We start from the raw sequence: 144,179 nt of genomic DNA, 5'->3' as shown, positions 1-144,179 counted from the left end.
GGGTCAAGGGTCCATAGTAGTTTATTAGCTTTATATTAATGTATCCATCGATCTCTATGCCATCAAGGGTTTCAATTTTTATAGAGCCTTGTGGAGTGATCTCTATAATCCTAAATGGTCCCATACCCTGAAGTTTTAGATTTTTCTTTTTATTTCCCACATTCCAAATAGAAGAACTAGGTTTCCTTCCTTAAGTTACTTGTCCTTAATGTTTTAGTCGAGCCATTTTTTTTCATCAAAACTTTTCTACCATCAAACCATGCATGGCCAATAGTTTTGTTTATTGAGATCAGTCAATCCCTCAGCCAAGGCATTCTTAGTCATTCTCTCATTGATTTTATGATGCTTAAGCTTGGTACGATTTACTTCGATAGGCATCACAGGATCAACTCCATAGGTCAATCGCAATGGTGTATAACCAATTTGTAAGATGTTTGATAAATAAGCCCAAAGTGCAACATAGCTATAAGCTTGTGCTCCCAATCAGTTTGGTTGGCTTAAACGGTTTTGGTTTAAATACTACATAGAGTCTTATCGATGCTCTCTATCTGGTCATTAGCTTGTGGATAAGATAGTAAATAATTTTGGTGTACTATCAAGGGTGTAGTGGAGTTTCCTAAGAATCCCTTGATTATTCCACATGATCAATATTGTTGTTTTGAACAATGTTTTGCATATGAATATCTTGAGATACTCCCAGTGTGAATCTCTCCCTTACTCATGTATACATGTTCTTTTCCTTCGTTTGAATCATTTATCCTGCTGGTTGCTTTATTTGGAAGGCTTCCTAGTACCTATTCTCTTCCTTGGAGCTCGAGGAATATTGTTGGCAAAGTTGTTCTACTCTCTTTTTGAGTGTTGCATGTTTTGTTCCATCCATTGAATGAAGCATGTTTTTGGGTCCATAATGGATTCTGGCTCGTGTTCTTCCTCCACTTTGCTCTTTCCCTTGTCTCACTAGTGAGGTTGATCATTGATGCCTTTGTTTCTTCATGTCTCATTGGTATGATTCTTTGCTCTATGTCAGCTAGATAGAATAACTCTTGTAACTTCAATTTCCAAACAAGTGGAGGGTCTTGTTGCTTTTTATCTAGCATCACCTTTGCCGTGCTAGGTTAGCTTTCTACCCTCTGCTTTGCTACTTAACATTTGTTGACCTTGTGCTCTTGGCCTTCATCTCCTCTAGCTTTTGAACTCTCTTTGGTATCCATATCTAGGTGACACCAGTATCCGTGTGCTGTTAGAGTGCTTTAGGTACCCAATAAGCATGACTTCCTACTTGTAGTTTCTTTCTCTAGTTTGATTATCAGTGAGGCATGATGTTTTGAGGCTGAGCTATGGATTTCTTCATCACTCTTTGCTTAGGTATCTAGACCTATTTCTTTCCTTCATCACTCTTTGCTTAGGTATGCAGACCTATTTCTTTCCTTCATAATATGCTTGTGGTTCTCTTGGAACACTAGGAGGGGTTACCATTGTTGTGTGCTCTCTTTTGTATTATCCTTATCTTTCCTTTAATCTATCTTTGGATTTAGAAGGCTTTTAGTATTGGCAAAAGAAGGACTTGCCACATTAGTTAGAGTCGAGGGTGACACTGTTACTTTGCACCCATCTTTTTATTTTTACGTTGTCCTTTCTTTACATTGAATGGAGCAGTCGATTGCACCAATCCATGGCCTTCCTAGTAACAATCCATGGTCTTCCATAAACCTTGGTAGGTATATAACATAAACCTTTTTGGCCACACGGTTATTTTTTATAATGATATGCACTTTCAAACTTTCTTCAACCTTTACCATACTTGCCTGGAAGAAGCTATGAGCCGTACTATCGGGTAGGTTCTAGTTCTAGTTTACCCAAAGCTTCCCATGTTTCAAAGGATAGCAAGTTATGGCCTACCCCCTATTTGTTAATTAGAGCAATGCTCATAATTTATGGTTTCCTACAAAAGCAGATACTTGAATCTTGATCTGTGCAAGATCAATATCTAGGTCATCATCCTCAAGGGAGACTAGTGTAGCCATATTTGTTACTAGAGTTTTTTTCCTAAAAGTGCATTTTAGCCTTGGTTATTCTAGGTTTAGCCTCATCTACGGTTTGTCTCCTCACTTATTCCTCTTCTATGGATTTAAGCAAGCATGTGTTGGGTCAAGGGTCCATAGTAGTTTATTAGCTTTATATTAATGTATCCATCGATCTCTATGCCATCAAGGGTTTCAATTTTTATGTGGAGTGATCTCTATAATCCTAAATGGTCCCATACCCTGAAGTTTTAGATTTTCCTTTTTATTTCCCACATTCCAAATAGAAGAACTAGGTTTCCTTCCTTAAGTTACTTGTCCTTAATGTTTTAGTCGAGCCATTTTTTTCATCAAAACTTTTCTACCATCAAACCATGCATGGCCAATAGTTTTGTTTATTGAGATCAGTCAATCGCTCAGCCAAGGCATTCTTAGTCATTCTCTCATTGATTTTATGATGCTTAAGCTTGGTACGATTTACTTCGGTAGGCATCACAGGATCAACTCCATAGGTCAATCGTAATGGTGTATAACCAATTTGTAAGATGTTTGATAAATAAGCCCAAAGTGCAACATAGCTATAAGCTTGTGCTCCCAATCAGTTTGGTTGGCTTAAACGGTTTTGGTTTAAATGCTACATAAAGTCTTATCGATGCTCTCTATCTGGTCATTAGCTTGTGGATAAGATAGTAAATACTTTTGGTGTCCTATCATGAAGCCCTTCATGAGACATTCAATCACCTCATTAATAAAATTTGACCCTTGGTCACTTACTAGTTCCATTGGGCTCCCAAATCTAGAAATAACTTTCTCATATAAGAATTTGGTAGTAATATGAGCATCATCTTTCCTAGTCGCCCTAGTATTTGCCCATTTAGTTAATGGCTACTATGATGTAGTGGGCTTGGTTTTTATGCATGGCAGGACTAATGAGGTCCTACAAAATGAATTCCCTATTTTTCAAAATGTTGACTATTACAGGATTGAGTAGCATCCTGTCCCTTTCCTATGGTATGGTAAATCTTTGACATTCATCACTCACAACCTTTAACGAATTCTATGGTATCACCGAGTAATGTTGGCCACGATAACCATGGTTGGAGGATTTTTCCTACTGTTACTTCTCCAGCAAAGTGTCCTTTTATAACTCTAGAGTGTCCATCCCCTAAGACATGTATGAATTAATCCTATCGGAAACACCTTTGCAAAACAATGTCTTTACTAAGCTTCTACACTTGTCCTACAACCGTTGGTAAGGTGCAACTAGCTTGATGATATGTCGCATCTGATCCTTGTTCTCAACAGTCGATCTTTTGTGGAGAACAATAAGCAAGATATTGAGATATCTCATCACTTTAATTAGGCACCATGTCAATCTTGAGTAAGCATATATCTAGGAGATTGTCATCTATTCTGGTGGTAGTTTGCCATTACGAATACATGAAATGTGATATGCTAAAACATGTTGTGAACCTTTTCTATTACAAAAGTAAGGGCAACCTCATCGAGTAATTCATCCCACCGTGTAAGGCTTGTTGACAATATATAACAATGCCCCTGATGGTCCACAAAGAATACAAATTTGTTAACAAAAAGATAATGTATGAACTTTTTTATTGTATAGACCATGGCCAACCCTTCTCTTTATGTGGTTGTATAGTTCATCTCTACCTTAGAACTCTAAGCCGGTGGGGATAAAGTCAATTTTACTTAGCTTAAGCATGTATTTGTGGCAAGCTTTGCAAAAGAAGCCGGTATAAGTGGCACAACTTCACAATATCAAATAATAAGAGCATGATTCCATAAGAGATTATGTCTCATGTCTCAAACATTTAAAGTCTTAATGTAGGTTGATCGAATAGCAGTTATCGTTGTGCTTCCAAAAAGGAGTACAAGATCCAAGAATACATGACTATCTACTCTTATCTAGATTGGCTACATTGGATGCATACTGTAAGATGGCCATAGAATTCGAACATAACATGTTATAACTACCCCATCTTGAAGAAAATAGGACTCCATCTTTGTTTGCACCGTCTAAGGTGCCAAGTCATCATCATGAAATATCCTTGTGAATCACATGGCTAAACAATGACCATCAGGTGAATTAAGGCTAAAAAATGACCATTATGAGGAGCCACATGATATTGTGGATGTTAGAGGTAAGGAGCCACATGATATTGTGAATGTTAGGTAAGGAGCTCTGATGCCTATGCTAGTATTTCAAGCCTTTGTCCAATGGAAGAGCGAGAATGAATTCAACAATTCATAGACCCTCCCCACTACAATATTATCAGTGGTGGAAGGGACCTCATCGAGTAGTGGAGTGCTCACTCGAAATGGTTGCTATTGCTCTCAACAACAACAAGATCCATGAACAAGTAATAACAACTTTAGCATTCACATGTACAAATTGTGGAGTATATCACCTCATCGTGGTGGATTGTCAGTCAAGGCAAGTTTTTACCAACTTTTACCAATCCCTTATAGAGCAACAAATATTTTCTTGATAAGTATACACCTAGGATGAATAGTGGCTCCACTAAATGTATTTACTCGAGCCCAGACCCATCAAATGAATAAAGATAAGGTAGATGTTTAATTGCCAACTTTTGATTCTATAAAACAAGTAGAAGAAGACAAATAAAGAGGGTACAAAAGGGTGAATCATTGGTCCTTATCCAAGATGGTCAATTGAAGGAACCATGGAGATAGGGTCAACACGATCCAACCATGACAACACTTTGATACAGAAATCCATAACCATACAGCCTTGGAAAGGTCAGTAACCCCAAAGAGTTGCAGAGTATCCCAATACCAAAAAGAAAATCAAACAATGAAAAACTGCAAAGGCCTTAATTAGGCTTTGAAATTTGCCACTAGATGTGTGTCGACACAACTGGAGGAGTATAAATTAGACTACCTTGTTTGTTTGCTAGACACAACTCAATACAAATGTTTGGGAAAATGAATAGACTTTTGTTAGCTTATTAATAGATCCACGTGTTTCACAAACATACTCGATGATTTACATGTGTTACATGGGATCATCATCTCCATTAAGCTTTGCATGAGTTTCTCAATATGATATGGCTTTATGGGTTTTTGTTTTAGAGCATGAGCATTTCCCAACTCTCTTGCCAAACCCTACCTATTTTTGTAAAAACTCTAGAGAATCAAGCTGAAAAAATATGATTTTTCATGCCAAATGGACTTTGACCTTTTCAGTGATAAACTTTAACAGTTATCTTTTAACACTGAATCACCTTAATAATCCTAATATATGAAATAATTTTGACGTGATTTTCACAAGTAATCACAGCATGAATATCTTTGGGATAGTCATGAATACATGAATGTATTTCTTATTTTTCACACCAAGATTCTTTTTGGATAAGAAGAAGAGATTTTGAGGATAAGATTTTATATTTTGGGAGAGTCATACATAAATTTATTTCTTATTTTTCACACCAAGATTCTTTTTGGATAAGAAGAAGAGATTTTGAGGGAAGATTTTATATTTGTGGCATAGCAATCCCTAAAATCTCAGCATAATTTTGGGGACTTTTTCACAGCATTAATTATTCAAAGTTACTCTCGTTGTGAAAAACTAGTTTTCACCTTAGATCTTATTTTGGGGGTCCAAAACTTGTTTTTCCCTTCTTAAAAAGTGTAATTTGAGCCATCTTATCCAAGTTAAAGCAATGGTGTCTAAGACCCAAATAACATTACTTTTTAAGTTTTTAAGTTTTTTTTTGTAAAAAATAAAATAAAATAACAAGCATCCTTGTTTTTCATGTGAATATTAGGTATGCTTAAAGCAATAAAAATCAAATGAAAGATGATTGAGAGATTATTGATTCATTTTCCTCCAAGCCTACCAAATACTTACAACTCAATTTCTCAATAAGACAATAGAAAACCACACTTTCACCACACAACAACAATCCACACATGCCTTCACCTAAAACTTCACCAAAATTGAAAATGTTGAATAGAAACATGCAAAGAAGGTGCTAAGTGCTTAAAGAAGAAGGAAGAAGCAAGAATGCCTCCTTAACAATGCTACCAAAAATGTCATAGCCCATTTCTATTCCCTTAGGAAAAGTTTTTCTCATTCAATAAGGAATGGAAATGGGCAACAAGCATGGTGGGGATACTTACCTTGCTTCCAATCTTAAGATCTCCATGACCTCCAAGCTTTATTGTGGTAGCTAGCTCCAATATTTTAAGCCTTCCTCTAGGGTTTGCATACATTGCTATCTTGCAGTAGATTGCTTCTCTATTTCAGCTCCATCATGAGAGTGTGTGAGGCTAGCATGTTGTGGATTTGGATATTATGCCCACATAACTATTTATCCAAGCATTACTTGATACCCAATATATCCAAGACCACTCCAAGATGACAAAGGAGTGAAGTGCGAGTGTGCATAGCTTTTGCCACTAGGAGGTCAAGTGATCATCACAATAGTAAGTGCACCCTAATGATCCTTGCACCAACAAGGCTAAACATTTTTGGTTTTATTTTTCTAAGAAATACCCCCGTGATTATGCATACTTGCATTGCATATTTGGATTCGTCGTTGTGCATCAATGGCCCAGAGCTCTGAAATAATTTTGTGTTTTAATGAGAAATTGTGAATTTTGTGTTGTAATTTGCACCAAGGATAAAACCGTGTTTTGGATGTTTTCATGTTATAATCCACAACAAGGAGGATATTGTGTGAGGCCAAGTATAATGGTCAATGCTATGTGGAAAGCTTGATGCTTGTCAAATTTATTGGATTTTTTTATTTTTGCATGTGTTTTAAGAAAACACATAAAAAATAGCAATTAAATTTTTTTTCATTATTTTCTAACATTTTTATATTAATTGAATAGCATTTTCCATTTAAAATTTCAGTCTCATCAGAAATGGGAGTGGGATTAATTTAGAATCATTTGAACAAGGGAAGGTAATCGAAATTCAAGTCTGTCAGGTAAGCACTTCTATGAACATAGAAGTGGAGACTTGTCTTCTAGAAGTCTGACTTTCATGTTCAAAGACGTACCACTTCTACGTTTGAAGAAGTGACCCTCATGATCAATATTAATCAATCATTTTTTATCCATCTTGGACAAACTAGGGGCTATCACATGTATAGATTCACATAGAAGTAACACATATATGCTCGTGGAAGTCCTTAGCTTCTTCTTCCTCTATAGAAGTCACTTCTTTGCATCTTCTATGGCTGTACGAGTAGATCTAACTTCTACTTCTATATATGTATGACTAGAGCTAACTTCTATGTAAGTAGAAATCCTCACTTCTATGCATCTTATGCATGTATGGCCAAAGCTAACTTCTACTTCTATGTGTGTATGGCCAAAGATTTCTTCCACTTATATGCATGTACGACTGGAGCTAACTTCTACATTAGTAAAAATCCTCATTGAGAAATTGTAACCTTTAAATTACTTCATCCATAAAAGTCTTTTGACTTCTACATTCATAGGAGTAACCCTTCTATGTGGTATGACCAATTATACAAACATGTTCATCTATGGAAGTACTTAAGCTCAATGGTTGTAGAAGATATGAGGTGTCACATCTATGCTCATGGAAATCAAGCACTTTCTGAAAGCTTGTAGATTGGCTTAGAAAGCAAAATTAGACCTTACACAGTGACCCTCCACTAGTTTTATTCAATTCATGCACCTTCATTTAGGGAGGTTTGTTTAATACAATCTACTCTATGAGGATTGTGCACCCACTGACATCCAAACATCACATCATTCCAATTGAGATGTTTAATACTACTCAAAGAAGTACCCAAATCCTTTGTCATCTCAAGAGTTTAGCACTAGTAATAAGGACACATTAATCACAAACTTGTGTGGTGACAATAGGTAGTGCAAATTGAAACAAATCAAGTGGTCAATGTAACTCAGACCACAAGATTCCATTAAGAAGATTGGGTGAGAGGCCACACACTTGAAGGGGGCATGGTGATGAACCTAACCCAAACCCATGTTGGATGCAACAAATAATTATGCAAGAACATTTGCTCTAATCATGGTTATCAAATACAACTACCTAAAGAAACATAAGATTAATATTATAAGATAGCTGATGGCATCTTTGAATGGCAAGTTATTGGTTTTAGCTAGAACAAGATTACTAGTTGATGTGATTCCAGCTATGGTTGGAATGGCAACAATTGGATACAGTGTGCCAAAAGGAACCTCTAGATTGGACACATTAAATGCCACTCAACCAACCCTAGACCACCCTAAATCTAAATCCCTTAACTCGAGAACTAGGAGTAAAAAATAAAGCTAATCTCAATGGAGTAAGATCCCGAGGGAGGGGGTCCTGCTCCATTAGCATTACCACATCCCCATGAAGGGGATGTGGTAATCATGATATACCCCAAGTGCCCACAGGAGGAGCCTCGGCACTACTAGGCACTTGGGGATGTGATAGTCATGATAGACCCCAAGTGCCTTGGAGGAACCTAATGGATACCTCAAGAACCAACAAGAACTAATGCAACATGCCATGGAAATCTAGGCCCTTAATGCCATGTTATCCTAACCCATATGCTTATACACCACCACCACCACAAGCTTAGATATATAATATGCTAACATTGGCATAAGTTAGGAAGGGGGGTTGCCATGCAAGTAGGAAGATCGGATTCAAGAGCTGGACCTTCACATATATCAAAGCCCTTGACAAAGTTTGATGGATTGTGGCAACCAACATAACACTTGGAAGCCTTTTGAGAAAGTTAGAAGCTTCTCAGTATATAGATAACGTTTATTGGATTGGGGGAACCAACACAACACTTAGAAACCTTTTGAGCAAGTGTGAGAAGCTTTTCAGTATATAGATGATGTTGCAAAAGTGCAAACACTAGTTGTAGAGGATTAAGTTTGGATAGGAAAGCTAGCTAATGGCTTAAAACTAGAGGAAAAGGTGTTACCCAACTCTTTGCATTTCATAAATTGCTAGATTTTCATATCTGTTGTGCAAAACCTCTACAAAATGGAGTGTAGCTACGTTTAGCTATACATGTAGATATACAACATTGAGCACAAAAAGTGGGAAAGTTAGCCCGTGACTTCATTGTACATATGGAAAGTACTTAAACTCTATATGTGAGCCCCAGGAAAAGTTTAATAATATGAGATTTCAAGTGGCACAACTCAATGATTCGTAGAACGGCATAACTTATTGATTACACAAAAACCTGAATCCTTTAATGAGTGTTACTACTGGTAGGTGATATAACTTGATGATAATATGAAGGGGTGAGACGACAAAAAAATGTCCAAAACCCCATCATTGATTTGAAGAACACCTTTAGTTGTAGGAACTATTAATTCAAAGAAGAAGGGACACCAAATATAGAACATGCAATAGAGGAGTTGAGGGCTTTGCTACTAAATATAATGGAGATGAGTGCTTTGCTATTGAGAATAAATAGAGCCAACAATGGCAACTTAATATAATGGAGTTGAGTGCTTTGCAACTGAATCAATAATGGCAACTAAATCGAAAGAGTCAACAATGGCAGATGGGTCCATCGAGGGATCCACAAGGTAATCCTTACATGTATCCACATCGCGACATGGTTTGGTTAGGCACCAACATGGAGTATTCACATTTAAGATAGAGACCACTCTTATACTATGCAATTTGCATGCTGGTGATGAACCATGAGTGTTGGCTCCTCTGTAATGTACCTCGTGGAGCACTCAATCATCTGGTGATAGACTCATAGAGGGCAATGATGATCCAAACGAGGCGTTCTTAGGGTACAATATCAACAAATCTATAAAAATCCATAGATTAGTTGTTATTCTTTTGATGTCGTGCTCTACCCTCCTCAATGGTGGCACGGAGGGTGAAGATGCGATCAAGGGTAGAGTAGCTCCTTCGAAAGCTTACATGTCCTGAGGCTTTGCATCCTTGTCTCTTTGCAAATTAATTGAGCTCCACCTCTAGCACCAATCCATAAAGTTTGGCCAATTATTAGGATCGTGGATCTCTAGCCTTGAGGATGGGGCTGATGGTAGAAATCCTTCATAAAGAAACATGTAGGCTAGTAGAGGTGCCAGGGTATCATTGGCATGTGAGATGTACTTATTAATGAGTCCCTCGTGATCCTAGGCTCACCTATTATGTAGTCTATAGATGGGGCCTTGAGGACCATGCCCTAGGTGGCGGTGGTGGGGGTAAAGGTGATTGATGGGGGATATGATAGGGGGAGCATGCATATGAGTGCCATGTGTTCAAGGCAAGTCATAGGTGTGGGGGGATGATACTCTTAGAGTTTCCTCCAAGCCTCTTTTTAGTTTGGCCCTAAGAAGAGTCAGTATAATTCATCCTCTTTCCAAGCGTATAACTCCCATTTCTTACAATGGGTGAGGTGGCATTGAGAAATCCATTGCGCTCAGTGCATCATGATATATCCAATTCGTACCTGCTGATGCTTAAGGCGGGAGCGTTTTCATCATCATACAAATAGTTATGGGGAATGGAACCATAAGGTCTCTTGGTGGTTGACCATTGTGTGTAGATGAAAGAAGTGGTGGAAGATATCTGAGATGGGTTGTGGCAGGGGGGGGAGGTGGTGTAAGTCCACAACTAGTACGACCTAAGGTCTCGTGGTATGCCTTTAATAGACAAGCAGCAATCACACATGCAAAATAATACAATATAAGCACATTCTAGAGAAATCTGGCATTTCCATCGACTTCAGCCAAAATTGTTGAAGATGGTAAGGTGGCTAGATCGATGTTGTGGTCAGTGGTTTAACATGCCTCCCTTCCTGATGCAGATTCCGTTCTCAAAAGATGTCGATGAGGATAAGTCAATGCCGTATGAAGAAAGCAACATGAAGCTTGGTATCATTTACATTGCAACAAAAATAACAAGTAAGGTGTTCTTGGGGAAACAAGCAAGAATTAGCAAAAAAGAACATTCATAGTTGTAGTCATCATACAATAAAGATAAGACTGGTCAAACTTCCCAAAGATGCTATAAAGATGAAAATAAATGTGGATATAACTTTTAAATGAGTACAAAGTCTTCTATCTATGAACTTAGCGCAAGAGTATGCCTATGGTTATGACCGGAGTCTCGAAACAGAATGATGCACATGAACCATCTAAAGGAAGATGCTAGCTCTAGAAGAAAAATTGCTTGTGATTAGATAGTTATTTACATAACAAAATTTTGGTTTTGTTTTGAATGAATTTTATTTTTATTTATTGATTTATTTATTTTTTGGTACTTTTCCCCCCACAGTAAATGGAGATAAGCCACCACGTTGTGGAGATCAAAGCAATATCCCAAAGACCTCCACCACCGAGAGTATCCAAACAATTTCTAAGAACCTCCTAGGGGTGATGGTTTTCTAGGGGAGCAAAAATGTAAGGTTCCATCCCATGACAAATCAAGGCATCGGTCTAAAGTACCATTACTGGTGTCCCAAAGGCCTACCAAGATCCTATATGGAAATGGCTCTCTTCTTAGTCTTCTCTTTTCTTTTATTTTTCTTAATTAATTAATTAATTAATCTATTTATTGTAACAACTATTCTTTCACTCACAAATTTCCTAGAGTGTTAGAATATGGCTAAAGAGGGCTCAATAAAGATAGAGTTGGGTTAGTTTGTAAATATATTTCCTATAAGTATGTATAAAGGTATAACTCCACATTTTGTGGTGTTAGCATTTTTCAATAAGTTCCCTTCGTATATGAGCATGAAGAATTATCGGGGAGTAGAGATTCTAGGGGGCATAGATATAGAAGTTGATAGAAATGCCTCCCTTCTTGTCTCATGTCATCCCTAGACTTCACAGAGACTTGTGTATGCTTTATGTAGCCATCCTTTCCAACTTCAATCCATGTGGGATTCTTGCTTTAGGAGTACACTTGGCCCGTTGATGGTAGTTGGAAGTTGAGGATTAAAGGTGGCAAGGGACTTTCATAGGCACGGATTGGACTGCCAAGTTCTTGGAAAGGTGGTGATGCTGATGCAAGAACTTGTTAATTAGTAGTTCTTTCCTCGAGTGGTGGGATTTCCAGAGGCATTTGCGTAGATGGAGTATGGCTTGATGTTGAGGCACTTGTAGATGTTTCGTTGGAGTTGAAGGTTTTGTCTAACTCTGTGTCAGGACAAAGGTAGGACTAGGGCGAGTTGGGCGGTTCAGGGGAGTCCAGATTAGTGTGGACGGCCAGGGCTATAATTAGCGGCTAGGGTTCCTATATCCAGTGGAGAGTTGCCCTATTCTCTTCTAGGAGGTCTCATAGAAGCCTCTCACTGGTATCAGAGCTAGTTATGCATCCATACTTTGCTTTCCTTTGCATAGGAAGCTCTTGTATCCCACAACCAGGTTGCCACACAAGCCGTGAGGGGAGAGTAAGCTTTTTATCTCCTTCTTTTCTACTCGCACAGCAAGAGCCTTTTTTACTTGCTGCAGCACCCTCGTTGGTGGGCGCACAGGTACTCCAACTGTGTGAGGAGAGAAACCTCTCTTTTTCGCATAACACGTGGGAGAAAGACGTGTGCCGTGCGACAAAAATCATAGCATATGACTGTTTCCCACTATTGCACACAGTTGCCACATACGTATGCAGCCTAGCTACAACATAGTTGGCGGTTCTCAGCCCCGTTGAAGTCAGCGCGCACAGCAGCCAGCCGGCCAGCATAACCAAATGGCATCCATGATATAAAGAAAAAGCTGCTGTATAGAGCGGGGAGGGAGGCCAACACCCCCACAATCGTGTGAGGAGTTCATACAGGCAACAACACGACGTAGAGAGATTTCACACAACCCAATGTGACTGTGACACAACCACAAGAGCAGTGCTATAGCGCCACACATCAAACGCAAGCTGGCGGCCACTAACAGAACCAAAGGCAACTCCCGTTTGTGGGTGATTTCACGTGGGTTCTTGGGCTTCACGTAGAAGTAGCCTATGCCTACCGACACTACCCACGGGCATATACCCACGAAGGAGAGAAGCCAACCTCTCTCATATACCCACGAAGGAGAGAAGCCAACCCCCCTCTCTCTCTCTCTCTCTCTCATATTGACGGAAGGAGAGAAACATCTCTCTCTCTCTTTCTCTCTTGTATCGGGGGAGGAGAGAAGTAACACCACAACTCCAGCACTGAGGGGTGTCCACAAGAGAGAAGAGTAATCAATAGCAAGGCCGTGCTAGACAACTTACAGTAAGGGCGAGCCGATTTTGGTCAGGTACTCAACTTCATCTTGCACTCGAATTTTATTTGTTACCATGACCTTAGATGATTCCGAGCACCCCGAGGGTCAGCAGCATAACGGTAATCCATCTTTGGATACCAATATGGTTGATTTGGATGCGGGTGATCATGGCTTTGCGGATTTACAAAGTTTACTTGTTCGTTCTCAAAGTTTACAGACCATGCAAGAGACCCTTAAGCAGTTGGTTGCTAGTTCAGGGTTTCGGAGTGTCCCGATTGGTACTTGAGGGGCATCTACTCCTAGGGGGTCAACTCAAGACACTGAAACGCCCGGGAATCAGGAAGTGACAGGTATGGTCAAGAGCATGAAGCCTCCTGTGTTCCGCGGGGAAGAGAAGGAGCATAATAAAGATACAGTGAGCACTTTTTTACAAAAGTAGACGACTTGCACCTTTTGAATCGTTCTTCTGATGCTGTTCGCGCGCTCGAGGCAAGTCTCATGCTTGAGGGCAAGGCTACAAGTGGTGGACGAGCCTAGGTGAGAGTGATTGACCTACGTCATGGGCTGCTTTTGAGACACTTTTTCGGAAAGAGTTCTTACCTGAGAAAGAGAAGGATCACAATTGGAGTGCTTGGGACAGCTATAAGATGGAAGGGATTATGTTGAACCAATATATTTCTAAGTATCACGAGATCATTCTCAAGCTTGAGGGTTTGGATGATTTTCAGAAAGTACGAGGTTTTCTACATGGTCTAGATAATGAACATAAGACTAAGGTTAAAACTCAATATCCTAAAACTTTAGAAGAGGCCATAAAAAGTGCATAGATCTTTGATGATAATATTGAGAAGAAATACATGGCTAAGACACCTTTGGTTGGGGCATCCGACTTCGATAGTTCTAAGGGGAACAAACGGAAGGGGGCCAAACAAGGTAGTGATGCGATTAAGAAGGTTAAGGGGCCAAGGGGTCCCTTGTGTCCGCAAGATTATGAGCGGGCTAAAAAGAAAAAATTATGTTTTATTTGCATGCCTGTTGATCATGATAAACAAAATTATCTAAAGAACCGTGTGGCAAAGATGTCGATAAGGGTGGTAGTAAGGCAGTGCACACGATGCAAGTCTTGCCACTTGAAGCTTCTCAAAAGTTTTATGAAGTTCAAGTATGCCATACCGATGACATGCATGAGTGTTGTGTAACCTCTACAATGTGGGTACCCTCTTTTGGGCCTTATGATTTGGTTTGGATGCATGGACACATCAACAGCAAAGAGTTCATGTCATGATTTACGATGGGGCTACACATAATTTTTTGAATTATCACTTGGTTAAAAAAATTAAGATTACCACAAAGCCATAGTGATCATAAATACATGGTATCTCTTGCTAGTGGGCATGATGAGCATGTATGGGACACGGTGGTTATGCAAGTGCCACTCACTATTCAGGGATATGAAATGCACTTAGATTTTCAGGTTATGCATATTACTAGAGCAGTTCTCGTATTTTGGGTCGTGAATGGTTGTTTCATTTAGGACCATGTCTTTCTCGTAGTTATCTAGATAATACTTTTGATTTTGAGTTCAATGGTAAACAAGTTCGTTTGCAAGGTGAGCGCGATGTACCCCCCATCTCCACTCATTTGTTTTGCTGAAGTGGACCACCTTGTACATGCTCATGAAATAGAAAATCTCTTTTTGTGTTACATGTCTCCTTTAGTTTTGTCTCATGATGATGATAGTGGTGGTGATTTTAATTCCAGCTTGAGTATTACATCTCTTAATTATGTCATATTTGAACAACATGTTAGTGCTATGCATAATAATGAGCAAACTCAAATTTTTCCTAAGCTCACTCAACAAGTTTCTAATTCTTTGCAAAGTCTTTTGCATGAATTTCATGAAGTGTTTCTAAGAGACTTGTCGTCTGGTTTGCCCCTTGAGCGCAATGTCCAGCATCCCATTCAAGTGCTCAAGGATGTTAAACTAGTCTGCAAGCCCCTGTATTCGGCTTAGCGCTAGTGAAGCAAGTGAGGTAGAGCGTTAGCTTGCTGACTACCTTGCTAGGAGCTTCATTAGGCCTAGCAATTTACCATGGACATCACCAATTTTATTGGTGAAGAAGAAAGATGGGTCTATGCATTTATGCGTGGACTATTGTGGTTTGAATGCAATCATGATAAAGAATAAGTATCCGTTACCACGCGAGTTAATGAGCTTTTTGATCAACTGCAAGGTGCACGATACTTTAGCAAAATTGACTTAAGGTCGGGCTATCATCAAGTTTGCATGTGCATGGAGGATGTGCCTAAGACAGCTTTTAATACCAGATTTGGGCATTATGAGTTTTTAGTTATGCTGTTCGGTGTCTAACTAATGCTCTAGTTACATTTATGATGCTTATGGATAGCGTCTTATGCCCGTATCTTGGTCGATTCATTGTAGTATTTCTTGATGATATTTTGATATTTAGTCACATAGGAGAAGAGCATTTGTAACGCTTACGACCGATTAGTGTTTGACTTGCTAAGGCAAAACACACTTTACGCTAAAGAGAGCAAGTGTGAGTTTTTTGCCTCAGAGATCCATTACTTGGGTCATATAATCTCGGCGGCAGAGGGAGTTCAGATGGATCTTGTGAAAGTAGAGGCAACCCTTAAGTGGCCTCATCTAACCACTTTGGAGGAATTACAGATATTCCTTGGGTTGGCAGGGTTCTATCGTAAATTCATCCGAAATTCTGCTAAGTTAGTGGTTCCCATGACGAACCAATTAAAATCTAAGGGTCACAACTTTATTTGGGGTGCTGACCGACAACAAAGTTTCGATCGTCTTAAGGTTGCCATAGCTACTGCAACTATGTCGGTAATAGTAGATTCTAATCAACCGTTTGTGGTTGAAACCGGATACTAGTGACCATGTAGTTGGTACTGTGCTTCTTCAAGAAGGAAGACCGGTAGTTTTTGAGAGCAAGAAGTTGGATAGGGCTCAGCGGAATTATTCTACATATGAACGTGAGCTTTATGCCATCATTTATACTCTAGGGAAGTGGAGACATTATTTGTACGGTGCTAAGTTTGAGATTGTCTTTGATCTCATGAGAGCATCAAATGGTTGACAACTCAAACTGATTTGAAAGGTCATAAAGCTCAGTGGGCAAAAATCCTCCAAGAATTCGACTTTCAACTAAGGTATCACAAGGGCCGATACAATGTCGTATTGGGGCTGATGCCTTAAGTCGCATGCCTCGAGTCAACTCGTTGAGTTTAACGGAGTTGAAAAGTGAATATTTATATTCACTCAAAGGCAAGTGGGAACATGATCAGTCATATGCACAGGTGTGGAAAGTTGTTACACGTAGGGATCACTCCTTCTACGCAGTAGTAGTGAGTGCAGATGATAGTTCCACACCCAACTCTTCTCTTTCTAGGGACGAGCTTAATTGTTGGAAGCATTTTTCCATCAATAATGGGTGCTTGTTACACAAAGGAAGAGTGTGTGTACCCTCAAACTCCGACACTAGGTGCCAAATACTTTATGAGTGTCATGATAGTCCAAGTGTAGGTCATCTTGGAATTAGGAAGACCTATGCCTTAGTGAGAAGGCAATTCTAATTGGCTTGGACTTCACAAGGATGTCCAAGAATATATTTTGCATTGTCAAAAATCCCAGGTCAATAAGGCTGAGCGTCTTAAGATAGGCGGGCTATTACAACCCTTAGAGATCCTTGATGGTAAGTGGGAAAGCATCTCTATGGATTTTATTGTAGGTCTACCTATAACTAGCAGAGGCCATGATGCCATTTGGGTTGTAGTGGATAGGTTGACCAAGATGTCTTGGTTTATTCCGACTAAACCATGGTGTGAACGCCAGAGTTAGCTTAGCTTTTCATTGAGAATATCTGTATGGGCTGCCAGCCAATATAGTCAGTGATAGAGATCATAAGTTTACTATTTAGGTCTATCCAAGAACAACATGTTCTTTTAAAGTTCATGCGAGCATGACCAAAAATCTACCAACCAAGTGCGTGTTATCACTGTAGATGATAGTTTCAGGTAAACCAAGTACTTTGGTATTTTGGGTACTTATACCCTCTATTCTCATGCTAGACTTTTCAAGTTGAGGTTTACCCAACTTATACCCTCTATTCTCATGCTAGACTTTTCAAGTTGAGGTTTACCCAACTGATTCCATGTAGCAAAGAAGAGTAGATTGTGACTAGCACCCGTGTCAAGCATAGCATTATAGAACACTTTACCATAGGGGCTAGGCAATTCAATGGGTGTTTTGAGAGATGGAATGTGATCATCTATGTTGTCGATTACCTCTCCAACATAAGCTTGTGCAGCAGGTCTAAGGTTTGCTTCTCGACATTGTTGAAGTTTTGCCCATATTTCCCTTGCCTCCTCTTGGGCTTGGATTTTGTTTTCAGCGGCCCTTTTCCTTGGTAGCTAGCTTGTCTGTCATGAGAAGTACATGAGGATTCTTCGGTGAGAGGTCCATAATATTTCTTAATCTTACTACCATCATTAAGGAAATTGATAGTCTCAACTCTGTCAAGAGTCTCAACATATATAGTAACTTATGGTATAACTTCACAAACCCTAAATGGTCCCATTTCAATGTATTTTGGGCTTTTCTTTTCACTATGGACTCCATACATAAGTACAAGATCTTCTACCTCGATCTCTTTGTCTTTGAGATTTTGGTCGAGCGACCGTTTTTTTACGGTCTTTCTCAGTTTTGGTATATTCTACACGGCGAGTTATCTTTCCTCCTCGAGTTGTTCCAAAACAAATAACCGGTCAACCAATTCATTACCATCAAGCTTTTTAGTTATAGCTACCCTTAAGCTAGAGATCATGAACTCCCAAGGTATTATTACCTCAAGTCCATACACCATCTAAAGGGTGTGTAACCAATTGTAACTTTGTATCTTGTGCAATAGGCCCATAAAGCTGTTGTAAGCTTAGATTCCCAGTTAGTGTGTCGAGCCTCTATTGTCTTAGTTAAGATTAAAATAAGGACCTCTTGTTGGTGCTCTCCGCTTGGCCATTGGCTTGTGGATAATACGGTGTTAATTTGCATGTGTAATCATGAATACACTAGTGAGATGTTTGATTATGCCATTGATGAAATGTTTATCTTGATCACTCACCAACTCAAATTGGCATCCAAAGTGTGTAATGATGTTTTCGTAAAGAAATTTAGTTGTTGCCATAGCATTTTCTTTCCTTGAAGCTCTTGTTTTGGCCCATTTGGTAACATAATCAGTGTGATGACTATGATGAAGCATGCTTGTGTGCCACGGGTAGCAAGACTCATTAGCCCAATGAAATCTAAGCCCCATTTCTTAAAAGGTTGGTCAACCTTGACAGGGTGCAATGGCATCATGTCTTTCTTTTATGGCTTAGCACAATGTTAGTTCTCATATCACAAGTGTTGATAAATAATGCACAGTTCTTGAAAAGCATTGGCCACCAGTATCTCAAGTGGAGTATTTTCATGGCTCTGATTTTTGTCGCAAAATGTCCACCTGCTACCCCTTGGTGTGCCTGTTCTAGGATCATGAGATATTCATCCTCCCAAGGGCAGCATCTAAGAGTGTCATCCTTACCTCTTCTATAAAGAGTTCTAGGAATAAGTTAGTAAGGTTTGCTCTCTTTTAGCAGCTTCCTTGTTATATCCTTTTGTAACTCCTTCCCTCCTGGAAAACCATTAGATATAGAAGGTTGACGATTTTCTCGCTCCACTATGGAATAGCCTCTACCTTGAATAGTGTAACATCCGATAGATTATCTCATCGACTCTTGGTGCTTCACCAGTAGGGATGTGAGATAAATGATTAGCCATGATATATTTCTTTCCAGGCCTCACAACCAGTGTAAAGTCAAATTCAAGAAGAATCAACAGCCACCTCGTGATTCTTCTTGTTGAACATGGTTTGTTCACAAAGATACAACAAGGCTTGATGATCAACATAAAATACAAATTTATTAGCAAGAAGGTAATGCCAAAATTTCTTTATAGCATAAACCATTGCTAAGCTTATGCTCAGTGGTAGTATGATTTATTTAAACCTCATCTAGTTGCTGACTTACAAAACCATTAGGATAGTCCAACTTGTGTTCTCATGCCTGTGCTAGGGTGTATCCAATTGTAAAGTTTGAGGCATCAATGTGTACATGGAAGATGACGTCCCAGTCGGGTGCTAGAAAAATTGGAGCACTTGCCAAGGACTATTTTAGTGTGTCGTAAGCTTATTGACACTTATCAGTCCATACAAATACAATCCATAACTTATACAAAGGACATGCTATCTTTGCATAGAAAAGAATAAACCGATGGTAGTAGCTGATATGGCCCATGAATCTTTGGACTCCCTTGTAGTCTTTTGGTGGGGTAATTCCAAGATGACCTTGATTTTGTTCTCATTAGTGGAGATCCCATTTTTGGACACTGTATGCCTAAGAATAACTCCGTGCTTTACCCAAAATTGACATTCGTAAAGGGTATAAGGATATGTGGTAAAATTCACACCTTTCAAATACCCTTTTTAGGCATACTAGGTGCTCCAAGAGCAATGGATGCACAAATCATCCAAGAAAGCTTCAAGAAAATTTCTTAAGAAGTCTTAAAAAAACTATTCATAAGTCTTTGGAATGTGTTTGGTGCGTTGGTTAGGCCAAATGGCATAACTCGGTAAGCATACACACCCTGTGAACAAAAGTTATTTTGGCTTGGTGCTCAGATGCAATAGAAATCTGATTGTAGCCTAAGTATCTATCCAAAAAGCTATAAGCCTCCTTGTATGCCACTTGTTCAAGCACATGTTTCAAATATGGCAAGGGGTAGTGATCCCTATGCGTGTGGTAGCATTCACTTTCTTGAGATCAACACATACTCAAAGTTTTTCATTTTTCTTGGGGCAAAACCATTCTGAGTGTTCAATCTCATAGATGAAACTGCACTCAATGAGCTTGTCAATCTCCTCTTTCACAATGCTTGCATATTTGGGATTCATCGGATAGGGTCGTTGTTGGAATGGTTTAGCACTTGGTACCATGGAGATGGTGTATTATACCACTTGAACTCCTTTCATGTCATGGTATGTCCACACAAAGTAATCCCTAAACTCCTTGAGGAGAGCAACGAGATCAACCTTCTCTTCCTTTGTGAGGCTTTTAACACTATAGAATAGCTTAGAATCTTCACTAGATTCTGCCAAGTCTACCTCCTTCACTTCAGCAGGTCCATTGTAGGTCCTTGTTTTGCATTATCAAACACTATGTAATGTAGCCATTGGGCCGTGGTTGTTCTTTCTTGTAATCTCATGTGCGTGTTTATGTTATAATGCTTTCATTTGTTTTGTTTCTTCTGTGTTCTTTTGCTGTGGTGAGAAGCTCTTTCATCCGATTTTGTTTCTATTTCACTTGTCTCAATTTTGCTTGGTTTGGTTCCACTCACCCGTGTTTGCTTTGGTATTGTTTCAGTCTCATTTCTAAACTCCTCACCAGAGGTGTAAGAGTTAGAAGTGTATGAATCAAAGTCTTTTTCCCATGTGGATTTAAGCTCACTAAACTCCCTAATTCCCTCATTGTTTGAGTACATGATGGCACTCATCATTCGCAATGGCACAACTTTGGGAAGTTCCTTGCCATCCGGTGTTACCCATGTTGATCCTCACCTTCCCCAAGTGTCTATAGTGGCCATAATTTGAATCTAATTTGAATCATCACCTTCATCTATGACCTTTGATTGGGATGGTCATTGGCTTGTATGAGTGTCCTTCTTGTATGTGAAGTAATATTGTAATGGAACACAATTGATGATGGTAGTAGCCGATTGATTTACTGAGAAGTCCACCACTACCCATAGGATGTGTACGATCAGTCATAAGGTCTACTCTAAGGATTGAATCATCGAACTACAATTAGACATGGTTCCTTACCCAATCATGGACTATTTTAGCTTCATGCATAAACGGTCTTCCTAGGATCATCTCATAAGAGTTGGGTTTTTGGAGAAATCCATGACAATGAAAGTATGCTTCACCCAATGTTTCATCACCTTGATCCTAAGATCTCGTATAACATCCCAATAGGTTTAGTGATTGTTCCATCCGCCATCTTGACAACAATGTTAGTCACTTTAAGATGAAGTTTACCCATCTTTTCCCAACACTTCTTGGTGATTAAACTCACTTCTGCATCACCATCTAGGACTCCCATTACGTTATTCCCTTGGCACGGTGGAGAGGGTTGCACTAGTCTCATCCCTCTCAAAGTATTTCCCTAGTTTGTTTAATGGTATTTTGATCATAGACTTGGTGTTGTCCTCATCCATTTGAGGCTCTAGTGTAGTCTCATAGGAAGGATGTCATTTATGCATGTCTTCTAAGGGTAGTAGCCCAACATTAAGTTCCCCATTAAGAAGAGTTTTCAATGTAACAAAGGTCTCCACACAAGCCTCCAGTGATTGTGGTCTTAGTTTTTAAAGCCATGAAATCCATCAACTTAGGAATGTTCAATGGAGTACCCATCACCTCTCTACCATATGAGGATGCTCGAGATTGGAATACCCATCTCTTGATGGGTTCAGGGTTCACGGTTTTGCCCTCATTTTCTCCATGAACACAACGTTTTTATTGCATACACATAGCCTTCTTCCTTGAGCTCTCGCTTGAGTTGAGTGACATTTATTAAAGCAAGTTTTTGTACATGATTACTCCATAATGTAACCATGTTTTCCAATTTCATAGCTCATATACCCTTGATTAAAGTCAATCATAATGGGTCCAAGTGAAGTAAGCCAATCATAACCCAATATTCCATTTGTGCCCCATTAGCAACTTGAACTTATGATGCAAATGAAAGATGAATGGGTTGAATTCTCAACCCATTATCAACTTGAACTTGCGATGCAAAAGGAAGACTAATGGGTTGAATTCTCAACTTTTGTAGTAGTGATCTTTTGTTGATGAACCTATGTGTACTTCCACAATCCACAAGTATATGTACCATTCTCCCTTCTAGGCTTCCTTTGGGATGCATAGTCTTAACACTTTTGCATCCGGCCGCTGCATCATGAGATATGGCACATAACTTGGCATCACATTCAGAAGAGTCTTTAGCACACATAAAAGAGTATCAATCATCATAACTAGCATCCCCATTGCATGTTCCACCCGGATCAAAGGGAAAATCTCCCTTAGGCTCATATAACAATCATCATCAACCATCACTTCATTGTAATCATTAAATGCTTCAACTTCTTCCACTACATCCTCATGGGTAGATTCAGTGAGAATGACACTCAATAACATTTTCCTAGCTTTGCAGGAGTATTATGTCAGAGGAGGTCTTAGATGCCCCAACAATAGTCACCATGTTAAGAGCAAAGGGTGTTGAGGACTAGAAGGCACAAAAAAAAATAGCAAGAGTTTGGCTAGGTGCAGAGAAAATAGTGGGAAATGAGAGGGAGGCCCTTTATTTTTATAATATTTTACTTAGAAACATACATTGTGAAGAAGAGTTTGCAAAAACTAGTAGTAGAAAGATCCAAAAGAAGAAAGGCCAAGCAAGCAATAAAGAAACAACAGATGTCGCATGAGAGTAAACTCAAAGAACTGAGAGCAAACATGGATTTACTAGCTTAAAAGTATGCCTCCAAAGAGAAGTAAAATTATAATATGAGGAGTCCACACAGCTAAAGGCTAGGGTTACCCAGTAAGAAATTTACATATAGGAAATCAAAGAAGACAAAAAAAGCTGCAGCTAGAGATAGAGAGATTCAATGAAATCAAGGTCTAACTGTAACAAACAGAAGCCATAAGAAAGAGTCGAGGAGCAGTTGATAGTGTTTCAAAAGATTGAAGAAATTCACAAGCAGTACATAGCACACTTGGAAGGCACACCTGGAATGTAAAGCACGAAGAACAAAGCTCGTGCTATTCGCTCCCTCCATGCTAAAGTTAAAAAGAGTAAAGAGTAGATGAAATGAACAAAGCACGAAGAAGAAAGCTCATGCACAAGCTATATGCTTCCTCCATACTAAAGTACAAAAGAGTAAAGAGTAGATAAAATGAACACAATATCAATCACTAGAAATTAGTAGCCCATATAACCAACACTTTGAATGAAGCAAAAGTAAAAGCTAAAGCCAAAGAGGGGACTTCTTCTCAGAAAGCACAACTACAACTCAAGGAGGTAACAAGGCAAGGCTAAGTGTCATTTAACTATGACAATTTACTCCAAGAAAGATAAAGTTGTGAATTAGCCATTATAGGAATCTTTAATGAAAAAGATGCAGCAAGAATTGCAACAGAGAGTAGTAATTGTCATAAAAGTAGGAGTTGTAAGCTGTTGAGCCTGATGAAAAGTGGAATAGCTAATGGAGAATGCCTCGTAGCCTGCTTGCCAGTGATTCCATGGGCCCCTCCTCATATCTTTACCTTTTTTTTCTCATCAGTAACACTCTCTTTCTTACAATATGATATAGATATTGGTGAAGATCTAACATGGAGGGATATAGGTCTAATATAACAAAATTCAAATAGGGATAATGACCCCATTATCATGGCCATATTTCATAATGTCATTTTTCTTATTGACTATACAGCCATATATACTTATGACCTACATATGATAGTCCTAAACTTCAGATCCATGTGTAGAGTGCTCATGAACTCCACCATACTACAGAATAATAAGGAGAAGATGGTAGAACTCTTTATGCTACCTAACCTTCCCTCCACACCAACAAATTGTAAAAAAACAACTAACATTTTTCCCTGGTTTCAGATAGAGGGTTGGCTTGAGGTATATCACACTCATAAGTACCTCATTTTACATGAAAGTACTATGTAGCATCTCTATGGTATACTAAATCTCTATTTAAAAAAATATAAACGTCTTGAGAAAATACTTGTATATATAGTGTATGATTTTGCTATCGAGAAAATACTTTTATCTATAGTGTATGATTTAACTATTGAGCACATCGAATATCCGTTACCCTTGAAGAGAAAATAGATATCGATATGTTCCTTAATACAACCAAGCCACCACCACCACCACCACCCACTTCCACAAGGAGGATAGAGAGGGTGATAATCCCTGCAGCTTAATTGTCCTCTCACAACTAAACTCCTCTCTTCACACACACCCCCTGACAACAACAATGAGGTATAATCTACTAAGTTAGAATCTTCTTATTTTCACTTTGAATTTTTCACTGACACTCCAGCCCCCAAAGAGTTAATGATAAGGATATTTCTAGAGGCTTACAATGTAGCCACCAAAAAGGTACCATACATGTATCCAATATCAAGGCTCCCCCAATGCCACAATGGGGAAGAGCTCATGCCTATGGCAAGTGAGGGCACATTATGGGAAAATGTAGCAATAAGCATAAATCTAGTAAATCCATAATTGTTTGACCTACTGAAAATATGCACGGATAATTTATGATAGCTTACAGCTATAACGTAGATGGAAGAAGTAACACCTAGGCCATACAAGCGGAGGCTACACAAAAATAGAGACAGATAATGACAACTTGAGAAAATAAGAACTTAGAATCCAACAAGAATGGAGAAAGGAGTTTTACAATCCAGGAATATGGGAAAATTTATAAATGAGCATCGATATATGATGCTTTGAGTGGACCCACTTTACATGCCAATGAAAATAAGGTACACCCTGACATAGTTTGCAACAGAACAAAAGATTCTCATGCTTGCTACAATTTCCCACTACTGCTTGAGCTAGCAAGGTTTAATAATAAAGCAGCAGCAGTATCTCCTACTATGGATAAGAGCATGCAAAAGAACACTTGATCAAATGTGGCATCATGTAGATTTATGAAGCTAATTGTGGTACCCCTTGACCAAAAGAAAGAGGATGTGGAGAATTATGACAAAGAAGTTAACCAAGCCCCCCACTTCCGACCAAGGAGGATAGAGAGAGGATAGAGAGAGTGACAATTCCTACAATGATACTTATCCACCTCATCACCCTCTCACCACAACTAAACTCCTTCCTTCATATACATCCACTCCTAATGACAATGAGGTATAATCTACTAACTAAGAGAGAGTGACAATTCCTACAATTATACTTCCGACACCGAGGGGGATAGAGAGCGTGACAATTCCTACAATTATACTTATCCACTTCATCACCCTCTCACAACTAAACTCCTCCCTTCATATACATCTGCTCCCCACTTCCGACCGAGGAGGATAGAGAGAGTGACAATTCCTGCAATTGTACTTATCCACTTCATCACCCTCTCTCCTCCCTTCATATTCATCCGCTCCTAATGACAATGAGGTATAATTTACTAACTAAGTGTCTTCTTCTTTTCACTTAAAATTTCCCACTGGTACTCTAGTACCCCAAAGAGCAAGGTTGACGGTGATGAGCTCATCCATGGAGGTAACACCACCCTCACCTATTTCATTGCATATGCCTTACTCTAACAAGACATCTCGGAAGATCTTCCTTTTGCAGATTATAAAGATATGATCAGAGTTGGTAATCCACTTCTGTTGCCCAAAATGTTCTTAATGTAGATAACGCCATTTAACCCTTCTGACAACAAGGATCTTTCCACATGTCTATAGTGCAACACCCTAAAAGGTACCGTACATGTTATCTAATCAAAGACACAATGCTAGAATGGGAAGCTCATGCCTATGGTAGGTGAGGGCACATTATGGGAAAATGTAGCAATAAGCACGAAGCTGCCAAATCCATAATTGCATGACCTGCACTAGAAATTTGCATGGTCTTTTTTATGATAGCTTACAGCTACCATAGATGGAAGAAGAAACACCAAATCCATACACAAGGGTTGGGGGGAGGGGGTTGGGCTATGCAAAACTAAAAGCAAATGATGAAAAGCCCAAAATAGAAGATTTTGGAATCTAATCAAAACGGAGAAAGCAATTTTTTGCCATTGAGGTATACAACCAAATTTATAAATGGGCGCATCGCTGAAACTTACACTTTGGTTGTAGCTAGTGTACATATGCCAATGAAAAGAAGGTACACCTAGTGGAATGTCGAAACGGGGAAAACACCATTCAAATTGGTGTATGGGCTAGAAGTAGTTGTGCCTCTAGAGTTCCTAGTGCCAACCATGAGAGTGGTAGTGCAAGAGTGACTTTCCCCATATCAATTTATGTAGCACAGACTAGAACAAGTGCCAGCACTAGAAAAGGATAGGAACAAGAGTGCCATTCATGTAGCATAGAAGAGAAAAGCATGATGGATAGGTAGAAACACAAAGTATAAACTGTTTTATGAAGATGACTGGGTATTGATGTTCAACTCAAGAATGAGTTTGCATCCTGGAAAATGGAAGCTTAGATGGACAGGACCATATCAAATAACAAGACAGGGCAGGGCACATTCAATCTGACCTCACCAAATGACATGCCACTACTAAAGGCATTCAATGGATTCAGATTGAAGCCAAATCATTGAATGACAAATCAACAATTAGATAATCAATTAGTAGGGGTGTACCATGCAAGGACTGAAAAATTTGATGTGATGATTGGAAAAACAATTTTATTTATAGTATTTTTTTTGTGGAAAAATCAAACAATGCAGTTACATATAGGCATAAGCGTAATTTGCCACACACTCATCACTCAGCCATGGCTATAGAGGATATGACTCATCGACATGGCTTTATTATATTAGAGTATGTAGCACAATGTCTCACAAGAAGACACAGGCGTATATGAAGTGGAGAAGAAGCCATTTGATCATATTAGAGGATCCATAACCAAAGGCGATTTAAGTTGTAGCACTAGAAGATGCAGACATATTTAAAGTGTCATCAGCCTCATGAAGGTTGGTCAAAGCCCACTCCTTAATAGATTCTAACATCGCCCATCCTACCACATGGCCAACAATTATGCCACTAATGGCTCCTACCCATGAACCCACTACTTGTATAATACTTTGTAATCATTAATCAGTTAGGATCTTGAATGTAACTAACAATCGTAGAGATATGAGCAACCTGTGTACGCTTAGATATATTGAGTTGAGAGAGTATTGTCTACTAACAAAGAGAAGAAGACTCTCACTCTAGGCACAGAGATATGTGTAGGCTTAGACATATTGAGTTGAGAGAGTAGATAGATAGTGAGTAGATATTTAGCTAACAAACAGAAGAAGAAACTCACTCTAGGCATAGAGATATGTGTAGGCTTAGACATATTGAGTTGAGAGAGTAGATAGATAGTGAATAGACAATAGTAAATAGTAGATATTTAGCTAACAAACAGAAGAAGAAACTCACTCTAGGCATAGAGATATGTGTAGGCTTAGACATATTGAGTTGAGAGAGTAGATAGATAGTGAATAGACAATAGTAAATAGTAAGTATTCATCTTGAGTATTTACCTAACAAAGAGAAGAAGACACTCACTCTAGGTGCACAGACATATAAGCAACCTGTGTAGGTTTAGATATGTTGAGTTGAGAGAGTAGTGAATAGAGAATAGCAATAGTATGCTAACAAAGAGAAGAAGACACTCACTCACTCACTTCATAGTGTATTATGATACATTAATGTACAACACTCCTTGTCTTATAGCTAATCATTTTATCATGTGCATCTACTTAATTATGTCATCTTCTTTCACTTCATATGTACTTATCTGCTTAGTTTCGTCTAGTAGTTTGTTCTCGAGGTGAGTGTGTGCATTAGAGTACTTCTCTACTTAGTTTCTTTTGACTACACTATCCCACCGACTAGTGGTCCTACACATTGGGCATCATTCAAGCATTGTTGAATCCATCCTAAACATCATACATGCATCTTGTTGCGCTAGTTGACCCCCTGACAGCATTCACGTACCTATCTCTTTACATATGCAAATTCTCACGTTCCTTCATTGGTTAGTCTCTCTTCATGCACTTTCCAAAGGGTGTTTTCAATCCATATACATGTTTCTATACCTACTTTTCCCTTTTATACACACATTTCTTCACTGCCAAACCACTCTACATGCACCTACCCAAGGGTGTTGTAAGTCTATATATAGGTTCCTATGTATATGTAAACCCCACCGTCACTCTTGAAAAATTTGGTCAGCACATTTGGTTGGATCATGCAGGCCAGAGGTTCAATTTTGAGGGGGCTCTCTAAGGCTAAGACACACTAAAAATAATACCTTTAGACCACACATTCCAACCAAATATGCTCAGATGGCAACCAAACTTTGTAAGTGTGTACATATAGACCCCACCCTCACTCTTACAAAGTTTTGTCAACATCCAAGCACATTTGGTTAGATTTTGTGGGCCAGAGGTAGTATGCTATGTTCGAATCTTGCCCTTCTTGCTTTCTTTTAAACTCTCTCTCCTCTTCTTGGAGTGATGTGATCACGCCTTCCAATGTTGGCTCTAGAATGTTCTTCAAAAAGTAGCGACAATGTGGCCTAGATATCATCGGGCATGCTCTTGAGTAGCAGGACTATGGCATCATCATTAGGCATTGGTGCACCAATGGTTGAAATTTGATTCATGAGACTTTTCATGTGATTGATGTGAGTGGCAAAATAATCATGTGTTTTCATCTTTAGCTCAAAGAATTGCTTTTAAGTGCATTTTATGAATTCTTCTTTTTTGCCCAATAGCTTCTCAAGATTCTCCCATGCATCAAATGATGATTGTAGATCAGAAATATGATGTATACGATTATCACTCAAGGCTAATGCAATGATGGAGAATGCCTTGCCATCCCTAGTAGCCCATGCAATTTCTCCCTCTCTAGTATTTGGCTTCTTTTCCTTTCCATTGGTTACATTCCATATGCTCTCTCTCATTATATGATATTTTATTTTCATTTGCTATGTATGGAATACATGCCCATCAAACTTATCTAGATACATGGAATGAGATGCCATGATGAATAATCCCAAGGGCAATGTCTAGTTCCTAGTACAAAAAATGCTCCCAATCCCTTCACCATATTCAAATGCATATTTGTACTCAAATATTTAGAAAACCCTAATGATTTTGTATCATAATAAAAATAGGGTTTTGGATTTAGCTTTAACAATTTTCTTTTTGGGCTTTGAAATGGGTTTTGCATTCCTTGATTTGCTTTGGAGATGGGGGCATTATGTAGTGAGCAAATCGCTCATTTTGGAGAGCCTTGATGAGGGTTATAATGATGAATCCAAAAAAAAAACTTCTCACAATGATGGTTATGATCCCTCATGCTATCTTGAAGCTTATAATGCCAAGGTTTAATTAGATGAGGATATGTTAATTAGTGTAATTAGCACTAATCACCCTTTGTTTTGATACAAAAAATTGATCCCTTTGGAGTGAGCAATTGAAGGTTTAAATCAAGGGGCAAGTTGATTTTGTTGAAGTAGGTATGTATAGCATTCTTCCATCTAAAGATTAGAACCTTGAGATGCCCATAAACACCAATTAATGCATTGTTAATCACTATGTCAAATATTGTCTACTAGGACCAAAACAAAGGAAGATTTGATTCACGCGGCTGGATTACTCAACCATTTCTCACCAAATTTTGTGAGGATCTTTCTTATAGTATTGCTAAGAAGGTTACACACCAATTTTGACAATGAATAGGTGTGGAAGCTTAATTACCCTTCTGTGTATAGGTTTTCACCATTTGCTGCTTAGAAGGATCTACTAAAGATTGGGCTTGTTGAAGATGATCATTAAGTAGCTTAATTAGCCTTTTGTGTAGAAGCTCAATTACCTTTCTATGTGTAGGATTTCACTGTTTGGCTGCTTGTAGAAGGATCTACTGAAGATTGTGCTTGTTGAAGATGACCATTATATCTTGGCAAGCTCCTCCATGACTCAAAGTCCATTAGAGAGCCTTCAATATATGGATTTGAGCTAATTAAGGCACGGGGATAAAGAGGGGATTTTTTTTGGCTAAGGTGATTAAATGCTAATCAAAAAGCCTAATTGAGGTGTTTAGCTTATCTAAGATATAAAAGTTAGCTCTGATACCAATTGTGGAAGATTGAAATGCATAATAGGTAGCTATGGTGGATCATAACAAGATAATAGCTTGATTAGTAACATGATTAAGAGCTAATGATGATGTTTAAAAGTTAATAGAGTACTAATCACCCATGAGTTAGATTAGAGCAATAACAAGGCCACTTTATACATAAAATGGAGCCCCTTTTATAGGCACATTACAAGCATAAGGAGCCAGTTTGATGGCCCCAAAACCGTCCACTATTCTCTCCCTTTGACCCATTTTCCTCTCCCCAGACTATAAACCTTTAGCTAGATTCAAGATGGGCTCATTTGTTCTTTCTCCCACTTGATTTTGTAGAGATTCCTAAGTATAAATTATGGCTTTTCTTTCTTACTACCTTTTACAAAGCTTAAGCAACTCTAAGGATACTAGCACACCTTTGGCTAAATGACTCCTCCTAGTGATGGGTAATGCTTGCACTCCTAACACTTGGGACTCCCAAGTGTTAAGACTCCCAACTTATTGATCAATAGTTTTTAGTGATGAATGAGTGTAATTGTTGTAATTCTTCTGAATAATACTGTGTATAAGGAGGTCTCTTCTCTTCAATTAAATCGCTTTTCGCCACTCTCTCTTGGGTGCACATTGAGCATAGTGTCTTGTCAAAGTTGCGTGAGTGTGTAGTTGAGTGGGGCAATGGAGCCACATGTCTCCCTAAACATGCAGAAACTCGTGGAGGCATACTGACATAGAGTGAACCCGTGACATAGTCTGGTGTCACAAAGCCAGGTACTTTAACATTCGGCGATCCTGCTGGTGGGGAATCTTGACAATCAAGAGTTCCTTGTGAATTCTAGAGTTTAGTGTCACATGTCCAGCACGCGCTCTCAGGTTGGGTCATCAAGTCCACTAAAAAGCCCCTTCTCAATTTGTTCTTATAGTTATAGGAAACCCGATTTTAATTTTGTTCCTACCCATAGCCCTCCTCCACCCTTACCTTTTCCTTCACTCGTGTAGCCAATGCAAATCTAGCCAGAACTGAAGGTCAAGTTGCTAACCTTCAAAAGTGTCATGCATTCTTACAAGACTACAAAGATCTTTTGACTACACCACCACAAAGAGGCTATCATATACCTCCTAGCTCTCACCATTTGCACCATCCTCTATCCTAAAGGCATCAATCCACTGTCTTCTTCAAGTTTGTTGATTGGATGTGCCCCTGCATGATCTACTTCATTGGAGCTTCGAGGTGTGCAACAGCTTGCAACACTAATCACTCGATGGGAAGGACAAAGTCCATTAGGTGGACGCTCAAGGGCATGGGAAATTGCCATAATGCCACTCCCCCATTCTACTTAAGGAGCTGCCTCCCACATGGCAACAAGAGATGTCACCACTAGTAGGCAACTCTTGTGCATTTCCCACTTGAGATTTCTCTAACACAGGGTTAGGAATACTCTTTTTTAAGACTTTAGGTACTAGAGTTTGGTCATTTGGAGTTATGTTGTTGTTCATTGAGAAAGACTTCATCAATGGATTCCCCTGGAGAAGGCATGTACGAGTCTTCTTTGGAATTGCTTTCTATGGTGTGACCACATCGTCTTTACCCTAGATGATTTGGTGTGCTTTGCATTGAGGTGCTTTTTTTGAAGCCTTCTCTCCTAGCAATTGTGTCTTTTCTTTAGCATGGGTGGATCTTATTAATCCAAGTGCTACATGTTTTAAAGTAGGCACTTGCATGGTCTGTTATGGCTTGGAATTGGGAAGACCTTTTGGCTTGTTTAGCCACCTCATGTTGCAAAAACAGCTCCTAGTTTAGCTTGAAGTATTGTTATAGCATATAATGGAACTATTTGAATAAGTCCAATTCTTACACTTAACTAGTTCAAACTTATCCTTGAAGTCACTTTATGAAACCATTTGAATAAGTCCATTTCTTACACTTAATTAGTTCAAACTTGTCCTCGAAATCAGCTTGGCTAACAACTTATGTTCGTATGGGGTTGTCCTTATGAAGGTGGTACTTTACATCCTATACACAAAGGGGTAGTCCTAATGAAGGTGGTACTCTACATCCTATACACAAAGGGGTAGTCCTTATGAAGGTGGTACACTACATCCTATACACAAAGGTGTTATGGGGACTGAGGTACATTGAGGGTTGTAGTTGGGTGCATTTTGTGCAAGTAGCTCCTTGGGGGACTTAGCAACTCTATGTAGACCTTGGCAGTGAAAGCATTGTAAGAATCTTTCTCACATTGGGTTGTTAAAGTCTTTGACTTTTTGAGTAGTGCCACATGAGTTTGATAGTACACTAGAAGTGGCTCTAGATTGTTTATCATGAATAATGACTCAATCTTGTTTGTTCCACATATTCAAATTCTTCAACCTTTGTTGTTTGTTCCACATATTCAAATTCTTGAACCTTTGTGGACTCAATCTTGTTTGTTCCACGTATTCAAACTCTTCAACCTCTCTAGACCTCTTTGGACTCTTCCACCATCACTACACTCATGAGAGTTATCCTCGGAATTGGTGTTGGGGTGGTAAAATAAGGGACAGTAGAGGTAAATTTGGAGCTCTATACTGCATATAGGCAAAAGGTTATGTGCTCTTGGGCATTTGTTGTAGGAGGTTGTGCAACCAAGGGTGTAAATAATGTTAAAAGTTATCTAGGGAGAGGGAGCAACTAACATCAATAATGGTTTTATACTTTAGTGGCTATGTATCATGGTTCTCATAATGTTGCCTATGGGCACAAGAGAACAGATTTTGGGATCTCAAATAAGGACATTCCTTGCTTCTATGCCATGCTTATATGGTTATGGTGCCACACCATAGCGAATTTCTTTAAGGATACAAATGGGAGCAACCTTGTTGGCCTTGTGATTGTCATCCTTGTTAGTGTTAGCCCAATATATTAACTAAGGGCATCAACACTCATCTCTCCTACATTAGAAGGTTCCTTTTTTGCTACCTTTGGAAGAGGATGAATGAAGGAACAAATGTCGGGTTAATTTTGATGTCCCAAGCAAGTACATTATCACTAAGGTCTAGCGCTTCTCTGCAACACTTATCAAAGGAGATGTGAACATACCTCCTAATTTAAATGTTATTGCTTCCAAATATGTTATTTCAAGAGTGCAACTTATATTCATGTTTCTCATTTTTTCTATTTGAGTGAGAGAGAGAGAGAGAGAGAGAGAGCTGTCAAATGAATAAAACAACCAAGGTCTCCTTACTGTTTCGTGCAACTCTTCTTCTTTTCTTGAACCTTTTGACAGGCTATACAGGCTCGCAAATCAACACCTTGTTACCTCATACCTTCATACCTTCATACCCATCCTCCAAAAAACCTTAATCAGTTGAACTATTTAGAGGGTGTTCCTTTCTCCAACTAGCCTCTCTTTGATACGGGTACACAAAGTCTCTTGTAGCTCTACATGTTCCCTTAAATAGTTCTTTGCATTTTCCCTACCATCACCCATTCTTTCGTCATCATATATATGCCAGTTTCCTGACTTAGTAACCAAACCATGCTTCAAAGCTTGATCCAAAATTTCACCTTCTTTGGAAATGCCCTTTCCAAACTCAATCTCAAACTCTGCTGTTTTGAAGGGAGGTGCAAGCTTGTTCTTGACCACCTTGACAAGGGTACTGCTACCAATTACCTTCAAAAGCATAAGAACACATTTCAAACAACATATATGCATATGTAAGTACATATATACACATACATATGCATACACAAAGAGAAAGACATGAGAGAGAGAGAGAGATACACATGCATGCACATGCGCACCCGTGCACGTAGAATTATATACATACATATAATATGTATATATTTATACTAGCTACAATGTGTGTTCATACTGCCGAGAATAGCAGAACTGGAATAAGACCTGTTCATCACCGTTTTTGAGCTGTGCAATTTTACGAACGTTAAGGCGGACTGATGAGTAAAACTTCAAGGCATTACCACCGGAAGTTACTTCTGCTGGACCTCCATAGCCATGGGTGCCGAGCGTTGATCTCATCTACATCCAAAGCCAAGAAACAAGCAACTTAGAGCTTTCTGAGTCCCAGTACAAGATTTATCATTGAGCTTGTTTGGACACTTACCTGGCTTATAAAAATCAAGAGTGTTTCGGATTTGGAAATACTATGGGTCAGCTTCCTAAGGGCCTGACTCATGAGACGGGCCTGTAACGCCATGTGTGTGTCCCCCATAAACTCAGTGTGAGGAAAGAGTGCTGCTATCTAAATGCACAGCAAACCAACCTTTAAAAATATATCTTCAAAAACTGCGCTACACTACACAAAAAAATCATAAAGCATATTGAGTGAAAGATCAGACTTTACACTATCAACCACCACTACATCCACCGACCCACTCCGTATAGACTGATCAACAAGATTAAGAGCTTGCTCCCCACTGTCAGGCTGGGCTACCAGCAAGTTTTTTGTTTGAACTCCTAGTGCTTCTGCAAGTGAGGTATCTAATGCATGCTCTGCATCAATAAAGACACAGTATCCTGTCGAATAAACAAGAAAAAACACAGTTTATAAACCATGGTAATCATACATGATCTGGCCTAATGACACACAATGAGCTTAGCCTTAATGATGTGACATAAGAACAACCAGTGTTTTATTTAACACAGAGCGAATGGAACACCTCCATTCTTTTGGGCTTCTGCAATGACATGTAGTGTCAATGTTGTCTTTCCACTAGCCTCAGGTCCATAAATCTCTACAATGCAACCCTACACACCCAGGGATGACACTTGAGAAACTAAAACCATAAGGACTTGCAAATAAAGCAGGTAAAAATTAAGAGATATAAAGTAAATAAGAAAATGTAAAAACAGGTAAAGTTATTCCATCAGAGTAACATCTATCATGCACAGTAGAATGTAGTAGAAAGGTAAAAAAATATGATAATAACATACTAATAAATTAGCTGTGTTGTGGATATGGGGGTGCAGCATATGATGTGTTATGTCCCATATTGTGACGTGGCTCATGTTCGAGGCCCGCCGGATAGTTCTTTTAGCAGTGTAAAATGATCAAGTGCCTATAAAGTTGGGATTATGGCTCATTTTGTGAGTAGTCCCAGTTATGGAGCTCTACCTCGAGACTGGGGCATCCCAAGGGTTAGCCCACTAGTGAGCAGTGCCGATTGAGATGGCTGGGGTGCGTGGTATGGGATGTGCATGCTTTGTGGGCACGAGCTTGCTAGGGTTGTGCCGGTGTCTAGCCGAATGGTGGCAAGGACTAGCCAAACCCTTATATTTTCCTTTGTTGTTTTGTAAACTTATGATGATATGCAACAGTGTCGACGAGCTTCTAGGATGGTAAACAATAAGAATTGGTCATGGACAAGCACACAAGTAAGTGGAACCTTATGTTGGTGTGTTTCATTTGGTATCAAATCCCGTTTATTGTTTGAAAGAGATGCTTTCTTATTCCTATGCTTGTGTGTTAAATGGTAGAGGATTGTGTTTTGAGTTTTATGTGAGAGTTTGTGGTTATCCTTTTAACAAAAATGTTCATTGAGTAGCCAATTGATGAAGAGAGAAATGAGTTTCATTTTGTTTTATTTAATTAGCCGGCGGGAAGATAGGGCATAGTTTGGCCTTGGCAATTATCACAGATTTAAATTGTTATTTATTTATTTTTCTATTGATGGTGTTCAGAGCCTCACCTTGGTTTGGCTGAAGGGTGTTGAAAGGCGTTTATTATTAAACACATTTTTTGTATGTGCTGTCGACAGTATGCAAGCGTTTAAAGTTGATGACCAGCTTTGTGATTTGGTTATGTTGATTTGATGGTACTGGTTGCCAGCAGCAGTGATCTTCCTAGTTAAAAACCAAAGTTTCATCCTCTTAATTATTTAGCCCTCCCTAGCTCTATTCACATGATGGAACCCTTGCCCGGACACTGGACAAGTAGAAGGCGGCATCAGGACAAGGACCATAAAATTTGCACATGGAAAAGCGTCAGTCTTGGTCATAAAGCAGAGAAAAACAAAAAGTCAAACTGAGTTGACCGCGAGCCAAGAGCACCACTGGCAAGAGGAGACTGAGCCGGACCAAAAGCAAAACCGATTCTACGGTGACCCCTGATGCTTGCAAGATGCTCGCAAGGGAGCATGTTTTAAATGTCACAGACAAGGCCATTATGCTTGTAATCGTCCATTCAATAAAAAGTCTTCGGGTAGTGGCAGAGTGGTAGCAAAGCAATATGACCACCAGTAATCCACTCATTCATTCTATTGATATCTATTTTTTCAATAATAGTTGTAAGAATTGTCGGTTTAACATGGAGGTATTTGGTCCACATGACCTTACCCGGATGATGGTGAAGTTATGAGATCCCCTGTACATGTTTTATTTGATGATGGTAGCACTCACAATTTTATTTATGCTTCTCTTGTCCAAGGTTACGTATCCCAATGGCGTCAAGTGACCACCATTATGTGGTCAATCTGGCTTAGGGTGTGTCCCAGTGTTGGCAAAGGAAGGTTCCTTTGGTCACCTTGAAGATCCAAGATTATGAAAAAGGTCTTTGTTTCCTTGTTATGCACCTTGATAGCATAGATGTATTACTAGGCAAAGAGTGGTTTTTCCACAAAAGCCCCATTGTAAATATTCACTATATACATCATGTAATCATTTTTTAACATAATTTGAAGAAGTTATAGGCACTAAGGTGCCCTTATCTTTAATCTCTTAATAAGAGGTGGTTCACACATAATGTGTTCACACTAAGACTTAATGTATGTTCTGCTTTGGAAACAAGAGAAATGCTCAACAACAATGAATGTGATGTTCTTTATTGTATTCTAAAGAACGAAGTATAGTGCAATTGTGGTATTTGTGCATCTTCTTTAAGAATAAATTTAAAGCGTTTCTAGATCCAAAGAGTTCTTTCTATTCTAGTTGTTTTTCTCAATATGAAGTTGATGCTTTATGGGCATCAGCTGCTAGGGCTATGAGTTTAGCTCTAGGGAAGAGAGAAAAGAGTGATTCTATTCTTCTTGGGAGATTGGTTGTGGGAGACCAGCAGACTAGTTCAAGCACTGGTACTATTGACACGACAAGCTCGAAGAAAGTGGACCTTCGGAGTGTGGATTCTCCTCAGGGACGACTCTTTCGAGAGATTATATCTGAGTTTTCAGATGTGTTTCCAAAAGAGCTACCTCTTGGTTTACCTATGTGAAGGGGTGTAGACCATAAGATTGAGCTATTACCTAGGACTCAGCACGTATTTAGGTAGCCTTATAAGTTACGCCAGATCGAGGAGGATGAAGTTGCTAGAAAGCTTCAAGAGTTCCTCCATATGGAGCATGTAAGACCTAGTAAGTTGCCATGAGGCACACCTCTTCTTCTAGTGGACAAGAAAGATAAGACTAAGAGAATGTGCGTTGATTATAAGGGTCTTAACAAATTTACTAAATATCCTTTGCCAAGGATAGATGACCTTATTGATCGTCTTTATGGAGTGCAATACATACAAAAACTTGCTCGCTGGTTCCGAGAGCCTAGGAGGAGATTTATCCTATGATACTTGGTTCAGACCAAGGAAGCTTGGGAGGGAGATTGTCCCGAAAGAAAATCTTCTGGAACTAGTCATGTAGGGCCTGGTACTTTTCAAAAGCACTAGTAATTGTCTTGGTGGTCTAAACATAGATCATCGCACGATGTGCACCTTTTCATATTTCTGGTTTAGCCTCCATGTGGCTTATGAGAGAAAAGTTAGGTATCCCTCACTCACACTTGATGATCACAGGAGAATTGGACACATTCCGGAGAATCCAAAAAGTATGCCGCTCTCGTGGTTAATGTCTGGGTGGAACTTGTGAAACAAATAAATCCCTAAGATTATGTCTCCTCCTACAAGAGGGGCAACCATGAAATTCAACACAAATTCTATGCCTCGGATGACTAATTTAGCACCACGAGCCTCAAACTTGATACTCCTGGTCATACCTGTGCTAACCTGTTTGTCTACCGAAGCTAATGAAAAACGCGCCCATTGAGCAACCTCTTCTATAGTCAGATTCTTGATACTTGATACTCGTGGTCATACCTGTGCTAACCTGCTTGTCTACCGAAGCTAATGAAAAACGCGCCCATTGAGCAACCTCTTCTATAGTCAGATTCTCCGTACTACCGATGTCAAATAAGACAACGACTCTCTAGTCATCTATGTAGCCAAAGGTCTTGAGTAACACATTGCGCTCATACTCTAGGTCATGGGTGCCCTTGTGCTTATCTTCGAGCTCCCAACTGAAAATGGCGCGTGGAACTAGGAGCCGAAGAACTAGAGGCATCCTTGGGGAACTGTGTGGGAGCCTGGCTCACCACTAAAGTTGTCGACGCTGGGGTTGCAATCTGGGTAGGGGGTTTCTTAGGGCACGCACTAGAAGTATACCCTATTGCATGACAATAGAAGCATCACCCCTTCTTTTTATAATGGGTTATAGCTTGAAGCTTTACAATGGCAATAGCCAGCAAGTAGTGTTGAACTGTGCTTGGAATGAACTACATCAAGTGAATATGAGAAGACTCCTTTTATAGTGCATATGTGAACTGGCCGACTACCCACAACTTACTAAAAAATAGGAGAAACTGATAAAAGTCCATAAAATGGCAAACCCCATAAATACACTGAGATGCACAATTCTAACACCCCCTCTGCAGCTCATAGTGTGCAAGAGTTTGAAGAAGATAAGCTCATGAAGATGCAACCATGGATCCTCCAATACTGTAGATATTGGAATCACCTTGGAGAGAGCACCCGCCAACCTATTTTCTCGAAACAAAAATGCCACCACAAATAGCAAGGAACTTTGCTTGGCTCCGAATTTCCCCATAAGTGTGGAGTGAACTCCAAGAATAAGATAATGAGTTGCTGGACACACTGAAACCGGCCTCTGATAGAAAACCAGAGTGCGGTAGGAGCAATCACCCGTCCACTTGTAGTCTAGATGAGAAACAAAACACAGATTGGAGCTAGAGTGCCCAAATCTGAAAACACAGCGACACCTGTTGGCCCCAAAGCTTGGCGCCCCTTGCGGTATTTCTTTATTCAATTAAAATAATATGGATGGCTGAGTACAACACAAAGACCAGCCAAGAGTTTACACCTGTAAGTCCAATCTGACGGCCCACAAATCCTTCTCAGCACAGAGGATCTATGCACACAGATCTGTGTCTTCAAACAACACACTGTGCCTCCCTCTGATCAGCCAAGATCACTAAGCAGGCCAGCCATGGGCATACATCTGGCATAACTCAAGTGCATGATACATCTTCTCAGCTCAAACATACATGTGCTGTCCAATCTCTGTCTTAATCCCTTGTCAATCTGCCATACCCCTCCTCTCACAAGGGGCCAGATAACACATATCTGCAACAGACATCAAGCAGTAGAAAGAGAGATAGATGAACAGAAACAGAGCTTACCAAGTTCAGCTCGAGAAACAACACTGGAGGAAGCAACAGCACCAATCTGTGCTTGCAGGCACTTGAATCCACAACCCTGCTTCACACGTGTGCTTGCACTTGCCCGTATCCTCCTCCTGATGCTCACTCCTATGCTGTCCTTGAAAGTACAGATCTGAAAATCAGCACAGTACCCGTCTGTACCGCCTCGGGATACGTGCCAGGAGTTGTACTTGCATAGACAGCCTGCTGTCCACTCCTGTACCAACCTGAATCAGAGTATTCAGGTCTGTCCAGCCACCTGACAAGCGCCGCCTGCAGCTTCAGAACTCAGAAAAGCGTGCGTCAGCCCTGTCCGTACGCTGTACGGCTGTCGTACAGGGCTGTACGGGCTGTGTACTTGCTGGTACAGCCTGTACTGGCCTGTGCGCAGAGAATTCCAGCAGCCGTTCCTGTGCGCAGCCAGCAACAGAGGAGAAAGAGAGAGAGTGCTTGCACAGTTCTGGCCGTACAGTGCTGTACGGCTGGTTCGCACTTAGAAAATCAGCAGCAGCAACACGACTTCTCCAACAGCCCTTCTCCTCCTCTTTTCCACGCTAGGAAAACATGCGCATGAAGAAACTCCTCTTTTACTCCACGACTCCCAAAAAGGGAAGAGAGAGAGAGAGGAGAGAGAAACACTCCTCCCCAAATTAATCCCTAGGGCCCCAAACTTTAATAAGTTCCTAGGGCCACTAAGGCCTAGGGGCAAACTCCAATTAAACATTAAAACTTAATGTTTCTAGTTCCCCCCTTCACACCTGGGGATGTCCACACATCTTTGACTCTGTCCGGGCACCCCCCATGTGAATCATAAAATATTCTGACTCTGCAACCACCATGCCCACACTTGTCCTGCTCCATTTTCACAGGGCCATGACATACCCCCCTCTTGAAAGATGGCAAGCGTACTCGATTGCATTCTGGTGATGCATCAAAATATGCAAAGTGAAATATACAATATGGCAAGATCAGCGTCCCAATCTCTCTGAGCCACACACATGTATCAACATTCACTGCAAACCAATGGCATAGTAATAGTCCAAGTTGTATACCACTGTGAACCATACATATCCACAACAATCTCATGTGACTAGTACACATATATCATAGAAGTCCCATAAACAGATGTACTGTCAGCCTCAGTACCTTCGGGTGAGTGAAAAACTGCACCAAGCGACCTCTAGATGTCATCTGAGCCTGTCTGTATCAAGGGAGTGGAGGTGCTACCCCCCTCTTGAGCATCAGGTAATGCTCCAGACCCATGCTCTGCTGAACCTGAATGAGCCACAATAAGAGTCGGCTCTAACTCAAAGGCATCGAGATAAAGCTGCAAAACCTGAGGTGAATCTGTTAAGTCACCTTCCTCCATCCACTTCGCATCCATCGGTGAATAGTTCTTGAACTTCACAAGATAGCGACGGGAAACTTTACCTCGTACCTTCCTTTCTTTATGTGCCAGTATCTGCTCTGGAATCAGAACCTCATCAAGTTCCTCAACTTCCGGCTGAGCCTCATCTGATACATCCTCAGGCACATCCCCACGGAAAGGTCTAAGAAGACTCACGTGAAAAGCATTGTGAATCCTCCAGTGATCTGGTAACTTCAAACGATAGGTTACCTCACCAATCTTTTCCAAAACCTGAAAAGGCCCATAATATCGCATGCTCAACTTAGGGAATAAGCGCTCTTTACCCTTCATCTTCTTGAGTCTAGCCTTTTCAAAGCGCAAAAGAACCCAATCACCCAATGCAAACTGTAAATCACGTCTGTGACGGTCTGCGGCTTTCTTTTGCTTCTGCTGAGTTTTCTGGAGGGCCAACTTAACTCTCCGATAAGCTTCATCCAAGCTCTCCACATACTGATCAGCCTCAAAGATCTTATCCTTTGTATGCAAAATGGGTGGTACCTTCTTCCCTCCTCCTACAATCTCAAAAGGCGCCTTGCCTGTCGAGCTATGTACAGTGTTGTTATATGCAAACTCCACTAAAGGAAGATACTTTTCCCATTGTTGCTTGTGCTCTGACACATAACACTTGAGAAGATCCAACACTGTAGAGTTAGCCTCTTCTGACTGACCATCTGTCTGTGGATGAAATGACGATGAAAACTTGAGAGTTGTACCCATGTTGTCAAACAACCCTCGCCAAAACAAACTCGTCATCCGTGGATCACGATCACTAATGATAGACGTAGGCAAGCCATGATACTTGAAGATGTTCGCCATGAACAACTTCACCATATGATCCACTTTAATTGTCTTCCTCACGGGAATGAAATGTGCCTGCTTACTGAACCTGCATATGATAGTCCAGATGCCATCATTTCCCGTTTGTGTCCGTGGAAGATCAAATACAAAATCCATGGCAATGCTCTCCCAAGGTCTATCCGGAATAGGTAAAGGCTGTAATAACCCAGGTGTCTTCTGACGGTCAAACTTTACTTTCTGACATACGATGCATTGCCTCACAAAGGCATCAACATCTCTTCTCAAGGTTGGCCAATAAAAGAAAGTCTCCACAGCTTTGATCGTGGCGTCAATACCTCTATGACCTGCATACGGTGGAGCATGACTTTCAATCATAACCTTGAGTCGCAATGGCCTGGTAACACACAGTCTGCCATGCATCAATAAAAACCCATCTCTGAGAGTATAATGCTCATGCCGCTGACCCTCAGACATCTGATCATACAACCTTTCAAAATCCTCATCATGGGCATACTGCTCTTTCATTTCATCAAGCTCATGATGATAAGCAAGTGAAACTGCAGAGACCTGTGGCTTGCGTGACAAAGCATCTGCCACTACATTCTTTTTGCCTTCCACATGCACAATCTGAAAGTGAAACATTGACAAAAAGTTTGCCCAACGCATATGCTTCTCTGAAAGCTTAGTCTGCGTGAGGAAATAACGCAAGGTCTGATGATCTGTCTGCACAGTAAAATCAGCCCCAAGCAAGTAGTGTTTCCATGTAGAAAGAGCGTGAATTACAGCCAACATCTCTTTCTCATACACCTGTAAATGCTTCTCAGCATCTTGCAAAACTCTACTCTCATAGGCTATGACATGTCCCTCTTGCATGAGAACTGCACCAATGCTACTTCCACATGCATCACACTGGACAACAAAAGCCTTTCGGAGGTCCGGTAACACCAATACTGGGTCCGAAGTAAGCTTTTCTTTGAGCTTTTTGAATGCTGTAATTTCCCGATCAGCCCATCTAAACGGAGTTGCTTTCTTCGTCAAAGCATGAAGAGGCGAAGCAATTTCAACAAAGTGCCGTATGTAACGCCTGTAATAGGAACACAATCCTAGAAAACTGCGTACATCATGCACGGTCCTCAAAGCTGGCCAATTAAGTATTGCTTCCACCTTGGCTGGATCCATACGGACTCCATGACCAGACACAATATGCCCCAAGAAATGTATCTCCTGCAAGAAAAACTCACTCTTCTTGCCATTAACCACCAATCTATGGTTTCTGAGTTCTGCAAACACAATGGCCAAATGCCTTCTATGCTCTTCCTCAGTTCGTGAATGCACAATCATATCATCAAAGAATGTGCCCACAAACTCTCTATGAGGCCTGAAAATCCTGTCCATCATTCTGTTAAATGTGGCAGGCGCATTCGTCAAACCAAAGGGCATAACCAAGAACTCATACAACCCAAACGTGGTTCGGAATGCTGTCTTATGCACATCCTCGGGTCTAATGCGTATCTGATGATACCCGCTTTTCAAGTCAATACAACTAAAAACTGTGGAGCCCTGTAAGCGGTCCAAGATGTCATCGATCCTCGGTATGGGGAATCGATTCTTGATGGTATTCTTATTTAGTGCCCTGTAATCTATACACATGCGCCAAGAACCATCCTTCTTCTGCACTAAGAGCACAGGTGAGCAAAAGGGTGATGAGCTAGGCTGTATCAACCCTTTATTCAAAAGCTCCTGCACCTGACTCATAATCTCTTCCTGTTGGGCTGCACTAACACGGTACGGCGGTCTATTCGGTGGAGTACTACCAGGAATCAGATCTATGGCATGATCTTCTGGCCTCTCAGGAGGTAATTCTCCTGGCAATGACTCGGAAAAACAGTCTTGAAACTCACTTAAGAAATCAGCCCTGTCCTTATCTAACATTGACAAATTAGACTTAGACTCATCATCCTGTGCATCCTTTATATAAATCAAGTACGCGGAAAGATGCTTTTTCATTACTGATGAAATCGCCGAAGCGGATACAATAGGAACAGATTCCCCTTTGAGTTTTACATCCAATACATGCTCTTTCCCTCTATGAGTCAGAGTAATTTTCCTATTGTAAGTATCCACCACCGCATGTACCCTGTGGCACCATGGCATTCCCAACAAAACATCACAGCCATCCAAAGGCATGATGAAGAACTCTTCGCTGTCCACATAACCCTGCAAATGAAGCCGAAGCTTCCCAATGATAGAAGTAACGGGTTCTGCATACCCTGGACAAGCCATATTAGCCTCATGTAACGGCCCCATCTCCTCTGCGCGAATCCCCAATCGGCCAGCCAAATCTGGTGAAATGAAGTTGGCTCTAGCACCTGTGTCAAAGAAGATCAAAGCATTCTGATCTCTCACTTTGCCCCATGCCCTGCACAAATCTGTAGCTTCACCACCTAGCTGCTCCCCCACAAGATCAGGAACTAAGCCTGCAGAAGGCTTTTGTTTCTTTGGCTTGGGCTCTCCTTTATTGTCAGGGTCCTTTTTGGACGTTCTTTTGGGACAATTGAATGACATATGCCCCTCTTCAGTACAGTAAAAACACTTTTGAGCATCTCTCAAAGCCTGTCTTTCCTCAGAAGTCCTTTTGGGCGTTGGCAACTTCTTATACTTTGTCTCTGAAGACCCTTTAGTATCACGAGAAGCATGCCCAAATTTTTCAGCTTTCTTGCTCAATTTCTTACTGCCTTTAAACCCAGATGAACCACCTGTGAGTAACGCATTAGCTGTCATAGCATTTTCAATCATCTGTGACATGTTCGTTACTCTTGTCTTTATACAATAATCTCGTACCTCCTTGGGCAGCCCACAACAATATTTCTCAACCCGCTCAGATAATGGCACGGCACGATAAGAAGTCACTGGGAGTAGAGCTTCCCAAAACTTCTTGTTATAATCCTCCAAACTATCACACTTTGAAGCATCCAGCTTGTGCCATGCGGTCATAACATCCACCTCAAATGTAGATGTGAGCCATACGGAAGAGAAAACCTGTTTGAATTAGACCCATGTAGTGGGTGCTATGCCCTGCAAAAGAAGAGTAGACCACCACTGCAAAGCATTGCCCTTGAGAAAAGTGGCAGCTTTCCTCACCTTAGAGGACTCTGTGTAATTCCCACCAGAAAAAGCAGCATCAAACTGCTGTAAAAAGGTAAGTGCCTTCAATTTATCCTTGGCCCCACTAAAAGTGTCAAACTTCACTGCTCCCCCTTCCTTGTAATCCTTCGCCTTTCCCATAGGCGTTAGATTATCATATGGAAGTGGTTTCGTGAGATTGCTGCCCCCAACATTCATACCCATCATTGGGTCAACATTTCCCATTCCCATGCCAGGCATACCATACATTCCAGCCATGTTTCCATACATTCCATTATGCATACCTGGCTACATACCACCAAACATATTGCCTTGCATCCCAGGTTGCATGCCTGCAAACATATTTCCAACCATACCGGACTGCATACCACCATACATATTCCCTTGCATGCCAGGCTGAAAATTGGCTCCAAAAGGCCCATACATACCCATGCCTCCCTGAGGGTAACCCCCAGTCATGGATTGAAACACCGAGCCACCACCAAAATAACCTGGATGCATATTCTGCTGAGGAATAGGTGGCTGTCCATAGAAGGAACTCTGAGAGTTTGCACCATAAGCATGCTGCATATTCGGAAACTGGCCAAAAGATGGTTCCTGTGGGATGGCACCACTATGACCCTGAGGAAGATTCTTCGAACGAACCTTCTTCTTCTTTTTCTGGGGCTCTGTGCGGGGCTCTGTGCGAGATCTCAAAAATTCAGCAAATCTCTCACTCTGTGTGAGCTGCATAAAAGTATCCATAACACTAGCCAAGCGATCTTTGAACCGAGCATCATCATCCTCTTTACCATGCACATCTTCTGGCTGTGTTACATCCTCATAAGGCTCAACATCTGCAGCCTGTTCTCCTGCAAAGATATCCTCAGATACATCTCTCTCAGGAGAAGTCTCTTGCTCTTCTTCTTCATGATAGAAGTACTCTTCCTCTGTATCAGACATGTTTGCTGAATTTTCAGCGATGGCTTTCTCCAAAGCAACCACGAGCTCACCCCCTTCAGAAAGTTGATGATTGGTCCCGGCAACGGAACCTTGAAACCGGCCTCTGATAGAAAACCAGAGTGCGGTAGGAGCAATCACCCGTCCACTTGTAGTCTAGATGAGAAACAAAACACAGATTGGAGCTAGAGTGCCCAAATCTGAAAACACAGCGACACCTGTTGGCCCCAAAGCTTGGCGCCCCTTGCGGTATTTCTTTATTCAATTAAAATAATATGGATGGCTGAGTACAACACAAAGACCAGCCAAGAGTTTACACCTGTAAGTCCAATCTGACGGCCCACAAATCCTTCTCAGCACAGAGGATCTATGCACACAGATCTGTGTCTTCAAACAACACACTGTGCCTCCCTCTGATCAGCCAAGATCACTAAGCAGGCCAGCCATGGGCATACATCTGGCATAACTCAAGTGCATGATACATCTTCTCAGCTCAAACATACATGTGCTGTCCAATCTCTGTCTTAATCCCTTGTCAATCTGCCATACCCCTCCTCTCACAAGGGGCCAGATAACACATATCTGCAACAGACATCAAGCAGTAGAAAGAGAGATAGATGAACAGAAACAGAGCTTACCAAGTTCAGCTCGAGAAACAACACTGGAGGAAGCAACAGCACCAATCTATGCTTGCAGGCACTTGAATCCACAACCCTGCTTCACACGTGTGCTTGCACTTGCCCGTATCCTCCTCCTGATGCTCACTCCTATGCTGTCCTTGAAAGTACAGATCTGAAAATCAGCACAGTACCCGTCTGTACTGCCTCGGGATACGTGCCAGGAGTTGTACTTGCATAGACAGCCTGCTGTCCACTCCTGTACCAACCTGAATCAGAGTATTCAGGTCTGTCCAGCCACCTGACAAGCGCCGCTTGCAGCTTCAGAACTCAGAAAAGCGTGCGTCAGCCCTGTCCGTACACTGTATGGCTGTCGTACAGGGCTGTACGGGCTGTGTACTTGCTGGTACAGCCTGTACTGGCCTGTGCGCAGAGAATTCCAGCAGCCGTTCCTGTGCGCAGCCAGCAACAGAGGAGAAAGAGAGAGAGTGCTTGCACAGTTCTGGCCGTACAGTGCTGTACGGCTGGTTCGCACTCAGAAAATCAGCAGCAGCAACACGACTTCTCCAACAGCCCTTCTCCTCCTCTTTTCCACGCTAGGAAAACATGCGCATGAAGAAACTCCTCTTTTACTCCACGACTCCCAAAAAGGGAAGAGAGAGAGAGAGGAGAGAGAAACACTCCTCCCCAAATTAATCCCTAGGGCCCCAAACTTTAATAAGTTCCTAGGGCCACTGTAAATCACGTCTGTGACGGTCTGCGGCTTTCTTTTGCTTCTGCTGAGTTTTCTGGAGGGCCAACTTAACTCTCCGATAAGCTTCATCCAAGCTCTCCACATACTGATCAGCCTCAAAGATCTTATCCTTTGTATGCAAAATGGGTGGTACCTTCTTCCCTCCTTCTACAATCTCAAAAGGCGCCTTGCCTGTCGAGCTATGTACAGTGTTGTTATATGCAAACTCCACTAAAGGAAGATACTTTTCCCATTGTTGCTTGTGCTCTGACACATAACACTTGAGAAGATCCAACACTGTAGAGTTAGCCTCTTCTGACTGACCATCTGTCTGTGGATGAAATGACGATGAAAACTTGAGAGTTGTACCCATGTTGTCAAACAACCCTCGCCAAAACAAACTCGTCATCCGTGGATCACGATCACTAATGATAGACGTAGTGCTTTGATCTGAAGTCGGCAACGGACAGGATTCCTTCCACACTGTGTTCACAGCTTGTGGAGTCACTGTTCGGGAGCGACATTGCGATGAGTTGGATGTATTTAATGCATAGGCCATTTGATGTCCCAAAAGGCATCAGGTATGACCCGCTTCTTGAAGAGGATTGGGTTATGTTCTACATCGGTACCCCTTTAGGGGCTTTGTCCGGGTGGGGAATCTTTGCATTACTGCACCACTTGTTGATACAGCAAGCGGCCTACTTAGTAGGTTCTAGGACGTGGTTCTCCAATTATGCTATCCTCGGAGATGACCTAGTAATAGGTTCGAAGAAGGTGGCAAAGCAGTACTTGCGTCTGCTCAAGGGGTCGAAGTTTCATGGCACAAGTCTCTTGAGTCATCGAACGGTTCACTTGAGTTCGCTTCGCGATTCAAGTGGCAGGGAATTGATATATCCCCGATCTCGTTCAAGCTTGTTACCACTGCTAGAGTTGCTCTAGTCCAGTCTTCTATGCTGGTGACCCGACCTAGGGAGTTCAGAGAGGTTCGCCTCACTGAAATGTTCCGACTCACAACAAATGCGAAATGAACGGAACTTCTTATTTATGAAGCATCTATAACAGTGAATTTCCGGGCACTTGACCGATTCCAAATGAGGATTGGCAGAAAATGAGCCGGGCGAATTAACCCACTCTGTGGGCTCTGAGTGACCTAGACTAATTCCTGAACGCCATGCGTTCACGGCAGGCGCAAAGCGTTTGCCTCGCCGGCGGCGTTTGAGGCGAATAGCCGCCTTGCCGGCGATTGAGGCAAATGATCTATTGTGTGTGAATTGAAGTATATATCACATACACGGTACTGATCACATATGTATTGAGAGGGAACAGTAGGAGTTAGCTATTTAATTGCTCCGCCAATGATTTACGAGACTTATTCGGGCTACTTTCCCTTCCCGTTCTGGGGAAGGCAGTGTTTCTCTATTTCATTCTTATAGGGAAGTTTCAGATAATTATGGTGAGGTTCAGGGAATACCACAACATTGGTTTTTTCATACTCAACCTCCGATCACTAATGATAGACGTAGGCAAGCCATGATACTTGAAGATGTTCGCCATGAACAACTTCACCATATGATCCACTTTAATTGTCTTCCTCACGGGAATGAAATGTGCCTGCTTACTGAACCTGCATATGATAGTCCAGATGCCATCATTTCCCGTTTGTGTCCGTGGAAGATCAAATACAAAATCCATGGCAATGCTCTCCCAAGGTCTATCCGGAATAGGTAAAGGCTGTAATAACCCAGGTGTCTTCTGACGGTCAAACTTTACTTTCTGACATACGATGCATTGCCTCACAAAGGCATCAACATCTCTTCTCAAGGTTGGCCAATAAAAGAAAGTCTCCACAGCTTTGACCGTGGCGTCAATACCTCTATGACCTGCATACGGTGGAGCATGACTTTCAATCATAACCTTGAGTCGCAATGGCCTGGTAACACACAGTCTGCCATGCATCAATAAAAACCCATCTCTGAGAGTATAATGCTCATGCCGCTGACCCTCAGACATCTGATCATACAACCTTTCAAAATCCTCATCATGGGCATACTGCTCTTTCATTTCATCAAGCTCATGATGATAAGCAAGTGAAACTGCAGAGACCTGTGGCTTGCGTGACAAAGCATCTGCCACTACATTCTTTTTGCCTTCCACATGCACAATCTGAAAGTGAAACATTGACAAAAAGTTTGCCCAACGCATATGCTTCTCTGAAAGCTTAGTCTGCGTGAGGAAATAACGCAAGGTCTGATGATCTGTCTGCACAGTAAAATCAGCCCCAAGCAAGTAGTGTTTCCATGTAGAAAGAGCGTGAATTACAGCCAACATCTCTTTCTCATACACCTGTAAATGCTTCTCAGCATCTTGCAAAACTCTACTCTCATAGGCTATGACATGTCCCTCTTGCATGAGAACTGCACCAATGCTACTTCCACATGCATCACACTGGACAACAAAAGCCTTTCGGAGGTCCGGTAACACCAATACTGGGTCCGAAGTAAGCTTTTCTTTGAGCTTTTTGAATGCTGTAATTTCCCGATCAGCCCATCTAAACGGAGTTGCTTTCTTCGTCAAAGCATGAAGAGGCGAAGCAATTTCAACAAAGTGCCGTATGTAACGCCTGTAATAGGAACACAATCCTAGAAAACTGCGTACATCATGCACGGTCCTCAAAGCTGGCCAATTAAGTATTGCTTCCACCTTGGCTGGATCCATACGGACTCCATGACCAGACACAATATGCCCCAAGAAATGTATCTCCTGCAAGAAAAACTCACTCTTCTTGCCATTAACCACCAATCTATGGTTTCTGAGTTCTGCAAACACAATGGCCAAATGCCTTCTATGCTCTTCCTCAGTTCGTGAATGCACAATCATATCATCAAAGAATGTGCCCACAAACTCTCTATGAGGCCTGAAAATCCTGTCCATCATTCTGTTAAATGTGGCAGGCGCATTCGTCAAACCAAAGGGCATAACCAAGAACTCATACAACCCAAACGTGGTTCGGAATGCTGTCTTATGCACATCCTCGGGTCTAATGCGTATCTGATGATACCCGCTTTTCAAGTCAATACAACTAAAAACTGTGGAGCCCTGTAAGCGGTCCAAGATGTCATCGATCCTCGGTATGGGGAATCGATTCTTGATGGTATTCTTATTTAGCGCCCTGTAATCTATACACATGCGCCAAGAACCATCCTTCTTCTGCACTAAGAGCACAGGTGAGCAAAAGGGTGATGAGCTAGGCTGTATCAACCCTTTATTCAAAAGCTCCTGCACCTGACTCATAATCTCTTCCTGTTGGGCTGCACTAACACGGTACGGCGGTCTATTCGGTGGAGTACTACCAGGAATCAGATCTATGGCATGATCTTCTGGCCTCTCAGGAGGTAATTCTCCTGGCAATGACTCGGAAAAACAGTCTTGAAACTCACTTAAGAAATCAGCCCTGTCCTTATCTAACATTGACAAATTAGACTTAGACTCATCATCCTGTGCATCCTTTATATAAATCAAGTACGCGGAAAGATGCTTTTTCATTACTGATGAAATCGCCGAAGCGGATACAATAGGAACAGATTCCCCTTTGAGTTTTACATCCAATACATGCTCTTTCCCTCTATGAGTCAGAGTAATTTTCCTATTGTAAGTATCCACCACCGCATGTACCCTGTGGCACCATGGCATTCCCAACAAAACATCACAGCCATCCAAAGGCATGATGAAGAACTCTTCGCTGTCCACATAACCCTGCAAATGAAGCCGAAGCTTCCCAATGATAGGAGTAACGGGTTCTGCATACCCTGGACAAGCCATATTAGCCTCATGTAACGGCCCCATCTCCTCTGCGCGAATCCCCAATCGGCCAGCCAAATCTGGTGAAATGAAGTTGGCTCTAGCACCTGTGTCAAAGAAGATCAAAGCATTCTGATCTCTCACTTTGCCCCATGCCCTGCACAAATCTGTAGCTTCACCACCTAGCTGCTCCCCCACAAGATCAGGAACTAAGCCTGCAGAAGGCTTTTGTTTCTTTGGCTTGGGCTCTCCTTTATTGTCAGGGTCCTTTTTGGACGTTCTTTTGGGACAATTGAATGACATATGCCCCTCTTCAGTACAGTAAAAACACTTTTGAGCATCTCTCAAAGCCTGTCTTTCCTCAGAAGTCCTTTTGGGCGTTGGCAACTTCTTATACTTTGTCTCTGAAGACCCTTTAGTATCACGAGAAGCATGCCCAAATTTTTCAGCTTTCTTGCTCAATTTCTTACTGCCTTTAAACCCAGATGAACCACCTGTGAGTAACGCATTAGCTGTCATAGCATTTTCAATCATCTGTGACATGTTCGTTACTCTTGTCTTTATACAATAATCTCGTACCTCCTTGGGCAGCCCACAACAATATTTCTCAACCTGCTCAGATAATGGCACGGCACGATAAGAAGTCACTGGGAGTAGAGCTTCCCAAAACTTCTTGTTATAATCCTCCAAACTATCACACTTTGAAGCATCCAGCTTGTGCCATGCGGTCATAACATCCACCTCAAATGTAGATGTGAGCCATACGGAAGAGAAAACCTGTTTGAATTAGACCCATGTAGTGGGTGCTATGCCCTGCAAAAGAAGAGTAGACCACCACTGCAAAGCATTGCCCTTGAGAAAAGTGGCAGCTTTCCTCACCTTAGAGGACTCTGTGTAATTCCCACCAGAAAAAGCAGCATCAAACTGCTGTAAAAAGGTAAGTGCCTTCAATTTATCCTTGGCCCCACTAAAAGTGTCAAACTTCACTGCTCCCCCTTCCTTGTAATCCTTCGCCTTTCCCATAGGCGTTAGATTATCATATGGAAGTGGTTTCGTGAGATTGCTGCCCCCAACATTCATACCCATCATTGGGTCAACATTTCCCATTCCCATGCCAGGCATACCATACATTCCAGCCATGTTTCCATACATTCCATTATGCATACCTGGCTACATACCACCAAACATATTGCCTTGCATCCCAGGTTGCATGCCTGCAAACATATTTCCAACCATACCGGACTGCATACCACCATACATATTCCCTTGCATGCCAGGCTGAAAATTGGCTCCAAAAGGCCCATACATACCCATGCCTCCCTGAGGGTAACCCCCAGTCATGGATTGAAACACCGAGCCACCACCAAAATAACCTGGATGCATATTCTGCTGAGGAATAGGTGGCTGTCCATAGAAGGAACTCTGAGAGTTTGCACCATAAGCATGCTGCATATTCGGAAACTGGCCAAAAGATGGTTCCTGTGGGATGGCACCACTATGACCCTGAGGAAGATTCTTCGAACGAACCTTCTTCTTCTTTTTCTGGGGCTCTGTGCGGGGCTCTGTGCGAGATCTCAAAAATTCAGCAAATCTCTCACTCTGTGTGAGCTGCATAAAAGTATCCATAACACTAGCCAAGCGATCTTTGAACCGAGCATCATCATCCTCTTTACCATGCACATCTTCTGGCTGTGTTACATCCTCATAAGGCTCAACATCTGCAGCCTGTTCTCCTGCAAAGATATCCTCAGATACATCTCTCTCAGGAGAAGTCTCTTGCTCTTCTTCTTCATGATAGAAGTACTCTTCCTCTGTATCAGACATGTTTGCTGAATTTTCAGCGATGGCTTTCTCCAAAGCAACCACGAGCTCACCCCCTTCAGAAAGTTGATGATTGGTCCCGGCAACGGAACCTTGAAACCGGCCTCTGATAGAAAACCAGAGTGCGGTAGGAGCAATCACCCGTCCACTTGTAGTCTAGATGAGAAACAAAACACAAATTGGAGCTAGAGTGCCCAAATCTGAAAACACAGCGACACCTATTGGCCCCAAAGCTTGGCGCCCCTTGCGGTATTTCTTTATTCAATTAAAATAATATGGATGGCTGAGTACAACACAAAGACCAGCCAAGAGTTTACACCTGTAAGTCCAATCTGACGGCCCACAAATCCTTCTCAGCACAGAGGATCTATGCACACAGATCTGTGTCTTCAAACAACACACTGTGCCTCCCTCTGATCAGCCAAGATCACTAAGCAGGCCAGCCATGGGCATACATCTGGCATAACTCAAGTGCATGATACATCTTCTCAGCTCAAACATACATGTGCTGTCCAATCTCTGTCTTAATCCCTTGTCAATCTGCCATACCCCTCCTCTCACAAGGGGCCAGATAACACATATCTGCAACAGACATCAAGCAGTAGAAAGAGAGATAGATGAACAGAAACAGAGCTTACCAAGTTCAGCTCGAGAAACAACACTGGAGGAAGCAACAGCACCAATCTGTGCTTGCAGGCACTTGAACCCACAACCCTGCTTCACACGTGTGCTTGCACTTGCCCGTATCCTCCTCCTGATGCTCACTCCTATGCTGTCCTTGAAAGTACAGATCTGAAAATCAGCACAGTACCCGTCTGTACCGCCTCGGGATACGTGCCAGGAGTTGTACTTGCATAGACAGCCTGCTGTCCACTCCTGTACCAACCTGAATCAGAGTATTCAGGTCTGTCCAGCCACCTGACAAGCGCCGCCTGCAGCTTCAGAACTCAGAAAAGCGTGCGTCAGCCCTGTCCGTACACTGTACGGCTGTCGTACAGGGCTGTACGGGCTGTGTACTTGCTGGTACAGCCTGTACTGGCCTGTGCGCAGAGAATTCCAGCAGCCGTTCCTGTGCGCAGCCAGCAACAGAGGAGAAAGAGAGAGAGTGCTTGCACAGTTCTGGCCGTACAGTGCTGTACGGCTGGTTCGCACTCAGAAAATCAGCAGCAGCAACACGACTTCTCCAACAGCCCTTCTCCTCCTCTTTTCCACGCTAGGAAAACATGCGCATGAAGAAACTCCTCTTTTACTCCACGACTCCCAAAAAGGGAAGAGAGAGAGAGAGGAGAGAGAAACACTCCTCCCCAAATTAATCCCTAGGGCCCCAAACTTTAATAAGTTCCTAGGGCCACTAAGGCCTAGGGGCAAACTCCAATTAAACATTAAAACTTAATGTTTCTAGTTCCCCCCTTCACACCTGGGGATGTCCACACATCTTAAACTCTGTCCGGGCACCCCCCATGTGAATCATAAAATATTCTGACTCTGCAACCACCATGCCCACACTTGTCCTGCTCCATTTTCACAGGGCCATGACATACCCCCCTCTTGAAAGATGGCAAGCGTACTCGATTGCATTCTGGTGATGCATCAAAATATGCAAAGTGAAATATACAATATGGCAAGATCAGCGTCCCAATCTCTCTGAGCCACACACATGTATCAACATTCACTGCAAACCAATGGCATAGTAATAGTCCAAGTTGTATACCACTGTGAACCATACATATCCACAACAATCTCATGTGACTAGTACACATATATCATAGAAGTCCCATAAACAGATGTACTGTCAGCCTCAGTACCTTCGGGTGAGTGAAAAACTGCACCAAGCGACCTCTAGATGTCATCTGAGCCTGTCTGTATCAAGGGAGTGGAGGTGCTACCCCCCTCTTGAGCATCAGGTAATGCTCCAGACCCATGCTCTGCTGAACCTGAATGAGCCACAATAAGAGTCGGCTCTAACTCAAAGGCATCGAGATAAAGCTGCAAAACCTGAGGTGAATCTGTTAAGTCACCTTCCTCCATCCACTTCGCATCCATCGGTGAATAGTTCTTGAACTTCACAAGATAGCGACGGGAAACTTTACCTCGTACCTTCCTTTCTTTATGTGCCAGTATCTGCTCTGGAATCAGAACCTCATCAAGTTCCTCAACTTCCGGCTGAGCCTCATCTGATACATCCTCAGGCACATCCCCACGGAAAGGTCTAAGAAGACTCACGTGAAAAGCATTGTGAATCCTCCAGTGATCTGGTAACTTCAAACGATAGGTTACCTCACCAATCTTTTCCAAAACCTGAAAAGGCCCATAATATCGCATGCTCAACTTAGGGAATAAGCGCTCTTTACCCTTCATCTTCTTGAGTCTAGCCTTTTCAAAGCGCAAAAGAACCCAATCACCCAATGCAAACTGTAAATCACGTCTGTGACGGTCTGCGGCTTTCTTTTGCTTCTGCTGAGTTTTCTGGAGGGCCAACTTAACTCTCCGATAAGCTTCATCCAAGCTCTCCACATACTGATCAGCCTCAAAGATCTTATCCTTTGTATGCAAAATGGGTGGTACCTTCTTCCCTCCTTCTACAATCTCAAAAGGCGCCTTGCCTGTCGAGCTATGTACAGTGTTGTTATATGCAAACTCCACTAAAGGAAGATACTTTTCCCATTGTTGCTTGTGCTCTGACACATAACACTTGAGAAGATCCAACACTGTAGAGTTAGCCTCTTCTGACTGACCATCTGTCTGTGGATGAAATGACGATGAAAACTTGAGAGTTGTACCCATGTTGTCAAACAACCCTCGCCAAAACAAACTCGTCATCCGTGGATCACGATCACTAATGATAGACGTAGTGCTTTGATCTGAAGTCGGCAACGGACAGGATTCCTTCCACGCTGTGTTCACAGCTTGTGGAGTCACTGTTCGGGAGCGACATTGCGATGAGTTGGATGTATTTAATGCATAGGCCATTTGATGTCCCAAAAGGCATCAGGTATGACCCGCTTCTTGAAGAGGATTGGGTTATGTTCTACATCGGTACCCCTTTAGGGGCTTTGTCCGGGTGGGGAATCTTTGCATTACTGCACCACTTGTTGATACAGCAAGCGGCCTACTTAGTAGGTTCTAGGACGTGGTTCTCCAATTATGCTATCCTCGGAGATGACCTAGTAATAGGTTCGAAGAAGGTGGCAAAGCAGTACTTGCGTCTGCTCAAGGGGTCGAAGTTTCATGGCACAAGTCTCTTGAGTCATCGAACGGTTCACTTGAGTTCGCTTCGCGATTCAAGTGGCAGGGAATTGATATATCCCCGATCTCGTTCAAGCTTGTTACCACTGCTAGAGTTGCTCTAGTCCAGTCTTCTATGCTGGTGACCCGACCTAGGGAGTTCAGAGAGGTTCGCCTCACTGAAATGTTCCGACTCACAACAAATGCGAAATGAACGGAACTTCTTATTTATGAAGCATCTATAACAGTGAATTTCCGGGCACTTGACCGATTCCAAATGAGGATTGGCAGAAAATGAGCCGGGCGAATTAACCCACTCTGTGGGCTCTGAGTGACCTAGACTAATTCCTGAACGCCATGCGTTCACGGCAGGCGCAAAGCGTTTGCCTCGCCGGCGGCGTTTGAGGCGAATAGCCGCCTTGCCGGCGATTGAGGCAAATGATCTATTGTGTGTGAATTGAAGTATATATCACATACACGGTACTGATCACATATGTATTGAGAGGGAACAGTAGGAGTTAGCTATTTAATTGCTCCGCCAATGATTTACGAGACTTATTCGGGCTACTTTCCCTTCCCGTTCTGGGGAAGGCAGTGTTTCTCTATTTCATTCTTATAGGGAAGTTTCAGATAATTATGGTGAGGTTCAGGGAATACCACAACATTGGTTTTTTCATACTCAACCTCCGATCACTAATGATAGACGTAGGCAAGCCATGATACTTGAAGATGTTCGCCATGAACAACTTCACCATATGATCCACTTTAATTGTCTTCCTCACGGGAATGAAATGTGCCTGCTTACTGAACCTGCATATGATAGTCCAGATGCCATCATTTCCCGTTTGTGTCCGTGGAAGATCAAATACAAAATCCATGGCAATGCTCTCCCAAGGTCTATCCGGAATAGGTAAAGGCTGTAATAACCCAGGTGTCTTCTGACGGTCAAACTTTACTTTCTGACATACGATGCATTGCCTCACAAAGGCATCAACATCTCTTCTCAAGGTTGGCCAATAAAAGAAAGTCTCCACAGCTTTGACCGTGGCGTCAATACCTCTATGACCTGCATACGGTGGAGCATGACTTTCAATCATAACCTTGAGTCGCAATGGCCTGGTAACACACAGTCTGCCATGCATCAATAAAAACCCATCTCTGAGAGTATAATGCTCATGCCGCTGACCCTCAGACATCTGATCATACAACCTTTCAAAATCCTCATCATGGGCATACTGCTCTTTCATTTCATCAAGCTCATGATGATAAGCAAGTGAAACTGCAGAGACCTGTGGCTTGCGTGACAAAGCATCTGCCACTACATTCTTTTTGCCTTCCACATGCACAATCTGAAAGTGAAACATTGACAAAAAGTTTGCCCAACGCATATGCTTCTCTGAAAGCTTAGTCTGCGTGAGGAAATAACGCAAGGTCTGATGATCTGTCTGCACAGTAAAATCAGCCCCAAGCAAGTAGTGTTTCCATGTAGAAAGAGCGTGAATTACAGCCAACATCTCTTTCTCATACACCTGTAAATGCTTCTCAGCATCTTGCAAAACTCTACTCTCATAGGCTATGACATGTCCCTCTTGCATGAGAACTGCACCAATGCTACTTCCACATGCATCACACTGGACAACAAAAGCCTTTCGGAGGTCCGGTAACACCAATACTGGGTCCGAAGTAAGCTTTTCTTTGAGCTTTTTGAATGCTGTAATTTCCCGATCAGCCCATCTAAACGGAGTTGCTTTCTTCGTCAAAGCATGAAGAGGCGAAGCAATTTCAACAAAGTGCCGTATGTAACGCCTGTAATAGGAACACAATCCTAGAAAACTGCGTACATCATGCACGGTCCTCAAAGCTGGCCAATTAAGTATTGCTTCCACCTTGGCTGGATCCATACGGACTCCATGACCAGACACAATATGCCCCAAGAAATGTATCTCCTGCAAGAAAAACTCACTCTTCTTGCCATTAACCACCAATCTATGGTTTCTGAGTTCTGCAAACACAATGGCCAAATGCCTTCTATGCTCTTCCTCAGTTCGTGAATGCACAATCATATCATCAAAGAATGTGCCCACAAACTCTCTATGAGGCCTGAAAATCCTGTCCATCATTCTGTTAAATGTGGCAGGCGCATTCGTCAAACCAAAGGGCATAACCAAGAACTCATACAACCCAAACGTGGTTCGGAATGCTGTCTTATGCACATCCTCGGGTCTAATGCGTATCTGATGATACCCGCTTTTCAAGTCAATACAACTAAAAACTGTGGAGCCCTGTAAGCGGTCCAAGATGTCATCGATCCTCGGTATGGGGAATCGATTCTTGATGGTATTCTTATTTAGCGCCCTGTAATCTATACACATGCGCCAAGAACCATCCTTCTTCTGCACTAAGAGCACAGGTGAGCAAAAGGGTGATGAGCTAGGCTGTATCAACCCTTTATTCAAAAGCTCCTGCACCTGACTCATAATCTCTTCCTGTTGGGCTGCACTAACACGGTACGGCGGTCTATTCGGTGGAGTACTACCAGGAATCAGATCTATGGCATGATCTTCTGGCCTCTCAGGAGGTAATTCTCCTGGCAATGACTCGGAAAAACAGTCTTGAAACTCACTTAAGAAATCAGCCCTGTCCTTATCTAACATTGACAAATTAGACTTAGACTCATCATCCTGTGCATCCTTTATATAAATCAAGTACGCGGAAAGATGCTTTTTCATTACTGATGAAATCGCCGAAGCGGATACAATAGGAACAGATTCCCCTTTGAGTTTTACATCCAATACATGCTCTTTCCCTCTATGAGTCAGAGTAATTTTCCTATTGTAAGTATCCACCACCGCATGTACCCTGTGGCACCATGGCATTCCCAACAAAACATCACAGCCATCCAAAGGCATGATGAAGAACTCTTCGCTGTCCACATAACCCTGCAAATGAAGCCGAAGCTTCCCAATGATAGGAGTAACGGGTTCTGCATACCCTGGACAAGCCATATTAGCCTCATGTAACGGCCCCATCTCCTCTGCGCGAATCCCCAATCGGCCAGCCAAATCTGGTGAAATGAAGTTGACTCTAGCACCTGTGTCAAAGAAGATCAAAGCATTCTGATCTCTCACTTTGCCCCATGCCCTGCACAAATCTGTAGCTTCACCACCTAGCTGCTCCCCCACAAGATCAGGAACTAAGCCTGCAGAAGGCTTTTGTTTCTTTGGCTTGGGCTCTCCTTTATTGTCAGGGTCCTTTTTGGACGTTCTTTTGGGACAATTGAATGACATATGCCCCTCTTCAGTACAGTAAAAACACTTTTGAGCATCTCTCAAAGCCTGTCTTTCCTCAGAAGTCCTTTTGGGCGTTGGCAACTTCTTATACTTTGTCTCTGAAGACCCTTTAGTATCACGAGAAGCATGCCCAAATTTTTCAGCTTTCTTGCTCAATTTCTTACTGCCTTTAAACCCAGATGAACCACCTGTGAGTAACGCATTAGCTGTCATAGCATTTTCAATCATCTGTGACATGTTCGTTACTCTTGTCTTTATACAATAATCTCGTACCTCCTTGGGCAGCCCACAACAATATTTCTCAACCCGCTCAGATAATGGCACGGCACGATAAGAAGTCACTGGGAGTAGAGCTTCCCAAAACTTCTTGTTATAATCCTCCAAACTATCACACTTTGAAGCATCCAGCTTGTGCCATGCGGTCATAACATCCACCTCAAATGTAGATGTGAGCCATACGGAAGAGAAAACCTGTTTGAATTAGACCCATGTACTGGGTGCTATGCCCTGCAAAATAAGAGTAGACCACCACTGCAAAGCATTGCCCTTGAGAAAAGTGGCAGCTTTCCTCACCTTAGAGGACTCTGTGTAATTCCCACCAGAAAAAGCAGCATCAAACTGCTGTAAAAAGGTAAGTGCCTTCAATTTATCCTTGGCCCCACTAAAAGTGTCAAACTTCACTGCTCCCCCTTCCTTGTAATCCTTCGCCTTTCCCATAGGCGTTAGATTATCATATGGAAGTGGTTTCGTGAGATTGCTGCCCCCAACATTCATACCCATCATTGGGTCAACATTTCCCATTCCCATGCCAGGCATACCATACATTCCAGCCATGTTTCCATACATTCCATTATGCATACCTGGCTGCATACCACCAAACATATTGCCTTGCATCCCAGGTTGCATGCCTGCAAACATATTTCCAACCATACCGGACTGCATACCACCATACATATTCCCTTGCATGCCAGGCTGAAAATTGGCTCCAAAAGGCCCATACATACCCATGCCTCCCTGAGGGTAACCCCCAGTCATGGATTGAAACACCGAGCCACCACCAAAATAACCTGGATGCATATTCTGCTGAGGAATAGGTGGCTGTCCATAGAAGGAACTCTGAGAGTTTGCACCATAAGCATGCTGCATATTCGGAAACTGGCCAAAAGCTGGTTCCTGTGGGATGGCACCACTATGACCCTGAGGAAGATTCTTCGAACGAACCTTCTTCTTCTTTTTCTGGGGCTCTGTGCGGGGCTCTGTGCGAGATCTCAAAAATTCAGCAAATCTCTCACTCTGTGTGAGCTGCATAAAAGTATCCATAACACTAGCCAAGCGATCTTTGAACCGAGCATCATCATCCTCTTTACCATGCACATCTTCTGGCTGTGTTACATCCTCATAAGGCTCAACATCTGCAGCCTGTTCTCCTGCAAAGATATCCTCAGATACATCTCTCTCAGGAGAAGTCTCTTGCTCTTCTTCTTCATGATAGAAGTACTCTTCCTCTGTATCAGACATGTTTGCTGAATTTTCAGCGATGGCTTTCTCCAAAGCAACCACGAGCTCACCCCCTTCAGAAAGTTGATGATTGGTCCCGGCAACGGAACCTTGAAACCGGCCTCTGATAGAAAACCAGAGTGCGGTAGGAGCAATCACCCGTCCACTTGTAGTCTAGATGAGAAACAAAACACAGATTGGAGCTAGAGTGCCCAAATCTGAAAACACAGCGACACCTGTTGGCCCCAAAGCTTGGCGCCCCTTGCGGTATTTCTTTATTCAATTAAAATAATATGGATGGTTGAGTACAACACAAAGACCAGCCAAGAGTTTACACCTGTAAGTCCAATCTGACGGCCCACAAATCCTTCTCAGCACAGAGGATCTATGCACACAGATCTGTGTCTTCAAACAACACACTGTGCCTCCCTCTGATCAGCCAAGATCACTAAGCAGGCCAGCCATGGGCATACATCTGGCATAACTCAAGTGCATGATACATCTTCTCAGCTCAAACATACATGTGCTGTCCAATCTCTGTCTTAATCCCTTGTCAATCTGCCATACCCCTCCTCTCACAAGGGGCCAGATAACACATATCTGCAACAGACATCAAGCAGTAGAAAGAGAGATAGATGAACAGAAACAGAGCTTACCAAGTTCAGCTCGAGAAACAACACTGGAGGAAGCAACAGCACCAATCTGTGCTTGCAGGCACTTGAATCCACAACCCTGCTTCACACGTGTGCTTGCACTTGCCCGTATCCTCCTCCTGATGCTCACTCCTATGCTGTCCTTGAAAGTACAGATCTGAAAATCAGCACAGTACCCGTCTGTACCGCCTCGGGATACGTGCCAGGAGTTGTACTTGCATAGACAGCCTGCTGTCCACTCCTGTACCAACCTGAATCAGAGTATTCAGGTCTGTCCAGCCACCTGACAAGCGCCGCCTGCAGCTTCAGAACTCAGAAAAGCGTGCGTCAGCCCTGTCCGTACACTGTACGGCTGTCGTACAGGGCTGTACGGGCTGTGTACTTGCTGGTACAGCCTGTACTGGCCTGTGCGCAGAGAATTCCAGCAGCCGTTCCTGTGCGCAGCCAGCAACAGAGGAGAAAGAGAGAGAGTGCTTGCACAGTTCTGGCCGTACAGTGCTGTACGGCTGGTTCGCACTCAGAAAATCAGCAGCAGCAACACGACTTCTCCAACAGCCCTTCTCCTCCTCTTTTCCACGCTAGGAAAACATGCGCATGAAGAAACTCCTCTTTTACTCCACGACTCCCAAAAAGGGAAGAGAGAGAGAGAGGAGAGAGAAACACTCCTCCCCAAATTAATCCCTAGGGCCCCAAACTTTAATAAGTTCCTAGGGCCACTAAGGCCTAGGGGCAAACTCCAATTAAACATTAAAACTTAATGTTTCTAGTTCCCCCCTTCACACCTGGGGATGTCCACACATCTTAAACTCTGTCCGGGCACCCCCCATGTGAATCATAAAATATTCTGACTCTGCAACCACCATGCCCACACTTGTCCTGCTCCATTTTCACAGGGCCATGACATACCCCCCTCTTGAAAGATGGCAAGCGTACTCGATTGCATTCTGGTGATGCATCAAAATATGCAAAGTGAAATATACAATATGGCAAGATCAGCGTCCCAATCTCTCTGAGCCACACACATGTATCAACATTCACTGCAAACCAATGGCATAGTAATAGTCCAAGTTGTATACCACTGTGAACCATACATATCCACAACAATCTCATGTGACTAGTACACATATATCATAGAAGTCCCATAAACAGATGTACTGTCAGCCTCAGTACCTTCGGGTGAGTGAAAAACTGCACCAAGCGACCTCTAGATGTCATCTGAGCCTGTCTGTATCAAGGGAGTGGAGGTGCTACCCCCCTCTTGAGCATCAGGTAATGCTCCAGACCCATGCTCTGCTGAACCTGAATGAGCCACAATAAGAGTCGGCTCTAACTCAAAGGCATCGAGATAAAGCTGCAAAACCTGAGGTGAATCTGTTAAGTCACCTTCCTCCATCCACTTCGCATCCATCGGTGAATAGTTCTTGAACTTCACAAGATAGCGACGGGAAACTTTACCTCGTACCTTCCTTTCTTTATGTGCCAGTATCTGCTCTGGAATCAGAACCTCATCAAGTTCCTCAACTTCCGGCTGAGCCTCATCTGATACATCCTCAGGCACATCCCCACGGAAAGGTCTAAGAAGACTCACGTGAAAAGCATTGTGAATCCTCCAGTGATCTGGTAACTTCAAACGATAGGTTACCTCACCAATCTTTTCCAAAACCTGAAAAGGCCCATAATATCGCATGCTCAACTTAGGGAATAAGCGCTCTTTACCCTTCATCTTCTTGAGTCTAGCCTTTTCAAAGCGCAAAAGAACCCAATCACCCAATGCAAACTGTAAATCACGTCTGTGACGGTCTGCAGCTTTCTTTTGCTTCTGCTGAGTTTTCTGGAGGGCCAACTTAACTCTCCGATAAGCTTCATCCAAGCTCTCCACATACTGATCAGCCTCAAAGATCTTATCCTTTGTATGCAAAATGGGTGGTACCTTCTTCCCTCCTCCTACAATCTCAAAAGGCGCCTTGCCTGTCGAGCTATGTACAGTGTTGTTATATGCAAACTCCACTAAAGGAAGATACTTTTCCCATTGTTGCTTGTGCTCTGACACATAACACTTGAGAAGATCCAACACTGTAGAGTTAGCCTCTTCTGACTGACCATCTGTCTGTGGATGAAATGACGATGAAAACTTGAGAGTTGTACCCATGTTGTCAAACAACCCTCGCCAAAACAAACTCGTCATCCGTGGATCACGATCACTAATGATAGACGTAGGCAAGCCATGATACTTGAAGATGTTCGCCATGAACAACTTCACCATATGATCCACTTTAATTGTCTTCCTCACGGGAATGAAATGTGCCTGCTTACTGAACCTGCATATGATAGTCCAGATGCCATCATTTCCCGTTTGTGTCCGTGGAAGATCAAATACAAAATCCATGGCAATGCTCTCCCAAGGTCTATCCGGAATAGGTAAAGGCTGTAATAACCCAGGTGTCTTCTGACGGTCAAACTTTACTTTCTGACATACGATGCATTGCCTCACAAAGGCATCAACATCTCTTCTCAAGGTTGGCCAATAAAAGAAAGTCTCCACAGCTTTGACCGTGGCGTCAATACCTCTATGACCTGCATACGGTGGAGCATGACTTTCAATCATAACCTTGAGTCGCAATGGCCTGGTAACACACAGTCTGCCATGCATCAATAAAAACCCATCTCTGAGAGTATAATGCTCATGCCGCTGACCCTCAGACATCTGATCATACAACCTTTCAAAATCCTCATCATGGGCATACTGCTCTTTCATTTCATCAAGCTCATGATGATAAGCAAGTGAAACTGCAGAGACCTGTGGCTTGCGTGACAAAGCATCTGCCACTACATTCTTTTTGCCTTCCACATGCACAATCTGAAAGTGAAACATTGACAAAAAGTTTGCCCAACGCATATGCTTCTCTGAAAGCTTAGTCTGCGTGAGGAAATAACGCAAGGTCTGATGATCTGTCTGCACAGTAAAATCAGCCCCAAGCAAGTAGTGTTTCCATGTAGAAAGAGCGTGAATTACAGCCAACATCTCTTTCTCATACACCTGTAAATGCTTCTCAGCATCTTGCAAAACTCTACTCTCATAGGCTATGACATGTCCCTCTTGCATGAGAACTGCACCAATGCTACTTCCACATGCATCACACTGGACAACAAAAGCCTTTCGGAGGTCCGGTAACACCAATACTGGGTCCGAAGTAAGCTTTTCTTTGAGCTTTTTGAATGCTGCAATTTCCCGATCAGCCCATCTAAACGGAGTTGCTTTCTTCGTCAAAGCATGAAGAGGCGAAGCAATTTCAACAAAGTGCCGTATGTAACGCCTGTAATAGGAACACAATCCTAGAAAACTGCGTACATCATGCACGGTCCTCAAAGCTGGCCAATTAAGTATTGCTTCCACCTTGGCTGGATCCATACGGACTCCATGACCAGACACAATATGCCCCAAGAAATGTATCTCCTGCAAGAAAAACTCACTCTTCTTGCCATTAACCACCAATCTATGGTTTCTGAGTTCTGCAAACACAATGGCCAAATGCCTTCTATGCTCTTCCTCAGTTCGTGAATGCACAATCATATCATCAAAGAATGTGCCCACAAACTCTCTATGAGGCCTGAAAATCCTGTCCATCATTCTGTTAAATGTGGCAGGCGCATTCGTCAAACCAAAGGGCATAACCAAGAACTCATACAACCCAAACGTGGTTCGGAATGCTGTCTTATGCACATCCTCGGGTCTAATGCGTATCTGATGATACCCGCTTTTCAAGTCAATACAACTAAAAACTGTGGAGCCCTGTAAGCGGTCCAAGATGTCATCGATCCTCGGTATGGGGAATCGATTCTTGATGGTATTCTTATTTAGCGCCCTGTAATCTATACACATGCGCCAAGAACCATCCTTCTTCTGCACTAAGAGCACAGGTGAGCAAAAGGGTGATGAGCTAGGCTGTATCAACCCTTTATTCAAAAGCTCCTGCACCTGACTCATAATCTCTTCCTGTTGGGCTGCACTAACACGGTACGGCGGTCTATTCGGTGGAGTACTACCAGGAATCAGATCTATGGCATGATCTTCTGGCCTCTCAGGAGGTAATTCTCCTGGCAATGACTCGGAAAAACAGTCTTGAAACTCACTTAAGAAATCAGCCCTGTCCTTATCTAACATTGACAAATTAGACTTAGACTCATCATCCTGTGCATCCTTTATATAAATCAAGTACGCGGAAAGATGCTTTTTCATTACTGATGAAATCGCCGAAGCGGATACAATAGGAACAGATTCCCCTTTGAGTTTTACATCCAATACATGCTCTTTCCCTCTATGAGTCAGAGTAATTTTCCTATTGTAAGTATCCACCACCGCATGTACCCTGTGGCACCATGGCATTCCCAACAAAACATCACAGCCATCCAAAGGCATGATGAAGAACTCTTCGCTGTCCACATAACCCTGCAAATGAAGCCGAAGCTTCCCAATGATAGGAGTAACGGGTTCTGCATACCCTGGACAAGCCATATTAGCCTCATGTAACGGCCCCATCTCCTCTGCGCGAATCCCCAATCGGCCAGCCAAATCTGGTGAAATGAAGTTGGCTCTAGCACCTGTGTCAAAGAAGATCAAAGCATTCTGATCTCTCACTTTGCCCCATGCCCTGCACAAATCTGTAGCTTCACCACCTAGCTGCTCCCCCACAAGATCAGGAACTAAGCCTGCAGAAGGCTTTTGTTTCTTTGGCTTGGGCTCTCCTTTATTGTCAGGGTCCTTTTTGGACGTTCTTTTGGGACAATTGAATGACATATGCCCCTCTTCAGTACAGTAAAAACACTTTTGAGCATCTCTCAAAGCCTGTCTTTCCTCAGAAGTCCTTTTGGGCGTTGGCAACTTCTTATACTTTGTCTCTGAAGACCCTTTAGTATCACGAGAAGCATGCCCAAATTTTTCAGCTTTCTTGCTCAATTTCTTACTGCCTTTAAACCCAGATGAACCACCTGTGAGTAACGCATTAGCTGTCATAGCATTTTCAATCATCTGTGACATGTTCGTTACTCTTGTCTTTATACAATAATCTCGTACCTCCTTGGGCAGCCCACAACAATATTTCTCAACCCGCTCAGATAATGGCACGGCACGATAAGAAGTCACTGGGAGTAGAGCTTCCCAAAACTTCTTGTTATAATCCTCCAAACTATCACACTTTGAAGCATCCAGCTTGTGCCATGCGGTCATAACATCCACCTCAAATGTAGATGTGAGCCATACGGAAGAGAAAACCTGTTTGAATTAGACCCATGTACTGGGTGCTATGCCCTGCAAAATAAGAGTAGACCACCACTGCAAAGCATTGCCCTTGAGAAAAGTGGCAGCTTTCCTCACCTTAGAGGACTCTGTGTAATTCCCACCAGAAAAAGCAGCATCAAACTGCTGTAAAAAGGTAAGTGCCTTCAATTTATCCTTGGCCCCACTAAAAGTGTCAAACTTCACTGCTCCCCCTTCCTTGTAATCCTTCGCCTTTCCCATAGGCGTTAGATTATCATATGGAAGTGGTTTCGTGAGATTGCTGCCCCCAACATTCATACCCATCATTGGGTCAACATTTCCCATTCCCATGCCAGGCATACCATACATTCCAGCCATGTTTCCATACATTCCATTATGCATACCTGGCTGCATACCACCAAACATATTGCCTTGCATCCCAGGTTGCATGCCTGCAAACATATTTCCAACCATACCGGACTGCATACCACCATACATATTCCCTTGCATGCCAGGCTGAAAATTGGCTCCAAAAGGCCCATACATACCCATGCCTCCCTGAGGGTAACCCCCAGTCATGGATTGAAACACCGAGCCACCACCAAAATAACCTGGATGCATATTCTGCTGAGGAATAGGTGGCTGTCCATAGAAGGAACTCTGAGAGTTTGCACCATAAGCATGCTGCATATTCGGAAACTGGCCAAAAGCTGGTTCCTGTGGGATGGCACCACTATGACCCTGAGGAAGATTCTTCGAACGAACCTTCTTCTTCTTTTTCTGGGGCTCTGTGCGGGGCTCTGTGCGAGATCTCAAAAATTCAGCAAATCTCTCACTCTGTGTGAGCTGCATAAAAGTATCCATAACACTAGCCAAGCGATCTTTGAACCGAGCATCATCATCCTCTTTACCATGCACATCTTCTGGCTGTGTTACATCCTCATAAGGCTCAACATCTGCAGCCTGTTCTCCTGCAAAGATATCCTCAGATACATCTCTCTCAGGAGAAGTCTCTTGCTCTTCTTCTTCATGATAGAAGTACTCTTCCTCTGTATCAGACATGTTTGCTGAATTTTCAGCGATGGCTTTCTCCAAAGCAACCACGAGCTCACCCCCTTCAGAAAGTTGATGATTGGTCCCGGCAACGGAACCTTGAAACCGGCCTCTGATAGAAAACCAGAGTGCGGTAGGAGCAATCACCCGTCCACTTGTAGTCTAGATGAGAAACAAAACACAGATTGGAGCTAGAGTGCCCAAATCTGAAAACACAGCGACACCTGTTGGCCCCAAAGCTTGGCGCCCCTTGCGGTATTTCTTTATTCAATTAAAATAATATGGATGGCTGAGTACAACACAAAGACCAGCCAAGAGTTTACACCTGTAAGTCCAATCTGACGGCCCACAAATCCTTCTCAGCACAGAGGATCTATGCACACAGATCTGTGTCTTCAAACAACACACTGTGCCTCCCTCTGATCAGCCAAGATCACTAAGCAGGCCAGCCATGGGCATACATCTGGCATAACTCAAGTGCATGATACATCTTCTCAGCTCAAACATACATGTGCTGTCCAATCTCTGTCTTAATCCCTTGTCAATCTGCCATACCCCTCCTCTCACAAGGGGCCAGATAACACATATCTGCAACAGACATCAAGCAGTAGAAAGAGAGATAGATGAACAGAAACAGAGCTTACCAAGTTCAGCTCGAGAAACAACACTGGAGGAAGCAACAGCACCAATCTGTGCTTGCAGGCACTTGAATCCACAACCCTGCTTCACACGTGTGCTTGCTTGCCCGTATCCTCCTCCTGATGCTCACTCCTATGCTGTCCTTGAAAGTACAGATCTGAAAATCAGCACAGTACCCGTCTGTACCGCCTCGGGATACGTGCCAGGAGTTGTACTTGCATAGACAGCCTGCTGTCCACTCCTGTACCAACCTGAATCAGAGTATTCAGGTCTGTCCAGCCACCTGACAAGCGCCGCCTGCAGCTTCAGAACTCAGAAAAGCGTGCGTCAGCCCTGTCCGTACGCTGTACGGCTGTCGTACAGGGCTGTACGGGCTGTGTACTTGCTGGTACAGCCTGTACTGGCCTGTGCGCAGAGAATTCCAGCAGCCGTTCCTGTGCGCAGCCAGCAACAGAGGAGAAAGAGAGAGAGTGCTTGCACAGTTCTGGCCGTACAGTGCTGTACGGCTGGTTCGCACTCAGAAAATCAGCAGCAGCAACACGACTTCTCCAACAGCCCTTCTCCTCCTCTTTTCCACGCTAGGAAAACATGCGCATGAAGAAACTCCTCTTTTACTCCACGACTCCCAAAAAGGGAAGAGAGAGAGAGAGGAGAGAGAAACACTCCTCCCCAAATTAATCCCTAGGGCCCCAAACTTTAATAAGTTCCTAGGGCCACTAAGGCCTAGGGGCAAACTCCAATTAAACATTAAAACTTAATGTTTCTAGTTCCCCCCTTCACACCTGGGGATGTCCACACATCTTAAACTCTGTCCGGGCACCCCCCATGTGAATCATAAAATATTCTGACTCTGCAACCACCATGCCCACACTTGTCCTGCTCCATTTTCACAGGGCCATGACATACCCCCCTCTTGAAAGATGGCAAGCGTACTCGATTGCATTCTGGTGATGCATCAAAATATGCAAAGTGAAATATACAATATGGCAAGATCAGCGTCCCAATCTCTCTGAGCCACACACATGTATCAACATTCACTGCAAACCAATGGCATAGTAATAGTCCAAGTTGTATACCACTGTGAACCATACATATCCACAACAATCTCATGTGACTAGTACACATATATCATAGAAGTCCCATAAACAGATGTACTGTCAGCCTCAGTACCTTCGGGTGAGTGAAAAACTGCACCAAGCGACCTCTAGATGTCATCTGAGCCTGTCTGTATCAAGGGAGTGGAGGTGCTACCCCCCTCTTGAGCATCAGGTAATGCTCCAGACCCATGCTCTGCTGAACCTGAATGAGCCACAATAAGAGTCGGCTCTAACTCAAAGGCATCGAGATAAAGCTGCAAAACCTGAGGTGAATCTGTTAAGTCACCTTCCTCCATCCACTTCGCATCCATCGGTGAATAGTTCTTGAACTTCACAAGATAGCGACGGGAAACTTTACCTTGTACCTTCCTTTCTTTATGTGCCAGTATCTGCTCTGGAATCAGAACCTCATCAAGTTCCTCAACTTCCGGCTGAGCCTCATCTGATACATCCTCAGGCACATCCCCACGGAAAGGTCTAAGAAGACTCACGTGAAAAGCATTGTGAATCCTCCAGTGATCTGGTAACTTCAAACGATAGGTTACCTCACCAATCTTTTCCAAAACCTGAAAAGGCCCATAATATCGCATGCTCAACTTAGGGAATAAGCGCTCTTTACCCTTCATCTTCTTGAGTCTAGCCTTTTCAAAGCGCAAAAGAACCCAATCACCCAATGCAAACTGTAAATCACGTCTGTGACGGTCTGCAGCTTTCTTTTGCTTCTGCTGAGTTTTCTGGAGGGCCAACTTAACTCTCCGATAAGCTTCATCCAAGCTCTCCACATACTGATCAGCCTCAAAGATCTTATCCTTTGTATGCAAAATGGGTGGTACCTTCTTCCCTCCTCCTACAATCTCAAAAGGCGCCTTGCCTGTCGAGCTATGTACAGTGTTGTTATATGCAAACTCCACTAAAGGAAGATACTTTTCCCATTGTTGCTTGTGCTCTGACACATAACACTTGAGAAGATCCAACACTGTAGAGTTAGCCTCTTCTGACTGACCATCTGTCTGTGGATGAAATGACGATGAAAACTTGAGAGTTGTACCCATGTTGTCAAACAACCCTCGCCAAAACAAACTCGTCATCCGTGGATCACGATCACTAATGATAGACGTAGTGCTTTGATCTGAAGTCGGCAACGGACAGGATTCCTTCCACACTGTGTTCACAGCTTGTGGAGTCACTGTTCGGGAGCGACATTGCGATGAGTTGGATGTATTTAATGCATAGGCCATTTGATGTCCCAAAAGGCATCAGGTATGACCCGCTTCTTGAAGAGGATTGGGTTATGTTCTACATCGGTACCCCTTTAGGGGCTTTGTCCGGGTGGGGAATCTTTGCATTACTGCACCACTTGTTGATACAGCAAGCGGCCTACTTAGTAGGTTCTAGGACGTGGTTCTCCAATTATGCTATCCTCGGAGATGACCTAGTAATAGGTTCGAAGAAGGTGGCAAAGCAGTACTTGCGTCTGCTCAAGGGGTCGAAGTTTCATGGCACAAGTCTCTTGAGTCATCGAACGGTTCACTTGAGTTCGCTTCGCGATTCAAGTGGCAGGGAATTGATATATCCCCGATCTCGTTCAAGCTTGTTACCACTGCTAGAGTTGCTCTAGTCCAGTCTTCTATGCTGGTGACCCGACCTAGGGAGTTCAGAGAGGTTCGCCTCACTGAAATGTTCCGACTCACAACAAATGCGAAATGAACGGAACTTCTTATTTATGAAGCATCTATAACAGTGAATTTCCGGGCACTTGACCGATTCCAAATGAGGATTGGCAGAAAATGAGCCGGGCGAATTAACCCACTCTGTGGGCTCTGAGTGACCTAGACTAATTCCTGAACGCCATGCGTTCACGGCAGGCGCAAAGCGTTTGCCTCGCCGGCGGCGTTTGAGGCGAATAGCCGCCTTGCCGGCGATTGAGGCAAATGATCTATTGTGTGTGAATTGAAGTATATATCACATACACGGTACTGATCACATATGTATTGAGAGGGAACAGTAGGAGTTAGCTATTTAATTGCTCCGCCAATGATTTACGAGACTTATTCGGGCTACTTTCCCTTCCCGTTCTGGGGAAGGCAGTGTTTCTCTATTTCATTCTTATAGGGAAGTTTCAGATAATTATGGTGAGGTTCAGGGAATACCACAACATTGGTTTTTTCATACTCAACCTCCGATCACTAATGATAGACGTAGGCAAGCCATGATACTTGAAGATGTTCGCCATGAACAACTTCACCATATGATCCACTTTAATTGTCTTCCTCACGGGAATGAAATGTGCCTGCTTACTGAACCTGCATATGATAGTCCAGATGCCATCATTTCCCGTTTGTGTCCGTGGAAGATCAAATACAAAATCCATGGCAATGCTCTCCCAAGGTCTATCCGGAATAGGTAAAGGCTGTAATAACCCAGGTGTCTTCTGACGGTCAAACTTTACTTTCTGACATACGATGCATTGCCTCACAAAGGCATCAACATCTCTTCTCAAGGTTGGCCAATAAAAGAAAGTCTCCACAGCTTTGACCGTGGCGTCAATACCTCTATGACCTGCATACGGTGGAGCATGACTTTCAATCATAACCTTGAGTCGCAATGGCCTGGTAACACACAGTCTGCCATGCATCAATAAAAACCCATCTCTGAGAGTATAATGCTCATGCCGCTGACCCTCAGACATCTGATCATACAACCTTTCAAAATCCTCATCATGGGCATACTGCTCTTTCATTTCATCAAGCTCATGATGATAAGCAAGTGAAACTGCAGAGACCTGTGGCTTGCGTGACAAAGCATCTGCCACTACATTCTTTTTGCCTTCCACATGCACAATCTGAAAGTGAAACATTGACAAAAAGTTTGCCCAACGCATATGCTTCTCTGAAAGCTTAGTCTGCGTGAGGAAATAACGCAAGGTCTGATGATCTGTCTGCACAGTAAAATCAGCCCCAAGCAAGTAGTGTTTCCATGTAGAAAGAGCGTGAATTACAGCCAACATCTCTTTCTCATACACCTGTAAATGCTTCTCAGCATCTTGCAAAACTCTACTCTCATAGGCTATGACATGTCCCTCTTGCATGAGAACTGCACCAATGCTACTTCCACATGCATCACACTGGACAACAAAAGCCTTTCGGAGGTCCGGTAACACCAATACTGGGTCCGAAGTAAGCTTTTCTTTGAGCTTTTTGAATGCTGTAATTTCCCGATCAGCCCATCTAAACGGAGTTGCTTTCTTCGTCAAAGCATGAAGAGGCGAAGCAATTTCAACAAAGTGCCGTATGTAACGCCTATAATAGGAACACAATCCTAGAAAACTGCGTACATCATGCACGGTCCTCAAAGCTGGCCAATTAAGTATTGCTTCCACCTTGGCTGGATCCATACGGACTCCATGACCAGACACAATATGCCCCAAGAAATGTATCTCCTGCAAGAAAAACTCACTCTTCTTGCCATTAACCACCAATCTATGGTTTCTGAGTTCTGCAAACACAATGGCCAAATGCCTTCTATGCTCTTCCTCAGTTCGTGAATGCACAATCATATCATCAAAGAATGTGCCCACAAACTCTCTATGAGGCCTGAAAATCCTGTCCATCATTCTGTTAAATGTGGCAGGCGCATTCGTCAAACCAAAGGGCATAACCAAGAACTCATACAACCCAAACGTGGTTCGGAATGCTGTCTTATGCACATCCTCGGGTCTAATGCGTATCTGATGATACCCGCTTTTCAAGTCAATACAACTAAAAACTGTGGAGCCCTGTAAGCGGTCCAAGATGTCATCGATCCTCGGTATGGGGAATCGATTCTTGATGGTATTCTTATTTAGCGCCCTGTAATCTATACACATGCGCCAAGAACCATCCTTCTTCTGCACTAAGAGCACAGGTGAGCAAAAGGGTGATGAGCTAGGCTGTATCAACCCTTTATTCAAAAGCTCCTGCACCTGACTCATAATCTCTTCCTGTTGGGCTGCACTAACACGGTACGGCGGTCTATTCGGTGGAGTACTACCAGGAATCAGATCTATGGCATGATCTTCTGGCCTCTCAGGAGGTAATTCTCCTGGCAATGACTCGGAAAAACAGTCTTGAAACTCACTTAAGAAATCAGCCCTGTCCTTATCTAACATTGACAAATTAGACTTAGACTCATCATCCTGTGCATCCTTTATATAAATCAAGTACGCGGAAAGATGCTTTTTCATTACTGATGAAATCGCCGAAGCGGATACAATAGGAACAGATTCCCCTTTGAGTTTTACATCCAATACATGCTCTTTCCCTCTATGAGTCAGAGTAATTTTCCTATTGTAAGTATCCACCACCGCATGTACCCTGTGGCACCATGGCATTCCCAACAAAACATCACAGCCATCCAAAGGCATGATGAAGAACTCTTCGCTGTCCACATAACCCTGCAAATGAAGCCGAAGCTTCCCAATGATAGGAGTAACGGGTTCTGCATACCCTGGACAAGCCATATTAGCCTCATGTAACGGCCCCATCTCCTCTGCGCGAATCCCCAATCGGCCAGCCAAATCTGGTGAAATGAAGTTGACTCTAGCACCTGTGTCAAAGAAGATCAAAGCATTCTGATCTCTCACTTTGCCCCATGCCCTGCACAAATCTGTAGCTTCACCACCTAGCTGCTCCCCCACAAGATCAGGAACTAAGCCTGCAGAAGGCTTTTGTTTCTTTGGCTTGGGCTCTCCTTTATTGTCAGGGTCCTTTTTGGACGTTCTTTTGGGACAATTGAATGACATATGCCCCTCTTCAGTACAGTAAAAACACTTTTGAGCATCTCTCAAAGCCTGTCTTTCCTCAGAAGTCCTTTTGGGCGTTGGCAACTTCTTATACTTTGTCTCTGAAGACCCTTTAGTATCACGAGAAGCATGCCCAAATTTTTCAGCTTTCTTGCTCAATTTCTTACTGCCTTTAAACCCAGATGAACCACCTGTGAGTAACGCATTAGCTGTCATAGCATTTTCAATCATCTGTGACATGTTCGTTACTCTTGTCTTTATACAATAATCTCGTACCTCCTTGGGCAGCCCACAACAATATTTCTCAACCCGCTCAGATAATGGCACGGCACGATAAGAAGTCACTGGGAGTAGAGCTTCCCAAAACTTCTTGTTATAATCCTCCAAACTATCACACTTTGAAGCATCCAGCTTGTGCCATGCGGTCATAACATCCACCTCAAATGTAGATGTGAGCCATACGGAAGAGAAAACCTGTTTGAATTAGACCCATGTACTGGGTGCTATGCCCTGCAAAATAAGAGTAGACCACCACTGCAAAGCATTGCCCTTGAGAAAAGTGGCAGCTTTCCTCACCTTAGAGGACTCTGTGTAATTCCCACCAGAAAAAGCAGCATCAAACTGCTGTAAAAAGGTAAGTGCCTTCAATTTATCCTTGGCCCCACTAAAAGTGTCAAACTTCACTGCTCCCCCTTCCTTGTAATCCTTCGCCTTTCCCATAGGCGTTAGATTATCATATGGAAGTGGTTTCGTGAGATTGCTGCCCCCAACATTCATACCCATCATTGGGTCAACATTTCCCATTCCCATGCCAGGCATACCATACATTCCAGCCATGTTTCCATACATTCCATTATGCATACCTGGCTGCATACCACCAAACATATTGCCTTGCATCCCAGGTTGCATGCCTGCAAACATATTTCCAACCATACCGGACTGCATACCACCATACATATTCCCTTGCATGCCAGGCTGAAAATTGGCTCCAAAAGGCCCATACATACCCATGCCTCCCTGAGGGTAACCCCCAGTCATGGATTGAAACACCGAGCCACCACCAAAATAACCTGGATGCATATTCTGCTGAGGAATAGGTGGCTGTCCATAGAAGGAACTCTGAGAGTTTGCACCATAAGCATGCTGCATATTCGGAAACTGGCCAAAAGCTGGTTCCTGTGGGATGGCACCACTATGACCCTGAGGAAGATTCTTCGAACGAACCTTCTTCTTCTTTTTCTGGGGCTCTGTGCGGGGCTCTGTGCGAGATCTCAAAAATTCAGCAAATCTCTCACTCTGTGTGAGCTGCATAAAAGTATCCATAACACTAGCCAAGCGATCTTTGAACCGAGCATCATCATCCTCTTTACCATGCACATCTTCTGGCTGTGTTACATCCTCATAAGGCTCAACATCTGCAGCCTGTTCTCCTGCAAAGATATCCTCAGATACATCTCTCTCAGGAGAAGTCTCTTGCTCTTCTTCTTCATGATAGAAGTACTCTTCCTCTGTATCAGACATGTTTGCTGAATTTTCAGCGATGGCTTTCTCCAAAGCAACCACGAGCTCACCCCCTTCAGAAAGTTGATGATTGGTCCCGGCAACGGAACCTTGAAACCGGCCTCTGATAGAAAACCAGAGTGCGGTAGGAGCAATCACCCGTCCACTTGTAGTCTAGATGAGAAACAAAACACAGATTGGAGCTAGAGTGCCCAAATCTGAAAACACAGCGACACCTGTTGGCCCCAAAGCTTGGCGCCCCTTGCGGTATTTCTTTATTCAATTAAAATAATATGGATGGCTGAGTACAACACAAAGACCAGCCAAGAGTTTACACCTGTAAGTCCAATCTGACGGCCCACAAATCCTTCTCAGCACAGAGGATCTATGCACACAGATCTGTGTCTTCAAACAACACACTGTGCCTCCCTCTGATCAGCCAAGATCACTAAGCAGGCCAGCCATGGGCATACATCTGGCATAACTCAAGTGCATGATACATCTTCTCAGCTCAAACATACATGTGCTGTCCAATCTCTGTCTTAATCCCTTGTCAATCTGCCATACCCCTCCTCTCACAAGGGGCCAGATAACACATATCTGCAACAGACATCAAGCAGTAGAAAGAGAGATAGATGAACAGAAACAGAGCTTACCAAGTTCAGCTCGAGAAACAACACTGGAGGAAGCAACAGCACCAATCTGTGCTTGCAGGCACTTGAATCCACAACCCTGCTTCACACGTGTGCTTGCACTTGCCCGTATCCTCCTCCTGATGCTCACTCCTATGCTGTCCTTGAAAGTACAGATCTGAAAATCAGCACAGTACCCGTCTGTACCGCCTCGGGATACGTGCCAGGAGTTGTACTTGCATAGACAGCCTGCTGTCCACTCCTGTACCAACCTGAATCAGAGTATTCAGGTCTGTCCAGCCACCTGACAAGCGCCGCCTGCAGCTTCAGAACTCAGAAAAGCGTGCGTCAGCCCTGTCCGTACGCTGTACGGCTGTCGTACAGGGCTGTACGGGCTGTGTACTTGCTGGTACAGCCTGTACTGGCCTGTGCGCAGAGAATTCCAGCAGCCGTTCCTGTGCGCAGCCAGCAACAGAGGAGAAAGAGAGAGAGTGCTTGCACAGTTCTGGCCGTACAGTGCTGTACGGCTGGTTCGCACTCAGAAAATCAGCAGCAGCAACACGACTTCTCCAACAGCCCTTCTCCTCCTCTTTTCCACGCTAGGAAAACATGCGCATGAAGAAACTCCTCTTTTACTCCACGACTCCCAAAAAGGGAAGAGAGAGAGAGAGGAGAGAGAAACACTCCTCCCCAAATTAATCCCTAGGGCTCCAAACTTTAATAAGTTCCTAGGGCCACTAAGGCCTAGGGGCAAACTCCAATTAAACATTAAAACTTAATGTTTCTAGTTCCCCCCTTCACACCTGGGGATGTCCACACATCTTAAACTCTGTCCGGGCACCCCCCATGTGAATCATAAAATATTCTGACTCTGCAACCACCATGCCCACACTTGTCCTGCTCCATTTTCACAGGGCCATGACATACCCCCCTCTTGAAAGATGGCAAGCGTACTCGATTGCATTCTGGTGATGCATCAAAATATGCAAAGTGAAATATACAATATGGCAAGATCAGCGTCCCAATCTCTCTGAGCCACACACATGTATCAACATTCACTGCAAACCAATGGCATAGTAATAGTCCAAGTTGTATACCACTGTGAACCATACATATCCACAACAATCTCATGTGACTAGTACACATATATCATAGAAGTCCCATAAACAGATGTACTGTCAGCCTCAGTACCTTCGGGTGAGTGAAAAACTGCACCAAGCGACCTCTAGATGTCATCTGAGCCTGTCTGTATCAAGGGAGTGGAGGTGCTACCCCCCTCTTGAGCATCAGGTAATGCTCCAGACCCATGCTCTGCTGAACCTGAATGAGCCACAATAAGAGTCGGCTCTAACTCAAAGGCATCGAGATAAAGCTGCAAAACCTGAGGTGAATCTGTTAAGTCACCTTCCTCCATCCACTTCGCATCCATCGGTGAATAGTTCTTGAACTTCACAAGATAGCGACGGGAAACTTTACCTCGTACCTTCCTTTCTTTATGTGCCAGTATCTGCTCTGGAATCAGAACCTCATCAAGTTCCTCAACTTCCGGCTGAGCCTCATCTGATACATCCTCAGGCACATCCCCACGGAAAGGTCTAAGAAGACTCACGTGAAAAGCATTGTGAATCCTCCAGTGATCTGGTAACTTCAAACGATAGGTTACCTCACCAATCTTTTCCAAAACCTGAAAAGGCCCATAATATCGCATGCTCAACTTAGGGAATAAGCGCTCTTTACCCTTCATCTTCTTGAGTCTAGCCTTTTCAAAGCGCAAAAGAACCCAATCACCCAATGCAAACTGTAAATCACGTCTGTGACGGTCTGCAGCTTTCTTTTGCTTCTGCTGAGTTTTCTGGAGGGCCAACTTAACTCTCCGATAAGCTTCATCCAAGCTCTCCACATACTGATCAGCCTCAAAGATCTTATCCTTTGTATGCAAAATGGGTGGTACCTTCTTCCCTCCTCCTACAATCTCAAAAGGCGCCTTGCCTGTCGAGCTATGTACAGTGTTGTTATATGCAAACTCCACTAAAGGAAGATACTTTTCCCATTGTTGCTTGTGCTCTGACACATAACACTTGAGAAGATCCAACACTGTAGAGTTAGCCTCTTCTGACTGACCATCTGTCTGTGGATGAAATGACGATGAAAACTTGAGAGTTGTACCCATGTTGTCAAACAACCCTCGCCAAAACAAACTCGTCATCCGTGGATCACGATCACTAATGATAGACGTAGTGCTTTGATCTGAAGTCGGCAACGGACAGGATTCCTTCCACACTGTGTTCACAGCTTGTGGAGTCACTGTTCGGGAGCGACATTGCGATGAGTTGGATGTATTTAATGCATAGGCCATTTGATGTCCCAAAAGGCATCAGGTATGACCCGCTTCTTGAAGAGGATTGGGTTATGTTCTACATCGGTACCCCTTTAGGGGCTTTGTCCGGGTGGGGAATCTTTGCATTACTGCACCACTTGTTGATACAGCAAGCGGCCTACTTAGTAGGTTCTAGGACGTGGTTCTCCAATTATGCTATCCTCGGAGATGACCTAGTAATAGGTTCGAAGAAGGTGGCAAAGCAGTACTTGCGTCTGCTCAAGGGGTCGAAGTTTCATGGCACAAGTCTCTTGAGTCATCGAACGGTTCACTTGAGTTCGCTTCGCGATTCAAGTGGCAGGGAATTGATATATCCCCGATCTCGTTCAAGCTTGTTACCACTGCTAGAGTTGCTCTAGTCCAGTCTTCTATGCTGGTGACCCGACCTAGGGAGTTCAGAGAGGTTCGCCTCACTGAAATGTTCCGACTCACAACAAATGCGAAATGAACGGAACTTCTTATTTATGAAGCATCTATAACAGTGAATTTCCGGGCACTTGACCGATTCCAAATGAGGATTGGCAGAAAATGAGCCGGGCGAATTAACCCACTCTGTGGGCTCTGAGTGACCTAGACTAATTCCTGAACGCCATGCGTTCACGGCAGGCGCAAAGCGTTTGCCTCGCCGGCGGCGTTTGAGGCGAATAGCCGCCTTGCCGGCGATTGAGGCAAATGATCTATTGTGTGTGAATTGAAGTATATATCACATACACGGTACTGATCACATATGTATTGAGAGGGAACAGTAGGAGTTAGCTATTTAATTGCTCCGCCAATGATTTACGAGACTTATTCGGGCTACTTTCCCTTCCCGTTCTGGGGAAGGCAGTGTTTCTCTATTTCATTCTTATAGGGAAGTTTCAGATAATTATGGTGAGGTTCAGGGAATACCACAACATTGGTTTTTTCATACTCAACCTCCGATCACTAATGATAGACGTAGGCAAGCCATGATACTTGAAGATGTTCGCCATGAACAACTTCACCATATGATCCACTTTAATTGTCTTCCTCACGGGAATGAAATGTGCCTGCTTACTGAACCTGCATATGATAGTCCAGATGCCATCATTTCCCGTTTGTGTCCGTGGAAGATCAAATACAAAATCCATGGCAATGCTCTCCCAAGGTCTATCCGGAATAGGTAAAGGCTGTAATAACCCAGGTGTCTTCTGACGGTCAAACTTTACTTTCTGACATACGATGCATTGCCTCACAAAGGCATCAACATCTCTTCTCAAGGTTGGCCAATAAAAGAAAGTCTCCACAGCTTTGACCGTGGCGTCAATACCTCTATGACCTGCATACGGTGGAGCATGACTTTCAATCATAACCTTGAGTCGCAATGGCCTGGTAACACACAGTCTGCCATGCATCAATAAAAACCCATCTCTGAGAGTATAATGCTCATGCCGCTGACCCTCAGACATCTGATCATACAACCTTTCAAAATCCTCATCATGGGCATACTGCTCTTTCATTTCATCAAGCTCATGATGATAAGCAAGTGAAACTGCAGAGACCTGTGGCTTGCGTGACAAAGCATCTGCCACTACATTCTTTTTGCCTTCCACATGCACAATCTGAAAGTGAAACATTGACAAAAAGTTTGCCCAACGCATATGCTTCTCTGAAAGCTTAGTCTGCGTGAGGAAATAACGCAAGGTCTGATGATCTGTCTGCACAGTAAAATCAGCCCCAAGCAAGTAGTGTTTCCATGTAGAAAGAGCGTGAATTACAGCCAACATCTCTTTCTCATACACCTGTAAATGCTTCTCAGCATCTTGCAAAACTCTACTCTCATAGGCTATGACATGTCCCTCTTGCATGAGAACTGCACCAATGCTACTTCCACATGCATCACACTGGACAACAAAAGCCTTTCGGAGGTCCGGTAACACCAATACTGGGTCCGAAGTAAGCTTTTCTTTGAGCTTTTTGAATGCTGTAATTTCCCGATCAGCCCATCTAAACGGAGTTGCTTTCTTCGTCAAAGCATGAAGAGGCGAAGCAATTTCAACAAAGTGCCGTATGTAACGCCTATAATAGGAACACAATCCTAGAAAACTGCGTACATCATGCACGGTCCTCAAAGCTGGCCAATTAAGTATTGCTTCCACCTTGGCTGGATCCATACGGACTCCATGACCAGACACAATATGCCCCAAGAAATGTATCTCCTGCAAGAAAAACTCACTCTTCTTGCCATTAACCACCAATCTATGGTTTCTGAGTTCTGCAAACACAATGGCCAAATGCCTTCTATGCTCTTCCTCAGTTCGTGAATGCACAATCATATCATCAAAGAATGTGCCCACAAACTCTCTATGAGGCCTGAAAATCCTGTCCATCATTCTGTTAAATGTGGCAGGCGCATTCGTCAAACCAAAGGGCATAACCAAGAACTCATACAACCCAAACGTGGTTCGGAATGCTGTCTTATGCACATCCTCGGGTCTAATGCGTATCTGATGATACCCGCTTTTCAAGTCAATACAACTAAAAACTGTGGAGCCCTGTAAGCGGTCCAAGATGTCATCGATCCTCGGTATGGGGAATCGATTCTTGATGGTATTCTTATTTAGCGCCCTGTAATCTATACACATGCGCCAAGAACCATCCTTCTTCTGCACTAAGAGCACAGGTGAGCAAAAGGGTGATGAGCTAGGCTGTATCAACCCTTTATTCAAAAGCTCCTGCACCTGACTCATAATCTCTTCCTGTTGGGCTGCACTAACACGGTACGGCGGTCTATTCGGTGGAGTACTACCAGGAATCAGATCTATGGCATGATCTTCTGGCCTCTCAGGAGGTAATTCTCCTGGCAATGACTCGGAAAAACAGTCTTGAAACTCACTTAAGAAATCAGCCCTGTCCTTATCTAACATTGACAAATTAGACTTAGACTCATCATCCTGTGCATCCTTTATATAAATCAAGTACGCGGAAAGATGCTTTTTCATTACTGATGAAATCGCCGAAGCGGATACAATAGGAACAGATTCCCCTTTGAGTTTTACATCCAATACATGCTCTTTCCCTCTATGAGTCAGAGTAATTTTCCTATTGTAAGTATCCACCACCGCATGTACCCTGTGGCACCATGGCATTCCCAACAAAACATCACAGCCATCCAAAGGCATGATGAAGAACTCTTCGCTGTCCACATAACCCTGCAAATGAAGCCGAAGCTTCCCAATGATAGGAGTAACGGGTTCTGCATACCCTGGACAAGCCATATTAGCCTCATGTAACGGCCCCATCTCCTCTGCGCGAATCCCCAATCGGCCAGCCAAATCTGGTGAAATGAAGTTGGCTCTAGCACCTGTGTCAAAGAAGATCAAAGCATTCTGATCTCTCACTTTGCCCCATGCCCTGCACAAATCTGTAGCTTCACCACCTAGCTGCTCCCCCACAAGATCAGGAACTAAGCCTGCAGAAGGCTTTTGTTTCTTTGGCTTGGGCTCTCCTTTATTGTCAGGGTCCTTTTTGGACGTTCTTTTGGGACAATTGAATGACATATGCCCCTCTTCAGTACAGTAAAAACACTTTTGAGCATCTCTCAAAGCCTGTCTTTCCTCAGAAGTCCTTTTGGGCGTTGGCAACTTCTTATACTTTGTCTCTGAAGACCCTTTAGTATCACGAGAAGCATGCCCAAATTTTTCAGCTTTCTTGCTCAATTTCTTACTGCCTTTAAACCCAGATGAACCACCTGTGAGTAACGCATTAGCTGTCATAGCATTTTCAATCATCTGTGACATGTTCGTTACTCTTGTCTTTATACAATAATCTCGTACCTCCTTGGGCAGCCCACAACAATATTTCTCAACCTGCTCAGATAATGGCACGGCACGATAAGAAGTCACTGGGAGTAGAGCTTCCCAAAACTTCTTGTTATAATCCTCCAAACTATCACACTTTGAAGCATCCAGCTTGTGCCATGCGGTCATAACATCCACCTCAAATGTAGATGTGAGCCATACGGAAGAGAAAACCTGTTTGAATTAGACCCATGTAGTGGGTGCTATGCCCTGCAAAAGAAGAGTAGACCACCACTGCAAAGCATTGCCCTTGAGAAAAGTGGCAGCTTTCCTCACCTTAGAGGACTCTGTGTAATTCCCACCAGAAAAAGCAGCATCAAACTGCTGTAAAAAGGTAAGTGCCTTCAATTTATCCTTGGCCCCACTAAAAGTGTCAAACTTCACTGCTCCCCCTTCCTTGTAATCCTTCGCCTTTCCCATAGGCGTTAGATTATCATATGGAAGTGGTTTCGTGAGATTGCTGCCCCCAACATTCATACCCATCATTGGGTCAACATTTCCCATTCCCATGCCAGGCATACCATACATTCCAGCCATGTTTCCATACATTCCATTATGCATACCTGGCTACATACCACCAAACATATTGCCTTGCATCCCAGGTTGCATGCCTGCAAACATATTTCCAACCATACCGGACTGCATACCACCATACATATTCCCTTGCATGCCAGGCTGAAAATTGGCTCCAAAAGGCCCATACATACCCATGCCTCCCTGAGGGTAACCCCCAGTCATGGATTGAAACACCGAGCCACCACCAAAATAACCTGGATGCATATTCTGCTGAGGAATAGGTGGCTGTCCATAGAAGGAACTCTGAGAGTTTGCACCATAAGCATGCTGCATATTCGGAAACTGGCCAAAAGATGGTTCCTGTGGGATGGCACCACTATGACCCTGAGGAAGATTCTTCGAACGAACCTTCTTCTTCTTTTTCTGGGGCTCTGTGCGGGGCTCTGTGCGAGATCTCAAAAATTCAGCAAATCTCTCACTCTGTGTGAGCTGCATAAAAGTATCCATAACACTAGCCAAGCGATCTTTGAACCGAGCATCATCATCCTCTTTACCATGCACATCTTCTGGCTGTGTTACATCCTCATAAGGCTCAACATCTGCAGCCTGTTCTCCTGCAAAGATATCCTCAGATACATCTCTCTCAGGAGAAGTCTCTTGCTCTTCTTCTTCATGATAGAAGTACTCTTCCTCTGTATCAGACATGTTTGCTGAATTTTCAGCGATGGCTTTCTCCAAAGCAACCACGAGCTCACCCCCTTCAGAAAGTTGATGATTGGTCCCGGCAACGGAACCTTGAAACCGGCCTCTGATAGAAAACCAGAGTGCGGTAGGAGCAATCACCCGTCCACTTGTAGTCTAGATGAGAAACAAAACACAGATTGGAGCTAGAGTGCCCAAATCTGAAAACACAGCGACACCTATTGGCCCCAAAGCTTGGCGCCCCTTGCGGTATTTCTTTATTCAATTAAAATAATATGGATGGCTGAGTACAACACAAAGACCAGCCAAGAGTTTACACCTGTAAGTCCAATCTGACGGCCCACAAATCCTTCTCAGCACAGAGGATCTATGCACACAGATCTGTGTCTTCAAACAACACACTGTGCCTCCCTCTGATCAGCCAAGATCACTAAGCAGGCCAGCCATGGGCATACATCTGGCATAACTCAAGTGCATGATACATCTTCTCAGCTCAAACATACATGTGCTGTCCAATCTCTGTCTTAATCCCTTGTCAATCTGCCATACCCCTCCTCTCACAAGGGGCCAGATAACACATATCTGCAACAGACATCAAGCAGTAGAAAGAGAGATAGATGAACAGAAACAGAGCTTACCAAGTTCAGCTCGAGAAACAACACTGGAGGAAGCAACAGCACCAATCTGTGCTTGCAGGCACTTGAACCCACAACCCTGCTTCACACGTGTGCTTGCACTTGCCCGTATCCTCCTCCTGATGCTCACTCCTATGCTGTCCTTGAAAGTACAGATCTGAAAATCAGCACAGTACCCGTCTGTACCGCCTCGGGATACGTGCCAGGAGTTGTACTTGCATAGACAGCCTGCTGTCCACTCCTGTACCAACCTGAATCAGAGTATTCAGGTCTGTCCAGCCACCTGACAAGCGCCGCTTGCAGCTTCAGAACTCAGAAAAGCGTGCGTCAGCCCTGTCCGTACACTGTACGGCTGTCGTACAGGGCTGTACGGGCTGTGTACTTGCTGGTACAGCCTGTACTGGCCTGTGCGCAGAGAATTCCAGCAGCCGTTCCTGTGCGCAGCCAGCAACAGAGGAGAAAGAGAGAGAGTGCTTGCACAGTTCTGGCCGTACAGTGCTGTACGGCTGGTTCGCACTCAGAAAATCAGCAGCAGCAACACGACTTCTCCAACAGCCCTTCTCCTCCTCTTTTCCACGCTAGGAAAACATGCGCATGAAGAAACTCCTCTTTTACTCCACGACTCCCAAAAAGGGAAGAGAGAGAGAGAGGAGAGAGAAACACTCCTCCCCAAATTAATCCCTAGGGCCCCAAACTTTAATAAGTTCCTAGGGCCACTGTAAATCACGTCTGTGACGGTCTGCGGCTTTCTTTTGCTTCTGCTGAGTTTTCTGGAGGGCCAACTTAACTCTCCGATAAGCTTCATCCAAGCTCTCCACATACTGATCAGCCTCAAAGATCTTATCCTTTGTATGCAAAATGGGTGGTACCTTCTTCCCTCCTTCTACAATCTCAAAAGGCGCCTTGCCTGTCGAGCTATGTACAGTGTTGTTATATGCAAACTCCACTAAAGGAAGATACTTTTCCCATTGTTGCTTGTGCTCTGACACATAACACTTGAGAAGATCCAACACTGTAGAGTTAGCCTCTTCTGACTGACCATCTGTCTGTGGATGAAATGACGATGAAAACTTGAGAGTTGTACCCATGTTGTCAAACAACCCTCGCCAAAACAAACTCGTCATCCGTGGATCACGATCACTAATGATAGACGTAGTGCTTTGATCTGAAGTCGGCAACGGACAGGATTCCTTCCACACTGTGTTCACAGCTTGTGGAGTCACTGTTCGGGAGCGACATTGCGATGAGTTGGATGTATTTAATGCATAGGCCATTTGATGTCCCAAAAGGCATCAGGTATGACCCGCTTCTTGAAGAGGATTGGGTTATGTTCTACATCGGTACCCCTTTAGGGGCTTTGTCCGGGTGGGGAATCTTTGCATTACTGCACCACTTGTTGATACAGCAAGCGGCCTACTTAGTAGGTTCTAGGACGTGGTTCTCCAATTATGCTATCCTCGGAGATGACCTAGTAATAGGTTCGAAGAAGGTGGCAAAGCAGTACTTGCGTCTGCTCAAGGGGTCGAAGTTTCATGGCACAAGTCTCTTGAGTCATCGAACGGTTCACTTGAGTTCGCTTCGCGATTCAAGTGGCAGGGAATTGATATATCCCCGATCTCGTTCAAGCTTGTTACCACTGCTAGAGTTGCTCTAGTCCAGTCTTCTATGCTGGTGACCCGACCTAGGGAGTTCAGAGAGGTTCGCCTCACTGAAATGTTCCGACTCACAACAAATGCGAAATGAACGGAACTTCTTATTTATGAAGCATCTATAACAGTGAATTTCCGGGCACTTGACCGATTCCAAATGAGGATTGGCAGAAAATGAGCCGGGCGAATTAACCCACTCTGTGGGCTCTGAGTGACCTAGACTAATTCCTGAACGCCATGCGTTCACGGCAGGCGCAAAGCGTTTGCCTCGCCGGCGGCGTTTGAGGCGAATAGCCGCCTTGCCGGCGATTGAGGCAAATGATCTATTGTGTGTGAATTGAAGTATATATCACATACACGGTACTGATCACATATGTATTGAGAGGGAACAGTAGGAGTTAGCTATTTAATTGCTCCGCCAATGATTTACGAGACTTATTCGGGCTACTTTCCCTTCCCGTTCTGGGGAAGGCAGTGTTTCTCTATTTCATTCTTATAGGGAAGTTTCAGATAATTATGGTGAGGTTCAGGGAATACCACAACATTGGTTTTTTCATACTCAACCTCCGATCACTAATGATAGACGTAGGCAAGCCATGATACTTGAAGATGTTCGCCATGAACAACTTCACCATATGATCCACTTTAATTGTCTTCCTCACGGGAATGAAATGTGCCTGCTTACTGAACCTGCATATGATAGTCCAGATGCCATCATTTCCCGTTTGTGTCCGTGGAAGATCAAATACAAAATCCATGGCAATGCTCTCCCAAGGTCTATCCGGAATAGGTAAAGGCTGTAATAACCCAGGTGTCTTCTGACGGTCAAACTTTACTTTCTGACATACGATGCATTGCCTCACAAAGGCATCAACATCTCTTCTCAAGGTTGGCCAATAAAAGAAAGTCTCCACAGCTTTGACCGTGGCGTCAATACCTCTATGACCTGCATACGGTGGAGCATGACTTTCAATCATAACCTTGAGTCGCAATGGCCTGGTAACACACAGTCTGCCATGCATCAATAAAAACCCATCTCTGAGAGTATAATGCTCATGCCGCTGACCCTCAGACATCTGATCATACAACCTTTCAAAATCCTCATCATGGGCATACTGCTCTTTCATTTCATCAAGCTCATGATGATAAGCAAGTGAAACTGCAGAGACCTGTGGCTTGCGTGACAAAGCATCTGCCACTACATTCTTTTTGCCTTCCACATGCACAATCTGAAAGTGAAACATTGACAAAAAGTTTGCCCAACGCATATGCTTCTCTGAAAGCTTAGTCTGCGTGAGGAAATAACGCAAGGTCTGATGATCTGTCTGCACAGTAAAATCAGCCCCAAGCAAGTAGTGTTTCCATGTAGAAAGAGCGTGAATTACAGCCAACATCTCTTTCTCATACACCTGTAAATGCTTCTCAGCATCTTGCAAAACTCTACTCTCATAGGCTATGACATGTCCCTCTTGCATGAGAACTGCACCAATGCTACTTCCACATGCATCACACTGGACAACAAAAGCCTTTCGGAGGTCCGGTAACACCAATACTGGGTCCGAAGTAAGCTTTTCTTTGAGCTTTTTGAATGCTGTAATTTCCCGATCAGCCCATCTAAACGGAGTTGCTTTCTTCGTCAAAGCATGAAGAGGCGAAGCAATTTCAACAAAGTGCCGTATGTAACGCCTGTAATAGGAACACAATCCTAGAAAACTGCGTACATCATGCACGGTCCTCAAAGCTGGCCAATTAAGTATTGCTTCCACCTTGGCTGGATCCATACGGACTCCATGACCAGACACAATATGCCCCAAGAAATGTATCTCCTGCAAGAAAAACTCACTCTTCTTGCCATTAACCACCAATCTATGGTTTCTGAGTTCTGCAAACACAATGGCCAAATGCCTTCTATGCTCTTCCTCAGTTCGTGAATGCACAATCATATCATCAAAGAATGTGCCCACAAACTCTCTATGAGGCCTGAAAATCCTGTCCATCATTCTGTTAAATGTGGCAGGCGCATTCGTCAAACCAAAGGGCATAACCAAGAACTCATACAACCCAAACGTGGTTCGGAATGCTGTCTTATGCACATCCTCGGGTCTAATGCGTATCTGATGATACCCGCTTTTCAAGTCAATACAACTAAAAACTGTGGAGCCCTGTAAGCGGTCCAAGATGTCATCGATCCTCGGTATGGGGAATCGATTCTTGATGGTATTCTTATTTAGCGCCCTGTAATCTATACACATGCGCCAAGAACCATCCTTCTTCTGCACTAAGAGCACAGGTGAGCAAAAGGGTGATGAGCTAGGCTGTATCAACCCTTTATTCAAAAGCTCCTGCACCTGACTCATAATCTCTTCCTGTTGGGCTGCACTAACACGGCACGGCGGTCTATTCGGTGGAGTACTACCAGGAATCAGATCTATGGCATGATCTTCTGGCCTCTCAGGAGGTAATTCTCCTGGCAATGACTCGGAAAAACAGTCTTGAAACTCACTTAAGAAATCAGCCCTGTCCTTATCTAACATTGACAAATTAGACTTAGACTCATCATCCTGTGCATCCTTTATATAAATCAAGTACGCGGAAAGATGCTTTTTCATTACTGATGAAATCGCCGAAGCGGATACAATAGGAACAGATTCCCCTTTGAGTTTTACATCCAATACATGCTCTTTCCCTCTATGAGTCAGAGTAATTTTCCTATTGTAAGTATCCACCACCGCATGTACCCTGTGGCACCATGGCATTCCCAACAAAACATCACAGCCATCCAAAGGCATGATGAAGAACTCTTCGCTGTCCACATAACCCTGCAAATGAAGCCGAAGCTTCCCAATGATAGGAGTAACGGGTTCTGCATACCCTGGACAAGCCATATTAGCCTCATGTAACGGCCCCATCTCCTCTGCGCGAATCCCCAATCGGCCAGCCAAATCTGGTGAAATGAAGTTGGCTCTAGCACCTGTGTCAAAGAAGATCAAAGCATTCTGATCTCTCACTTTGCCCCATGCCCTGCACAAATCTGTAGCTTCACCACCTAGCTGCTCCCCCACAAGATCAGGAACTAAGCCTGCAGAAGGCTTTTGTTTCTTTGGCTTGGGCTCTCCTTTATTGTCAGGGTCCTTTTTGGACGTTCTTTTGGGACAATTGAATGACATATGCCCCTCTTCAGTACAGTAAAAACACTTTTGAGCATCTCTCAAAGCCTGTCTTTCCTCAGAAGTCCTTTTGGGCGTTGGCAACTTCTTATACTTTGTCTCTGAAGACCCTTTAGTATCACGAGAAGCATGCCCAAATTTTTCAGCTTTCTTGCTCAATTTCTTACTGCCTTTAAACCCAGATGAACCACCTGTGAGTAACGCATTAGCTGTCATAGCATTTTCAATCATCTGTGACATGTTCGTTACTCTTGTCTTTATACAATAATCTCGTACCTCCTTGGGCAGCCCACAACAATATTTCTCAACCTGCTCAGATAATGGCACGGCACGATAAGAAGTCACTCGGAGTAGAGCTTCCCAAAACTTCTTGTTATAATCCTCCAAACTATCACACTTTGAAGCATCCAGCTTGTGCCATGCGGTCATAACATCCACCTCAAATGTAGATGTGAGCCATACGGAAGAGAAAACCTGTTTGAATTAGACCCATGTAGTGGGTGCTATGCCCTGCAAAAGAAGAGTAGACCACCACTGCAAAGCATTGCCCTTGAGAAAAGTGGCAGCTTTCCTCACCTTAGAGGACTCTGTGTAATTCCCACCAGAAAAAGCAGCATCAAACTGCTGTAAAAAGGTAAGTGCCTTCAATTTATCCTTGGCCCCACTAAAAGTGTCAAACTTCACTGCTCCCCCTTCCTTGTAATCCTTCGCCTTTCCCATAGGCGTTAGATTATCATATGGAAGTGGTTTCGTGAGATTGCTGCCCCCAACATTCATACCCATCATTGGGTCAACATTTCCCATTCCCATGCCAGGCATACCATACATTCCAGCCATGTTTCCATACATTCCATTATGCATACCTGGCTACATACCACCAAACATATTGCCTTGCATCCCAGGTTGCATGCCTGCAAACATATTTCCAACCATACCGGACTGCATACCACCATACATATTCCCTTGCATGCCAGGCTGAAAATTGGCTCCAAAAGGCCCATACATACCCATGCCTCCCTGAGGGTAACCCCCAGTCATGGATTGAAACACCGAGCCACCACCAAAATAACCTGGATGCATATTCTGCTGAGGAATAGGTGGCTGTCCATAGAAGGAACTCTGAGAGTTTGCACCATAAGCATGCTGCATATTCGGAAACTGGCCAAAAGATGGTTCCTGTGGGATGGCACCACTATGACCCTGAGGAAGATTCTTCGAACGAACCTTCTTCTTCTTTTTCTGGGGCTCTGTGCGGGGCTCTGTGCGAGATCTCAAAAATTCAGCAAATCTCTCACTCTGTGTGAGCTGCATAAAAGTATCCATAACACTAGCCAAGCGATCTTTGAACCGAGCATCATCATCCTCTTTACCATGCACATCTTCTGGCTGTGTTACATCCTCATAAGGCTCAACATCTGCAGCCTGTTCTCCTGCAAAGATATCCTCAGATACATCTCTCTCAGGAGAAGTCTCTTGCTCTTCTTCTTCATGATAGAAGTACTCTTCCTCTGTATCAGACATGTTTGCTGAATTTTCAGCGATGGCTTTCTCCAAAGCAACCACGAGCTCACCCCCTTCAGAAAGTTGATGATTGGTCCCGGCAACGGAACCTTGAAACCGGCCTCTGATAGAAAACCAGAGTGCGGTAGGAGCAATCACCCGTCCACTTGTAGTCTAGATGAGAAACAAAACACAGATTGGAGCTAGAGTGCCCAAATCTGAAAACACAGCGACACCTATTGGCCCCAAAGCTTGGCGCCCCTTGCGGTATTTCTTTATTCAATTAAAATAATATGGATGGCTGAGTACAACACAAAGACCAGCCAAGAGTTTACACCTGTAAGTCCAATCTGACGGCCCACAAATCCTTCTCAGCACAGAGGATCTATGCACACAGATCTGTGTCTTCAAACAACACACTGTGCCTCCCTCTGATCAGCCAAGATCACTAAGCAGGCCAGCCATGGGCATACATCTGGCATAACTCAAGTGCATGATACATCTTCTCAGCTCAAACATACATGTGCTGTCCAATCTCTGTCTTAATCCCTTGTCAATCTGCCATACCCCTCCTCTCACAAGGGGCCAGATAACACATATCTGCAACAGACATCAAGCAGTAGAAAGAGAGATAGATGAACAGAAACAGAGCTTACCAAGTTCAGCTCGAGAAACAACACTGGAGGAAGCAACAGCACCAATCTGTGCTTGCAGGCACTTGAACCCACAACCCTGCTTCACACGTGTGCTTGCACTTGCCCGTATCCTCCTCCTGATGCTCACTCCTATGCTGTCCTTGAAAGTACAGATCTGAAAATCAGCACAGTACCCGTCTGTACCGCCTCGGGATACGTGCCAGGAGTTGTACTTGCATAGACAGCCTGCTGTCCACTCCTGTACCAACCTGAATCAGAGTATTCAGGTCTGTCCAGCCACCTGACAAGCGCCGCCTGCAGCTTCAGAACTCAGAAAAGCGTGCGTCAGCCCTGTCCGTACACTGTACGGCTGTCGTACAGGGCTGTACGGGCTGTGTACTTGCTGGTACAGCCTGTACTGGCCTGTGCGCGGAGAATTCCAGCAGCCGTTCCTGTGCGCAGCCAGCAACAGAGGAGAAAGAGAGAGAGTGCTTGCACAGTTCTGGCCGTACAGTGCTGTACGGCTGGTTCGCACTCAGAAAATCAGCAGCAGCAACACGACTTCTCCAACAGCCCTTCTCCTCCTCTTTTCCACGCTAGGAAAACATGCGCATGAAGAAACTCCTCTTTTACTCCACGACTCCCAAAAAGGGAAGAGAGAGAGAGAGGAGAGAGAAACACTCCTCCCCAAATTAATCCCTAGGGCCCCAAACTTTAATAAGTTCCTAGGGCCACTAAGGCCTAGGGGCAAACTCCAATTAAACATGAAAACTTAATGTTTCTAGTTCCCCCCTTCACACCTGGGGATGTCCACACATCTTAAACTCTGTCCGGGCACCCCCCATGTGAATCATAAAATATTCTGACTCTGCAACCACCATGCCCACACTTGTCCTGCTCCATTTTCACAGGGCCATGACATACCCCCCTCTTGAAAGATGGCAAGCGTACTCGATTGCATTCTGGTGATGCATCAAAATATGCAAAGTGAAATATACAATATGGCAAGATCAGCGTCCCAATCTCTCTGAGCCACACACATGTATCAACATTCACTGCAAACCAATGGCATAGTAATAGTCCAAGTTGTATACCACTGTGAACCATACATATCCACAACAATCTCATGTGACTAGTACACATATATCATAGAAGTCCCATAAACAGATGTACTGTCAGCCTCAGTACCTTCGGGTGAGTGAAAAACTGCACCAAGCGACCTCTAGATGTCATCTGAGCCTGTCTGTATCAAGGGAGTGGAGGTGCTACCCCCCTCTTGAGCATCAGGTAATGCTCCAGACCCATGCTCTGCTGAACCTGAATGAGCCACAATAAGAGTCGGCTCTAACTCAAAGGCATCGAGATAAAGCTGCAAAACCTGAGGTGAATCTGTTAAGTCACCTTCCTCCATCCACTTCGCATCCATCGGTGAATAGTTCTTGAACTTCACAAGATAGCGACGGGAAACTTTACCTCGTACCTTCCTTTCTTTATGTGCCAGTATCTGCTCTGGAATCAGAACCTCATCAAGTTCCTCAACTTCCGGCTGAGCCTCATCTGATACATCCTCAGGCACATCCCCACGGAAAGGTCTAAGAAGACTCACGTGAAAAGCATTGTGAATCCTCCAGTGATCTGGTAACTTCAAACGATAGGTTACCTCACCAATCTTTTCCAAAACCTGAAAAGGCCCATAATATCGCATGCTCAACTTAGGGAATAAGCGCTCTTTACCCTTCATCTTCTTGAGTCTAGCCTTTTCAAAGCGCAAAAGAACCCAATCACCCAATGCAAACTGTAAATCACGTCTGTGACGGTCTGCGGCTTTCTTTTGCTTCTGCTGAGTTTTCTGGAGGGCCAACTTAACTCTCCGATAAGCTTCATCCAAGCTCTCCACATACGGATCAGCCTCAAAGATCTTATCCTTTGTATGCAAAATGGGTGGTACCTTCTTCCCTCCTCCTACAATCTCAAAAGGCGCCTTGCCTGTCGAGCTATGTACAGTGTTGTTATATGCAAACTCCACTAAAGGAAGATACTTTTCCCATTGTTGCTTGTGCTCTGACACATAACACTTGAGAAGATCCAACACTGTAGAGTTAGCCTCTTCTGACTGACCATCTGTCTGTGGATGAAATGACGATGAAAACTTGAGAGTTGTACCCATGTTGTCAAACAACCCTCGCCAAAACAAACTCGTCATCCGTGGATCACGATCACTAATGATAGACGTAGGCAAGCCATGATACTTGAAGATGTTCGCCATGAACAACTTCACCATATGATCCACTTTAATTGTCTTCCTCACGGGAATGAAATGTGCCTGCTTACTGAACCTGCATATGATAGTCCAGATGCCATCATTTCCCGTTTGTGTCCGTGGAAGATCAAATACAAAATCCATGGCAATGCTCTCCCAAGGTCTATCCGGAATAGGTAAAGGCTGTAATAACCCAGGTGTCTTCTGACGGTCAAACTTTACTTTCTGACATACGATGCATTGCCTCACAAAGGCATCAACATCTCTTCTCAAGGTTGGCCAATAAAAGAAAGTCTCCACAGCTTTGATCGTGGCGTCAATACCTCTATGACCTGCATACGGTGGAGCATGACTTTCAATCATAACCTTGAGTCGCAATGGCCTGGTAACACACAGTCTGCCATGCATCAATAAAAACCCATCTCTGAGAGTATAATGCTCATGCCGCTGACCCTCAGACATCTGATCATACAACCTTTCAAAATCCTCATCATGGGCATACTGCTCTTTCATTTCATCAAGCTCATGATGATAAGCAAGTGAAACTGCAGAGACCTGTGGCTTGCGTGACAAAGCATCTGCCACTACATTCTTTTTGCCTTCCACATGCACAATCTGAAAGTGAAACATTGACAAAAAGTTTGCCCAACGCATATGCTTCTCTGAAAGCTTAGTCTGCGTGAGGAAATAACGCAAGGTCTGATGATCTGTCTGCACAGTAAAATCAGCCCCAAGCAAGTAGTGTTTCCATGTAGAAAGAGCGTGAATTACAGCCAACATCTCTTTCTCATACACCTGTAAATGCTTCTCAGCATCTTGCAAAACTCTACTCTCATAGGCTATGACATGTCCCTCTTGCATGAGAACTGCACCAATGCTACTTCCACATGCATCACACTGGACAACAAAAGCCTTTCGGAGGTCCGGTAACACCAATACTGGGTCCGAAGTAAGCTTTTCTTTGAGCTTTTTGAATGCTGTAATTTCCCGATCAGCCCATCTAAACGGAGTTGCTTTCTTCGTCAAAGCATGAAGAGGCGAAGCAATTTCAACAAAGTGCCGTATGTAACGCCTGTAATAGGAACACAATCCTAGAAAACTGCGTACATCATGCACGGTCCTCAAAGCTGGCCAATTAAGTATTGCTTCCACCTTGGCTGGATCCATACGGACTCCATGACCAGACACAATATGCCCCAAGAAATGTATCTCCTGCAAGAAAAACTCACTCTTCTTGCCATTAACCACCAATCTATGGTTTCTGAGTTCTGCAAACACAATGGCCAAATGCCTTCTATGCTCTTCCTCAGTTCGTGAATGCACAATCATATCATCAAAGAATGTGCCCACAAACTCTCTATGAGGCCTGAAAATCCTGTCCATCATTCTGTTAAATGTGGCAGGCGCATTCGTCAAACCAAAGGGCATAACCAAGAACTCATACAACCCAAACGTGGTTCGGAATGCTGTCTTATGCACATCCTCGGGTCTAATGCGTATCTGATGATACCCGCTTTTCAAGTCAATACAACTAAAAACTGTGGAGCCCTGTAAGCGGTCCAAGATGTCATCGATCCTCGGTATGGGGAATCGATTCTTGATGGTATTCTTATTTAGCGCCCTGTAATCTATACACATGCGCCAAGAACCATCCTTCTTCTGCACTAAGAGCACAGGTGAGCAAAAGGGTGATGAGCTAGGCTGTATCAACCCTTTATTCAAAAGCTCCTGCACCTGACTCATAATCTCTTCCTGTTGGGCTGCACTAACACGGTACGGCGGTCTATTCGGTGGAGTACTACCAGGAATCAGATCTATGGCATGATCTTCTGGCCTCTCAGGAGGTAATTCTCCTGGCAATGACTCGGAAAAACAGTCTTGAAACTCACTTAAGAAATCAGCCCTGTCCTTATCTAACATTGACAAATTAGACTTAGACTCATCATCCTGTGCATCCTTTATATAAATCAAGTACGCGGAAAGATGCTTTTTCATTACTGATGAAATCGCCGAAGCGGATACAATAGGAACAGATTCCCCTTTGAGTTTTACATCCAATACATGCTCTTTCCCTCTATGAGTCAGAGTAATTTTCCTATTGTAAGTATCCACCACCGCATGTACCCTGTGGCACCATGGCATTCCCAACAAAACATCACAGCCATCCAAAGGCATGATGAAGAACTCTTCGCTGTCCACATAACCCTGCAAATGAAGCCGAAGCTTCCCAATGATAGGAGTAACGGGTTCTGCATACCCTGGACAAGCCATATTAGCCTCATGTAACGGCCCCATCTCCTCTGCGCGAATCCCCAATCGGCCAGCCAAATCTGGTGAAATGAAGTTGGCTCTAGCACCTGTGTCAAAGAAGATCAAAGCATTCTGATCTCTCACTTTGCCCCATGCCCTGCACAAATCTGTAGCTTCACCACCTAGCTGCTCCCCCACAAGATCAGGAACTAAGCCTGCAGAAGGCTTTTGTTTCTTTGGCTTGGGCTCTCCTTTATTGTCAGGGTCCTTTTTGGACGTTCTTTTGGGACAATTGAATGACATATGCCCCTCTTCAGTACAGTAAAAACACTTTTGAGCATCTCTCAAAGCCTGTCTTTCCTCAGAAGTCCTTTTGGGCGTTGGCAACTTCTTATACTTTGTCTCTGAAGACCCTTTAGTATCACGAGAAGCATGCCCAAATTTTTCAGCTTTCTTGCTCAATTTCTTACTGCCTTTAAACCCAGATGAACCACCTGTGAGTAACGCATTAGCTGTCATAGCATTTTCAATCATCTGTGACATGTTCGTTACTCTTGTCTTTATACAATAATCTCGTACCTCCTTGGGCAGCCCACAACAATATTTCTCAACCTGCTCAGATAATGGCACGGCACGATAAGAAGTCACTGGGAGTAGAGCTTCCCAAAACTTCTTGTTATAATCCTCCAAACTATCACACTTTGAAGCATCCAGCTTGTGCCATGCGGTCATAACATCCACCTCAAATGTAGATGTGAGCCATACGGAAGAGAAAACCTGTTTGAATTAGACCCATGTAGTGGGTGCTATGCCCTGCAAAAGAAGAGTAGACCACCACTGCAAAGCATTGCCCTTGAGAAAAGTGGCAGCTTTCCTCACCTTAGAGGACTCTGTGTAATTCCCACCAGAAAAAGCAGCATCAAACTGCTGTAAAAAGGTAAGTGCCTTCAATTTATCCTTGGCCCCACTAAAAGTGTCAAACTTCACTGCTCCCCCTTCCTTGTAATCCTTTGCCTTTCCCATAGGCGTTAGATTATCATATGGAAGTGGTTTCGTGAGATTGCTGCCCCCAACATTCATACCCATCATTGGGTCAACATTTCCCATTCCCATGCCAGGCATACCATACATTCCAGCCATGTTTCCATACATTCCATTATGCATACCTGGCTGCATACCACCAAACATATTGCCTTGCATCCCAGGTTGCATGCCTGCAAACATATTTCCAACCATACCGGACTGCATACCACCATACATATTCCCTTGCATGCCAGGCTGAAAATTGGCTCCAAAAGGCCCATACATACCCATGCCTCCCTGAGGGTAACCCCCAGTCATGGATTGAAACACCGAGCCACCACCAAAATAACCTGGATGCATATTCTGCTGAGGAATAGGTGGCTGTCCATAGAAGGAACTCTGAGAGTTTGCACCATAAGCATGCTGCATATTCGGAAACTGGCCAAAAGATGGTTCCTGTGGGATGGCACCACTATGACCCTGAGGAAGATTCTTCGAACGAACCTTCTTCTTCTTTTTCTGGGGCTCTGTGCGGGGCTCTGTGCGAGATCTCAAAAATTCAGCAAATCTCTCACTCTGTGTGAGCTGCATAAAAGTATCCATAACACTAGCCAAGCGATCTTTGAACCGAGCATCATCATCCTCTTTACCATGCACATCTTCTGGCTGTGTTACATCCTCATAAGGCTCAACATCTGCAGCCTGTTCTCCTGCAAAGATATCCTCAGATACATCTCTCTCAGGAGAAGTCTCTTGCTCTTCTTCTTCATGATAGAAGTACTCTTCCTCTGTATCAGACATGTTTGCTGAATTTTCAGCGATGGCTTTCTCCAAAGCAACCACGAGCTCACCCCCTTCAGAAAGTTGATGATTGGTCCCGGCAACGGAACCTTGAAACCGGCCTCTGATAGAAAACCAGAGTGCGGTAGGAGCAATCACCCGTCCACTTGTAGTCTAGATGAGAAACAAAACACAGATTGGAGCTAGAGTGCCCAAATCTGAAAACACAGCGACACCTGTTGGCCCCAAAGCTTGGCGCCCCTTGCGGTATTTCTTTATTCAATTAAAATAATATGGATGGCTGAGTACAACACAAAGACCAGCCAAGAGTTTACACCTGTAAGTCCAATCTGACGGCCCACAAATCCTTCTCAGCACAGAGGATCTATGCACACAGATCTGTGTCTTCAAACAACACACTGTGCCTCCCTCTGATCAGCCAAGATCACTAAGCAGGCCAGCCATGGGCATACATCTGGCATAACTCAAGTGCATGATACATCTTCTCAGCTCAAACATACATGTGCTGTCCAATCTCTGTCTTAATCCCTTGTCAATCTGCCATACCCCTCCTCTCACAAGGGGCCAGATAACACATATCTGCAACAGACATCAAGCAGTAGAAAGAGAGATAGATGAACAGAAACAGAGCTTACCAAGTTCAGCTCGAGAAACAACACTGGAGGAAGCAACAGCACCAATCTGTGCTTGCAGGCACTTGAATCCACAACCCTGCTTCACACGTGTGCTTGCTTGCCCGTATCCTCCTCCTGATGCTCACTCCTATGCTGTCCTTGAAAGTACAGATCTGAAAATCAGCACAGTACCCGTCTGTACCGCCTCGGGATACGTGCCAGGAGTTGTACTTGCATAGACAGCCTGCTGTCCACTCCTGTACCAACCTGAATCAGAGTATTCAGGTCTGTCCAGCCACCTGACAAGCGCCGCCTGCAGCTTCAGAACTCAGAAAAGCGTGCGTCAGCCCTGTCCGTACACTGTACGGCTGTCGTACAGGGCTGTACGGGCTGTGTACTTGCTGGTACAGCCTGTACTGGCCTGTGCGCAGAGAATTCCAGCAGCCGTTCCTGTGCGCAGCCAGCAACAGAGGAGAAAGAGAGAGAGTGCTTGCACAGTTCTGGCCGTACAGTGCTGTACGGCTGGTTCGCACTCAGAAAATCAGCAGCAGCAACACGACTTCTCCAACAGCCCTTCTCCTCCTCTTTTCCACGCTAGGAAAACATGCACATGAAGAAACTCCTCTTTTACTCCACGACTCCCAAAAAGGGAAGAGAGAGAGAGAGGAGAGAGAAACACTCCTCCCCAAATTAATCCCTAGGGCCCCAAGTTCCTAGAGCCACTAAGGCCTAGGGGCAAACTCCAATTAAACATTAAAACTTAATGTTTCTAGTTCCCCCCTTCACACCTAGGGATGTCCACACATCTTAAACTCTGTCCGGGCACCCCCCATGTGAATCATAAAATATTCTGACTCTGCAACCACCATGCCCACACTTGTCCTGCTCCATTTTCACAGAGCCATGACACACACCGCGCCCAATAATTCCCAACAATGAACTCTGAACACATCACGTCCCAAAAGCTTCGAACAATTAACTCAGAACAGATCCAGTCCATGATCTCTGCTACACCAAACATGACCATGTCCTACCAGATTTTTAATGCTTGGAACTCCGACTCACGGTTCCCATGCACCAACAAATGGAGCTGCTACCAATCCCCTCTCCCGCCCACAAGTCTCCTCCGGCTAGAAGCACATGGGGGAACCTGCATGCATACTAGAGAAGTACACCATCTTGGTCCTCCCGAGCCGGAAGCACCCTGGGAGCCCTGGATGTGTTGCTGGAAGTATCTGTATCATTGTTGTGTGTCGTGTTGTTGCCCTTTTTCTGAGATGAAGACTTGCCCTTGGTCTTGTCCTTCTTCTTGGACAAACAATCCTTGGATAGATACCCTCTCTTTCTACATGAGAAGCAACGACTCCGACCTTTCTTTTGAATTAAAGTAAGTGCCTGATCAAAACTATTAAGAGACACCTTCATCTTACCCTTAGAAACAAGGACAGACTCTTCTTCCAAGAGAAGGGAGCTAAGGTCATCCTTGTTCATACAGGGAGGAGCCATATCCACAACAACAAAGTATACAAATCTCAGCACTCCAAGACTCCTCTCAAGCACTCTCCAACGAAGCAAGGCACCAAGACCAATCAGCCCCCTATCAAATCTAAGAGAGAAAGAGGATGGACGGCAACAAAACAGTCCACCAAAACTCACCAAAAACACCCAACTAGAGGGAGGTGAGGCCGGGGAAGAGGTAGAGATGTCGGGGCCGCTTGTCGGGATGCACCACATGCGAGAAAACACCTTCCACTACAGTCCATGTTGTAAGAACAACCTTCAGATTTCACACGATTGCTGTAAATGCATGTAGAAGCAAAACGAAGCCAACAAAAGCTCGTAAAAGCCTGAAGAGGAAAAACGCAGATGGGAGAAGCCTCCGGGAGAAGGAAAACGCAGCTATGATGAGGAAACACAGCCATTGTTTGATCTCCAGAAAACGCAGCTACTGTTGTGAAATCCAGGAAACGCAGCAAAGAGGAAGGATCAAACTTGCAGATGATGGCAGCCAGGTACCTAAGCGACTGATACCATGTTGGAGTATATGCACAAGCGGAAGCGTAGACAAAACAAGAGAGAGAAGAGAGAGCAAAGGAGAGAGAGCTTGTGGACAAGATCACCATAATAGCTTGAAGCTTTACAATGGCAATAACCAGCAAGTAGTGTTGAACTGTGCATGGAATGAACTACATCAAGTGAAAATGAGAAGACCCCTTTTATAGTGCATATGTTAGCAGGCCAACTGCCTCTAGAAATAGGTCGACTGCCCACGACTTACTAAAAAATAGGAGAAAATGATAAAAGCCCATAAAATAGGCAAACCCCATAAATACATTGAGATGCACAATTCTAACAGAGCTTACCTCCACTCTTGCCTACCTCAACTTTCTGGTTTGGAGTAAGTTTAGGGCCCTTGGAGAGACTCCCATGCTTTGTCCTGGGAAAAACCCTAATCAGTTCTAGCCCTTGCCACCTACAGTGGCTACGTTGGGCAATTCATATCGGAAGTCTTGGGCTTTCCACCGTTGTACTTCATTTTGGCACTTTGCGCAAGCGCGAGTGCCCGTTAGAAGGTCGGTGGTCCAAACATACGCACATCACATTGGATATGTGTGTCTAAACCATAAAGGAACTGCCCTCTCTTGTCCTCCTCATACTTGCTCAACTGTAAAGCCATGTGAGTGACTTGGCTGTCAAATTGGAGAACTGGTTGCATTTTTTAGCACAATCCCCTGAACTCGTCCTCAAGCCGCTCAAGACAATGAGATGGTAAAATCCCTTTCTTGAGGTCAGTGGTCCCATACATAGGCGGCAACTCCAAAACGGGAATTGGCCTAGGCCCAATGAGTCCACCAAGAAATGGCCTCACCCTCAATGTAGCAACTAGCTAACAATACTTTATCCACATTCGACTTTCTACCCGCAACAAAATAAGCTTAAAATTGATGAATGAACACAAAGTAGGGGGGTCAAGTTTACCATTATACCTACTGAAGTTCACCTTCTCGTGAAGATGAGTTGAGGAAGTCGCCAGTCCCACCCTTGCATCCAGAGCTGCAAGAAATTGCTCGTGTTTAATGCGCCATCTTTGGTCCCCTTGCATGGCAGCACAAGCAGCTGCTTCACTGTCCGACTACATCTGAAGCTTCATCTCCTGTATCTGCAACTTAAGTGGAGAACAGGCCTGCTGGGGGCCACACTACATATGGTGTATTTGCTTTACTGAATGAGTAGAATGACAAATTTATGGCTTTAAATAACTAGGACTAAACTGGCTTGGACTGAGATGACTTTCAGCCTGAAGATGACCCTTGATCTTCACCTTCCACATTGCCTTTGGCCCTTCTTGGCTGTCTATGCCCTTGAACCATGGCTCTTGCAGAATATATGAGATGACTGATGCAAAAGACTGAATATGCTTATATAGGCAATCCCATACACTGGTCCGTTTGATCGGCCTGCTCACAACTAGGAAAAATGGGCATTAAATGCCATTTCTTTCACATGGGTGCTAGAGGCTGCTCTTGCTGCTGGGTGGCTGACAGCCCTCTTGCTGGCCGACAGGGCTCCATAGGGCTGGCCTATGGCTAGCCCCCATACCCATAGGCCTGCTCACGACTAGGAAAAACAGGCATTAAATGCCATCGCTTTTGCATGGGTGCTAGAGGCTGCTCTTGCTGCTGGCTGAAAGCCCTCTCGCTGGTGGCCGACAGGACTCCATAGGGCTCGCCTATGGCAAGCTCCCATACCCATGGACTCTTGGAGGCTCTTGGACTAGCCCTCTGGTGGGCCATGGGCTGCCATACGACTGGCAGCCCGAGCAAAGCCCGGTCCACCTATACATCATTCTCAAGGGTTGAAGTTTTAAACAAACATGCGGGACATGCACTGACTTCATGTGTGGGGCATGCACACCTAACCACGACCCTCCCTAGCTGACTCATCCCGGACAAGGGCTCACAAATGGCTAGTTACCACTCTAAGACTTGCACCTGCTATAAAGATATGTCCATGTGGCATCCAAGTGCAGATGCATGTGACACACTGAGACGATGTTTTTCATGGTCACGTTCTTGGTGTCATTCTTCGCATTCTAAACACTATTCTTCAAAGTGAAGACAACGGTCTTCAAGTTCCAATGCTATTGGTGCCTCTCTTCTTCTGACTCCCCACAGGATAGCAACAACTGTTGTAGAAGAGCTTGAGTGTGGACGTTTTGTTTGTTGCTAAAGAAGAGCCTGAGTGGTGTTGCTTTGTTCAAGAGATTGGAGGATTGCCATGAGAGGAGTGCATCGGCAGTCAGGTGTAGAAGTACTTGCAACTAGAAATGGAGGAATCTCTACTTGGAGAACTTGGGTTGCTCTCTCCATGGTAGAATGATCATCGGAAGCATGTTGCTCTTCCAAATCCATAGTGGACAGCTCAACGAGTCTTCTAGAACACAATAAGACCATCCACTAGGTGTCAAGTAGGCTGCTCTTACAAGTTCTTGCCCGTCGGAGCACAATCACTACCTATGTGGGCTGCTCCTACGGGTTCTTGCCGAGAGCACAATAAACCAACCACAAGGCTTTTGTGGGATGCTTTCATCCAGGGAAAAAGAGGACAAACAATCAAATAACTGCTTTTCTCTTGTTTTCTTTGGGCGCCTCCTTCCAAATGGGCATTGCCCTTCACAATTTGGTCAATGGGTACCCATAGGATGCCCACAACCTTGCCCATGCTTCCATCACATTTCCATGGCCGTTCGTTACCTTGCTAGTGGCCTTGGATGGAAAACAGCTTTCGCACAGGTAGACTCTAAAATTCCTAAATGACTTACCATGCGTCTAATAAGTGCCTGGAACTCTGTACAACATTACAGCTTGCAAGTGGGTCACATATGATTGTACAGGACTCGCACACGACTTGATTGGACCCTAGAACTGGATGGCGCTTGGTAGACTGTCCCTGGACAAGGGCTCACAACATGCTCAATACCCATCAAAATGGTGTCCTAAGTGTAATGACTAAGCTGAATGTTCATGTAGCACTTTAGTACGGCAGGTGTGCGTGTGACAAGCCCAACCTCTTAAGCCACAAATCTGATAGAGGCATTGGCCTTCCCTAGCATTAACAGATCAACCCAAAGAAGGGATGGAGGGAACAAGCCTCTAAAGCTTCCCTTGTTTTGCTCCCTTTGTACCTACAAAGTAGTTCTTCTTCTTGCCTTTGACGAGGCAAGTACCTTCATCAAATTTCGCCTTGTATCTACACTTAGTCGTCTTCCCAAGACTTTGTAAGAGATGAAGTGTCCACGATTTTGATTTGTACTCATGGTAATTGGGATCAAACCAGGCCACCGAGTTTAAGTGTGCCACCTGCACTATAGTGCAGGAAGAAGAAGCTGTCCTCTCCAAGTTACTTCCTGGCGAGGGACTGTTGCTGCAAGCTCCTGTGCAGTGAAGGGCACCTCAAGGGACTCTCAAAGGGAGAGACCACCTGTGGAGTATACTACATGACAACTAACCAGCCCAATCGCTCTCTTCAATGTTTGAGTCTGATCCTTGGGTGAAGCAGTTTATGTTTGTGGTGTAAACCCTTTATTAAGCCGCACAGCGATGAGTCTGAGCATTGAGAATGTCTCCCAAAATATCCATGAGGGCCACTTAAAAGGAAAAAGCTGTTACACCTATAGGGAGAGCTGGCTATCGCAACAAAGTTCCAGGTGATCCAATCATTCATGCACAAGGAGAGAAGGCGGCATGTACATAATGGCATTACTACTCAGTCCTCAAGGTCTCAATAGCCTCCAGAGTGCTGCAGGCCACCTGGATCTGAGACTCTACCCAAGAGCTTTCTAGGGTCTGCTCTTGCAGCTGCTGCAAAGTTCACACGTTGCGCTCTTCCTCGTGGAAGACTGCCATTCTAACTCTTGTTCACACGTTAAATGAATCGTATTTTAGTCAGATGATAAGTTACCTTAGGCAAGCCACCAACCCCAAGGGCCGCATTGAGAGCTAGAGATCCGGTAGAGATGACGGGGATGGATTTAATCTCATTGCCTCTCCCTAACCACATGACAGCCTCGCCTCCGAAATTTTTGGAAATTTGTGCTAAGGTAGCCTGCAAAGCCTCTTTTTGTTTGGACACTTTCTCCCCATCAGATGAGAGGTTAGAAGACGCTTTGGTTTCTGATCTTCCACCTGCTTGCAAAACAAAGGTATGTGTTTTCAAAAACTGGTATGTAGAATGGACGCAGGAAGCTGGTTTAATAGGTTAGGTGTCTGGTGTAGAGACATACCTCTTGAAGCATAGTCCCGCCTTGTGTCCATAGTTGTCCACCTCCAAAACCGCATGCCAACCTGAACAATGTGCACACAACTTGTCAAGTACACATGGATCGTAGTTACCTGCTCCCAAAACCACTTGATTTGATCAACATTACTTCATCACGCGGCCTCACACTACGAGGTTGCTTGCAATCCCCCAACATTAAACTAGAAGTGTCAAAGCTGTGAATGGCATTTTCCAGTGGGGTAAGCGTAATTGTGCATCTGTGATACGTAAGAGCCTCTCAATTACTTTGTAACAGAAACTCAAGTACATACAGTGTAATAGTTAAAACCAACTAAGAAAACCAACACACAATGCCTTTCTGACCTCAAAGATGAAGGCTATTTCTTTCTATAATATGTGCATATCCACCCGCGCACGTGCACACACACACACACACACACACACACATGTATGGATATCAGTATGTATGTATGCGTGCACACACATGTATGTATGTATGGATATCTGTATGTACAAGTATGTATGTATGGCACACACATGTATGTATGTATGTAGAGCAAGCTTTGCAAGTCTTAGATTCGAAGTGTATTTATGTATGTATGCATAAATGCATGCAGGTATTTAAAGTAACATTTGAGCTTTTGATATCAATTTTTTTCTCCTGGTACATTTTAAATTAAAATATGTGAAAATTTGGGGCATCACTATCCTAAAGTACGTGCTTAGGATATAAATTATAGGAAGATTCATGCATTTTATGAAAATTTGAGAAGACAAGGGAAAACACCTTGCCGGGAGGAGGAGAGGTCTCTGGCAAGAAAGCTCGGCATGCTTTTTCGTGCGCTTGCAGATGGCAACAGATGCTTCGCAGAGAAATTCCCTGCATAGTGATATATTAACAAGGATGCGCCATCTCTAGTCTCTACCTTTTGAAGTGTGAATGCCTGTGGAATATCTATCTACATATATGCGTGTGCTTTTAGCACTATTTATAATATCTATGTCAAGAAGTACTTCATACATTATTGGCTTGACAATATGATGGAATTTTGGTAACTCCAACTTTTTAAAATTCGAACTAATTAATAATTCCATCAAACCTAAAATGGGCTAACCGTTCTGCCGCCTAAATGTGGTTAGGCTATGGAGTTGATATTCAACACGGCCTTAATAATTTCATCAAACCTCTCTCTCTCTCTCTCTCTCTCTCTCTCTCTCTCTCTCTCCGGATTGCTTCTTTCATTAGGTGTGTGGATAAATAAACAAAAATGGGCTAACCCTTCTACCACCTAAATATGGCAGAAGTGGTTAGTCCATGGAGTTGATATTCAACATGTCCTGTGTTCAAATCTCACTTCCCTTTGGATAGATCGTTTCAGTCTCTTGGGATTGTTCCTACGATGTTAAAAGCTTCTCTCTCTCTCTCTCTCTCTCTCTCTCTCTCTCTCCAATAAAAAATAAAAAATAAAAAAATCAACCTTTGCAATTTCACATTAAGGAAGGATGGACATTATCTTTTGCAAGCGTCCTTTCATTCCCAAGCCGACCTCCCACTACTAAGCAAAGTAAATGGGGTCCTATCCCCAACAAGAGGTAACCAAATTGAATCAAGAGAATCAAGAGCTTGAGGAGAGGCTATGCCTACTTGGTCACGATGGAAGCGTTCAAGAAAAATAAGGTCGACATAGATGCAGCTCAAGCTCACACATATGCAATATTACCTTATGTCCAGGGCTAGAAGGGTATCCTCTCAAGACTGATTGGGCCTTCAACAAGGAAGTAAAAACTCAAGTGAGCCCAAGTTCATAGAAAGTCAAAGGGTGAGTCAATTTGGAGTTTTAGGAACAAAAAAAAGAGAGAGCTTTAGCACCAAAGATCAAGGTTAAGTGTTTAGTAAATGAGATTCTAGAGTCGTTGACACACGAAAGCCACACAAAGGACACATAATCATCCCTTTTGGCATAATGCAATCCTCAAATGGCCTAAGAATATAAAGGGTGCGTCAATGATAAGCTTTAGGAGCAAAAACAGAGAGAGTGTTAGCACCAAGATCAAGGTCATAAACAAAAGCCACATTGGTCGTCACGTGGGTGAGATTACCATTAGTTTTATATTAGAGTGCACAAGGGACACATGGTCATCACTTTTGGCACAAGAGAACAAAAGCAATCTAAATATCTAAAGAGCGCCACTCTCTAAAAACCCTAGGAACTCACACTAGCACAAATTGACTTCATTGAGCCTCTAGATTTATAGGACCTTGTTTTTTTACTTTTTGTTAGTTTCATTTTATTGATATTTGTAATTCCCATAGGTCATACTTGGCCTTTAGGTCATTTTGTTGATATTTGTAATTAGTCCCATAGGTCATACTTGGCCTCTGTAGATCTCTCTCTCTCTCTCTCTCTCTCTCTCTCTCTCTCTCTCACGCGCACGCACACACACACACACACACACACATAGACAATAAGATTGGGGTCCTAAAAATATCAAACAAATTTAAGGTTTTAAAGATATGGATTGTTGAGGAACTCGCCCCAATGTAACTCAAGCAAAAGAATATTAAATTACATAAGGTCAAAGCAACTCAGAAAGAAGGCAAGTGGGTAATTTATTTGCGAAGATAAAGCACTCATTGAGGATTTTTGTTAACTTAATTAAAAACCCAAGCCAACACTTACTAGTTGATCAATAGGAGGTTTTCATGTTTTCTTATATGTTTTCTTCTCTTCTTGACTATAGATTCAACTCAAGGTCTTTCAGTATGTATTTGGGCTTATATGTCATTTTGGTCTTCTGTAGACACATTAATCTCTCTCTCTCTCTCTCTCTCTCTCTCTCTCACACACACACACACACACACTTTTTAGTTTTTTCATGTAGCTCTTGTATTATTCTTTGGTCTCATAAACTCTAGGTAGACCCTTTAGGGTCTTTTGAAGATGTTAATATATCTTTCTTTTGTCTCTTAGATTATGGAGAGCTTGGGCATAAGCACACAAGGAATACAACTAAAGCTCATTGCAATTTTTACAATTTGATGCAAGATCATCAACACAAGCTATAAATTCATTTCAAGAATTGAAAGATGGATAAGAAGGTGTAATGTATAGGTCATGGGCATGTGTAAATAATGTGCCAAAGGCTTATAGACATGGGGACCTATGCTTAAGTTAGGCATAAGCTCTAATAAGTGAGTGTGAAAAGGGCAAGTGGTATATATGTGAATGCAAGTCCCTAATCACATTTATTGAATACTAATCAAAATTTTGTGTTTCTTTCTAATTCTTGAGAGTTGGAGAGAAATTGAGGACCATTGAAGCTTAAGTAAGCACTAGGAGTGGCTAGGGCAAACCATTGAAGCTTGACTTAGCATTAGGAGTGGCTAGGGCAAGCCTTGAAGCCTTAGGAAGCATTAATCACTGACGAGTGCAAACTACTTCTTCACGATTGCATTTCGATCATCCCCGCCTGCTAATGGTGGTTCTTTCAAACCCTAACCAGCCTTACCAAAGGCTATTTGCTCTTTTACAAGCTTCTTTTGTTGCATATAATGTCAAGAACTCAAGCAAATAGCACACGTTTTTTTGAGGGTGCATATTTAGGTTTTTTTTGGGTGCATTAATTAGCTGCATAAATGCAACTATTTAATATTTTTACTTTAATAAATAAAGGTTTCAAAACTAATAATATTAAGGCTTAAATGTACATAATAAATATATTAAATATTTCAGAAATGAAAATTATTATTGCGAGAGAATTGGTGATTTTATTCATGAGAAAATACACATGTGAAAGTATAAACACACCATAGTAAAATCAACGTACAGAAAGTAACCATCTTTCTTTCGAAAACCAGCATATTACAAATGGATTCCAAAGCAAACTGTAGAAAACACGACTCTTCCTGTGCATGACATTTTACAAACAGAAGCAACGTACAGAAAGTAACCATCTTCCTTTCGAAAACCAGCATATTACAAACGGATTCCAAAGCAAACTGTAGAAAACACGACTCTTCCTGTGCATGACATTTTACAAACAGAAGCTAAAGTAAACTAGAGAAAACATCCCTCTTCCTCTGTAAGACCAACATATTTACAAATGGAGGGTGATAGTGGGACGAACTCATCACTTTCCACGATAGCTTTTTTGAAGTTTTATGTTTTCTCACAAATAGATAGATAAAATTGACTGTAGTTTGGCTCTGCTTGGGAACTACCATCATTATCATCTACAGGGTTGTTATGACTCCCAGGTCGCATATCAGCATCTCTTCCATTATTCCTTGGATTTTCATCTTCATCATTGTCTGCATGATATGCTGGATCAAAATATCTCCCTCTACCCCCAAGGTTGTCTGCAAAGAAAATCTCCTCAATTTCGATGCATTGTGTCAGGTGAGGCACTTTCATTACCTTCCAAACTGTTGCCGACCTCCTTCTACTCATCCCAGTCCTTGTCTTTGGTATTATCCAAGACGCAGCAGGGTAGAACTTGCCTGTGCGTACCATTTTCAGAAGTGTGCTTTCAAGCGACGCACCTACCTTGTTAGATACATAGTTGTCCATGAAAACATAGGCTCTCTCAAAAAGATTTACAGGGGACAAACAAACATTTTTAAGATCTGCATGTCTGTACAGTGCATAAAGCTATCTGCCTCTAGTTATTTCTTCTACTAATACATTGTGTGAGAAGAATTTGAAGTGTGCTTTGTGGAGATCTTTCATGCAATAACCGACGATGCCTTCGAATGTGTGCATTCAAATCTGTCGTAGCCCTCTGCACATGACTATGGCACGTTCTAGTTTATAAAACTCCTATCCTACGTATCATCTGATGGTTTTACCAATGCTAATGAGTGAAGAAGCCATCATAGTTATTACCATTTGGAAATGGAGGTGATTTAGAGTACCTCCTTTTTCAAGGGCAAACAAACCCTTGAGGCATTCTATCCTAACGAATTCCTCTAGTGGTTCCCAGGAGCAAACATTGATATCTATGTAAGCAGGAGAAGACGAAATATAGACGAACATGAAGTTCGGTTAACCTGCCATGTATAGGAGGCGGAATTTTATTACCAGTAGGAGAAGGCGAAATAACTTGTCAACACAACGATGCATGTGCATAATGTAAGCATAGAATCCAGAAACGAGCACTGATCAAAAGCAACATTATCATGGTTGCATGCCTATGGAATAGCTTGAGAATGATGCATGTGCATAATGTAACCATAGAAATCAATGCAACAATCACATACAAGTAGAAAAAGAACACAGAACAGTTACCAGCAGTGAGGAGCAGGCGAAATAACTTGTCAACAAACATATATTACCAGCACTGTTAAAATATTACCAGTAGTTACCAGCATGGCACGATCATCAAGGATCGCAAAGATTAGAGGCAGCAAATGTTAGCAACAGTGAGAAAAAGGCGAAATAACTTGTCAACAAACACACCACTCTTATTACCAGTTACCAGCATTGCACGATCGGAGGCAGGGATCGCAAAGGAATCGAAGAAGACGAGCACTCCATGGAGCATGGCACGATCGGAGCAAAAGAAGACAAGCGCTCTAAGCAATAAACGATCAAAAGACGAGCGCTCCATGCACAGAAGAAGATGAGCACTCAATACATAGAATACAAGCGCCCCATGCACAAACAATCAGAAGAAGATAAGTGCTCCATGCACAAACGATCAGAAGAAGACAAGCGCTCCATGCACAGAAGAAGATGAGCGCTCCATGCACAAATGATCAGAAGAAGACGAGCGCTCCATGCACAGAAGAAGACGAGCACTCCATGCACAGAAGAAGACGAGCGCTCCATGCACAAATGATCAACACAAATGATCAAAAGACGACCGCTCCATTAACTCCACATGTGATGACGTGTGCGAGCATGTGAATCAGCACATGCAATCACCATATTTGACACGTGTTAGGCTAGCCTTATTAAAAAAAGAGGCTACACATGCAAGTGACTCATGTTCCCGGATTCAAATCGAATTAATTGAATCGAACGAAGATTTTATTTTGGGTGCATATTGTCAAGAACTCAAGCAAATAGCACACATTTTTTCTGGATTAGGGCTGCGCTAACTATTAATAGAGAGGTTTTGATGCATATAATGCTTAAGAGAAGCCTCTTAACATTCCATTTGTGCGCTTTTGCTGCACAGGTCGTAGCTGGGGACTTGCCGGACACCGTATGCGAGCCACAAATGGCTGCAAGCATACAACCAGGAAGGCAAGCTCAAAACAGAATGCAAAAGGTGTGTCACTCACCGCTTAACTGCCGCCTTGAAGGATTCTCGCGTCGCAGCCGTGAAGGAGGAGCCGCCGTCGCCGCTCTACCGCCTCACCGCCGCCGACAGCGGCGCCAAAAATGTGCGCTTTTGCCGCACAGGTCGTAGCTGGGGACTTGCCGGACACCGTATGCGAGCCACAAATGGCTGCAAGCATACAACCAGGAAGGCAAGCTCAAAACAGAATGCAAAAGGTGTGTCACTCACCGCTTAACTGCCGCCTTGAAGGATTCTCGCGTCGCAGCCGTGAAGGAGGAGCCGCCGTCGCCGCTCTACCGCCTCACCGCCGCCGCCGTGCCGCTACACAGTGCGCTCGATCACTCTCTCACTCTCTCTCTCTCTCTCTCTCACACACACACGCAGGAGAAGGAAACCAAAGAGATAAGGCAAGAGCACTCTTCTATTCACAACACATGAGAATGAGGATTTTAGGGTTACATTTGACTCTTATAGGTGACTTGGCCGTTCACACTTGGGCGCCCATACATGGCCGGCCGACCCTAACCCTTATCCTGCTAATATCCAAGGTGCGCCTCTCATCGGCGATCACCCAATCCCTTTATCCTTAACATATGGTGCCGACAAGCCCGGCCCATGACTCAGAATATTTAAATTAATGACGTAAAACATAGTGCGTCCGCCATGGGTTAACATGCCCCCCTTCCTGATGTAGATTTCGTCCTCGGAAGCTATGGTATGGTAAGCTCGAGAGGGTTGTTGTGGTAGACCGTCTGCAAAATAGGGAAGTAGAGTGAAAGTATGCTAGAATTCAAAAGATATAAAGTGTAGAAATTCAAGCATGCTAGACCACAATGGATGATGAGAACTTAGTTTAAGGGTTACATGAATGAGCTAGTGTAGTAAATTAACAGGAGTTTAAAATTATTGAAAGTAAATCAAGAGTTAGCAAGGTGTCAAAGGTTAATCAAGGTTTATAACTGGCCTAAGTCAAGGAAAAGAACCAAGCTTAATAAATAAACAGATGACCACACTGTGTTTACTCTAAGAACAAGTTTATACCACGAGCCTAGGGACACAAGAAACATTAGAGTTACAGGAGCCTTTTGCCTTTATTTCTTCACGCACGTGACAATTTTTATACACAATGGCGACCTTCCTAAGGCAAAACTAACATCGATCCTGGTACCATGTTTAACACAAGGCATTATCCAGGAATCTATTAGCTCACTTTAGGCAAGGCTACCCCCTACCAACCAAGGCATCGGTCTGGAGTAGAATACTCCTCGCCTACCAAGTATCAATAAGGCGATAGGCCAACATTAAAGCACATCATAGACTTGTATTGCCATTTATTGTAGGCTTGTTTTTTTTTTTTTATAAAGTTTCTTTTGATCTTCGCTCCTGAACTAAAATGTGTTCTTACATCCTTTCGACAAGGGGTAAAAGCTATGTCCTAGAGGTCAACACACACACAGCCAGGTGTTCAAACATTAAGATGGTTTGACCTTAGACCTAAGACAATCGTATTCCAAGGTTAACTAAAGACGTCATGCTGCCTAGGAATATTTCCAATAAAGTTAAGCTCATTAATGATTTACACTAGCATGCAAGCAACTTCAAAAACTAAGCAGTACATTGACAATTTCCATGTGGTCATGCCTTATAGTTTATGAAATTAATTGAACAGTAAAAACGAAAGAGAGTGGGTATGGAAGAATTACACCTGTTATTGGAGATCTCCTTGATTTGACGAGACAGCTTGCAATTTGATGTAGATATATTTTGATGAACGTTGCGGCAATCTCAGGACTTGAAAGCGAACCCACCTCAAACCTTTTAACCTGTACAATCAACTAACAAGCACTATACCTCGAGAGGCACATCAGTGTGGAAAATTTCAAGACTCGTTTAAGGAATCTAAACTAGAAAAAACTTGAAAACACTAACCTACCTACCAGTCACCACACTACTACTGAGGATACGGTAAGAGGATGTTGTAGAGTCCTGGCTCTAGCCCTAAGGCTAAGCCTCTATCCGCATCATCCAAATAAATAAAATCAACCTCAGTAGTTCCATGAGTTTCATCCGTCCATTCATCATTGTCAGATATTTCCTTTTCATTTTCCCATCCACATAGACTCATCAAGAATGTAACCATGCGAGGATAGTCGTCTTGTGGAAAAGGAAAGCATTGGGCTATCGGGGATATGTCCTCTACGGAGTAGGGGTCCGTCATGGTCAATAGGCGAATTAGCCATTCTAATTCCTCAACATTTTCCTCATTGGCTAGTACATCTATATGATCCCATTCAGTTTCAATTACAGGATAGCACATGTGGAATATCTGAGAAAGGTACAGATGATACCTCTCACCAAAGGTAGGAGTGGATGAAGTGTATGATGATCGTGCATCTGCCATATCTGCAAACACAGATATAGCATCAGTAGGTTTGTGACAGGTCAATCTAGTTCTTGATTGTATACGGATATCTCTGCTCTTAACGTGCTCTTGCTCTTTTTACTATTTTTTTATTTTATTTTCTTTGTTTTGTTTATGTATGAAGCTATATATATACATCCCCTTAAATTTGGCAATTACATGGTCAGGGGAGAAGGTTAAGGAGGAAGCATTAGAATGTCGAGCGTGAGTACATGCTCCCCCTTTCCTTGGATAGATCATATTATTTGCAATGATGTTGCAGCCTCTTGGAACCAATTTGTCCAGCGGGTCATAGGTTGTGATGTGGGCAGATAGCTTTTTATGACCCTTGTGGCCACATCCAATTGTAGAGATGGTAGTGTACGCTCCCATTGACGAATGGAGGAAATGGTTTCCGACGATACTATTACAAGGGGAGACGTAGACTCATCGGTTTTTTGTTGGGTGTTGACAAGAGTAGGTGTAGAGCATGTAGAAACTTCTATATGATTGTGTGCCTGGCATGAGGAGCTAGAAGCTTCATGTGGCTCCCCCCTTCCTGAGCTAGGTGGTAATGATCGATATCGTTTGGGAATCCAAACTAACTCTGGAAGTGGTGCGGAGCACTCTGTTACCTTTCCCTTACCACGGTCTTGAATTGTCATTGGGGTGGCAACAATTGGTTTGCAAGGTTTTATAGGTGATGTAGAGGGATTCATCTTATGTTTAGGGACCCAAATCTGGTCATTCCCCTCGTAGTACCCTTGGGCTACTAATAATTTTTTAGGGATCCATCGCGATGTTACATTGCCCTTTCTCGGGTGGGTAGCTACTTTCCTTTTACGAGGCTTCTTGGTGGCTGAACGAGATTGAGCAGGGGAAGTAGCTGTTAACGAAGCTTTGGGGACCCATTTGTATGTACTCTTTGGCATAGTAAGCGAAGCTTTAGGGACCACCTTGCCTGTTTCCACTCTTGGCGTTGAAGCGTTAGAGGGGTGGCCAACAATCAAAGATGGTTTTGCCACTGGACTTTGTGATTTTTCGTTATCTAATATTTGAGTGGATGACTTAGGTGCGGGATTTTGAGCGGTCAGACCTAGTGTTGGTTCTTGCGTTGTGACTTGTCTGGTTGCCCAATCGATATTGCACTTGGTGGCCATCATCCATTTGCGCCCTAAGATTACAGTCCCTTCCATGGTACCAGCAGGCATAACCAAAAAGCTTTGAATTATGGTTCCCTTGTCATAAGCAACCGGAGTGTGCAGAATTCCTGAGACAGGGGTTTTCTTCTTGTTGATTCCTTGAACTTGGATAGAACTCTTGGATAAAGGTGGTTTTCCCAGTTGACACCACACGCCATATGATAGCAAATTGTGTTGAGCTCCTGTATCCAATAATGCATTATACAGCACCTCCCCGTAAGGACTCTGTAACTCAATTGGGTATCTTAGAGGTGGGTCAGATTCCAATGCATCCTCCTCTGCTTCCTCGAAAAATACTTGCATAATTCCCAAATTGGCTTCTCGTTGTCTCCTAGCACGCTGTTGACGTTCTTTGGCTTCGACTCTTGCTTGTATCTTTTTAAGCTCAGCCTGTTCTTTAGCTGCCTTCTTTTGATGGATTGCGTGTAACTCCTCCTGGCTCAGGGGGTCATAGTATCTTTTGAATTTACTCCCATTAAGGAATCCAATGGTTTCAACTCCGTCGAGAGTCTCCACTCTGATGGTACCTTGCGGTGTAATTTCACATACTCTATACGGTCCCTTACCAGCATATTTGAGCTTCTTCTTTTCGTTTCGCACTCCATACATCAAGACTTTATCCCCAACCTTGATGTCCTTGTCCTTTAGATGGCGATCAAACCATTTTTTCCTTCTATCCTTCTCCACAAGGGCATTGTATACAGCCAATTGTCTTTCTTCGTTTAGTCGCTCAAGGATATATAGACGCTCTACTAAGGGATTACCATCCCAACCCTCTTGAGTAGCAACACGAAGACTAGGAATGACAAATTCCCATGGCATGACTGCTTCTTGGCCATATACCATTTTGAATGGTGTGCAATTAATAGCCACTTTGTACGCAGTACGATAGGCCCATAAAGCTGTCGTGAGCTTTAGATCCCAATCCGTGCGATGAGCTTCAACTGTCTTTGTCAAAACAGAGATTAATGTCTTGTTTGTACTCTCGGCTTGGCCATTCGCTTGCGGATAATAAGGAGTAGATTTATGATGGGATATCATGAAATTTGTTGTGAGCTCCTTAATCACTTCATTTATAAAATGCGTACCATTGTCGCTCACAAGTTCAAAAGGACAACCGAAGCGTGTGATTATATTTTCAAAGAGGAACTTGGCTGTTGTCCTCGCATCTGCCTTACGTGTCGCTTTCGCTTCAGCCCATTTGGTCATATAGTCAGTGGCCACAATAATATAGCGAGATTGTGTGTTTCGGGCCGCTGGGCTAATTGGACCTACAAAGTCTAAACCCCACTTTTCAAATGGTTGGTTTACTTTGATTGGATGTAGGGGCATCTGATCTTTCCTCTGGGGTTTCTTATATCGTTGGCATTCATCGCAACCCTTCACAAAGAGTGATGCATCTTGGAACATAGTGGGCCACCAATACCCTGATTGTAAGATCTTTCGCGCAGTTAAGTCTCCTGAGAAGTGACCACCGGCTACGCCCATATGTGCCTCTTGCAAAATGTATAGATACTCATCCTCTCGGGCACAACGCCTAAGAACGTCATCCTTTCCTCTTTTATAAAGAGTCCCGGCTATCAGGCAATAGGGTTCGCATTCTTTGATCAGCTTCCGAGCTAGATCTTTACGAAGCTCCTTGGGTGGAAAGCCATTAACCAAAAAGTTAACAATTTTCTCACTCCATTCAGGCATTGTCTCCACCATGAACAGGGAAGTGTCAGGTAAGTCATCATCAACCCCCGTAGGAGCCTCACCATTAGGTATGCGAGACAAATGATCAGCCATAACATGTTTCTTGCCAGGTCTCACAACAACCGTGAAATCAAACTCAAGGAGAATCAATAGCCATCGTGTGATTCTTCCTGTGGAGCATGGTTTGTTTACCAGATACAATAATGCTTGATGATCCACATAGAAAACAAACTTGGTGGCAAGGAGGTAATAACGAAATTTCCTTACTGCATATATCATTGCCAACCCTTCTCGCTCCGTAGTGGTGTAGTTCATCTCAGCATCGTTCAACTGGCGACTGGCAAAGCTAATGGGGTAGTCTAGCTTATGTTCTCCAGGTTGAGTTAACACACACCCAATAGCAAAGTTTGATGCATCAATATGCACATGGAAGAGTAAATCCCAGTTAGGCATTCTCAAGATTGGAGCACTCGTCAAGGCCTTCTTTAATAGCTCATAGGCACGGTCACATTCTTCGGTCCAAATAAACTCAATGAGAAGCTTATACAATGGTCGAGCTATCTCGGCGAAGAATAGAATAAACCTTCGATAATAACCAACGTGGCCCATAAAGCGTTGGACTCCCTTGTAGTTGGTGGGTGGGGGTAATTCCAGAATGACCTTGATTTTACTCTCGTCCGTGAAAATCCCATTTTTGGACACTATATGCCCTAAGATAACTCCGTGTTTAACCCAGAATTGGCATTTGAAAGGATTCAAGGAGATGCGATATAATCTACACCTTTCAAATATTTTTCGTAAACACATCAAGTGCTCGTCCCAAGAGGAATGAACACAAAGATCATCTAAGAAAGCTTCACAGAAGTCCCTTAGATATTCCTTAAAGGCCGTGTTTATCAATCGTTGGAATGTTGCAGGTGCATTGGTCAAACCAAAAGCCATGACGCGGAAGGCAAACACTCCAAACTCCGTGATAAATGCTGTTTTAGCTTGGTCCTCGACTGCAATTGTGATCTGATTGTAACCCGAGTACCCATCTAAAAAGCTATATGCCTCCTTGCCTGCCACTCTTTCAAGCACATGTTCAGAATACGACAAGGGGTAATGATCCCCTCTGGTGGCTGCATTAACCTTTTTGAGATCAACGCACACTCTGAGTTTCCCATTCTTCTTTGGTACGATGACTATCGGAGAAACCCATTCTGAGTGCTCGATAGGGTATATGAATCCACATTTTACAAGCTTTTCAATTTCCTCTTGTACAATCTTTGCGTACTTAGGATTCATTGGGTAGGGACGTTGCTGGACTGGTTTAGCAGTGCTAATCATTGGAATCGTGTGTTGCACCACCGAGGGTGGAACACCCTTCATATCATGATATGTCCAAGCAAATATGTCCTTGAATTCTTTAAGAAGCTTCGTAAGTGCAGCTTCTTCCGCCTTGGTGAGGTCTTGAGCAATATAAACCGGTTTAGACTCCTCACCCGGATCTGCTAAGTCTATCTCCTTAACTACCGCAGGGCCATCGTAGACACCGCTACTCCCATTGGTAGGCGTTCGTTGGGCTTCTGTGTAGACTACTTTACGTTCCCCTGTGGTGAATGATTTGAAATGCTCGGGTGCGGGGTGTAAGTCTACTGGTTCCTGTTGTGCCAGACTTTTTTCTTTCAATTCCGCTTCCTTTTGTTGTTGAGCCAACTCTTGGTTTTGCCGCCTTCTTGCAGTACGACTTAGTTTCGGCTTCTCTTCGATTTCTAATTGGGCGACGTCATGAGGTTGCGGAATACACCACATGACACTTTGGAGGTATTGTCCCCAATTATCTGTTATCTTCCGATGAGCATCAATGGCTCCTACATAACTAAGCCATTCTGCAGTGGATCTTTCCTTGTTTATTGCAGTTCGTACATTAGCTCGATAGCGTTGGCGCTTATGTCTCGTTTTCTTCTTACCAAGTTTTTGATTTTTGTTTCTATCCGATTCGGACTCACTTGGTCGATCTTCACTTTCGGATGAACTGCAGGAGGCCACTGTCCTAGGCCTTGAGCACCTTGCTTCCACATTTGGGTGAATATTTGATTCATTTTCCCCATCAGGCTCAGGGTCAGTTTCTTCTTGAGATTCATACTCAGAGTTGCATTGGTCAGAGTCTTCGCTACTTTCAGTGTCGGTGGAGTTTGCCACTTTCTCGCCATCAGGGGTCAAGTGCATAACACCTATCATGTTTATTGGCACTAACGGTGGCATATCTTGCCCCTCAGGTGTTACCCAACTTGTGCCTCTATTTCCCCATGTGTCTATGGTTGCCGCTAGGTGTACCCAATCCACGTTATCCGACTCAGTCATACCCGGTAGGACATCCATATAAGGAGAATCTTTCCCATCATCAGTCTCTTTTTTGCATGTATAGCAATACCTTAATGGGGCAGAGTGAACAGTGGTATCCGATCGATTATCAATGATAACCTTGCTTCCTAAGGGATGCGCACGACCATTCTCAAGATCAACTCGAATGACAGAGTCCTGGAATTGTAGATAGACATGGTTTTTCGACCAGTCATGCACCATTTGTGCTTCCCTCATGAAAGGACGTCCTAAGATCATTTGATATGACATAGGATGCTTGGAGAAATCCATTACAATGAAGGTACGTCGTACCTTGTATCCCAGAACCTTGATCTTAAGGTCCCTTAACATTCCAATAGGTTTAGCTATGGTTCCGTTTGCCATCTTAACCACTATGTTTGTGACTTCGAGGTGAGGCCTTCCCATAGATTCCCAACAGTTTTTAGTCACAATGCTCACTCCAGCACCACCATCAAGGATTCCCTTTAGAGTTAATCCCTTGGTAGTAATGGGGAGGGTGGCATTAGATTCGTCACCTTCAAAGTACTGTCCCAACTTGTTCACAGGTATTTCCACGACCGAATCTTCATCAAAGTTGGGTTGTAGATCCCAATGCTCCCCTTCATCTTGAAGCGTGCCGGGTCTATCCATATTTGCAAATTGTGGTAACCCCGCCTTTAGTTCTCCATTGAGAAATGCCCGAAGAGCTAAGAATAGCTCAGGATCTCCGTATAATTTGGATATGATCGTGGTTCTGATCTCGGAGGACATGAAATCCATTAGCTTGGACACATTCAATGGTACTTTTTGAGGCATCGCCCCTTGACTAGGGACTGGTGAAGATGGAATCACTTCCTCCTCGATGGGGTCAGGCATTCCCTCACTAAACATTCGTTCAAGCAAAAAGGGTGTTTGCCCACTTCCTGATGTCCTATCCTCACTTTCTTCCCGAATGATACTAGGTATCGCTAACGGTTTATGGTTCCTATGAGGTTGAACTTGCGTAGGAAACACTGTGTCTGGAATTTTGATTTTTCTCGGGTTTGGCTCCAGTTCTCTTTGTGTTTCTTCCACCAAACCCCTTAAGTGTTGCACTTGTTCAATCTCCTCAACTGGATTTGGGTAAGTTCCAATCTTTTTCTTGAGGGTTTTTGGCCCACGTGGCTTGTCTTGGGGAGTCTCACTCAGGTTGGGTGGACGAGAGGGCATTAATTGACTTGGTTGTGGGGCCGAGGAAGTTTCCTTCTGTTTCCCCTTATTTATGTACTCGCTTGATTCTCCATCATTGAGCTCCCGAGTGGGTTCCTCCCTTAAGGTAGTGGCTTTGGTCCCCATGGTTTCTATTGAATCGGAATCATCTTCAAGATCATTCATATACACGGGGTCGTCTCCCGTCCCTATGTTAGTCTTTGAACTGGGCTTGGAGCTCGTGGCATTAAGCGATCTCTTTCGCCGTGTTTTCTTTTTCTTTGCCTGAGCGATTGATGCAGTATCCCTCTCTTCAAGAATGTAGTTTTGATTTTGAAGCATTGACCGTGTAACTACATTCACGCGTACAATGGGTGTGGTTCCTCGTGCTTGGTTGGTGACCTCAACCAAATTCAATGGCGTAATCTTGGGTGCATTAGGATTATGTGGACATTGAGCGATCAAATGATCTATGCCACAACGATTACATGTAAGTACCGGCATTCCCGATGTGCTCCCTTGATTTGGTTGCATTTGAGTAGCGATCTTCTGTAGCCTATTAGGGCACTCCGCTACACGATGCGGTCCACCACACTCATAGCATTGAAGAGGTGGTCTCCTCGCCAAGGTATTAAGGTTTTGCCCTCTTGTGGCGAGAGCAGCCGCTTGATATACAGGCTTAACTTGCCCGAAATGATCCTCCATGTAGTACTGGGGAATCATTTCAAACGTATCAATCCCGTATGGAGCAGTAGGGTCTATCTCCTCTTCATAATCCCCACATGCACTATGTGACTCACAACCCATCTGGTTTATTGGGGTAATCCTTGGATGTGGAGGTTGTGGTCCTAGCACTGGCGGTGGTAACGGCACAGACTGGACTACATTCGGATTCCTTGGAACTATGTGCTGTGACGGTTGCTCGATAGGTTGTGCAGGCATTAGCGCGGGTACTTGAGGTGTGTTTGACCAAGCTAGTGGTGCCTGGTTTGCCAACATTCGCTTAAGTGTTAGGCAATCTTTAGATTGATGGCCATACTTACCACATGCATTGCAATTCCCATTGAATTTGACTCTGAATGTGGGACATTCACTCGTGCTATGTGGTCCTAAGCACACCGAACACCATTGTTGCTCTCTCCTTGGGTACATATGGCTATTCTGAGGAGCTCGATTACCCCTGAAGTATTCTTGGAGAGCCTTAGTAAGGTCGGTCACAGACATTTCAGATATCTTGGGCTCCTTGGCAATTGGTTTTACCGTCATTGGCTCGTGCCCAGATACTTGCGAACTAACGGATTTTGTTTCTGAAGACACCTTTTTACCTGCAATCATCAAGTTGTCTTCTAACTGGATTGCATTGGCAGTGACTGCTTCCCACGTTGTAAGACCTCTAATGACTAGGCCATTGTAAATGTCCTCGTGGCGCAATCCTCGGATGAATCTATCGAGGAGTTGGTTGTTATTGAAGCGTTCATCGGGAGTGCAGCAAGAATTTAGATGCTTCCGTCGACTTATAAAGTCTCTCACTGACTCCCCTTCCTCGCGTTCAGCTTTTTGGAGTTGAGATGCTACCCCCCAAAGCACACCCTCGCGTATGTATTCTTTCAAGAACAATCTCTTGAGAGTGGGGTAGTGAGTGCGCTCTTCAACCCTTAAGGTTCGATACCAATCTCCGGCCTTCCCACTCAAGGTTAAGCCTAAGGCTTTACACTTGTGCAGCTCATTGTGCTCTTCCAAGGAATCACACACGTGTTCAAAGACTTCAATGTGCTTCCTAACATCCTCGTTACCACTGAAGTTTTGAGTGAGCTTAGCCACTTGTACTGCCTTGCTTCTAGGTTCTCTCTCAGGCATACCCCGCATGTTTTCTGCAATGGATCGTCCGATCGTCTGAGCAAATGCTGCGAGATCACCTAAGTGAGCAGGCATAGTTGGTGGAGGCACTTCTGGGATAGCCTGGCTGATAGGAGTTGGCGTTGGTCTGAGTAAGTTGGCAAATGACGTAGGATATGATATGTGACTAGGCCTAGCTCCCCTTGGATAATGGTTATGATAAGGCGGTCGTGGAGCATACGCCATTGGCATACTAAGAGGCGTAGGAGCTACCTGAGCATGAGTAGCGATAGGTACATAGGGTCGATAGGTACTGGCACGCACTGTTGTAGGTACTGTTCCACTAGGTAGCGGTGTCGTACTAACTACAGCGGTAAACAGGTGCACTTTCAGCTATGCTCATCATTGGGGTAGGCATTGCGGATTCCTTAATGGAAAGTTGAGCCAAGGTTGGAAAACTAAAGTTACTACTCGTGGGCTCAACCTGCATTGAGACTCCAGGCGAAACAACATACGAAGGGTCTATGGGACTCACCGAGGGAGTCTCCAATTGTGATAGGGTTGGTTGTTTGGCCTTGCCCGTATCCAAAAACCTCATAGGGCCAGTGGAAACTAGGTCCACTCCCCTATTTTGCCTCTCAATTTGGATAATTCTATGAATCACCTCACATATCATGTGTTGTTGCTCCTCTAGATTAGTGGCGCTAGATGTAGATCGTAGGACTTCTAACCAACCTACATGGTATGTGTAACCCGTGTATAGGTCCGTTAGCGTCTCTGTGTGTAGATCATATTCCCAATTTTCATTGAGAAATATCCCATCTAGACTTGGTGTGCCAAACGGTTCTCTTGAAGTGGACGCAATGTCACTTCTTATGGATTGGCTTCTAGGGACCTCTACTTTAGGAAGAGCATCGGAATGTGGTAGCTCAGTAGGGCCCTCATTAAACGAAGTGGGTAGAATATCCACATGGACACTCTTTGGGAGGGTAGGGTCTACATAAGATGTGAATGGCGAATCTACTACCCCTCCTTCCTCATTTACTTCGCTTGTCGCATGTTCAGAGCGTGTAGCTCTACTAAAGGTCTCTATTAGACGACTAAACATGCTAGATCCGGGTTGTGGGGCCCACACTAGCATGTTTTGGCTTGTCTCCTCAGGGTTCTTGGTAGGGTGTCCTTCCATGGCTTCTGAGTCAGAGGACGAGTCACTATCCACTATTCGTGGATCTTGGGTTGCACTCCCTTGGGTTCCAGCCAAAGGCCAAGATGCCAACGTGGAGGGATGGTGTGAGCCTGCGTAGACTGAAACGCTTTCTAGTGGTTCAGGCTCTAGCACCCGACCAGAACGTAGATGCATGTGACGTGGGTACCCTACGTGCGTTGGTAACTACCCTTGAAGCCCACACAAGTGGTTTCTTGGGTATTTTGCACCTCGTTTTTACTTGTTTTTAGATTGTTTTTAACTCGTTTTTGACCCCTTACTTATGGTCGAACTTGGACTAGGGCGTGTGATAGCTCAAAACGAGCGTATCGTTTAAAGGGTCCTAGTGTGCTTTACAGCACCGTGTTCGCCTATCTAGAGCTCCTGTAGTCCTCAAAATAGTCCGTTTCCTTTGGGGGGAAGGGGCAAAAGCCTATTTGCTTGTGGAGGAAAGGGTGAGGGCTTTATCCCACATGCTCACTTTACTCCTTGGGGAGTGGGCTACATATAGGGCACGACTTCCCATAAGCTCTCACTTGAGAGAAAGCTATGGAGGCTCACTCTCCTATATATATATATCAAAAGACCGAGACCGAGACCGAGGCCGGGGCCGGGGGTCAATTGGGGTTCTTTCTTTTCAAATTTTTTTTTTTCCAATTAGAAAATCTTTCCTCTCTTCCTCTCCACACGTTTGGTGCAGATAAGTTTTCTAGGGTTTCTTTAGGGTTCAGTCTTGGCCGCGGCGCAGTTCGCACACAGCCCAGATCTGGGGATTCAGAAACCCCCCTCACACCACGCAGAAAACCAGATAACCGATCGTGCGCCCACACGCGGGGCGGAAAAATAACAAAATAAACAGAAATGCAGAAGACAAATTGCAGAAACAGAGATTGTAAACCACAGAAACACCTCAACAGCAAACACACAGTCGCTTTCCTACAGTGTAGATTAAACTTCACGCTGCAGCCGAGCTGCAAACTGGAGCTTGGTGCAGGGCAACTCCCCGGTAGCGGCGCCAAAAATGTGCGCTTTTGCCGCACACGTCGTAGCTGGGGACTTGCCGGACACCGTATGCAAGCCACAAATGGCTGCAAGCATACAACCAGGAAGGCAAGCTCAAAACAGAATGCAAAAGGTGTGTCACTCACCGCTTAACTGCCGCCTTGAAGGATTCTCGCGTCGCAGCCGTGAAGGAGGAGCCACCGTCGCCGCTCTACCGCCTCACCGCCGCCGGCAGCAGCGGCGCCAAAAATGTGCGCTTTTGCCGCACAGGTCGTAGCTGGGGACTTGCCGGACACCGTATGCGAGCCACAAATGGCTGCAAGCATACAACCAGGAAGGCAAGCTCAAAACAGAATGCAAAAGGTGTGTCACTCACCGCTTAACTGCCGCCTTGAAGGATTCTCGCGTCGCAGCCGTGAAGGAGGAGCCGCCGTCGCCGCTCTACCGCCTCACCGCCGCCGCCGTGCCGCTACACAGTGCGCTCGATCGCTCTCTCACTCTCTCTCTCTCTCTCTCTCACACACACGCAGGAGAAGGAAACCAAAGAGATAAGGCAAGAGCACTCTTCTATTCACAACACATGAGAATGAGGATTTTAGGGTTACATTTGACTCTTATAGGTGACTTGGCCGTTCACACTTGGGCGCCCATACATGGCCGGCCGACCCTAACCCTTATCCTACTAATATCCAAGGTGCGCCTCTCATCGGCGATCACCCAATCCCTTTATCCTTAACATATGGTGCCGACAAGCCCGGCCCATGACTCAGAATATTTAAATTAATGACGTAAAACATAGTGCGTCCGCCATGGGTTAACACCATTATTAGTAATGTTGCCTATGATGCTTAAGAGAAGCCTCTTCACATTCCATTATTAGCAATGTTGCATATGGTGATTGTTCTCACATTTTCTTGCAAGATTGGAGTCGTTATCTTAAGAGTTAGGGTTCTACCATGTGCCTTTTGTAAGATTACAAGCATTTACTATTCTTCATGCCCTTCTTTACCTGATTATGTGCATACTTTGTATTAACGACATGAGATTAGGGGATTCTTTTCTTCTTGCCAAAATTTAGGGTTTCCATGAATCTTTCTCAAAAATTGGAGCCATAATCTTGTTTTTCATCAATAACAATGCATGAATGATTGGGTAATAAGGAGAATCCCCCTCCCATGATTGCCAACCAACAAAGGGACAAAGGCAAGGGTGTCTACATTGAACCCAATGTCAATGCTTGGAATCGGTTTGGTACTAACAAGCAAAGAGGGATAAATCCTTCTACCAATGTTGACAATGATGAGTTTAAAGGCATCAGGGATAAGGTGGTGTTGATCAAATTCAAAGGAGAGGGAAATACAAATGAGGAGTTTGAATAATGGGCCAAAAGAATGGATTTGTACTTTGCCCTTAATCCTCACCACCAAAAGATCCAAGGTGTATTTTGCAACATTACATCTTGAGGGTTATGCACACACGTGGTGGCAACAATTAAGTACCAATAACTACATTGTCACATCTTAGAATACATTTAAAGAAGAGATGAGAGAGGCGTTCACCTCCAAATTGTAAAAAGAGAATACAACGGCCGAGTAGTATGACTTGGATCAAGCTTCCAAAAGTGTGAGGGAGTATTCTCAACATTTTTTGAAGCTATATTTGGATGTGGAGGGCATAAATGAGACTTCAAAGATGATGAAGTTTATCAAAGGCTTGAGGTGGAACATAAGAGCGGATGTCAAATGCCAAAGACCCACTCATCTAAGTGAGGCAATGATGTTAGCAGAAATTTATGAGGAAAAATATGCATCTACTATGAGGAAAAATTTGCATCTACTATGTTTTCAAAGCCTTACTACAAAGGGGATTTATAATCTAGCCATGTGGTGAAGCCTATAATCACTTCCTATGCAATTCCACCCCAAAGTATCCAACAGCGTATGGCGAAGGTGAAAAGACAAGTTTCAGAATTGCGGGTAATTCATCAAAACCATCCTTTGTGGATCATAAGGCTTCTAGTGGTGCTAACAAGAGCATGGTTTTCAAGGAAGGCAAAATCAATGACATGAATATGGCGAAGGTGAAAAGACATGTTTCAGAATTGTGGGTAATTTATCAAAACCATCCTTTGTAGATCATAAGGCTTCTAGTGGTGCTAACAAGAGCATGGTTTTCAAGGAAGGCAAAATCAATGACATGAAAAGCAAGGATTTAGTTATTAATGGTGGAGAGAAGTGAAACAAAAAGCATGCCAACTTGGTAAGTAGGCCAAACATGCTTTCCCACATGAAAAGCATGTCAGTGCCAGGCCATTGGATGTCATACATTCAGATGTATGGGGACCGACCAAGACTGCAACAATTGCAGGTTGTAGGTACTATGTTACATTTATTGACGACCACACTAGGAAAGTGTGGGTTTATTTCATGAAGGAGAAAAGTGAGGTGTTTTCTCACTTTTAGAGATTTAAAGCCTTGGTCGAGAAGGAAAAAGGCATGCAAATAAAATGCCTAAGATCAGATGGTAGGGGAGAATATTTCTCCAATGAGTTCAGCGATTTCCTGAGAAAGCACGGAATCAAGAGGTAGTTTACGTTCAGGTACACTCCGCAACATAATGGTGTTGCAGAAAGGAAAAATAGGCACATTGCATAAGTGGCACATGCCTTGATGCTGAAAAGAATATGCCACATTACTTTTGGGCAGAAGCAATAACAAGTGCTGTGTACATTATGAGGACACCCACTGTAGCTGTTTATGGTATGACTCCTGAACAGAATTTTACAGGCATAAGACCAGATGTGTCTCACTTGAAAGTGTTTGGGTATATTGCATATGTACATGTTCCTGATGAAGTGAGAACAAAGTTAGATCCAAAGGCAGAGAAATGCATCTTCATTGGTTATGTTATGGAGCAAAAAGGTTATAGATGCTATAACCCTACCACTCGTGAGATGCGAGTAAGCAGAGATGTCTTCGATGAGATGAGTAGCTGGTATGCACCAGTAGTGAAGGCAACAAAAGATGCAGATGTAAGAAGTGTTGATGTTGGACCACATGTAAAGCAGCAATCACTCACAGGTGCTGAGTAGACCTAGGGAGTCCTCGAGCAGTGGATCCAATGTTAGAGCCCATGGTCAGGCAGGCTGAGTTCTAGTGGATGGTGACTCTAGTGGCTCTGAGCATAGTCTTGATGAGGAGCTTGGCCTTCCGTTTGTGGTTACTCCTGGTGTAAGGAGAATTAGGGCTGTTTTGAGGACACCTGGCAGATCCAGGTGTACACAGGTCTACGAGGGTTAGATACCCTGTTGAGGACAGGCTGAGATATGATGGATATACAGCCCATCATTATGCTTACATGGTAAAAGCAATACAGGAGGTTGAGCCCACTTGCTTTGAGTAGGCGATTGGAAATAAGAAATGGGAAGATGCCATGGATGAGGAGATGGCAGCATTGGATGCAAATGCAACATGGGAGTTAGTGCCTTTGCCTAAGGAAAAGAAGGCAATCGGATGTAAGTGGGTGTATAAAGTCAAGCACAATGCTGATGGTTCAGTGAGCACGTACAAGGCAAGATTGGTTGCCAAGGGCTATGCGCAGAGACTTATGGCATAGATTATGAGGAGACATTCAGCCCGGTTGCAAGAATGGCAACTGTGAGAGCTGTCATTGCTATGGCTGCAGTCAAGGGTTGGTCTCTACATTAAATGGATGTAAAGAATGCCTTCTTGCTGGTGATTTGCAAGAAGAAGTGCAAGTGATGCAGCCACCAGGTTATGAGAGTGATGCACATCGAGATTTTGTGTGCAGGTTACGCAAAGCCTTGTATGGCTTGAAGCAAGCACCCAGAGCATGGTCAAACAAGATTGGGGAGTATCTTGTTACCATTGGATTTCAGATATCCAATGTAGATTTTTCACTATATGTGAAAAAGACAGATAGAGGGATCATGCTATTAGTCATCTATGTGGATGACTTGATTATCACTGGTGATAGGTGATGCAGACATACATGATGTCAGGATGCTTTTGAAGCAGAAGTTTGAGATGAAGGATTTGGGTGAGCTATGGTATTTCTTGGGCATAGAGGTGGTGAGATCACCTCATGGCATTTTGCTATTGCAGAGGCAGTATGGCTTGGACATGATGTCCAAGTATGGTATGACAAGCTGTAAGCCTATTTCAGTGCCATTGGAGCAGAACACAAAGCTTTCCGCAGATACAGGTGAGCTTTTGGAGGTCACTACGTACAGGCGCATAGTGGGTAGTTTGATCTACATGACCATTACAAGGCCAAACTTAAGCTATGTTGTTGGACTTGTGAGTCAGTTTATGTAGGCCCCTAGGAAGCCACACTTGGATGCGGCTAGACGGATCCTCAGGTATATAAAGTCCACAATTGATTATGGACTTTTGTATGAGGCTGGTACAGAGATACAGTTGCATGGATACATAGATGCTGATTGGGATGGTAGTAATGCAGATATGAGATCTACCAGTGGTTTTATGTTCTCATTTGGGAGTGATGTTGTGAGTTGGAGTAGTAAGAAGCAGCCAACAGTTGCCTTGACGAGTACAGAGGCAGAGTACAGGGGTGCTGCTATGGCAGTTTGTGAGGTAGCTTGGTTTCAGAAGCTACTTAGTGACATGGGAGAGCCCGTTGGATAGGGCAGTTATCATATATTGTGACAACATGAGCAGCATAAAGTTGGCCAGTAACCGAGTAACCCAGTATATCATGTTAGAAACGAAGCACATTGAGGTGCATTATCACTTTGTGAGGGAGAAAGTTCTAGCAGGAGATGTAGATCTGGTATATGTCAGCACAGAGGATCAAGTGGCTGACATCTTCACGAATGCATTGGGCACAAAGAAGCTCCACAGGTTTAGGAGCTTACTTAGAGTGTAGTGTGTGGAGTTGAGCTCGAGGGGGAGTGTTGAGATATTGAGCTCAACTAGTGCATGGGAGGACATTGATGACCCGCCTGGGTAGCTTCTGCATCTACACCACTGGCATGGTTGGTGAGATTATGGGTGATATGCGGCCAGAGGGATGAAGGCTATGTGACAACCATTTTGGACTACTAGAGACTAGCATAGTTATAGCGCCAACTCATTTAGTCAGGTTCACATTATGGACCAACCCTTGTATGTTGTAGTTGAGTACTAACCCATATAGTGTGTACTCTTATCTTTATGTTAGGTTGGTTGACATTATGGACCAACCCTTGTATGTTGTAGTTGAGTACTAACCCATATAGTGTGTACTCTTATCTTTATGTTAGGTTGGTTGAGTAGAGAAGAAGAAGATAGAAGAAAATTTAGCCATCCATCTCTCTCTTGTGTCTTGCTCTCTCTTGTGTGTGTGTGTTTGCTTGCTAGGGTTTGAAGCTCTCCCTCTCCCATATTCTCTTTATTATCCAGCGTACAACAAATCAAGTGTACCATATGATGGTGGAAGATAAGCGTTGGATCATTGAGAAGGCTAACAGGGTATGAAACATCAAGAAAAGTAGGGCCTGGTGGGAGGAAGTAATCTTACAGGGCTGGTGGTCTAAGATTCCATATCAAGGGAAGGTGTTCCTATGGCGCATGCTAGTTGGAGGCCTACCATTGGGGGACCAGTTGTGAAAGCGGTGGATTGCTTTCAGTAATTGTGTGTTTTGTACTACATGCTTGGAAACATGCCCGCATCTTTTCATTTCATGCTAGGTGGGAAAGAAGGTGTGGGATTTCCTTTCTCACGTATGGATTCCGTTGACAAATAGACCTGTAAAGGTTAAAGACTAGATTTTTGGCAAGATTTCGAATGGGTCGGATAACCCAAAACATTCAGTTTTCTTTCATTTTTTTAGGTGGACAGGTTTGTGGCATATCTGGTTAACTAGAAATGTCGTCATATTTGATGTAAAAGTTGGTATTACATCTCACATAGGTCGTATAAAAGGGATACTATCGTGGCAAGTCTCTTCCTTGCTATCAGCTCATTTGTTGGAGAATGACACGACTATATGTTGATGAGGGTAAGTACCCCAAGCTACACCTGTGGTTCGGAGTAATTAGTGAGGGTAAGCTACTACAGAGAGAGAGAGAGAGAGAGAGAGAGAGAGAGAGAGAGAGAGAGAGAGAGAGAGAGAGAGAGATGTAAAATGGATGTGAGGAGGGGTGGAGGAGCAACTTGAAGGCTAGGCCAAGCTAGGAGGAGGAGGGGAGGAGTGAGGAGGAGGAAAGAAGAGTGAGAAGAACTAGGGAGGTATGGGTAGAGAGAGAGAGAGAGAGTGGTTGTAAAAAAACTCACTCCAAAGGTCACTTGAAAAAGCTCGCGCAAAACAAACACTTGGTTATAAGTAGAGGTGGCCTTTTGGGAGTGATTTTACATTGAATAAGCTCTTTAGTGACTCAATTAATAAGATAAAACAATGGATCTTAACCTTATGATTCTCATGTTTACTTATAGACTATATTTAATTTTTTTCTTGAGGTCACATTTATCTTTAGGTATATGAATATCAAATGATGTGCACTAAGATGACTATGTTTCCAAGTTGGTCATTGAGTGGATATTACCTTTTGGAAGCACATTATATCAGATAGTTTGGCGCTAGAAAAAGTTATTATTTTGCATACTATCTTTAACTCATCTTAGATCTTTTGTTCATCTTTTATGAAGTCTTAGATCTTAACTCATCTTAGATCTTTTGTTCATCGTTTATGAAGTCTATTAAAAAAAAAACTTAGCGCAAGCTTTGTAAAAACACTTATGACAAAGATATATGGTTGACGTACGTGACAATAGCTCATTTACTAAGCATAAGAAGTGGATATTGACATCATCATGCTCAATCTACACCTATATTTGTTTTCTGTATCAAACTTAATTAAAAACCTCATAAAAAAATTTAAAGCTATGGAGAGAATTATTGAGTGTGAAAAGATGACAAGAAGTTCTCTGTAGCTTGTTTTAAAGGAAAAACATTTTTAGAAAGTACTTTTACATGCTAGTTTGACTTGATTTGAGTGAGATTGTTATAACATTGTAAAATCGAGAAACCTTCTTGAAATTTTTATTAATGTGTTGCATTTTATTAATAGCATTGACTTGATTTGAGTGAGATTGTTATAGCATTGTAAAATCGAGAAACTTACTTGAAGTTCAAGATATGCATTAATTTTTATTAATGCATTGCATTTTCAAGTGCTATGTTGCATGCCATAAGTTCTTCTAGAGCATACACCAATAACTTATCAAAAAATTTTAAAATATTGTAAGAATGTGTGCAAACATGGAGGCTCATATATGTGTGCAAACATGGAGGCTCATATATGTGATATAAAAAAGGTACAAATCAATCAATTTATTCCTTTTTGTTTTTGTTTTTATGCAGGGGAATAATGTAAGGAAGTGCAACTATTTGATGACAAATGCCATGTTTGTGAGGTCTTTAATGGATAAATCCATAAGAAGGGAGTTGGCATCTTGTGATTGCACCAATTCCACCATATGAATACCTAGATATGAAAGATATCAAGGATCAATTTTACATTTTTCTTCTTCTATATAAATTCTATAGAGAATCAAACAAAGCTCATTTAAATATAGAGAAGGACCCGACTACTATGTGATATGGAAATACTTTACACTTACATATTGCTTGTGAATATGCATGCATCAAAGTGGGTGAGTGGAGCTTAAAAGGCATTACCATAAAGTACACACACTTAATTTGGTATTCACAACACAAACTTTGTGGTGGAAGAACTTTCAATACATGTAAAGAAACAAATCTTGGATTTTTGCACAAAAACATTTGGTGAAAGATTGTGATTTTCAAGAACTAAATGACAACAATCTCCTTTGTAGCACTATATGCATCCATGGTGCACATGCACATTGCACGTATTGATGCACAAGCATGCATACAACTGTCCACACTCTCATATTCATGCATGTGTGCATGTGCATATGCACACACACACACACACACACACACACACACACACACACATTGGTGCACAAGATTGCACTCATACGGGGGCTAGATAAGAAGCTTTGCCACCAGCATATTGCCCATGCATTTCTTATTAATCTAGATCATGACAGCGTGGCTTGAGGGAAACGACCTTGTATTTCCTCTCTATTTATGGTGGATCTACACTCAACATAATGGCATGCCCAATCTTAAGAGAGGCTTGATTTTTGAGCAATAATTTTAGCTTAAATTTCCATTTGTTTATCTTTCAACAAGTAATAATTTTCAGCATAGAATTCCCTTTGTTAAGCTTGAGAGGGACCTCCAAATATAACTATGATGAGATGTGGGGTGGAGTGTTTCACAAAGGTATCCTTGAATGTCTATTATAAAGTAATGTGAGGTGGAATGGGTTGTAAATTTGAAGTGGGAGCCATGAAAGATGTGGACAACTGGGACAAAGTTTTGGTGTGAGTTTGATGCAAGTCTCTCTATCTTTATGATATGTGAAATGGGAAAAGAGTTTCATGTTTGGGGATGAAACATTACAAGAAATTGTACTACCAAAGTAAAAGATGAAGGTGGTACCATAGAAATGATGAAAGCACACATAATAGAGATCAATTCATGCAAAAATTTACAAAGTTTGACTAAAATAAGAAAATGTGGTATGCGTAGAAGACAAAGTCAAGGGCGGTAATATATGAAAGAGTTGTCTTTAAGGGTCGGGTGGTGCCTTGAACAAAAAAGATGGGTGGGAGTTTGTAAAATAAAGACATTCACAATTCTTGAGTGTAGATAAGGTTTCACATGGCTAAATGTTTCACACATGTACAAATACACAAAGGAGTGGTTAAAGACTAATGGGAATGAAATAAATCTTATGTTGTCTTTTCAAGTTCATAGTAGTGTTGTAGTGCGTGCAAAAGTACTCTAAAGTGCTATGAATCTTAAATGGGCCCCAAGAATTACAAAATCACTTCCTAGTTTTGCAAGGTTTAGGTACTCGAATCTTTAATCATTTGAGGGGTGGTACTGTGCCACCCCCACCAACATCTCCTCCACAAGGGCTACCCATTTAATTATCACTTGGGGATTAAGGTACCTCAAGATGGGTCCCCTATCACATGACGGTTGGAAATTTAGGTATGCAAGAAAAGTTATACTAGGGGCCCAATTTAGTCCTCTTGTTCAATGGTTGAGAGAGCATAGGCACTGGTATATAGGCCTTAAGTTGGGTCACTCCATTTGATGAGACTTGTCCTCGAATGGGAACTAGCCCCACGTGTATTGTCGAATGCATCAAATGGCACTCCTTTCTTTTTATAAAAAAATGATAGAGAGGGGAGGGAAAAAAAAAGGCAAGAAGAGGGAGAGGTGCTCAAGGCCATGTTATTATATTCAAGTCCAAGAGTTCTTGTTGATGATAACTATGTGAGAGGTGACTAGAGGGTGAGGTGTAGCTAGCAAGGTTCAAACCCGGTCGTCATCGCGAAAAAGGATGGGTAGGCTACACATCCAAGGACTAGTATAAGCTTGCACACACACATAGAGACACACACACACACACATATATTGATACATATTTGAGGGGGGTGTTTTGTTTTTCCTTTGATTTTTGGGAGGTTGCTTGGGGGCTCACCAAACCAAAACCAGCACCAACTCCCATTCAATAGAAAGATCGTCGTTTACTCTTTGTCTTGCTTTTGCTTTTTTGCTTTTCTTCATGCATGCAACTTTGGCCACGCCGGTGGCCCAAATTGGTACAATAATACGGGCATTCAAAGGCTATGGCTTCGTCTGATAATCAAATTTTGATCGACTTTCGATCCAGCTGTCTGTAAGTTCAAATCTTCTCTGCACCGCAAGCTAACAGAGAGAGAAGAGAAAAAGCAAGGGGAAAAAAAAAAGCAAAGAGAAAAATGGGCTTGTGAAGGCTACCATGGCTATCTGACAGAAGAATTTGGCGTCGCTTTTTCGTGCTTTCCGGCAAAAAGCAGATCGCCCAAATGCAGAAAGCGCCTTTCTTCAACAAGTAGCGACAATTTGAGGTAAGACGCCCCACTCTTAAAAAAAAACAAAACAAAACAAAAAGCAAAAAGCAAAAAGCAGCGTAACACAAGCATCTCTTGAACGCCATCTTGGGCTTAGATGCTGGCTCAAAGCACGGCAAGTGGGGTTTTTTTTTTTGGGTTGCTTGTTGCCATGATGGTGAAGAAGAAGCTGTAGCACAGAACCTTTTCTTTTTCTGCACATTTCTTTCAATCCAAGAAACCCTTCCCTTTGATCCTTCTTCTGCCATCTCCAATCCCCTGCATAGAGTCTCTCCATAGCCATTAAACTTAGCATACATTAGCATGCAATCACAGTCTCCTGATCTTACCATACATATATAGCCAGCCATTCAACTAAGCATGCATCTCCCATTGCCATTGCCATTCCATCTCAACATGCTTTCTCTTTCTTAAACATTGACCTTGACAGAGGCTCCATAGCATGAGCTTCTCTGCAGATGCCTTCTTTGAACCTCCAAACAAGCTCCACCGCCGTTCCATCTCCATCCACCATCCCTATCTCTCCTCTTCATTTTCCATCCAGCACAACATTTCCTACTCGTCTTCCGGCGAAGCTAGCAGCACCATAAGCTGCTGGGATGGTAGCCGCCTTCATCACTCCCATCCCCCTCTTACAAGAGGAAAAGGGGTCAACAGCAGCAGCGGTGGCAACAACTACTACAGCAACAGCACCACCACCAACATTATCAGTAGTGATGCTTCTTCCTCAAGTGCATGCTCTGTCCTATGCTCTCTGCACCCCCCTTTGCAGCCCCACCTCTGGAGTGAATTGCCACAAGAGCTTGTGGAACGCATCCTTGCCTTCCTGCCCGTCTCCGCCATTTTCCGCTTCAGCGGGGTATGCAAATCATGGCGTGACCTCTTCTTTTCACGTGCCTTTCTGCGTCTTCTTACACAGGTTCCAACTCATGCATCACATCATCATCATCATCAGCATGGTGCATACTTCCTTGCCCTCAACCGGTCACGCTATCAACAACTCTCCGCGTATGAGGTGATCTCCAAAAAATGGTACTCTTTTCCCTTAGACTTTCTGCCTATGGTGGCATACCCAGTCACTGCTGCCGGAGGCCTGATCTGCTTTCTGAGTTCAAATCTAGACACAGGTTACATAACCCTCATCGTATGCAATCCATTGACAAGAAGGTGGAAAGAGTTGCCATCCATGCTTTACAAGAGACTTCCATCCGTAATCTCCATGGTGGTAGACAGGAAAGCAATGACATACAAGATCCTTGTAGCAGGAGGCTTGGAAGACTCAAATCTCTACAGGAGGACCACCGAGATGTACGACTCCGCAACAGGGGGCTGGGTACACTGCGGATCTCTGCCTCAGGATGAGGACATAAGCCGAAGTATGGTGGAATATTGTGGTTACTATCTGTGCCTGACAAGGGGGCCAGGAAGTGGCCTGCTTGCATTCAACCTGCAGACACAGGTATGGATAAAGATGCGGACAAGCAAGATACCAGGGTATTCGAAGTTCCGGCATCTGGTTGAATGCGGGGGCAGCATTCTAGTCATAGGGAAAGCTCTGAGGAGGTATGTGTTGGGGCTGTACATATGGTGCCTGGATCCCACAACATTGAGATGGAGGGAGGTCGGTAAGATGCCACGGGCCATTTGCGAGCAGTTCTTCAGCTCGCCTTCAGAATGCTTCTACTGTACTGCTCAAGGGCACCTAATCTTCTTCAGCAGGTACTTCTACAACCAAGGCCTTGTGTACAACACTGTGGAGAACTCGTGGCAGCAAGTCGCAGGGTGCCCTCTTCTCACACATCCACTTCTTCTTCCATTTGATCCTGGCTTGGATCCTGTGGATTGAATCCAAAGCAAAAAGCAAAAAGACAAAGATTACAGACAGTGAAGCTGTAAACCATTGTTTGGATAGTGTAGGTCAAAACACACATTTTACCCCCATTCATTCAAGGCTAAGTTAGTTTGGTCCTTGGCATATACTCTTGTGTTCTAGTATTCAAATCAATTGTGCAAGCTTTGAAAAGCTTGGAATTTATTGTGCATTAATTGGGGATTCCTTGATGTTTCTCACAAAGCTTGCCCATTACCCAAAGCTTTTGAATTAGACTATGGCTTCAGTAGTTAACTTTTGTGTCACATGCCTTTGCCCCCATTAGCTCTAAATGTTAAGAATAAGAATAATAAAAAGGTTTTTTTTTTTGGGGGGGGGGGGGTGTTATCATATAAAACAATTTCTATGATGTCAAGGATTAAAGTTGAATATAAATTAAACATATTCATCGAGGCGTATAATTGAAGCAAGATAGGCTAAATAAAAAAGAGGGGGGGATACTTATTTTCATTTAAAGGGGTGACCTTTTGTATGTCTTCAATGTGTGTGTAAGTAAAGCTTGTACTTGAATTAATTCCTAGCAAATTGCCATGCTTTGTCTTGAATGAATAGGTGAACTTAATAAAGCATGTGCCTTGTTATCGATGGATTGTTGTTCTTTGAGTTAAATTTTATAATTGTACCTAGGTGAGCGTGGAATTTTAATCATTGGAATACAAAGACAAATAAGAAGCATGCATGAAAAAGAAACATTGGTTGGATTGTGAAAAGTGAGAGTAAAAACCTTAGATATAGGTAGTTATCATTGATTTTTGGTTTGGTTTCTAAGTAGTTGGGCTCTTTAACCTATGCTATGTATTAGCAATCATTGAAGTAAAATGTTACATCCTTTTCATGCACTCTTTATTAACTACAAAATGTAGATGTTTCAACCTCCCTGCCAATGAGAAAAAAGACAAGTTGAAGTACAATTGGTTTCCCCTATTCAAAGTCTCATTATTAAACGGTTTTTTATATAGCTAAAAATCTATAAATTTTATCGGTTTTTGTGATGACAAGATTAAATTCAATTGGTCTTTTAATTTTAACCGGTGTAAAATACACTAAAGGATGGTGCTTTTCTAGCATTGGTTTCAACATTTTTTGTTACTTCCTCCCTTCCCCACAACAAGAAATCAAAACAAAAAAACGAAAAATTTTCCATGTCTTCTTCACATACGTTTTTGATGTATTTGAAATTCCAAAAACCCAAGAGGACCAAAGTTTTTGTTGTTACTTGCACTTTAATCTTGATCTATGTTCATTGATCCATTCAACTATTCATGCATGTGACTTACTTCATGGATCCTTTTATTCAATACATGTGACTTAATTTTCTTTCTTGTCATGAAAGTAAAGGTGATAGACAAACTACATGCATATCAATAAAATGTCACTTAGAATGCATACCTTTAAACATATTTCCTCACAATCCAAATTCCAATATGTATTGTTTACATCATGTGGCATGACGTCACTTCCAATCTATTGGTCCACGAGTGGCAACATAATGATGTGTTGAGAGATTCCCGTGTGTTGATTTCTGGGCAGTGCTCGAAAAAAACATATTTTTCAACCAGGACAACTCTATTATCTATCCAATTTTTGTTTCCAAAATCTCTACTATATGCCGGTTTTATATGAAAAACCATGCCTTAAAATAAGTGCTACTTAAAATCTCGGCCAGTTTTTCGTAATTCTGGCTGGTACAAATACACTAGAATGCCGTTCTGTTCGAGCACTGTTTCTGGGTGAAGTAGCATTCAACGTTTGCAGAGTTTGAAGCTAATTGAGTAGTTGGGGGTAGTGTGAAAAAAATTTTGGGATGAAATTTTGTATTTTTTTTGCTTTGAAAATTGCTTTTTAGGTGAAATTTTGTTTTTAATGAACTTTGGCTCATCTGACTTAAGGGGGGGGGGCCGGGGGGGTAGGTGAAGGGTTGGGTATGAGCATGTGTGTGGCGTGCTTCCCCTTTTTGTCCCTCTTGCATTGAAGGGGGCCATGGCGAGCTTGGGCTGCCCTCTGTCGTTTGGACTCTCTGCCGCGACTCTCGATTCAAGGTCTTCATTGCTAATCTTTATTTAATTTTTACCACCTGTGTAATTGTGTTTGAGATTAGGGTTATGGTAGCCGGTATCTTTTGTCCTTGTTTTATCAAAGGTTCAGGCTATGGCAGGGCTACTGTGAATCTCAGAGAAGGCCCTCTCTGGATCTCAGAGAGGAGAAACATTTAACCTAGGGTAGGGTCTTGGATTGAAAGTAAATCTTTATTATCCTATTTTCCGCTTAGTTCTCTTGTAATATCTTAGGGTTTTTGTCTGTGCCCATAGATTTGTCCATGTAAACATGCATGCTGCATTAACACATCACATCTCTGCTATACCAGCCTGACTAGCTCTTTGCCCATTTTGCAACTAGATGCTTTAGCTCTATCTCTATTACAAATAGAGCATCCACTAGATAATCATACAGCATTTAGCTGAGCACCCCTATCATGTGTGATTCTCTAGTCATTGCTATCTCAACCATTAGACAGTCTTCATCTTTGTAAGATTTCTCATGGATGTTCTGAAGTTTACTTGCATCTCCCACTGTGAGGATGCCATGTTTAGCATCCTTTCTCAGTTAAGAATGGAGCCCTGGCCCCTCGGATGCCCCATCTTGGTGTCTCTAGTTATGTCATTCTGCTATCTACATAATGTGACATCATCCTCTACCTACATCATCCTCAACAGATGAAAGTCCAAGCATGTAGGTATTTCAAACTCCATACCCCATACCAGCCCACAGCCACAAACGTAGTATCATTTTTCATGCCATAATCTCTTCCTCCATACATCTCACTTTACATGATGGATATTTTGAGAACCATCAACTATGTTTTGGTAAGTCTTCACATCAGCAGATATGGAACACTTAGTCCTCTAGTCTAGCCATGCCCCCAAGCTACTTTCTCATTGGTTTTTATAGAGTTTTAGATGTAGAGTAACAAAATAGCACATACTATAAGCACAACAGTTGGCCCCCTTCCCATAACATCTATAGATTCTTGCTTGTTGGTCACCTTCGAATCTATCCAACTAGAGCTTCTTTGAGACATTCACAAATTGGTGCAATTTTCATGTATTGAAGAAAACAATTGGAGAGCTATGGTGGTTTGAATAGGAACATGGCTATAGCATTTGATGAGAGAGAGAGAGAGAGAGAGAGAGAGAGAGAGAGAGAACACGACTCATAAAAACAAGAAAGAAAAATTATTTAAATGCTTACTTTATTTTCATTGAGAAGTGTTAGAACCTTTATGACATTGGAGAAAGGACTTTAATTTTCAATCACAAAAATTAGACCACCACATATAGTTGCACAAATTAATAGGATAAACTTCTCTTATGCTTCTCGAAAAGCTTAGTTTGGGCCAAAAAATGTCTCAAACTATGATGATCCATCTTCACCATGAAATCAGCCCCAAGCAAATTATGCTTCCATGAAGTAAGGACATGAATCATGACTAGAAGTTATTTCTCATAAATGTGCAAGTGTTTCTTGGCATGTTGCAACCTTCGGCTCTCAAAGGCAACCACATACTCTTCTTGTTGCAAAATTATCGCTATACAATCTCCACTTGCATTACATTCCACCACAAAAGGTTTCACTAGGTCTGGAATGGCCAATAGCGGTTCAGTAGTAAGCTTCTCCTTCAACCTTTCTCCTTCAATAGGTTGAAGGCATGTCTTTGATGCTGACACTACTTTCTTCATGGTGGTTAGATCATGCAATGGTGGAAAAGTTTCTAATGAACCTCCTATAATAGGAGCATAATCCCAAGAAACTATGCCCCTCATGTGCCAACTTCAATTCTAGCCAATTCTTGATGGCCTCAAGCTTTGTTGGGTCCATTCCCACTCCTTCTTAGACACTATGCGTCGAAGGTAATGTATCTCTTCTAAGAAAAACTCTCTTCTTTCCATTGATGAACAACCTATGCTCCTCTCCGCAATCCCTAGAATACCTTAGCTAAATGCTTTCTCTGTTTCTTTTGGAAAATTGGCATGTAAGAGATTCCGCTAATGTTGAGCAATCTACCTACAAATTTCTATTTCAAGTTAGATGGCAAGAAGGTCATGACTAGATGCAAGAACTCCTGCCTCTTATCATTATTGTGTGAATATACATGCAAGTTCTCCTCTCTCTCTCTCTCTCTCTCTCAATCGATTTTCTTCCGATGTGCGTGTGTGTGAGCTTCCATTACCCCAGAAACCTTAACAGAAGGTTCTTGTGGTCCAACATGTTTTGCACACTTGTTTGCACCTTGTGAAGGCTTAAAGAAAACTAAATTCATGTTTACATGCGGAGGTCCCAAGTGAGGATTGGCGAGTCTACTTGATGGGCAATGAATGGATACAAAGAGAGCCAACCGTGAGGATATAGTTAAATGTCAAGTGACCAAATCTAATGTTGCTTTTTGGTAATAACTTATCCAAACATAAAGTTATATGCATACTCCATAAGAAATTGTACTTCATTTGTTTTTTATGTTAGGTACTTTGTTGTCGACAAACATTATGTGTGCGATTCAAGTACAGAAGATGGAGGCTTGTCAAAGGTGATTGACTGAGCTTAGATCAAGACACTCTAGGTCCCGAGCATTTTGCGGTGGATGTCAAGTTTGGTTGGGGAGGCCGTGACACAATTACAATTGTCAATTAGTATATGGAGGGAAATTGGCCTCTAGGGGATTCCACTGATATTGAGCAATCCAATTACAAATTTCTATTTCAAGTTAGATGGTATGAAGGTCATGAGTAGAGCGAGAACTCCATGCTCTATACACAATGTATTTCTCCTTGTAATGAGTATTTAGATGTTTTTTATTAATGAAATAAATTGTGTTATGTCTATTCTCGAAGTATTTTTAATTTGTGTCGTGGTTATTTTTGTAATGTTGAGGTTTTAGTCTTAATATAAGATATTTTTAATTACAAATATAAGCATTAGTATGATTACGTATTAGTATAAAGTTTTTTAACTATAAATATAATGTTGAATTTTTAGTCTGAATATAAGATACTTTTAACTATAAATATAATGTTGAATTTTTAGTCTGAATATAAGATATTTTTAACCTACAAATATAAGCATTAGTATTAGGATAAAGTTTTTTAACTAAAAATAGGAACAAATAATATAAAGAAATCCATAACTATGAGTAGATAAGTATATACATATTTTTAACTAATAAATAAAAATAAAAATAAAATTATAACTCTATATATAATATAAGTGTAAAGATAAGTTTAACTCTAAGTATAAAGATAAGTTTAGTGTAAGTATAAATATCAATAACTAGGGCTCATTCTCATATTGTATCCTATTACTCTCTACCATCTTGCCTACACTCTAACTTTTCTAGCACTCCCTCTTGATGGTTGCTTTTGTCGAGTGGATCTCTAGCACTCGATATGCTCACTTTGGGCACTAGATCTACCCAAGGTTTTGCTAGAGCATTGAGCTAGAGAGCTTGTTTATCACTCTAGAGCCTACCAACACAGTGCACGCTATGTTTTGAGTGGGATATGATATACCATAACTCTTCCTCTTATTGGGGGCTTCCCCTTGTCCATGAAGGGTGGACACGCTATGTTTTGAGTAGGATATGATATACCATAACTCTTCCTCTTATTGGGGGCTTCCTCTTGTCCATGAAGGGTGGAGATAGTCATAAGAAGGTGGTCAAGGTAGTGCTAGCGCATGTCTCCCCACATCTTTGCACAACCTCCACCCCTACCTCCTATCTTGATCAATATCATCAAATGAGGTATTTATTTTTCTATTTACATTTTGTGCTCTGATTTTAAGGAGCAGCCTACTACAGATGAGCTATAGATGATGAGCACAATCTGACATACATAGAGAGGGAGCCAGAGATGGCTCTCGACCTTCATGAGGAGGTCGCACAAAGCTCGTGCCTTGACTTGATGACCATCCATAGCAAGCATGCCTCCCCTTAGTCTTGATATGATGGCATTAGCATAGAGGCTGTGGAGTTTTTTTTTTGGGGAGGGGGGGAGGGGGACGTGGGCCCTGTAGAGCATCATCCGAAGGTTGGCGAGAATGGCCCTGCTTTTTGAAACGTGGAGTGGGGGGGGCATCTTGGATGGTCCTACAGGACCATTGAAACTAGTATGCCGTCTCTAAAATCCATTATCCTTCCTTTCCAATGCTTTCTCTAATCTTCTTTGTCCTTAGTCTTGACTTTGAATGATCCTTTAGTGTTTGGATATATTATCACCCATTCATACTTACCATAAAGATGTTTAACCCATCTCCCTTCATTATATGTCCTATAGATAACCTCCATGGAATTTATATTACTTATTGCTCTTCGTCTGGCAACCATCTACAAGCACAAAACATAAAGCCAAGATCAATCTCCATATAGCAAACTAGATTAATAATTAAAAATCCTAACAACATTAGACCAAAGCAAAGATCAATCTCCATATAGCAAACTACCATATGATTAGATTAATATCGAAAAATCCTAACAACATTAAATCAAAAGACCAATCTTGACTATCAACCCTACACTAGTACAATACTATTTAGATTCAATACAACTTGTAACTAAGCTTATATATAGTAAAATTCTAACACAAGAAAATAAAACTTTTATTATGTGTTACCAATCCTAAACTAATGAAATAATCTGATTGAACACATCCTACAACAATGCATAAGAACCCAATATAACAACAAAAGCATCTACAAACAATAAAATTTCAATATAACAAAAATTTCAATAATAATTGTGCCAACTCTAAACTTATAAAACGCTATGATTCAACACAACCTACAACATAATCAACAACAATGCATTAGAAACCAACATAGCAACAAAAGCATCTACAATTAGTAAAACTTCAACATAATAACAAAGTAAAAAATTTATAACATGTTTCCGACCCTAAACTAATGAAATGCTCTAATTCAACACAACCTACAACATAATCAACAATAATGCATTAGAACCCACAATATGCAACATAAAAGTACTAATTATAGAAAGGCATTAAGAACCAAGCATTTATAAGCATTAAAACTCATGGATGCCATGATAAATCTACAAGAACTCATCTAAATGAGATCAAAATCTACAAGAAGATCAAGATAGAAGAGAGAGATATCTCTAGAAATTTTCCTTAGAATGCCTTAAAGAAAAAGTACATGGACGAAATGCAAAAATGGTCATAACTGAAATAGAATTTCTCCAAATGGAATGAAACTTTATCACAAGATATTTATGGTAGAAATGAAGCTCCCTGTAACTTTTGGTGGAGAAAGAAGTGAGAGATATGGCGAAATTAAATTCGGTCAAGGAAAAAGGGGGGGAAATGGAAAAGGAGAGAAATGCAAAAGAAGGGAAAGTGAAAAGTTGAGCATTAAATTATAGATATGAAATGAAATTTGTAATTCAAACTTACATGTGACATTTTGTGAGGGCCTCAGGTATATTTGACATCTCTCTCTGTTTTTAATGTGGGGCTCCAATTAAATATTCCACTTGCTTGATCTTGAGAGGTTTGGACCAAATTTGCTAAGAAGGTCTATGTTACATGGATCTAGAGTTCCAACACTCTCATTGCCTAGCCCATTCTTTTTTTAATAATTAGTTAGAGCAGCCTTTTTGAGTCCAAACTTTTCCTAATGTGTTGACTAGTTGTTTGTGACTAGACATAGCAGCTAGGCTTTGGTACAACGGCTAATCTGGTCCATCTTGGAACTAGTAAAACTCAAACAAAAACCTCAGATTTGGAGTACTGAACTATTGGGTGTTTATGGCTTAGAAATTGAGTGAGGCTATATGTTTAGTTGTCATCCTCTAGGCTACTCTATTATGTGGTCATTGTCAGAGGTGCCCTCATATGATTGTTGATCAGTGATAACTATGGTTACTAACATCTTTTATGCCTTGGTAGTGAAACTAGCGTGATTCAAATACTTGTGGGAACTGGTGTAAGCTTGCTTATATTTTAGTTGACTATTTTTTAAGTTCTTTGTTTTAGAATTGTATGTGAGATGTAACTTAGTGAGTTTGTTCCATATTTCATTCCTAGCTCTAAAGTCTTTGATTGATAAGTGAATCAAAGTCTTAGTGAGTTTGTTCCATATTTCTTTTCTAGCTCTAAAGTCTTTGATTGACAAGTGAATCAAAGACTTAGTGAGTTTGTTCCATATTTTATTCCTTGCTCTAAAGTCTTTGATTGTGACAAGTGAAGG

The 144,179-nt window shown here is 43.0% G+C and overlaps 2 protein-coding genes across 3 annotated transcripts; one reads left to right on the top strand and one right to left on the bottom strand.

The window, feature by feature from the left end:
- Positions 1 to 33,432: 33,432 nt before the first annotated feature.
- LOC147633346 (uncharacterized) lies at positions 33,433 to 105,836 on the bottom strand. Of its 2 annotated transcripts, none has more exons than XM_086806408.1 (8): positions 105,635 to 105,836; positions 104,852 to 104,912; positions 104,530 to 104,753; positions 34,925 to 35,012; positions 34,609 to 34,781; positions 34,369 to 34,449; positions 34,149 to 34,283; positions 33,433 to 33,917 (listed from the first exon to the last, which is right to left on the bottom strand). In XM_086806408.1, exons 1-8 carry the CDS (start codon positions 105,731 to 105,733, stop codon positions 33,621 to 33,623), a joined length of 1,158 nt encoding a protein of 385 aa, XP_086662534.1. In that variant the 5' UTR covers positions 105,734 to 105,836; the 3' UTR covers positions 33,433 to 33,620. The 2 variants fall into 2 exon arrangements, with proteins under 2 accessions (XP_086662534.1, XP_086662533.1); XM_086806407.1 differs by having other exon boundaries at positions 34,369 to 34,506; positions 105,635 to 105,834.
- A 27,773-nt stretch (positions 105,837 to 133,609) lies between these two features.
- LOC147633345 (F-box/kelch-repeat protein At5g15710-like) lies at positions 133,610 to 136,104 on the top strand. The gene has a single exon (XM_086805839.1). It carries the CDS (start codon positions 134,475 to 134,477, stop codon positions 135,876 to 135,878), a length of 1,404 nt encoding a protein of 467 aa, XP_086661965.1. The 5' UTR covers positions 133,610 to 134,474; the 3' UTR covers positions 135,879 to 136,104.
- The last annotated feature ends 8,075 nt before the right edge of the window (positions 136,105 to 144,179 follow it).

The sequence above is a fragment of the Cibotium barometz genome, chromosome 12 (assembly GCF_041138505.1).
Source record: "Cibotium barometz isolate CiBa-2024 chromosome 12, ASM4113850v1, whole genome shotgun sequence".
Taxonomy (NCBI): domain Eukaryota; kingdom Viridiplantae; phylum Streptophyta; class Polypodiopsida; order Cyatheales; family Cibotiaceae; genus Cibotium; species Cibotium barometz.
This window is presented reverse-complemented; position numbering and strand designations above follow the sequence as displayed.

Coding starts and splice junctions, on each gene's coding strand:
- LOC147633345 (XM_086805839.1), top strand. CDS start 134,475: ATGAGCTTCTCTGCAGATGCCTTCTTTGAACCTCCAAACAAGCTCCAC.
- LOC147633346 (XM_086806407.1), bottom strand. CDS start 105,733: ATGCAGGGAATTTCTCTGCGAAGCATCTGTTGCCATCTGCAAGCGCAC. Junction 104,754..104,851: donor GCGGGACTATGCTTCAAGAG/GTATGTCTCTAC, acceptor TTTTGCAAGCAG/GTGGAAGATCAGAAACCAAA. Junction 33,918..34,148: donor TCAAAAACGGTGATGAACAG/GTCTTATTCCAG, acceptor ATGCTTTTGAAG/GTAATTGGTAGCAGTACCCT.